Genomic DNA, 144,179 nt, shown 5'->3' on the forward strand with positions numbered 1-144,179 from the left:
CACTAACTGGTTTTATTCAGTTAAATCGTTGCCGACGCTCGCTCGGAAATGAAGGTCGTCCAAAAATAGTCGTATTGCCAGAGAACATCTATGTCACGTCATGTTAACGTCATGTTACATATTGAGAGATAGAGGCGTCCTTAGGCTTCGCTTCCACCAGCATACATTCGATATTGCATAAACACCTGGCCGTTAAAAGGGTTTGATTCCGTTGGATCCTGCACAATTTGACAATCGCTGTAAAAAGGCTTTTATGGGTTGGTGCAAACAAATTGTGGAAAAACACAGTCGTGGTGTTTCAAAAGACGTTTATAAGATCGTCACAGGTGACAAATCATGGATCTATAGCTTATGAGCCCTAATCAAAAAAACAATCGACCGGGTGGGTCTTCGAACATGTGTGGGTCTTGAAGACGTTGTTCGTGAAAGAAGCACCTCAAAGCAAATGATCGCCTTTTTCTTCGGTAAAACTACTTGAGCAACGTAAGACGGTCAATTTGGAGTGGTACCTCACAATTTGATTTCCTGAAGTCTTCGGAGAAATTCGAAAAAAGAACAAGAGAAGACGGCTCATTGTGCACCATGACAATGAGAACTCTCGCACATCAGCTCAAACCAACGCCTTTTTGACCGACCAAAACGTCAAATCCGCTGTACAGCCCTTACTTGGCACACAATGACTTCTTTTTACTCGCGCACATCAAGAGATAAATGAGTTGCTAACAATTTACGTCGGCAGAAGATGCTGTTGAAGCATTCAAATAAAATGTTGTGGAGGTGTCTCAATCAGAGTGGAAAAGAGCTTCGACAATTGGTTTTAGCGCATGCAAAATTGTGTTAATCTTTCTGGAGAATACTTTGAAAAACAATAAAACTGTTCGTACCCAAGGTTGCTCAACATGACTAGCACCTAACAAATCGAGCAGTACCAGGCGCCCAGTAGCACCCACTGCAGAAGAGAACTGCTGATCAGCATATTATATTCAATGCCAATGGCTGACTCGACGTCTCTATAACTCAAAACGTAAATTTATCTCTTCATACTATTCATTACACTAAACTTCGGTGTGGAATTAGAAGTATATAAGCATGTAATCTATTTAAGAACAAATCAGTTATCAACGCAACTTATAACTCCGCGGTTCTACTTCCTACTTCCGGGAATAGGGCTGTGGTCCGGCATCGCAATAACCATCGTTACCGTTGTCACCACGCGGTCACCGTACTGCCATCAAAGCGTCCCCGTGGCTGCGACAAGCAGGGCGTGACCAAGAAGTGTCTACTTCGGTTTGACACAAACAAAAACCATTTTTAATGATAAGTACTCGCATTTCCATTATTAGGCCGGAAATATATGTGGCAACCCTCGTATATGTCATATCGTTTAATGTAAATTTTTAAAAATGTTTGTTATTAAATTTTACTTCAAAGTGGGTATAACATGTACATTTGAGGGTGTTCCGATAAGTAAGCCTCCAAAGGAAAAACGAAAATTTTGGAAAAGTGGCAATTTATTTCTCAACATAATCTCGTTTTAGCTCCAACTTCTTTAAACCCGTCTGAAAAATACGTTTTCTCGAGGTCTGCAAAATAGGCCTCTGTGGCGGCGACGAACTCCTCACTTGACGCAAATTTCTGTCCAGCGAGTGACTTTTTCAAGTTTGGAAAAAAAAGTCACACGGGGCCAAATCCGGAGAATATGGTGGATGGGGTAGCAGTTCGTAGCCCAATTTGACCAATTTGGCCTTGGCAAGGGCGGAAGTGTGAGCCGGTGCGTTGTCATGATGGAAGAGCACTTTTTTCTTCGCCAAATGGGGCCGTATTTTCTGCAATTCGGCGGCGAATCGGACCAATAATTCGGCATAGTACAGCCCTGTGACCGTTTTGCCCTTCTCCAGGTAGTCGATGTAGACTGTTCCTTGGTCTCTGGTGTACACACATGTTTCGTCGACGGTCACGAAACGACGACTCTTAAACAGCATCAAACACTGCTCTGAAGTGGTCTCACGGTTGCGTTTGTTGTCCGAAGTGAGCAAACGCGGCACCCATCGCGTCGACAGCTTTCTCATGCCCAAAATTTCATGCAGGATATGACCCACGCGGTCTTTTGACATGCTTACTGTCTCAGCTATCTCGCGTATCTTCAATCGGCGCTCTGCCAATACGAGCTCGTGGTTTTTGTCACGTTATCCTCCGTGGTAGCCGTTTTCGGGGCACCTGGGCGTGGCTCATCAAAAGCCGACGTGCGACCACGTTGAAACTCGTTTAACCAATTTTTGACGGTCGCCATCGAAGGAGAAGAGTCACCGTACACAGCATCCAAGCGCTCTTTGATTTCACTGCGCGATTTTCCTTCCTAAAACAAGAATCGAATCACAGACCGATATTGCTCTTTCTCCATTTTTCTGAAATCCGCGGGCACGTCCGATTCCACACGCAGTCAAAACAAAACCACGAGTCCGATTCGGCTGAAATTTCGACAGTAGCCGTCTACGAGAATGTACTTCATAGTAAACTTATAGTAAATTTCTCTTACTTGGCTAAGTACTTATTGGACTGCCCGTGTCAACACGGGTTTATGAAACGTAGACCACTACCACTAACCTTTTGAGACTTACATCATTTGTGGTAAAGGGACTTAAAAAACATCTTCAAACAGACGTCATTTACACTGACTTTAGTAAAACATTTGACTCTGTAAAACACGTTCTTCTAGTTAGAAAATTTGATTTATTATGATTCCTTCTTGATTTTTTAAGAGGGATCCTAAATTATCTGAATTGCAGAACCCAAAGATTACTCATTAAAAATTCTCTGTCGTGTCTACTCCACGTTACCACAGGTGTCCCAAAAGGGAGGACATGGAGCCGCTAATTTTTACTTTACTTCTAAATTACCTCAGTTATAACTTATTCTCGTGTACTAATGTACACAGATGATGTTAAATTATGTCTGCAGTATAAGGATACTTCTTGCCAGTCCGACTTACAATCCGATTTAAATAATTTTCAAACATGGTGCTCTGACAATTTACTGGATTTAAATGGCTTTAAGTGTAAGGTAATTATACCCGTTACTCGTAGAGTAAAAGGGTATACTAGATTCGTCGGAAAGTATGTAACAGGCAGAAGGAAGCGTTTCCGACCCCATAAAGTATATATATTCTTGATCAGGATCACTAGCCGAGTCGATCTAGCCATGTCCGTCTGTCCGTCTGTCTGTCCGGATGAACGCTGAGATCTTGGAAACTATGAGAGCTAGGCTATTGAGATTTGGCGTGCAGATTCCTGAGCTTCTTACGCAGCGCAAGTTTGTTTCAGTAGAGTGCCACGCCCACTTTTACGCCCACAAACCGCCCAAAACTGTTGCTCCTACAGTTTTGATGCTAGAATAAAAATTTTAACTGAAATGTATTGTTCTCATCAATATCTATCGATTGACTTAAAAAAAAGTTTGCCACGCCCACTTTATCGCCCACAAACCGCCCCCAAACTTCAAAAAATCGTTAATATGAACGTGGATATCTCGGAAACTATCAAAGATATAGAATCAGGATTTCAGATTTAGATTCCGAACCTTTGTACGCAGCGCAATTTTGATACGCGAGTATGCCACGCCCACTCTAACGCCCACAAACCGCCCAAGCCTGTGGCGCCCACAATTTTCATGCTAGATACAAAATTTTAACTGAACTGTATCGGTCTCGTCAATACCTATCGATTGACCAAAAAAAAAATTTTCCACGCCCACCCTAACGCCCATAACGCTTAAATCTGTCTACCGCAGGTAGGTGGCGCATTTCAGTCTTGCTTTGCTGCTTGCTTATTTCCATTTCCCTTTGGTCCCTTTAGCTGAGTAACGGGTATCTGATAGTCGAGGCACTCGACTATAGCGTTCTTTCTTGTCTCTTTTTGTCGTGTTAGTCCTTAATATGCGACATACACGCTGAGTAAGGGCTCATTGAATAGAATAACTTAAGTAAACGATCATGGCGTTTTTCTGGACCTAAGACTAAAATTTGCTGATCATAATTCGTCTATGGCTAGAGGAGCGCTTGGCTTTATTAAAATGTGGTCAAGGGAATTCAATGATCCTTATATAACTAAGACTTTATTTATTTCGCTTGCCCGCCCGATACTTGAGTATGGATCTTCCGTCTGGTGTCCCCAATAAGGAATTCAGGTTAATCGTATCGAATCTGTACAGAAAAATTTGTTCTTATTTGCTTTAAGGCGCCCAATCTGGGGTGCAAACCAGATTTTACTTTCTTATTCTAGTATATTACTCTTAATTAACTTATCCTCCTTAGCCAACAGCAGAACGATGCTAGGAAGTCCCAAGTTGGAACAGTAACAGTCTTTATTTATAACCTAATTCCAGGCAAAATTGGTGGCCCTGACTTGGTTGGCCAGCTAAACTTTTGTATTCCATCCTGATTAACAAGAAATTCAATTTTAAATCATTGTAGATCTAGCTATGACTTGCACGAACCTTTCAGCATATTATGTTCTGACTATAATAGACTTTATCCTATTCTCTCAATATATGACTTCCTGCCTCTCTTAAAACGATTAATATTAAATTTTCTAGCACAGAATGTTATCCTACTGATCCTACACCGAGCTAAAGGCTACCGAACGGTTCGCAGGTTGCGGATAGCGAGCGCCCTGGTTCTCCAGGCTAGCTACGAATAAATATGGAAGTTGGACACGGTCCGGCTACCATTAGGCCTCCAACATAAAGTGTAAAGAAGTAGCCCAGGACAGTCACCGGGTATCTGCGCAGTAGTAGTAGCGACGCCGCGCTCGTGCTGCCGCCTCCGACAAATAGCTCACACTCACCCCCTTCCCACACGTAAAACCTACATACCTCTACCCTACCCACACAACACTCATCTCACCTCGGACTCAATCTCAAACGGTGAGCTCAGGCAAGTGGTGACCGCCTGTTCTGACCTGACTTCAACCCCTGCCAAGGCCAGCGAACAACGCAGACGTCTAAGCCCAAAACACCACAAAGACCAGCCCAAACCTCCCACCAGCGTAGGAACGGCTAACCAGCTAATCCAACCTGAGGGGAGTGCCAAAGCTGATCTTGTGGTGTGCACCAGCCAAGACAACCAACCGCGGCGTATGGTCGCGATCCTTTGCGGAAGTGGTAAAGGATCGGAAGATCATTGGCGTCATCGACCAGAGCGATGAAGGCGGTAGGATCCCTAGAAACCAATGGGGTCTGGTTAGACGGGCCCTTACGACAGTGGCCTTGAAAGTGCTGGACGAAAGCCCAGGTCCGCCACCCGATTGCACAGATGCGGGGTGGTACCAGGGAAATGTAAAGTTGATCGCCTGTGAGGACGAAAGATCGGCAGCACTTTACAAGGCTGCCATCAACAAGGTCGGCGAGGTCTACCCTGGGGCCAAACTGGTAGTTTGCGAGGCTACAGACATCCCGTCTCGACCGAGAGCGAGGGTGTGGCTGCCGTCTGAACCCTCGGAGCCAGGGGCTATCCCCAGCCTGCTGACTAGGTTCAACCTGAAGCATCCGAAAGATGGTTGGAAGGTGGTTAAGGTGGAGAAAACCGAGCGCGTGACCATGAGCGTGGTAATCCTCCCGAACCAGGCCTGCTTGGAACCCCTCGCAGCGCAACAGAACCGGCTGAATTAAGGGTTCGATAAGGTGCAGCTTCGCATCTAAGACACGGACAAACTAGCGTGCAGAACCTGCATTCTTACCAAGACACACATTACGCTTATCTCATTCCACAGTTTAGCGAAGGCGACCTCACCACGGTCAGACTGGAGCTGAACGAACACACTCATCACACCATAGCATCAATTTATCTGACTCACGACTATGACGGGCCATTACCAAACACCACAACATAACAACTCATACATGCACACTCATCTAAGGAACTCATCCTGGGAGGGGACGCTAACTCACACTACGCGCAATGAGGAAGTACAAACACAAACGAAAGGGCTTAGTTACTCTACGACTATCTCCTTTAATGAAATCTATTCATCTGCAACAAGGATAGTGACCCAACTTTCATCACTAGAAATAGGAGGAAAGTCTTTGACATTACACTAATATCTGATGCCCTACTTAACCAGCTCGAAGCGTGGAAGGTGGGGCTCGAACACTCATTCTCAGACCACCGATACGTAGAATTTACAATGACTCTAGACTGTCCTCCCGCCGAGAACATTACTAATCTAAGATTAACCAACTGGGGATACTACAAAAATCTTCTCGGAAGAAACTTACAACGGTCAGGAACTAGAAAACGTAGTTAATACTTTCACTGACATCTGCTGTGACGCCATAAAAAGGGCTTGCCCAAGCAGAACAGTCAAAGCAAAGCACAAACCGCCGTTGTGAAACACAATCCTTGCGAATCTTAAAAGAGAGTGCAGAACTTTCTTCAATAGAGCTAAATACAACAACAGCGAATCTTCCTGGAACTTATACCATACAAAGCTAAGTCTATACAAAAAAGAAATAAGAATATCAAAGCGAAGAGCATGGGCTGATTTCTGTAGTAGTATAGAGTCTACTGCGGACTCATCCAGACTCAGAAGAATTTTGGCAAAATCTCCGGTAACCATTGGCTACCTAAAACCAATGCTGACAGCTGGACGGACAGTCAGAAAACCCTTGAACTCCTGTTAGACACCCATTTCCCTAAAAACACCCAAGCAGTGGAGGACCTCTACATAGAGCAGAACCTTGACAACCAGAGCATAGACAACATCTCAAATCCTAATCGCATCAAGTGGGCTATTTACTCCTTTAGGCCTTTAAATTCCCGGGGCCCGGACGGGTTCTTCCCGGCCCAACTACAACGGACCCTAGATATATCCTTACCCTGGCTGACAGCCATCTTCACGGCTGCCTTGTACTAAACCACATTCCAACAAGGTGGCTGGACGTTAAAGTAATTTGTATACCGAAAGGCGGCAAACCCTCCCACACCAACCTAAAGGACTTCCGCCCGATAAGTATCTCTTCCTTCTTGTTGAAGACCCTGGAAAGGCTAATTGACATCCATATCAGGCTAACCATCAACCCAAGTCTACTCTCCGACGCACAACATGCGTACCCTAAAGGCAGATCAACAAATACCGCCCTCCACTCTCTAGTATTTAGTATAGAGAGAGGTTTCCGCAACAAGGATTACTCTCTGGCAGCGTTTCTAGGCATAGAAACAACTATCACAGCTATCACTGGTGCTCTGACTGAACTGGGCATTGAGCGGCCCATAGTGGGACTCATACACACCATGCTTACCCTGCTGGTAGTGTACTTTACTATAAGATCAGCTCACTTGACCAGGAATGTCTGGAGAGGAACCCCACAAGGGGGTTTACTCTCACCTCTTCTATGGGTTATAGTCAACAAACTACTATCACTTCTAGAGGAAGCGGGCACTAAATTGGTAGCCTACGCTGATGACGTGGTTATCCTACTGCAGAGTAAATTCCCGCAAAACTCTTTGCAATCTGATGGAGACAACCCTATCCACCCTCCCAAGGTGGACAGCGGATTGTGGACTGGGAGTTAAACCAGAAAAGACCGAACTAGTTCTATTCACAAGGAAGTATAAGATACCAAGTCTAACTCTCCCAAAACTACACCAAACGCGCCTAACCCTCAGCTACCAAGCAAAGTACATAGGTGTCATCCTTGACAAAAATCTCCACTGGACAGACAACATCCTAGAACGCACACACAAAAAGGCAATAGCACTCTTCGCTTGTAAGAAAAGCCATAGGGAGGAAGTGGGGTTTCTCCCCCGTAATAGTTCACTGAATATACACTGCAATAGTCAGGACCATTCTTCTCTACGGAAACATCGTGTGGTGGCCTTCCCTAGAAAAGAATTGTAACCTCAGGATCCTTCACAAGATCTAAGAGAGAGCAGAGCTCTGCATCAGTGGGGCGCTCGGCACCACCGCCACTGAAGCATTAAACACAATCCTCGACCTTCAACCCCTGGACCTACTTGCCAAAAGCTGGACATCTGCAACATCGCTGAGGCTCCGCGAAGCAGCGGCACGGACAGCAGGCTCAACGGGTCACTCCAGTATCCTAACAATTCAAATATCAATACCACAGATTACAGACTACGTTCCACCCATAGTCAACTTCGAAAGAAGATACAAGTTCTTCATAGCTACCCCTACAGACTGGGACAACCTCCCACACCAATTCGAAAACGCCGTCAACATATACACAGACGGCTCCAAACTTAACTCCCAAACAGGTGGGGAGTCTTCTCTCCCGAACTAGACATAAAAGTCTCATTCCGCCTACCAGACCACTGTGGTGTTTTTCAAGCGGAAGTCATGGCAATTCAGAAAGCCATGTCACACCCATGTCAAGCAGCCCTCAGGTCCCTCGACTCCTACACAACAAACTCCACAACTATCTCTAAATAACACAAATCTCAGAACGAGATGGCCACTTATCTGAGAATCAACCTCATCTGGGTGACTGGACACCATAATATTGACTAGCAAGACAAGGGACAACCGCCGACATCTTTCGCGATAAGGACACGGTGGGTATGCCCATGGCTACCTGCAAGCTCCACCTCAGGCAGACACTGTACACCCTCTCCAACAACCGATGGAACCCAATCTCAACATGCCACAATTCTAGACTAACGTGGCCAAATTACAACTCGAAAAGAACCAAAACTGTCCTACAATGTATTAGGGAAGACATCTCCACTCTCCTAAATGCCCTCACGCGCCATTGTCTTCTAGGGACTCATGCACGCAGGCTGGGACTCATTAACTACGACTACTGCCGCAGCTGCAAGCAGATAGACGAGGAGGTGAGCATTGAACACCTCCTATGCTTCTGCCCAGTGCATAACCTAAAGCGCTTTCAAACCCTAGGTAGCTACACACTTCCGAACCTTGAGGCCGTTCAGGGCGTTAGCATTCCAAAACTATTATGTTTCCTAAAAAGAACAAACTGTTTCGTGAAAACCAATAACCCATGAGCTAGGAAAAAGGATCTGCACAGAGATCACGTGATATCACAAGTGCCCAGTGTGGCCTAAGTGGGGGGATTAGTTATCTAATCTCCAACCACACCTACCTAACCTAACCTAACCTATATTATAAATAATCTTTTTGCTAAAACTATTTCGCTTGTAGCTCTTATGCTAGCATACAAATCTTAACTAAGATGCTATGGTTTCCTCAATACCTATCATATTGACCAAAAAACATTGACGCCCACTCAAACGCCCACAAACGTCCATACCACTAATAATCGGTCACATTTTGTATTTTGTAAATGGGATTTTGTTTTGTTTATCGATAAATGTCTACCCATTTCCAAAATATTCAAATCGGAATATTCAATAACCAAAGACTGTAATCAATGACCGAGTATTGTAATCGCTAGATGGCGCACAGTAATTGGAATAAGTCGCAACTCCCTTGCACTTCCTTTAGCTAAGTAACGGGTATCTCATAGTCGAGGCACACGACTATATCGTTCTTCCTTGCTTAAATTGTATTTTACTAAAAACGAAATATATTTATTAAAAAAAAGGGGTACAAATTGTTACAAAGATGACGGACTATAGGTTTAGTGGCAAATCATGCTTGAAAACCCTAATTTATCGAAATAAAATGCTTCCAGGCCTGGACAATCAAATGATCTAAATTCTGTCGGCCTGTGTTATTAGTCTTTCAAACGAGCATACTAACTACTGAGCTAAAAACATTATTTATACCATAATAATTTAACTTCAGATATTTTAAAACTATCATATACCCGTTACTCAGTTGTTTATTAAAAAATTCGGGGTCGAACAGCTTTGTATTCAAATTGCAATTACATAACTAAAGACTGGCTCTGACGCCGTTACTACGCGAATTTGCTACGTATTTAGCAACTGCAAGGTCTCCATATATATATTCTTAGCTTTATTTGTGCAGAGTAATTTAACTCCTCACACACATTGTGTTAAAAAGAGAAGACAAAGTTGCGATACACCAAATGTAACAAATTCCAGGACTCAAATTGAGATTGTCAAGACGCAAATTTTATGCGCTTAGGAGGCGTAGCGGAGGACAAACGTTTCACCAGGAAAATCTGTGTACTCACGATTATCGCTTTTTCATTGACAGTCAGGCCAGTATAACCCGCCAATTAGTTGCCCATCTATAAAAATTTTAGGCGTTGGCGAAGGTTCATGTATCCTCATAGAAGCGATGACTGTGAGTAAGGACACCGAATGGCAATTGTCTACATGTAAAGTCTGTGAAGCAGACGTAGATTGCCGTTGCAGGATGACTTTCTATTGGGACAGGACGTAATTATCAGCACGACACGAAAATCGCGAAGCTGCTTGATAATTTCCGTGAGCGAATGCGGAACTTGTTGGAGATGTTTTCTCCACAGGATTACCAGACTTGAAAAACGTGTCTGTTACTGTGTGCATCCCAACTAATAACTTATATGAATTAAAGAGCCTTCCTTTTGTGTTGAAAAACGCTCCTACAGTTTTTTGGTCTTAATGGTTATTAACGCAAATTAATTGCTATATATTCAATCGTATCAGCGTCATCGAGAATTGCAAAGTACTGCAAGCCAAATAATGTAAGACACTTACTTTATACTGTAAAGGCGTCAAGAGGCAATGATCATGCAGAGCGAAACAACTGGATAATTTTGTCAATTGCGTTGATAAAAAAAAACCGATAGCATTGGTTTAATTCGTCTGATAACGTCGAAGACGTCGAATTGTAAGAAATTCCACCCGTGAATGACTGTGAACTTCGCCTAGTTCAACATATTTGTATAGCTCAGCTGTGTTGAGATACATTTTCTTTTAAAAGCGTTACCAGAATGTCATAATAGTCGACGATGTAGAGTCGTATAGCCTAGTACTCACATCGACGAAAACCGCGAGCTAACCATAGGAGTGAGCGAGAGGCAAATAGGCGGCTATAGCTTTTCGTCGGGTCTGTTTTTCAGCGCGCTATTCAGATAAGCTAAGGAAATACCAGAAAAAAATACCAGATTTCGGGAGTGAATTTTCGATGAACGCCGTTAGCCGCGGCCCAAAGAATAAGAAATTTAATTTTTGGCGGTGTTCGTGCAGAAGCGGAAATGGAAGAAAAAAAACAAAAACCCAAAAAACGGTTAAAGGAGGTCAGTGCAGATGAAAAAGGACGCCTAATCCAAGCTGTTGCCCATTATTGTGGGACTTCACCGACAGGAAGAAATACCACAACAGGGGCAAATCCGCAGAATAGTTGACGTGCTGGAGGAGATCCTCTAGAGAATCCCAGTGAAAAGGAACATGCCGAGTGGGACTTCGCTCTCTACATGGACATCCTGCTGAGCGTGTCCTCGCAAAGAAAGTAAGATCTGGCCAAAATAATTTGGTTGCGTTGTACTAATAGAAGGATCTTTTTAGCAGAACCACCAGTAATATGATCTCCGAAGTCCTCTCCATTAGGACTCCGTACACCATAACCACCAGCTACTTTGCAGCTTATGCGGAGCTGGAGGACCCGCTGGCTTCTATAGGGAGGAGGAAAATAGGGCGCCCGCTAAGAAACAGTTGGAGAAGCCTTGGCCAAGCAACTGACCGAGTGCGAAACATATTATTAAAAAGTTGAATGTAAGGCAAGAGAGATCGCGATAGTCGAGTGCCTCGACATTAAGATAGCCGTTACTCAGCTAAGGTAAGCGAAAGGAAGATGGAACAAGACGATCGCACAATATTTGGTTATATCTTCTAAATGGATCGTCCGACTGGAACAATTTGTAGAGAGGTAGATAGGTATTTATAAACCAAACCTAATCCCATTTAGACTTTTGAAAAGTGTGGGCGTTTGAGTGGGTGTGACATATATTTTTTGGTCAATCGATAGGTATTAACGAAACCAATAGATTCTAATCTAGTATCCATTATTGTGGGACGTTACCGACAGGAAGCAATACCACAACAGGACAAATCTGCAGAATAGTTGAAGTGCTGGAGGAGACCCACTAGAGAATTTCAGTGGGAAAGAATATGCCGAGTGGGACTTCGCTCCCTATATGGACATCATGCCGGGAGTGTCCTCGCAAAGAATGTAAGTTCTGGCCAAAACAATTTGGTATTAATGTACTAACAGAAGTATATTTTTAGCAGAACAACCAGTTATACGATCTCCGACGAGCTCTACATTGCAATGGGGAACCATTACAGGACTCCACCACCACCAGCTTCTTAAAAGCTAAGTCTGCAGGACGCTCGGAGCTGGACTGCAAATAAAGAAGCATCCGTGACAAAAGAAGGAAGTCTAAAGCTACTAATTAACATAAATAAATACATCCATTTATCTGTATTTTTTTTTGTACGAGCAGATTCGTCTTTATAAAATCCTTCAAGCTGCTTGACAGTAATACCATGCTACATGCATTGCGGGTGAACTTTGAATACTGCGTTCACACTACAAAGAATAATATTTTTGACTAGTGAAACTTTTTGAAATAAAAACTTTTGTTGAACACTCCATTTATTTTATTTTTAGATTCTTTGTGCACCAGCAGTAGGGATGTCGGAAATATATCAAAATATCGATATATCAATATTTTTTCTCTTAAAAAAAATATTATCATCGCGATATTTTTTGGGCACAAAAAGACCATTTTAACGATATTTTTGTATGATATTTTCGATTTTTTATGTTTCGTCACTCTTAAGCCAGAGTGCGGCAAAAGATTTTCATACAGAATCAAATGCTACTTCTGCGAAATGCACATTAAAGTCATTAAAACCAGCGCAAACGAAAGCAATCTGTTATCTCATCTAAAAAATAAGCACCAAGATGCTTTCTTCAAATGTTCATAGACAAAGTTAAGCGTATTGTCATGCACTTCAAACACAGCACAGCTGCTATGGACGCACTACGGAAATGTCAAATGGACAAAGGAGTGCCAGAAGGAAGAATCAAAACACTAATTCAAAGCGTGGACACTCGGTGGAACTCGGGCTTGGATATGCTAAACGCGTTCGTTGCACTAGCTGACGAAGTGGCATTCTTTATTTTGAGTAGACGAACCTCAGGCAACTCACCAGAAATGCTCTCAGTGGAGGAGCTTAATATTTGTCGCGATTTTTGCCATGTTCTCCAACCTTTTAAAGAAGCCCCTGACAATGTGAGCGGCGATTCTTACGGCGATAAGCTTAGTGATTCCTATGATTTCTATGATTAATACAAAATTAGATGAAGCTAATATGGTTACCGCTGAGGGCATTCTAACAAAAGATACCCTTCTACAAATATCACAAAAGCGATTGAGTGGTTTGCTGCAGAATAACATACTCATGAAAGCCACAATGCTTGATCCTCGATTTAAAAAAATGTATTTCGATATGCCTCGCCACGAAAAAAATGTCACTGATGAAAACATAAAGCAGATGGTTGAAAAAAATACTGCCTTCGTCTGTAGAAGAGATGGATTGCGGAAAACAGGACATGGTCGCTTTAAGCGTACAGGAATCTTTTCTAGATCTGCACTACAGGACCAAAGAGCTCCGAGACTCTGTAGTCCAGAGTTCCGAAAGAAATGAAATGCAGCCTTTCTTTAGTATGCCATTTTGTAGTTGGGAGACAAATACTTTGGATTTCTGGATCTCACAAAAATCAACTATGCCCATGCTACCGAAGGTGGCATTAAGTTGCCTGATCACGCCTGTTAGTTCGGTTTCATCGGAACGGTTGGCTTCTGCCATAAAGTGTGTTGTTTCCCTTCAGTTCTGCAGTAGGGACGCGGTGACATGGCTCAAGGCAAAAAGCTTTTTTTGTTTTTTTTTTGTGCCTAAAACGCTGTGCCGCTGTTGACGTCAGCAGAGCAGTCGGCGCAGCGTAGAGGACTGCCCACGAAAACGATCGTGCAACAAAGAGAGGCAGATATTCGGATATTTCCCTCTCTTTCTTGTCTTATAATCTGCCTGCACTCCGCGCTCGCAGAGACAAATTTCGGCTGGTACGTTATTTTTTTTTGCGTCTCTCCGTTATGTTCGGCTAGCGACTAATATTTCGGCGGAAAAATTTTCGTGGAGCAGCGACATGTGAATGCCCTAGGAGCATTATTGTATATCGAAAAAAAAACTAATAGTGTTTTATAAAAGTAAATTATTTGATTATAGTAAAATTAAGTAAATTGAATTTACTTATAATGTTATGTTTACTTATTATACATTTTTATTACAATATATTTTTTTAGTGTAATTATAGAAAATTAGTCCGTTAAAATTGATTTCAATATTTAAAACATTAGTAGTATTAGTATTAACATTTTTAAAAAATTCTTATTGTATTTTTTACTTAAGAAGTACAAATTATATAGTCGGATATATTTCGCCTTAGAAAGGGTATAAGTGCAGTGGCACGCGCCAACAGCGAAGAGAAAACAAAAGAAATCAAGTAAAGGGGTGAGAAGACTTGGTGCATTCTGTTTGAGTGATTGAAAGGGAAGCATCCATGTCAATTGTGCGTAGCAGTATTACTTTAGTCGTCTCTTTAAGTTAATATAATAAAGTCAGGTAAGTGCTACGTTAAGTTTAAGATGTTGTGCATTGATCTTAGTTTAAAGTACGTATATTTTGAAGGTATTCAATGGGTTCCGTTAGCCGAAAGTGGATGACGAAATGTTTTGTGCCAATAAAAATCCTGCAAAGGGTTAAACACAGCTATAAAAGGTAAATATACAATTAAACAAATAAAACGCATTTTTTAAACATATGTTTTTTCAGGAGCGTTGGCCAAGGATTCAGAGGACCCGGACAAAGGTTTAAGAACGGCGATGACTAACGTTTAAAATAAGCTTACGAAGCAAAAAAACGGAAACAATAATTGTACAATTTTTGAAAATCTAAATAATAATCTAAATTAAAATGAATTAAAATGAAATTAAATATGTATGTATTTTAAATTCTATATTTTTTTAATTGAAAACTCAAGGAAAAATTCTGATTTTCACAAGTGATTCACTTGGGACGTGTCCCTTGCAAGTGATTTCACAAGTGAAAACTCAAGGAAAAATTCTGATTTTCCCAAGTGATTCACTTGGGACGAGTCACCGGCACGTGACAGGCCATACGAAAAATGAGTATAAGGAACAAGTGAAATCCCGTAGGACTTCGGAAAATTTTTATTTGAATTTTCACTTGTGAAAATGCGGACATCCCATACAATTTTCTATATGGAGCGTCACTTGTTCTTCACTTGTGCACGAGGACATGTCCCAGGTGATTCCCAAGGTGATTCACAAGTGAAACTTTTTTTTTGGAACTGAAGGGTTGTGACTCCCGTAGTCGTATGACAGACCAGCATGCAACTGAACGAGTTTTTCTTAAATCATTAAAAACAGATTTGTTTGCGAAATAATTAAAAACAAGTACAAACGTATGTAATTTTATGAATTTATAATTAAAAACAAGTACAAATGTATGTAATTTCATGAATTATAATTAAAAACAATAAGTTCAAATGTATGTAATCAGTATGTTTGTAAATAAAATTGAAACAATGGGCTGTGCCATATCCTTAATAATTTTGTTATTTTATTTATATATTTATCTAATGCTAACAAATAGTATTAAACTAAGCGCTAACAGTGGTTTTTTTTTTGAGCCAAAGCAGCTTAGGCCTTCGGCTAGGGGCTTATGTTGTGGGTTTACTGTGAGATTATATACATATTTACAAGATTATACTATTTATGGGATCCTTAGATTCTAATTGTATTTACGTTGATGTTTATTTATATTTTGTGCATTATTTTTGAACTTTTTAGGAACTTTATGATGTTGTGGGAGTTTGAGTTTGAGGGAATGGCTATTATTTTCTTATTATTTTTTATAAAAGACCCAAATTTACAGCAACAGGACACCAATTTTCAAATTTAGCTGAACATTAAACAATATAAAAAAAACGATATATCGATATTTTTTAATGATATTTCTTAATATCATCGTGTGATATTTTTCAAACAGCAAATATCAAAGATACGATATTTTTTCAAAATCCAACAACCCTAACCAGCAGACACTTCTACTTTAAATTGCTCTAATGGATTTTTTTCCGTTTGGCAATAAACCGAAATGCTTGACAGTAAGTTTTTAATTGAAATTGCGTTTGTAAAAACGACATCAGTTGCCACCGCAATTGTAATATTGCGCACAGCAATCGTGGTCACGTTAAAATCAAAACGGCCTGAACAGTTGTAAAGAATTAAACTTACTTCGTTGTGTTTTAATAAGAATTATGCAAATTCATATCAATATTTCACTCATCGATACACGCCAGTAGCCATGTATCGTGTATCACGAAAAGGAGGCGTACTATTTTTTCGCTCCCTTTTTATACTGATCATGATGCAAGAACTTTTGCATCAAGATTAGTAAACATGTGCGTTCAGCAGAACTCTTGAAAGAATTCTATCAGTGATCAGGTGTGTCAGGTTGTTTTGCTGAACGCGTCCAATAACTTCATAAGGCCTAGTACTCAAATCGGCCAAAAGTTTCAAAAGTCGAAAATTCATTTCTTTGTTGTGTGACCGAAGTTTTCAAAGTTGACCCGCAATGCATGTAGCATGGTCTTACTGTCAAGCAGCTGGGTTTGTTTTGTTGACGATTTAAAAAAGTCGAATCTGCTGGTGTCCAACGATTACAAATTCAATGGGCGTTAAAGATATGGCCGTAATAAATAAAATTGGTATTGAGACTTTAACTCGCTTTAATAGGTAAACGCGAGCTAAACCAGAGTAACCCAAAAGCTGTTTTACCTAGTTTCGTTGAATACTTTCCGCACACGCAGTCCGAATGGCGGTTACATTTCATGACCCAAAATATGTTGCACAGTGTTAATAGAAATATTACAAATACTTAATAACGCAAAATTGTTGTTGTTTCTACACCGCTTCTGGACGAACACAGCCAAAGATCAAATTTCTTATAATTATGCGCGGCGGCTAACGGCGTTCATCGGAATTCACACACGAAATCTGGTATCATTTCTGGTATTTCTTAGCTATTCTGAGCGAGAAACGGACCCGTCGAAAAGCGTTAGCCGCCAATTAGCCGCTCGCTCTCTTTTATGGTTAGCACACGGTTTTCGTCGATGTGAGTACTGTGCCTTAACTAAAATCGTCATTAGGTGGAAATAGTGAAAACGAGGTTTAACTCTGTGTAAATGTGACGTACGGTAAAAACGAATAAATTAATCGGAAACATCATCACCGTTTCTTATGTTATCGAATTACAAGAGTATCTTATTGAGCATAAGTAATAAGTAATGTAAAACTTGTATTTATTAAAAGGATGGGGGCAACCATGGTAAAACCTTTGGTTAAAAATGGAAATCTGTTAGACGCATTGCCTTCGCAGGTATATAAGCTAGTATTTCCAAACTAAAAGATAACAAAGATTGTTTTTAATTTAAGGCAACCCTCCATGTAGTAATGTTAGGCCTGGATTCTGCGGGGAAAACTACTGCATTATACAGACTTAAGTTCGATCAGTATTTAAATACTGTACCGACTATTGGATTTAATTGTGAAAAAGTTTGCGACTACAAAATTATTGGCTAAACTGAAATTTTAGACAATCTTATTTTTCTCAGGTACAAGGTACTATTGGTAAGGCAAAAGGAGTTCACTTTCTAGTTTGGGATGTAGGAGGTCAAGAAAAATTACGACCTCTTTGGAGAAGCTATACACGGTATTGTATATAATTTATTCAAAATGATGTTACATATGTATCTTTAAATTGCTTTTAGCTGCACCGATGGCATTTTGTTCGTTATCGATTCGGTCGATACAGAACGAATGGAAGAAGCAAAAATGGAGTTAATGCGTACCGCTAAATGTCCTGATAATCAGGTAAGTAACTTTAGCATTTGTACAGTGCCAAATTTAACTGTTGGCACACTTACATCTTAAACTTCAAGCCCTTTTTTCGACGTGTGCTATATTAAAATTAATAAATTTTATTTGGCTAAAGGAAATATTTAACTCACAAAAACATTTTATTTCACTATCTCTTGTATCTCTTAAAACTAATTTGTTAAGGCTAAAAAACAAAATATTGGCTGATTTGACCCGAAAAAATTCTTTTCTCACTTGTGTTTTTGTTAACTGTTTTGGTAAAACGGTTAGATTTAATTGCTTTTTTGCTTTTTATACCCTTGCAGAGGGTATATTGATTTTAGTCAGAAGTTTGCAACGCATCGAAAGGGACGTTTCCGACCCCATAAAGTATATATATTCTTGATCAGCATGACTAGACGAGTCGATCTAGCCATGTCCGTCTGTCCGTCCGTTTCTACGCAAACTAGTCTCTCAGTTTTAAAGCTATCGGGCTGAAACTTTCACAAGTCTTATTTCTTTTGCAGGTAGTATATAAGTCGGAACCAGCCGGATCGGACAACTATATCTTATAGCTCCCATAGGAATAATAGGAAAAACAAATTTAAAAAAATTATATCTTTGGAGTTTTTTAGCATATAACCTCCTAAGCTTGGAAATACCATTTTTTAATTAGTTTTGAATTTCGAATTAAATTTTATCAAAATCGGAAGACTATATCATATAGCTGCCATAGGAACGGTCGTAAAATTGGTGGGAAAATAATATGAAACAAATTATAGCTTCGGTGTTTTTTTTAGCATATAACCTCCTAAGCTTGGAAATAACATTTTTTAATTAGTTTTGAATTTTGAATTAAATTTTATCAACATCGGAAGACTATATCATATAGCTGCCATAGGAACGGTCGTAAAATTGGTGGGAAAATAATATGAAACAAATTTGTTTCGGTGCTTCGGTGTTTTTTAACATATAACCTCCTACGCTTGGAAATATCATTTTTTAATTAGTTCTGAATTTTGAAATTAATTTTATCAAAATCGGAGGACTATATCAAATGGCTGCCATAGGAACGATCGGAAAATTGGTGGAAAAATAATATGAAACAAATTATAGCTTCGGTGTTTTTTGACATATTATCTTATACTATTGGAAATATAATTTTTTGTGTTTTTATACCCTTGCAGAGGGTATATTGATTTCAGTCAGAAGTTTGCAACGCAGTGAAGGAGACGTTTCCGACCCCATAAAGTGTATATATTCTTGATCAGCATGACTAGACGAGTCGATCTAGCCATGTCCGTCTGTCCGTCCGTTTCTACGCAAACTAGTCTCTCAGTTTTAAAGCTATCGGGCTGAAACTTTCCCAAAAGTCTTTTATCTTTTGCAGGTAGTATATAAGTCGGAACCAGCCGGATCGGACAACTATATCTTATAGCTCCCATAGGAATAATCGGGCAAAAAAATTAAAAAAAATTATATCTTTGGTGTTTTTTAGCATATAACCTCCTAAGTTTGGAAATAACATTTTTTAATTAGTTCTGAATTTCGAATTTAATTTTATCAAAATCGGACGACTATATCATATAGCTGCCATAGGAACGATCGGAAAATTGGTAGGAAAATAATATGAAACAAACTATAGCTTCGGTGTTTTTTAACATATAACCTCCTACGCTTGGAAAACCCATTTTTTAATTAGTTCTAAATTTCGAATATAATTTTATCAAAATCGGACGACTATATCATATAGCTGCCATAGGAACGATCGGAAAATTGGTAGGAAAATAATATGAAACAAATTATAGCTTCGGTGTTTTTTGACATATTATCTTATACTATTGGGAATATCATTTTTTGTGTTGTTAAATTTTATAATTATAGCTGCAAGGGTATATAAGCTTCGGCTTGCCGAAGCTAACTTCCTTTCTTGTTAAATTTAATAATTATAGCTGCAAGGGTATATAAGCTTTGGCTTGCCGAAGCTAACTTTCTTTCTTGTTAAATCGGCTTTTGGGTCTATGTGCTAAATGGTACAATTCAAAGTTTTTATCATAAAATAATTGTAGTGCCTTAAGTTAAACCAAAAATCGTTGTTTAAAAGGGAGGGGAAGGGATCACATAAAAGGATAATGTCAACAGATTCTAAGGAGGGTTACTGGATGAATATCCTTGCCAAAGACTTTCCTATCCTAAACTTACTTACTTTCTGTACTTAGTTGATCTGAGGGTTGTCATTATCCTTTTATGTGATCCCTTCCCCTCCCTGGCCACTTATAGCTTTGCACGGTCAAAATCAGCGCAGTTTTTTTTTTATTTTAAAAAATTAGTTTTTTAGTTTATGTCTGCCAACAGCAAAGATCTGAACTGTACATATGTACATATGTAGCAAAATATTTACATATTGAACTATGAAGCCGCAGATTTTCATTGAGTATACATAAATACATCTATACGATATATATTTGAAGAAGGTTAGGTGTAGATATGATAACCCAGCGGAAAACTGATGAATGACGTACTACATAAAGGGTAGGCGATGATCGAGTGGTCAGACTGTTTAACTTCTACAGACGGCATAAGTACCTTTCAGTTTCAGAAAACACTTTTTACGGACATTGTCTTGCGTGATACTCCATATAGACATTTGTTTAGGATGTCGGCTTTCTCACATTTAATTTTTTATAAAATAAAATAAATATATTATTTATACATTTTTATCTTATATGTTTTGAATGTTATGGATCGCCTTGCAAAAACATTTGTCCTGAACGTTCGGGCTCGATTAAAAATTTTAGTTATATATTAGTTTGTATACCCTTGCAGTTATAATTATCAAATTTATAAATACAAAAAATGATATCCCCAATAGTATAAGATAATATGTCAAAAACACCGAAGCTATGATTTGGTTTATATTATTTTCCCACCAATTTTCCGATCGTTCCTATGGCAGCTTTATGATATTGTCGTCCGATTTTGATAAAATTTAATAAAAAATTGTTTATTTGTCGCTGATTAACACCGAAAGAATGAGCGAAGTCAAGCCTTTTCTCACTCCCTTATTACCCCCTTTTTTTGGGAATCCCCGAATTCCGATTTAAGGCAAAGAATACCAGATTTTGAACGCACCTTTTAAAATCCTATCCTAAAAGCGAAAGATTATTGCAAGTGCATAATGATCCTTAAGAGAGTAAATTGTTTAACAAAGCTAAGTTGGGAGACCCCTTGGTATAAGTTAAGTTTTAGTTACCTAAAACATTGTACCATAGCAGCTATTTTCATTCAGGGTCCAAGCTACGGTCATGGGATTGTTTTTCCTTATTGAAGTGCAATGGTAAATCCATCATGAATCAACCTACGACGGTAAATTTTATGATAGTGATTCCTAGCTCCAACCTGAATATAAATTACATTTCAATGAATCGTCAAGCAAGAAAATCCGGCCAGGATCACCGTTAGGAAATAGAAAGAAATGGTTAGAAAAAGCTAAAAAAAAAAAAAAACTAACGTGATAATACCCAACTAGTTTATGCTGTCAATCTAAGTACCTCAAATCGTTCCGGAATCGTTACGGGATCAATAATTCGTAAGTTTTGGGGATCAGATTTTCGAAAACTTGGGTCAATACTTGTTTATCAGACTTTAAGTCATTATAACCCAGGGTGAATTTTTAATGACGTGGTGCTATTGTTATTTCTTTTGCCAATTTTTATAGTTTTTGTAAATTTTACAGTTATTATAATTAATAAAACTTTGTTCTTTTAACTTCAAAGGTTTACAATTGCTGTACGACTTTAAAATAAACAATATTTTTGTATTTTCACTTTGGTGAAACAATAATGAAAGAGTCAGAAGAGCTAACTGTTAAACATGCTACATAAAACTGACTGTTAAAGTAAAAAATTTAGTCTAGATGGCTTTAAGGTCTAACCTGGTGATTTAAAGGCATTTAAGAAATCGATTCGAAATGTAATCGCATCTAAGCATTGATAATTGATTAACGGATATCTTGTTGTCAGTATTCTTGTTGTTATTAGCTATCCGCCTGAGTTAGATTTATTTAGAATATTTTATTTGCTTCAATGATATTTTTTTATTTTTTCCGTTGAATTGTGCAATCCTTTAAATTTTTGCGATACCGTCTGTGCGTCTGTTCGTGTGAACGCTGTGATCTCGGAAACTATAAGAGCTAGAAGGTTGAGATTTCAGATTTAGATTCCTTGTCTTCGTAAGCAGCGCAAGTATGTGAACATGCCACGCCCCTCTGACGCCCATAAACCGCCCAAAACTGTGGCTCCTACAGTTTTCATGATAGAAAAAAATGTTAACTGAAATGAATTGTTAATACCTCTCGAAGGACTTAAAAAAATGTTGCCACGTCCACTCTAACGCTTCAAATTATCGTAAGTTTTAACGCTGATATCTCGGAAACTATAACAGATAGAGAATTAGGATTTCAGATTTAGATTTCTTAGCTCTGTAAGCAGCGCATGTTTACCACACGAACATGTCATAAGGCTCATACAGGTTTTGACTAGAAAAAAATGTTAACTAAAATGTATTGGTCTCATCAATACCCATCCATTGACCTAAAAGAGTTTGTTACGCCCACTCAAATGTTAGAAAAATGTTGTCCATTGACATATCGGTCATTGAAATAATATTTTGAAAATGCCCTAAGAAGGATGATGGTAGTTGGTACCAGGAGTTGGAGCCCTAGATCACAAAAAAGATGTTTAAAAAATGTGATTGGGATAAAATGTTTTTCAAATATTTATTTAAAGAAAAATTGTTTGGCATCTTCGAGTTCTTAAGTATACCTTTTAGAGACTGTAAAATGTCTGTTGATATCGTACAAACTTGAAAAAAGTTTCACATTTTCAAAGTTGACCGAGTTAAACTATTTTGTTAGAAGAAAACAACCATTAATTTGTGCCTAAGGGCAATGGCACTTACGAAAAAGGTTAGAGTAAATTACCCGAGCGAAAAAGCTTAAAAATAAATTGGAATTGCCCAAATCAGCGTTCTTATACGAATTCTGATGACCAATAAAATAAGCGTAAAGTATTAAGGCTAACGTACTTCTTGATGAAAATTAATTATTGGAATACAAGAAAAAACTAAGCGCGATACACTTCTTGTTTATATATATGAGTTCGTAATGCTGATAGTGCAATATACTACATAGTTTTGGGTTTTTGATTTATAATTCTTACTAGCTTTACCGCCTTTACGTCAACCGCGTTTAGAAAACTGATTTTAGCTGTGATCGGAATTTAACGCTATTTTGTCAACATCAAAATTTTTCTTTAAGTATTACAAAAAACAATGGGTAATTGATTCCGATCCGATCTAAGACTATATTAAAAAATATTGTTTGCTCGATTCTCAGTTTTCGTCCGTATTTTTCCGTTCGTACTTTACCGTTATCTTGTTACCCTATTGCGTTTCCCCTTTTCCCCAATTGACTTTGCTTTATTGTAATATTACGCCTTAGTCCCCTTACCAGTACCTGGGGTAATTTTTATACCCTTGCAGAGGGTATATTGATTTCAGTCAGAAGTTTGCAACGCAGTGAAGAAGACGTTTTGATCTAGCCATATTCGTCTGTCCGTCCGTTTCTACGCAAACTAGTCTCTTAGTTTTAAAGCTATCGGGCTGAAACTTTCCCAAAAGTCTTCTTTCTTTTGCAGGTAGTATATAAGTCGGAACCAGCCGGATCGGAGAACTATATCTTATAGCTTCCATAGGAATAATCGGAAAAAAAATGTAAAAAAATTATATCTTTGGTGTTTAATAATATGGAATAATATTTTTTAATTCGTTTTGAATTTCGAATTAAATTGAATCAAAATCAGACGACTATATCATATAGCTGCCATAGGAACGATCGGAAAATTGGTGGGAAAATAATATGAAACAAATTATAGCTTCGTTGTTTTTTGACACATTATCTTATTCTATTGGAAAAATAAGTTTTTATACCCGTTACTCGTAGAGTAAAAGGGTATACTAGATTCGTCGGAAAGTATGTAACAGGCAGAAGGAAGCGTTTCCGACCCCATAAAGTATATATATTCTTGATCAGGATCACTAGCCGAGTCGATCTAGCCATGTCCGTCTGTCCGTCTGTCCGTCTGTCCGTCTGTCCGGATGAACGCTGAGATCTCGGAAACTATGAGAGCTAGGCTATTGAGATTTGGCGAGAAGATTCCTGAGCTTCTTACGCAGCGCAAGTTTGTTTCAGTAGAGTGCCACGCCCACTCTAACGCCCACAAACCGCCCAAAACTGTGGCTCCTACAGTTTTGATGTTAGATAGAAAATTTTAACTGAAATGTATTAGTCTTGTCCATACCTATCGATTGACCCAAAAAAAATTTTTCTACGCCCACTCTAACGCCCACAATCCTCCCAAGAAAAAAAGCTATGACGTCAGAGCCAGACAGTGCGAAATGTTTTTACGCGTGTATGTGTGTGTATGTAAATAGTTGCCGGCCGAACTTAGCGGCAAAGAGAAAAGCACTGCCGGCGCTCAGAGAGAGCAAAGTGCGCGGCTAACTTATTCTATTGAACAATGAATTTGTCACGCCTACCCTAACGCACACAACGCTTAAATCTGTCTTCCGCCGGTAGGTGGCGCATTTAAATCTCGCTTTGCTGCTTGCATATCTCCATTTCCCTTTGGTCGCTTAAGCTGAGTAACGGGTATCTGATAGTCGAGGTACTCGACTATAGCGTTCTCCCTTGTTTTATTTTTAAATTTTTCTAATTATAACTGCAAGGGTATACAAACTTTCTTTCTTGTTTTTCTTGTTGTTGTTACTAAAACGATCTAAAATTGATAAATTATTATTGTAGAAGGAGACAAGTCTGAAAAAACTTCCCCTACCTCTTCTCTCCAGAATTTCATTGACTATGACTGATTTGATATCATAGTGCAAGTAATATTAGGTATTAGGTTAGGTATGCGACAGTTCCTTAAGGGAGCAGAGCGATATGCAAGGCGGAGAGAGCACATATTCATAAACTAACGACTAGATAGAGTTAGCGGTTAAGTCTTTTACGTACATACATATGAATTCAAAAGACCAACGAAACTAAGTTAATATAAAATAAAACAAAATGTAATCCTTTATTTTTTACTTATTTCAAAGGGTGTTCCCGTGCTGATATTAGCAAATAAGCAAGATCTTCCAAACGCGTGCGGTGCAATTGAGCTGGAAAAACTTTTAGGACTGAACGAGCTTTATAACCCAGTGCCGAATATATCGATGCTAACTAGTTCCGACTCTTCTTCCACCATCAATTTAATCGGCTGTAGCAAGTCAAACCAAAGTATTACAGAAACCTCGTTAACAGAGCAAAGAGCGAGTCACCTGCAGTCATCAATGATTCACATAAATCCTGCTCTTGAAAGTGACGATCAAAAAACTACGTTAAGCGGAGAGGCGTTGTCTACATTCATATATCCACATTGTGGCAAAGATTCTGATGTAAAGGACCAAAAAAATCAGCGTGACGGTAAAAACTGTTTTCATAACAAAAAACATAACAGGGCCTCTTCCAACTCAGTGCACTTTAGAGGGTGGTATATACAACCGACCTGTGCTATAACTGGCGAGGGACTTCAAGAAGGCCTGGAAGCTCTATATGATATGATTTTAAAACGCCGGAAACTAAATAAATCTCATAAGAAAAAACTGTAGCATTATTAATCGAATGTGCCTGACAGTTTTTTAAATTTTCTTCATTTTAGCACAATTACTTAAATAAATTAAAAACACAATTTAGTGATGTTTTATTCGATTGCAATTACAAACTGAAAATTATTATTATGTTCTATAAACTTTATTTTATGATTACAATAAAAAATATATATTTGCATTTTTTGGTAGATCGAATTACCAAAGGTGTGTGTGTCTCCCAAACATTGGCACATTGAAATTGCTGTTGTAATGCCATTAATCAAATCATTATAAATGAAAAACAAGGAAGAACGCTATAGTCGAGTACCTCGACTATCAGATACCCGTTACTCAGCTTACGGGACCAAAGGGAAATGGAGATATGCAAGCAGCAAAGCGAGATGGAAATGCGCCACCTACCGGCGGTAAACAGATTTAAGCGTTGTGGGCGTTATAATGAGCGTGGAAATACATTTCAGCTAAAATTTTTATTCTAGCATCAAAACTGTAGAGCCACAGCTTTGGGCGGTTTGTGGGCGTTAGAGTGGACGTGGCAATCTGAAAGGGTATACTAGATTCGTCGGAAAGTATGTAACAGGCAGAAGGAAGCGTTTCCGACCCCATAAAGTATATATACTCTTAGTCAGGATCACTAGCCGAGTCGATCTAGCCATGTCCGTCTGTCCGTATGAACGCTGAGATCTCGGAAACTATAAGAGCTACAATACTGGGATGAGGCATGCAGATTCGAGATTCCTGCGCAGCGCATGTTTGTTTCAGCAGAATGCCACGCCCACTCTAACGCCCACAAACCGCCCAAAACTGTGACTCCTATAGTTTTGATGCTAGAATAAAAATTTTAGCTGAAATGTATTGTTCTCATCAATACCTATCGATTGACCAAGAAAAAAGTTTGCCACGCCCACTTTAACGCCCACAAACCGCCCACAAACTTCAAAAAATCGTAAGTATGAACGTGGATATCGCGGAAACTATCAAAGATAGAGAATCGGGATCTCAGATTTAGATTCCGTAGCTTTGTACACAGCGCAATTTTGTTACGCGAATATGCCACGCCCACTATAACGCCCACAAACCGCCCAAACCTGTGGCGCCCACAATTTTCATGCTAGATAGAAAATTTTAGCTGAAATGTATTGGTCTCGTCAATACCTATCGATTGATCCAAAAAAAAAAAATTTGCCACTCCTACCCTAACGCCCACAACGCTTAAATCTGTCTTCCACCGGTAGGTGGCGCATTTAAATCTCGCTTTGCTGCTTGCATATCTCCATTTCCCTTTGGTCCCTTAAGCTGAGTAACGGGTATCTGATAGTCGAGGTACTCGACTATAGCATTCTCCCTTGATTTTCTTAGCTTCGGCGCGCTTTTTTGCTGCTGCGGTAGAGGTTTTCAGTGCAAAGCAGAGAAACGTCAGGCTTCAGCGCGCTGCGCTCCAACTTCGTGTTTCCCTGCAAGCATTTTCTATCGCGGAAGGCACTATTAAGTGACTTAGAAGATGAAAACGATCGTCCGCGATATCGCATTCGGATCGCGGATGTGACTCCCGTCGGGAAGAAATGTGCCACTTCGGCGAAACCTCTCGAAGTCACTTCTGCGTTACTTCTGGAAGTGTCGCCGAAGTGGAACATTTTTTCCCGACGGGAGTCACTTCAATGATCCAAATGCGATATCGCCAAAGTAACTTCTGGAAGTGTGGCCGTAGTCACTTATGAAAGTCACTCAAAAGTGACTTTACATATGTTTGTAGAAGATACCTAGAAGAGTCTTTCCCAATTGGAAAATCTTGAATGAAAACATTTATTCTTATACTTTCAATATGTTGCATTTATTTTTTGTATAACGGGTTTGTCCGCTTGAGTAGGAAATTTTGCTGAACAATGTTATTTAGGTACAGCTCCGTCGACATAAGAAATTTATTAATAACCATTTCTAAAAGAAACATAAACAAAAATTGTTTTTTGTTCAGTCAAAGTAAAAATAAACTAGAAATATGTTGAGAATCGTTGGATACTGGGTTTCTCCGCAGTTCCACGCCAAGTAATGTCCACAGCTAGCTTGTCCGTAAATAGCTTTAAATTTCGCGCACTTTGTTGAGGGGGACATTTAAGCAATTTAGAAAAACACATTTAGAAAAAGCAAAGCTATATTTTTAAAACGCACAAATTTGACACAAAACCGCACTGTCCGCAGACAAATCGCGCAACGAAACGACGCTCGGGCGAAAAATTATAGCGTGGGTCAAAAGGAAGACCCAAAAAATTTTCCGAAAAAAGGGGTAACGGAAAATTACCGCGACCTCTTCTTATTTATTTTTTTGTAAAATTCGCTCTATCGCCTTTCTATCGCGCAGAAGTGACTTATAAGTTACTTCTACGCGGTATATGTATATTTTGTTTTTGTTCTATCGTGTTTCTATCGCGCAGAAGTTACTAAAAAGTGACTTCTGGACGACAGGCCATAGAAATATCGCCCTTTTGCTTGCATGGGTAGATCTATTCCAGGACGCAGTTCCGAACCATCAGTTCGGGAGTCTTCATAGCGCTGCCGGCAAAGGCATCGAGTGATCAAGCATATCCTTAAAGCCTTTGAGACGAAATAGTATTGTTACGGAGTATTTTTAGACGTAAGGCAAGCCTTAGATCGTTTCTGGCTGTGACTCAGTCTTTAAGCTGAAGCCTATTCTTCCCCCGACATTCTGTTGTCTCCTCCGCATGGCAATTTTTATGGAAATTTGTATTTCGCTGCCTTTTTGATTGAGGTGAGTTTTTGGCAAAAGAGAAAAAAATTGAAACATAATATTTTTAAAAGTGCAAGAATCTAACATATATTACGTTGTTTTTTCTGACTAAAGCAACAAATGTATTTATAGTATTGTGATACAGTTTTGTAAAATTAACCCAACCAATTTTTTTTGTAAATCACTCAACATTTTTTTTGTCATTATCCTTTGCAACCTCGGGATATTCCAATTTAATTCCAGGCTCACATGTGAAGATGGGGCAGCAATAAGGAAACGAAGCCGTTTTATTTGTCTTCTCAGTGTCCAATTTACATTTTTCGTTCGCCAGAGGCAATGGGCCACAGTCTTCTACGAGTTCCAAAAGCCTGAGAACAAATATTATATATTTTTGATTAAAAAGTATGTTACAGTTATAAGACATAAACTTTCGTTAAAATATTACTTTGTTTCATTTTCCTCATTTTGTACGCAAGTAGATCGACCGCAGAAAGGAGTTAAGTCCCAGGATTTCCCTGGCTCAACAGTAGCGCATCGAGTGGAAGCAAAGCACATCGCCGGAAAATCTAAAAGTTTTGTGAGTTTTGATAATGTTCATATAATACAATCTGTGAAGGGTATTATATTTAATAGTTTTGTCCGTCATTTATAATCTATAGTCGGCTTTCCCGACTAAAAGAGTTATCACCAGATACACAGATATATATATAACTAAACATAAAGTTTGCTAACGAATAGATAAGAACAAGGTACTGGTAAATTGTAAGTTTTTGAGCTTTTTTTTAAATCCTATTTTGGTTTAATTTTATAGTAGAGTAGAGTAGAAGAACCATCGATGTTCACACTTGTATCTTGTTATTATGCACTTCTTACTTTTATCTACTTGCTGTGTGACGTCATTGACGATGGTTTTGCTACATGCGAGCGTGAGGTCATTACTAATAATCCGATTTCAACAATTTTCGGCTTGACGGCAGGTAGACTTGCACAAATTTTAATGGTTACAATAGACCGGATTCCTAAGTGCAGCCACACAATTACTACAAACAATTTTAAAATGTTTTTTATATCCTTGCAGTGGGTATATTGATTTCAGTCAGAAGTTTGCAACACAGTGAAGGAGACGTTTCCGTCCCCATAAAGTATATATATTCTTGATCAGCATTACTATACAAGTCGATCTAGCCATGTCCGCCTGTCCGTCCGTTTCTACGCAAACTAGTCTCTCAGTTTTAAAGCTATCGGGCTGAAACTTTCCCAAAAGTCTTATATATTTGCAGGTAGTATATAAGTCGGAACCAGCCGGATCGGACCACTATATCTTATAGCTCCCATAGGAATAATAGGAAAAACAAATTTAAAAAAATTATATCTTTGGTGTTTTTTAGCATATAACCTCCTAAGCTTGGAAATAACATTTTTTAATTAGTTTTGAGTTTCGAATTAAATTGTATCAAAATCGGACGACTATATCATATAGGAACGATCGGAAAATTGGTGGGAAAATAATATGAAACAAATTATAGCTTCGGTGTTTTTTAACATATAACTTCTACGCTTGGAAATAACATTTTTTAATTAGTTCTGAATTTCGAATTTAATTTTATCAAAATCGGACGACTATATCATATAGCTGCCATAGGAACGATCAGAAAATTGGTGGGAAAATAATATGAAACGAAACAATAGCTTCGGTGTTTCTTGACATATTATCTTATACTATTGGGAAAATAATTTTTTGCAATTTTAAATTTAATAATTATAACTGTAAGGGTATACAAACTTTGGCTTGCCGAAATTAACTTCCTTTGATGTTTTTAAATGTGGTGCCGCAATAATGAAACCTAAACATTAACAAATATGATTCATATATCATTTGCATGTAACGTTATCGCAATATATTGTAAAAACATATTATTTTGTAGGTGGCGGTCTTAAATCCGTCGGCAGATTGCTTCGTGGAAATGTTCTGTGAGGTAAATTCGAAAGTAAAAGCCTAGTACTCACATCGATAAAACCGCGAGCTAAACATAAGAGTGAGCGAGAGGAAAGTACGCGGCTAACGCTTTTCGTCGGGGTTGTTTTTCAGCGCGTACTCAGATGAGCTAAGGAAATACCAGAAAGAATACCTGGTTTAGCGAGTGAGTTTCGATGAACGCCGTTAGCCGCGGCCCAAAGAATAAGAAATTTAATCTTTGGCGTTGTTTGTGCAAAAGCGGTGTGGAACTTAAAAATTAAAAATGGAAGGAAAACCCCAAAAACGCCTAATGGATGTCAGTGCAGATGAAAAAGGACGCCTAATCCAAGCTGTAGCCCATTATTGCGGGATTTCACCGACAGGAACCAATACCACGACAGGGTAAATCCGCAGAATTGTTGAAGTGCTGGAGGCGATCCACTAGAGAATCCCAGTGGGATTTGAGCTCTCCATTGAGGAACCACCTCCACCAGCTACTTGGCAACTAAAGCGAAGATACGGGAGGAGGAAATAAGGTCGCCTGCTAAGGGACAGCTGGAGGAGACATTACCAGTCCAGTACGCCTATTGGGATTTGGAGCTGGACTGCAGGTGGCGCAAGGAAGATGACGAAGCATCTGTGGGACGAGAAGGAAGCTTTAAGCTTTATGAATAAAAACATTCCTTGAACATTCCATTTATTATACCCGTTACTCGTAGAGTAAAAGGGTATACTAGATTCGATCTAGCCATGTCCATCTGTCCGTCCGTCCGTATGAACGCTGAGATCTTGGAAACAATAAGAGCTATTCTATTGGGATTGGCATTCAGATTCCTGAGCTTCTTGCGCAGATCAAGTTTGTTTCAGCAGGGTGCCACGCCCACTATAACGCCCACAAGCCGCTCAAAACTGTATCTCCTACAGTTTTGATGCTATAATACAAATTGTAACTGACATGTATTGTTCTTACAATACCTATCGATTGAACCAAAAATAAAAGTTTGCTACGCCCACTTTAACGCCCACAAAGTTCAAAAAATAATAAATATGAACGCGGGTATTTCGAAAACTATCAAAGATAGAGAATTGGGATACTAAAACACTTCAGTTAAAATTTTTTTCTAGCATGAAAATTGTGGGCGCTAAAGGTTTGGACTGTTTGTGGGCTTTGGAGTCGGTGTGGCAACTTTTTTGGATCAATCGATAGGTATTGACGAGACTAATACATTTCAGCTAAAATTTTTATATAGCATGACAATTGTGGGCTCCACCGTTTTACGCGGTTTTTGGCGTTAGAGTGGGCGTGGCACATTGCTGAAATAAACTTGCGCTGCGAAATAATCTATAGAATCTAAATGCCAAATGCCAACTTGCTAGCTTTTGTAGTTTCCGAGATCACAGCGTGCATACGGACGGACAGACAGTCGGACATACAGTATATATTCTTTATGAGGTCGAAAACGATTCGTTCAAAAGGATTCCTTCCTCGACTAACATATACCCGTTATTATACCCGTTACTCGTAGAGTATTACGGTATACTAGATTCGTCGGAAAGTATGTAACAGGTGGAAAGAAGAGTTTCCGACGCTGAGATCCCGAAAACTCTAAAATCTAGAAAGTTGGGACTTGAAACTTAGGTTCTTGAGCTTCTTGCGCAGCGCAATTTTTTTTTTTTAGCAGGATGCCACGCCCATAACCCTAAAACACGTTTAGCACCCACATTATTAATACCCATCTACATGCCAAAATATATTTAAATCGGACCATGCAATAAAAAGCTATACGCAAATAAAGTGTCTCATCTTAAGAACAGTCGCTTTGCATATCTCCATCTCCCTTACACTTTCCTTAATGAGTAACGGGTATGTGTTAGTCGATGGCATCGACTAAGCGTTCTCTTTTGTTTGGCTTAAAGTCTTTTGTAAGTAACATCACTTATTGTTTCCAGTCATAAAGTGAATCATATATCACTTTAAAGTCCATAGACTTGACTTGGTTGACTTAAAGTTGCTTTTTCAAGTTTAAGTAAGTGAAAGTTACAAGTTAACTTATTTTTTTACACCTCAAAGCTATCTCTTGCAGGGCTCTATTTATTAGCCATCACAATTTTTCTATAAAATCACCGATAATTAAGCATTGATGAGTTCTTTGAACATGACTCATCGAATAGATGGGACGGATAATTCTTGGAGTTTTTTCATATGCATTTTTTCGTATGTGTATGTCTTTGTGTGCACCTCTGTAAGCAAGGGATTAAGAGGGACTCGATCTTAAATATAAAATCTGGAAATATTTTACAATAACATGTACTTGTTTGCTTAAATTAAATAAGTTCTTAACCTGCAGAATAAAATAAAAATTATTCAATAAATCTAACGTATGCTCGTAAGTAGTAAATCTGATAATTTGTTTACTACGTACCTCTTAGAACATCCGCAGGAATAAGACGTTTGAAAATTCGAATTTCACCTACATTGACAGCTTCATCTTTTACAATTTTTTGTTCAACCGCATTGCAAAAAGGAGCTATTAGAGTTATGAGTAAAATGAGTAGCAAAATATCAAAATGAAAATGAAAGCCCATTTTAAAGATCGTGATAAGTTGCAGCCTTTTTAAATTATCATTAAAACTAAAAGAACTTTGTCACGAGTTTTATTACTAAAAATGAACACAATTGGAATCAAGCACCTAACCAGTCTGCATGTAGCGAAAGTTAACAATAAATGAAAACCTCTGGCCAGTCACACCTATACTTATGGGGAGTTCATACATATATGCAGCGGCTACCTGCGTCAAAGCTTTTGTGCTGGATTGAATACGGCTTTGAAAGTTGTTACTTCAAAAACACAACACAGAGCCAAGCTTTGTGCTTTGGCCCGGTTTTATGACAACATACATATATGAGAGAATTGTACATATATACTTACTTATTTACTTTCAATGGATGCTGACTGTAATACTTTTAATATATGTACAAAAATACATGTATCTATTGTCATGACTTTGTCTTTCGCTATTTACTAGCATTGTTGCGTTACTGTGGGACTGGTACGACGAAAAGAAAGAAAAGAAAACTAACTTCGGTGAGCAATATAAGTACCTTTTGCGTGATTCTTTCAAATATGTATGACTAGCAAGCCCGTGATTTTTTGAGCTAAGTGGGCTATATATGTAGGGCTCTTCAAAAATCCTTTTTTCCTTTTTATAACCATTACTCGTGTTGGGAAAAGCTTCCGACCCTATAAAACATATATGGCACGTTTCATATCAACTCGTACACCCTCTTTATTTTGTAAAGTGCACAATACTACCTTGAGATCAAAGCACATAGCACCACAATATTACCACTCTTTCGCCGAATATCCATGTAAGACAGTTTACACTAAAACTATTATATCTGGCGAACGGGGTCACAATTTACATAAATCAAAAGCAGGTGGAGTTGTCTTTACATGGATTATCACGAGAAAATAGTTGATATTATTTAGCTATAGATGACCGCGCAATATCATATTTTAAGTAAAAAACAAGGATTTTACCAAAAAGCGCCCACTTCATCGCATTTTATTACACTTGTTTCAAAGTGGAATCATTGCAAAGTAATGATTTTTTTAATAAATTTATTTTGTTTTCAAAAATCCTAATTCACTTTGCGTCGTTCCAATTTGCGTCGTATTTTTTGGAACCTATACCCGACGCAAAGCGAGGGATAGGTGTATAGGGTAGGAAACGCATCCTTCTACCTGTTACTTATTATCCGACATATCTAGTATACCCTTTTAGTCTACGAATAACGGGTATAACTATCAGACACCCGTTACTCAGCTCAGAAAAAGCGCCACCTTTCGTTCAATCTTATCGAGGTTTCACTAACCGCACAAAGTAAAACTTACGGCCAAGCACTTCCTATTAAATGCAACGCGCACCTGAGACTCCTCCGTCTAGTGCTGGCTTTGAACTACTTATCTCCCGTATTGACCAGTCGTTGTCAATGATGATGAAAATGATTAAGCTTCTTATGAACCAGTTTACCGGCCGTTCTAAGATCAGGAGACATGTCTAATTTTGGCATTTGTTTCCCATTTCGGAACGCCAATGGTCTCTGTGGCAAAAGTCTCGATTTAGAGCACTATAATACCGCTAATTTAATTGATGCACCCGCTAACATCTCAGAATTTTTGGATATAATTTATTGACGGCCAATCATACCTCTGACCGTCTTCGAGGAGGTGCTGATATTTTAGTGCTGATACTTAATCCATTTTAGTACAGTTCAAACCAAACTGTCAAGCTGCTCCAATTACCTTAGGCACGGTCCTGGGAGATATAGTGGTTGCTTATATTAACTGCCCCCCACCTTTTCAGAGTCAGCTCAAGATTTTGGACAACCTTTCAGCGAATTTTCAAACCGTTTTATCATAGCTGGTGGCTGGAATGCTCACAATCAATTTTTGTGTTGTAGCCGCACTTCACCGAGAGGTGTTTAGCTTTTAGATCATATTACGTCTTCAGGTCCTAGCTTCAGGAAGACCAACGCACTTTCCTTCTGATGAAGCAGAAATCCAACGGCAATTGATTTTGCTATTTATAAGGGTATTTCGTCCAACTTTCTGACAGTACATGAATCATATATGTTCTGATCAACTTCCGCTTAAAATACTTTTATGCGCTTTTATTTACAACACCAAGGCTGCTTTTTCGTCGTGCAAATCATCTTACAATCCTTATTGAGAATTATGAATCTGCTGATCTGAGTTGTCCTCTTAATCTTGATGCTGCTATTAATAATCTGACTCTAAAGATTCAGTTTGCCGCTGCCGTATACACTGCTAACGGTAATCTCTCTGCTGTCCCAAAGCAAAATCGACCTTTTCAATCCTGGAATAACGACTCTGGTTAGGCAGAAGAGATCACTACGCCGAGGCTTGATGCAAACACGTCATCCACAAGACGTAGCTATGCGAAAAAGTGCTGATTCATCATTAAGAAAAGCTCTTTTTGATGCTAAGTCGGTATTTTTCCTCCGAAAACTTAGTGCTATCGATCCGGCTGTTGATCGAGGCTTCGAGCTCTGGAAATACAGAAGTTTCCTTTGCTTGGGCAAAGAAAGATGATGGAATAGCTAAGGAATTCGCTGATTTCTTGGAAGAAATATTTAAGCCTTGTGAATTGGTCACTGATGAAGAGACTTCTGTTACAGAAGCTTTTGATGATTTTGCCTCTGCTTCTCAAATTCTGCCTATTGATGCACAAGAAGTTAATGACCAAATTATGCGACTAAAGCCGAACAAGGTCCCTGGGGATGACAGTATCGACGGAAAAGTGGCTAATGCTCTGCCAGTAGTAGCTATTTCGTTTCTTATGCGTATCTTCCTTGCTCTGATTTTTCTTTCATATTATCCGGATCAGTGGAAGCACGCGAATGTTGTTATGATCCCAAAAAAGGCGTCTCTCCCCGCTGTGCAGTTTCTTCTCGGCCCATAAGCCTATTGCCAACATTCACCAAGATTATTGAGCGAATTTTAGTAAAAAGTTAACGTTGTACCACAACAATGGCAAATCCGCAGAATAGTTGAAGTGCTGGAGGAGATCCACTAGAGAATCCCAGAGCGAAAGAACATGCCGAGTGGGATTTCGCTCCCTACATGGACATCCTCCCGGGCGTGTCCTCGTAAATAAAGTAAGACCTGGCCAAAAGAATTTGGTTACGTTGTCCTAATATAAGTATCTTTTTAGCAGAACCACCAGTAATACGATATCCGACGACCTCTTCATTTGGACTTCGGGCACCACCATCACCAGCTTATTGGCCAGCTTAAGAGGAGCTTGAGGTCCCGCTGGCTTCTATTGGGAGGAGGAAAATAGGGCGCCCACTAAAGAATAGTTGGAGAAGCCATAGCCAGGATGCTGGGCGTCTTCCTGCAGTATCAGCGGATCAACCCCGTTCCCGATCCGGCTCCCAGTTCCTCAAGGTACAATACGCCCGTTGGGAGCAGGATTGCGGTGGCGCGGGATAGATGGCGAAGCATTCGTGGGACGTTAAGGAAGCTTTAAACTACTAATTTACATAAATAAAAACATTCCAAAGTATATATATTCTTGATCAGGATCACTAGCCGAGTCGATCTAGCCATGTCCGTCTGTCCGTCCGGATGAACGCTTAGTTCTCGGAAACTATAAGAGCCAGGCTATTGAGATTTGGCGTGCAGATTCCTGAGCTTCTTACGCAGCGCAAGTTTGTTTCAGTAGAGTGCCACGCCCACTCTAACGCCCACAAACCGCCCAAAACTGTGGCTCCTACAGTTTTTATGCTAGAATAAAAATTTTAACTGAAATGTATTGTTCTCATCCATACCTATCGTATAAAGTTTGCCACGCCCACTTGAACGCCCACAAACCGCCCACAAACTTCAAAAAATCGTAAGTATGAACGCGGATATCTCGGAAAATATCAAAGATAGAGAAACGGGATATCAGATTTAGATTACGTAGGCTTGAGCGCAGCGCAAGTTTGTTACGCGAATATGCCACGCCCACTCTAACGCCCACAAACCGCCCAAGCCTGTGGCGCCCACAATTTTCATGCTAGATAAAAAATTTTAACTGAAATGTATTGGTCTCGTCAATACCTATCGATTGATCCAAAAAAAACTTTGCCACGCCCACAGCGCTTAAATCTGTCTACCGCCGGTAGGTGGCGCATTTCAATCTCGCTTTGCTGCTTGCATATCTCCATTTTCCTTTGGTCCCTTTAGCTGAGTAACGGGTATCTGATAGTCTTCCTTGTTCTTTTTTTGTGCAGGACCAAGAAGCTTCTCAACAGTTCGGAACTTGGCAATTGATCTCATATTGAAAATTAATTGATCTCATATTAATAATTAATATTGCTATGCTTTTTTTTTGTGAAATGACCAACTTGCAGCTTATGTCCTTCCTAGCCAGAAGGAAGAAGAAAAAGCCATTTGAAAGAGAACTTACCTCCAAAAACTGTTGTTTAAAAGTGTTATAAATACTTAAAAGGCTCCAAACTGTTCTAAACTGTGAAAATTTGCGTCACTTTTGGCCCACAACAGTCCTTATTCAATATTTACTTCGCTTGCCTGAATGGAGATCTCATCCTTGATCTTGAATTTGCTAATAGCAATTAAATAATAATTTAGTTTTAATTTAATAACTTTCCACATGCTAGCGCTCAAATGGTATTAAGTTTTGCGTTGTTTTCATTACTTTCTGCCTTGTCCTGATTAACTCATTTCGCGACCAGAAATGATAAAAATGCAAGGATTTAAGGAGTGGTTTGCGCTTCAATCTTATAAGTTATAATCATGTCTTTTCCCGCTGGATATACGTATGTTTAAATTGCATATTATTTTGTCTTCTACGGTGTAAAAGTTTTGGTTCCCCGAAATAAGCTTCCTATTTTGTTATAAATAAATCAGAAGAATTTAATATATCTAAGTTAATATTAAACATGTTCAGATCTTTAGATTTTTTTAAAGAAGTGATTGCTATCTTACTGGCTATAAGATTTAATGGTAGTTTTATACAACATTAAAACATCAGACGTTTATGAAGATCTCAATCCAGCAAAGTCACACAGCATCTGAAATTATTTAAATTTTTGTAGTAGTTGTATTGTATTGTATTGTATTGTAGTTGTATTGTATTTTGTACAATATTATCAGAGAGAAATTACCTTGTCGGGCTTATAAAGATGTGTATGTGGCAACAAGAACGTGGAACCCAAATCTCTTTCAGTCATTGTATTAGCATCCTGTTTTAGATAAAGTTGTTGAATGAAGTCTCAATTTACTTATTTTATTTTACTGAATTATTACCTCATTTGATGTGCTCGTTTTGTGGGTGTACTCATCAAATGCTTCTTTAATGAAAGATATCTCATCTAATCTGATTAATGAAGTAATTCAAGAAATTTAGTTTAGAAATATTTAAAAGGTCATTTTTATTACGGATTTGTTATGTGGGTGTGATTTTAGCAGACCTCTCAAATAACCGCCAACCGATCTATATAACGTTGTCGCTTTTTGACGTTTTTGCGTTTTCAAGAAAACTTTGGTTTTCGTAATGTTTTTGTTGTCGTTTCGTCATCGGAATGCTTGTTTTGTAGCGTTTTTTCCTACTTAAACGTCTGTGTAGTACGTGACGTTACATTTATCGGTCTTCGACAACAAAAACTTAAAACTTGAGGTAGGGTCACAAAATATTTCAATATAAAGAAAGTAAGCCACTAATGGCTACTGTGGTGGTGTAATTAATGTTAGTGAACCAATGAGTAAGATTTGTATACCCTTGCAGAAAGTATAATGACTTTAGTCAAATGTTTGCAACAAAGTGAAGGAGATGTTTTCGACCCCATAAAGTATATATATTCTTGATCAGCATCACTAGTCGAATCAAATTAGCCATGTGCGTCTATCCGTCCATCTGCCCGACTGTCAGTTAAACTAGTTTCTCCGTTTAAAAGGGTGAACCCTTCCCAAAAGGCTTATTTCTATTGCAGGTAGTAATAAGTAGGAACAAGTTGGATATAGGATATAATGCATTCGCATTTATGTTTGATCAATGGATGTTGGATATTCGTAGTCTTCATATTAGGGACACACCCGTTTTGTTTATATGTATCTTTTAACTGCCACAAGTTTGATTGCGAAGCACTTCGTTTTAATATTTATCCTCTTATCTATTTTAGAAAGTTAACACTAAGGGTGTTACATTACCGATTTTGAGAAATATAATGTCTTTTATTAGGACTGAGACTACCAAGCAATAACATATTTCATGTCTAAAACTATGATTACAGCCAAAGGGCCAATCCGAAAATAAGGGCATCATATTTTCCCAAAGAGCTTCCAAATAATCGAGATTTATTTTGCATTTTTTTAATTGGGAATTTTCTTTAGGATGTAAAACAGGTAACTTTAATATAAGGGCCATAACGTAGCCATTCATTAAATTTTATTTATTTATTTGTATTTATTAATGATAATAATATAGGGCTAAAATTTTGTATAAGAAATCTTAAATTATAGACACTAATCACAAAGGGTGGAAGTGGTAATTTTCAACATGTTTGGAAAACTATCTTATAATTATTAATCAATAAATACAATTAATTATTACAATAATTTTGTATTTATTTATTTGCTGATATCCTTAGTGCGAAAATATATTAAATTGGGATCTTTCTGTTTTAAGTATATACAAAATGTATTTAATATATAAGGGTCCTTTGTTAGGATAAATGTGAACTGTTCTAAATCAAAAAGCTTTTATTTAAATATACGGTAGAATATAACAAAATGCCGCGTGGAAACAAATTATATTAGGAAGTGCTCACTAAAATAAAAACTATGGCTGATTGTGGCGTTGGGTTGTTTTTATTTAAATCGGAAATAAATAAAAATCATATGATAATCGATATTTGAAAAGTGGTTAAAAAATATGGAATTAATTGTTGAGATAGTTTTGATAACCACTTAAACAGATGTGTGTCTTACAAAAGGGCCGCGAGACTCTGATGAGTTTTATTTTGAACTGAAAATCATTAATTTTGAGTGTTAATTTTTTTTTATCAAAAGTAATAATTATGGTCTAAGTCTTATTATATTACTCGAAAATAAAAAATATGATAACAAACAAATTTAAAATTGAAATTATTTCACTACGGTCCCTGATACGAACATGTTGCTGGAATCAAGAGTGGAGTATGGAGTATGGAGTATGGAGTAGCCTGCTATAAGTCGGGACATAAATCCAATTCAGGATCTGTGGGTCTTCCTATCAGCTAAAAAAAGCAACAAAGGAAAGATACTATATCATACTAAACAGTCAGTTATACTAAAAATGTATATCATATCTTGTTCTATTTTGAATTACTTTACAATTTAACAACTACTTTAAGTTTTTTTTAATATGGAAAGTATTTTATTCTTATTTATAGCACATATATCAACTTTACTTGTGTTTATTTTTTTCGATTTAGAGTCGCTTGTGACCGGATGCGGTTATCTTGTGCTCTGTGATTCTTGTCAATTTGTCATTAATATCGGTGATACTGGTGCCTTGCCTTGTGACTTGGTCCAGCATAATCAGCCGTGCTTATACTTTATCGTTTGTTTATGTTAAATTGTCTATTTTATTGTAGCATTTTAATAAAACTAAACTCTGTTTTTTTTATTTCTTTTGTTCCGAAAAAGATTGTCAGCTTGGATCGTCACCTAATGTCCTTTTTATTTACTGTCGAGTCTGCAACATAGTCATACATGCGAAATGTACTGGACTTCTTGGCAGAGTAAAAGACTGTATTGATCTGCGTGTTGGTTTTTCGTGGACTTGTGCCTCATGCGTTGAAATAGACCGTGATTTGGATGGCTTGATACACTAATGAGCGTAGTTGCTGATTTCAAAGAGTTCAGGGCCGACCTCGATAATAATAAAATTTCAGTTGGGTCACCTAAACGCAAAAATACCGCTGCCAGAAAACCGATATCATCCCACATTGGAACTTACAATTCGTGTTCCCTGCGTCGATACCCTCTCTCCTTTACCTTCTCCAACTATAAGTATAAGCTTTTGTAAATGTGACTGTAATACACTCAACGACATGATTTCTCAATATAATTGGACAAAATTATATAATTGCTTGAATATTAAAAGAACTACGGAACTATTTTATAGTGTCCTAAACTCTTTTTTTAGTGAATGAGTTCCTGAAAGCCTTTCTCCAAAGTCAGACAAGTCCTTGGTTTACCAAGGAAACCTAAGCAAACTTCTATTAAAAGTACAAAAAGTCGGGTAGGCCATCCGATTTTTCAAGATATGTGGTGGCTTGTACTAATTTTAATGACTGTTAAGTCATTGCTATTTCATATACTTGAACCGATGTAAATTTCAATGTAATTGAATTTCAAAGGATCCGAGGCTGTTTTATAACTTTGTTAATGCTAAGCAAAAGTCTTCAGCCTTGCCATCTTCGGTACGATTAAACTATATTTAGGCATCTACTGAATTCTTCCAATCTACTTATAGTTCTGTTTCTTAGTCCTATTGTAGCTACCCTAATCACTTAAATAGGGCAAATTGTATTTTTTCTCCTATAATTACCGAAAGTTCTCTTCTCCTGGGCCAGATGGACTCCCTGGGTGTGGCCTTAATTTTTGCGCCCGAACCATTTGTAAACCCATTTTTTTCTTTTGTAATAGATGGATTTAACAAAAAACAACAGAGGGTTGTATTTAAAAACGCTGTTCCCGAGATATACGTGCCTTCTGGAGTGCCTCAGGATAGTCATTTATAAATGATCTTCCCTCTATCGTAACTCACTCTCGTGTACTAATGTATGCTGATGATGTCAAGCTTGTTTATCATATAATAATATTGAGTTTGGTTTCTGCTTGCAGTCAGATATTAATAGATTCCAAGAATGGTGTCAGTACAACCTTTTGAACTTAAACTACATTAAATGCAACGTTATGACTTTCTATAGGGGTACGCCAACGTTAAAGAGATACTCTCTTCAGAACATGTCCCCGGACCGAATATACTCAGATAACGATTTAGGTGTTATTCTGGATCCAAGACTTAAAATTGACTCCCACATAACCTCTACTGTAAATAAAGCTATGAGTGTTCCTCGGTTTATAAAGCGTTGGTCTAAAGAATTTGATGATTCATACACAACCACATTATTATTTACCTCCCTTGTCCGTCCTAATTTTAATACTGTTCTTCAGTTTGGATACCTCAGTTTCAAGTGCACATTGACCGTATAGAGTCCGTACAGAAACAATTTCTTTTTTTGCCTTACGTGGTTTGAACAGGGATCAAAACGTTAGGTTGCTTTCTTACTCGAGTAAATTGCTATTGATTAATTTGCCTACTTTAGTAAATCGTAGAACTATGATTGGTACCATTTGTATACCCTTGCAGTGGGTATTATGATTTTAGTCAGAAGTTTGCAACGCAGTGAATGAGACTTTTCCGACCCCATAAAGTATATATATTCTTGATCAGGATCAGTAGCCGAGTCGATCTAGCCATGTCCGTCTGTCCGTCCGGATGAACGCTGAGATCTCGGAAACTATAAGAGCGCCCAAGCCTGTGGCGCCCATATTTTTCATGCTAGATAAAAAATTCAAATTGAAATGTATTGGTCTCGTCAACAATTTGCCACGCCCACTCTAACGCCCACAACGCTTAAATCTGTCCACCGCCTGTAGGTGGCGCATTTCAATCTCGCTTTGCTGCTTCTCCATTTCCATTTCATTCTCCATTTTCCTCGACTACTCGACTATAGCGTTCTTCCTTGTTTTTTTTAGTATTTTTCCCGATTATTCCTATGGGAGCTTTAAGAAATAGTTGTCCGATCCGGCTGGTTCCGACATATATACTACCTGCAAAAGAAATAAGACTTTTGGAAAAGTTTGCGTAGAAACGGACGGACAGACGGACATGGCTAGATCGACTCGGCTAGTGATCCTGACCAGGAATATAAATACTTTAGAGATGTAAACTTTTTTTTGAGTTTTAACGAAATGTACATCCGACTTACAGTCGTCCGAATTGCACACTTTTGTCATCTTTGCCGAGTTACCGTGCTGCAGTGTTTTCCAAAATGTATAATTTTAATGTATTAAAATACAGATTCTGGGCGTTACTAAGCAGGTCATGTTTGCTTCAGCTGAGGGCCACGCCCACTCTAACGCGCCCAGACCCCAAACCCTAAGTTCTGTGTGGCTCTCACACTTTTGAAGCTAGAGATAAACATCTCTCTTGCTTTCACTCAAAACGGCATTTGCTCATCGCTCCAGTGAATATACAATTTATTGCCAGTAGCCGCACGCATTTACTTTTTATGAACTATATTTATATCGAATTAAAATTAAAGATTATGTTACTTACATGGGAATTTCCAATACATTTTTGTCACTAACGAGGGCAGATACCTCGAAGCCTGCAGATACAAGAGCAGTTCTGGGTGTTGTGGTGCCTCTGTAGAGAACATTATCTGGCAATGTTAGATTTTGTAAACAATTTGAAGCAACAGGTCGGCATATAATTATATTACCATCATCTCTATGCACTACACTTCGCTTTGTATTACCCATAAAGGATCTAGTAGGATAATGAGGTAAATGAGAGTTTTGAGCAATATAGGGTAAACAGTATTTTGCTCTTGGAATCATTAGGGTAATAGAGCGCTCTGTTTGGTCTTCTCCTGCGCTATGGTCAGCAGCACTATGCGAAAAACCATGTTCTTTAGTCGTACTCCTTATATTAAAATCGTCGCTTAAGTTACAAGCTGAAGAAGCCTTGTAACTGTGTATCAAACTTTGTTTAAGTTCTGCAGGCTTAAAATACGTGCTCTGCCCTCCAATATGTTTCTATCAAAGAGAATTATAACAATTTATTATTAACCCCATATTGTTAGTTTTTTCACTTGCCTTTTTAGAAATTGAGGTCATGCCTTGACTTAATGTACTCTTAGCTTCGTTTTTACAGAAAGTTGGTCGACCAATTTCGGTTGATATACTAGGATTTACAGTAGAAGGTGCAGTACATAGTTCGCTTGCTTTGCCGTTGCCTTGCTTGCCCTTAAGCTTTGTGTTTATTATAAGGAAGAAGAATAGAAGCAAAACAGACAATATTGTTCCACTTATAAAAAGAAATATTATAATAATCTTCATGTTAACTTGGCACTTTGTTCCAGCGTACCAAGAATAGCATTTGCATGAGGTTTTCCCCTGATGCTCTTTGTCTTCCGAATTATTTATACATTTGCCATTATAGTTACAGATATCGCAGCCGATTACATTATTTAAGCAATGGCGACCGGGGTACAAAGCATTAATAGATATATCTGTATAACCCTCCTTGCAACTACAAGTGTAGCTGCCAATCAAATTAAAACAGTGAGCATCAATGGAACAGTCATTAAAGTTTTCGTAACGACATTCATCAAAATCTAAAACGATGAAAATGATAACATTTTAAAAGAATTAACCTTAAGTATTTAAAATTAAAACCTTTAAATTCTAGTAAGTGTAGACTGTTTTTTGAAGTGTAAAATCCAGTGCCTCCAATACTGAAGTTGCTTTGCCGTAAATACTTTTGAAATACGGAATTAAGTTGTTCCTCATCGCTATTTTCTGATAACTGTGTATATATATTATTATTTTTTTATTTTTTTCATTTAATAGTATTTAAATGCTCACCTGTAGCAAGAATGTAACCGTTAACTTATCTTTTTCTTCGGCAAAAACATTTCGTAATTGCACACCATGAAAAATATCTCTATAATCAGATTGCATAACCATGCGATCAGCGGCTTCTAATAAAATTTTATTTATATATGGAGTTTCGGTTTTCAAATTACTTTTTATAATATCGCGAGGCTTGAAAGAGTTGTTTCCCGCCCAGTTGGCTTGAAACTTCATTTCGTATGTATAAGTAGCTAAAATAAATATAAAGAAATGTCAGTCATAGAAAAGCAATAAAACAGTTATACATACGTTTGCAAGGTCGGTCGGGAAACATGCGTCCAAAACTTGGTCGACATTCACAAAGACTCGAGGATTCGGTATTGTTAGCATAAGTAACGCATAATTCATTTTTGTTCAATCTGCACGGCGGATGGCAACCATTAGAAGAATTGTTTTTCTTCATATAATTTGTCGTTGAAAAAGAATCAGCAACAACAGCACCCAGAAGCATACTATTTATGTCACTGGGAGCATACCCATGCTCATCTCGGGTAGAACCTAAGCTCGATTTGTTTGAAAGCCTAACACTGTTCACAGTAAGAGATGGCTTCGCTAGATAGTCTGAAGTCTTTAAACTTTTAGACATTTCACTTAAATTTGCAACACTACTTCTGTTCATTCCTTGTGGCTGCTTGCTTATCCTTGAGGATGTAAGTACTTTGTCTAAACTGATCGAAATCGGTTTCTTCATATAGTTTTTCGATGAGTAAGCAATTGAGTGATTACTAGATATGTATTTTTTTGCATCTAAACTTTTTTTGATTACAGATAAGTTTCTTATATTGACAGTTTTCGTTTTAGTGGGTTTCAATATGTTTAAATATTCGGTTGTTTTCCTTGTATGCGTAGATATAGAAGGCAAGGGACTTGTTGTTTTCGGATTTTCTACTATTACTGACATTGTATCCCATTCCAATGTTCTTTTTGAAACTGAAGTAATTTCATCCTGCAACATTTCAGATGGTTCAAGCATTTTGATATCGTGCCTAAGTTTTTTTAATAAATTATTTTTGCAACCTTTAGTGTGGCATTTTATGCCTAAAGTCGAATCTCGCCAGTTTTGACTAGAGTCAGAATGCGGCTCTCGTATTAATATTAATGAAAATGTGTCTGCATTAGAAACTGGTATTACTGAACTGTATTGGAGACTGTTCAGGGGTATTACGAAAGATGGTTTGAACTGGAGGTCGTCGTTTGACGTGAGCATAAAAGAATTTGAATCCTTAGATATTTTTGATTTCAGTTGAGAACGTTCGTTAGCGACAAATAAGTGACTTGTGTTAGACGTGTTTGTTTTCAAAACAAATTTGGAATTTACAGAGTCAATTGAATACTCTGTTAAGGGTTCGACACGAAAATGTTCAGCTGTTGTCAGAAGCACCTTACTTATATTGCCGGTCTGAATACTTTTTTTTGAAGACATCAACGAACTTGTAATTGTTTGTACGCTCTTAGGCATTGTGACACTTAAATATTTAATCATTGATGCCCATTTATTTGATGCAGTGTTAATGTTAAGATCGCGTTTTTTAGTAGTATTAAGCTTTAAAAAATGCAATGATTCGTTTGAGTTTTCTGTCTTTTGGTCTTGCTCAGTAAATTTTTTTATCTTTTCTTTTGGAATGCCATAAACATGTCTTATTGGTTTACCATTTGAATTATCTGAATAATTCAGTTTAGAATTAAATTGAGAAAAATATTCATTTCTGTATATTGAAGTATACTTGCTTAATCCGCTTTGTCTTTTAGCATCCTTAAACGAAACCGAATGCTGAGCATTCTCATAGTTGGTTAATATATTGTTTCGTACTTTAAATTTAGTATCAGTCTCATCGGGCTTTAGGTCTTCATGTTGAACAGGAAAAACTCTCTTACGGTTAGTCGTTAGCTGGACTTCAACCTTATCGTCGCTAAGAGGTATTTTAACATGTGACATTAAAAAACTATCAATATGCCCTCTTACGGTTGTTGCGTACGGAATATTCTCTGAGTCTCTTTTAAAAGTTAGAGGGCGAGCATGCATATTAACTGTATGGCTAATGACGTCATTTTTAAAGTTAACTTGGTGAATGACAGAAAATGTAGATACACCTAACGGCTTTCTGTAAGACAAAGTAGGTTTTAAAGAGTCTAAAGAACAATCATGACTTAAAGAATAGTCAAAGGTATTTGACAAAGCTAAATAACTTTTAGTAGCTGGCCGAATTTCACCAAAAATTTGTGGTACTCGAAAAACATCTAAAATTTGATTGTTGTAAAATTCAGTATTTAAGCTAATTGGTGACTGAGAAGAATAATGATCATGAATCGGATTGTTTTGTAACATTGTAATAGGTGAAAACCTAATTTTACCAGGTGTTCTTGTTCTCCCCAATTGAGACTGGAAAGTTGATGGATACTGTAGTAGAACTTGTCGATTTACAGGTAGTGGTGGAGGCTTTAATAAACTGGCGTACTCTATCATAAATTCATTTCTATTCGAAAGGGAATTTTGTAACATCGTTGAATAAATCGTTGGAATACTGGGGTAAAACGAATTTATCGAATTTAAATGACGATACGTTATGGTAGTTCTATTGCCGGCTAACAATGTTTGTGAAACTGTTTCATCAATATTTGGCCTTCCAAATATAACATTGGCGCTGGCCGTTATAAGCTCGCCGGGTCTTATGGGAATACCGGTATTGATGAACGCGTTCTTATGCACCATAGATATTTCTTTATTTCCCAAGGAAGTCGAATGTTTTGTTAGATTATGTTTTATACACTTATTTAGTACATCCATCTTTGGTGGATATATATGTAATGTGTTAATTTTTAATTTTCCGAGTAAATCAGCCGTTGTTGGTTTTGCATTTGTTGTGTTTAAGGGTTTGCCTTTTACATTTTGCTCTAAAGGTATATAAATAGGTTCTTTTATTGTTGCTAATGTTGTGTGGCTTTGAGCTGAATTTGTTTTTGATTTTTCTTTATTAAATTTTTGTGTATGAAGTTGCGCCTTATGTGTATTAGTTAGTTGTTTTTTTATTAAGTGTGCTACGACATTCAGCATTGGGCGGAATCGCTCCAAATTTAAGTGTTCAGTAATGATGGCCTGTGAAGATACTAATGAACTGTACTGTGAAGGCTTTAATTTATTATTATTTTTTGTGAACACTTCACTATTTTCAGATTCCGATAATATTAATTCTGTAATGTTTTTCTTATAAATTTTCTGGTTGAGGTTTAATTTTTCTGATGTGTTTATGTTATTTTCAGAAAAGTCTGGTAGCTTTGAACTAAAAGTTGGTTTTCTCTCATTAGATATGGATGTAGCATTAACGAAACTCATTTCTGAGTTCAAGTATTCTTTCGACTTCTTCATAGTGGAAATATAATTCAAGTTTGGTTTTTTGATTATATTCACGGCAGTTACTTGAATAGTTTCACCTGCCCCCAATGTGGCCATTGTAACAATAGTTTGACGTTGGTTTTTTCTCATTTTAAGCATAAGTTCGGATTTAATCGAAATTAAAAGATCTGAGTTTAACAGAGAGTTACCCACAGTATTAGTAGCAATATTTTTTATAACGTGAGTGTGGTCACTTTCACATACTCTCATTGTCAAAGAAACATATGATGCTGTTCTAGTTAAACTACTATTGAACGTAGCTGTACAAATTGTACGTGTTTCTAATAAGGTCTTGGTTGAGTATATCATCAGGTAGTCAGATTGTTCCATGTTAATTACCGAAGCTGATAAATTAATTTTTTTGTCCGAAATTGAAAAGTAATCAGGTCCTTTCGGATTATTATGAGTTGAAACCGTTGCTGGAAGGGACTCTGTAATAACGACTTGGGTGAGATTATTTTTACTTGTGCCATATGTTGGTGTTTGGTATTTGTCGTAGACAGTTTTAGTAAGCAATATTTGACTGAAGTAGGTATTTGTGTTAGGCGAAAGGTCCTCTGATGAACTTATAAAGGTCAAGAAATGTGCAGGTCTCGTGATTGTATTTGTAATATTATATTTTGAAGCTACTACCATTAGAGTTGATTCTGGTTGGCCTCTATGTACCGTGTTAAAATAATGATATCTTGTTGGGAACATTCCAACCACTAACTCTGGGGTCTGAACATTAAAAGAAACAATATGTTTTATGACGTGAAATGTTAAATTTGACTTGACGCTTACCCTTGTGAAAGTGACGTCTATAATCATCGGGTTACTTGCATGCAAACACTTTCGGTCTTGCGTAATAGTGTTTGATATAACCATTTTTTCTCTTACCACATTCGAGCTGCCATTTTCCACATATGTTGTGAAATAAGTGCAAGTGGTAAGAAAAATGTTTGTAATAAAAGAATTATCAGGAATTAAAAGTGTGTCCTACAGAATGAATAACCGCGATTTTTAAATTGGCTAATATTTTGTAAATAAATCATACCTGTTTATTTGAAGGCAATGTTAAAATCATCTGATTTTTTAAAGTACTTGGAGCCAGAGTCGAGGGTTTGTCATAATGTTGTTTTATTAATCGACTGACATTATTTGTACACTTTTGGGTATCTGCCACGACCTTTTCCATGGGCTTTCCCTTTTCACTGGCAATTATTAGTTCTACTCCATTTGACATAACGTGAGTGGCAAGATTATACCTTGCTTCTTCCAATGTTTTCTCCGACACAGAGCCGTAAAGAACTTCATTTTCATGGTCCTGTACGTACCTCGTACTAATTCTTCCCGTCCTGTTATGTGCTTGGAAGCGAGAAACATATCTTCCATTGTGTTCTATAGTGATTCCAAAAGACAATTTATATATTTAATTTATATAAGCGTTGTCAGCTAAATACAAATCTGAGGAGACAAAGGAAAGGGAAACGCGTAAAGCAGACAGTGCTGGGTGTTTTTTTTTTACAAATATCTTTAATCGAATCTATTAGTACAGTCGTAAAGTTGTTGTTTACAGAAATAGGGAGATGGTAGCAATCGAAAATTTTGTACATTTTTTTCCTATCTCGCTGATAGTCGCAGCCTCAACAACTAAAAAGTTTTTCTTAGTTTGTAATAAAAATGGTCCTCCGGTTCTGCATTTTAAATAGACGCAAATAAAAGTTTACACTTATTAGATATTTATATAATCGATTCGCACGGGTATATATGCATATAACTATAATTAATAGACTTGATATTAAAAAGTTGCACTTATTAGATATTTAATTAATCAATTCGCTATTCAATTAATAGCCTTGATATTAATACTCACAAATTTTCAGGAAACTTCAATTTTATTGTAAAGGTTTTCGGTTAAAGGCCCTATTTTGTTTTGTCAGAAGTAATGCAAAATAGCAAAAACTTCGTTAAACCCGATCGGCAGAACAACTATTTTGACCAGTACTGCATTCGGGTGGTTTTGGAACTCTCCACATCAGCGTTTAGTCCGTACTGAGGCGCTGCTTCCTCAGCACCGACCCAAAGGACTGCCGCCCTTCACCCAGAAAACCCTATCTTCCATTGTCGGATCCATTTGACAATGGCATAAATTACATTTTTTCCTTGATAATGCTGAATCGATGCATGATGCAACATTTATTGTTGTCGACGGGGAAAGGTTTGAGTGTCAGATCCTGCCAAAACTGTAGTAAATTTTAAATTGATAGTTTTGAAACACAGAAGATATTGAAGGTACATAATAAATAAATTTCAAAACCTCAAAATATAGTCAATTTCTTTTTATTGATCATATCTATGTACATTTTTATAAGGTATTAGTAAGAGGATAACTAAATAAAATTAAATTTATACATATATACATTTAATTCAGTTAAATATTGGTATATGCGATTCTTTTATTAAAACAAACAAATAACAGTTACTCATATTTACTAGAAAACCAGTACATGTAGGAAAATATCAGATGCAATGATATATATATATAATATGCTCATTATATGGTATATTTTAAGTTTGCTGAACGTCACCAGAAACCGAATACAATATTCACGAAATACAAGTTGCTTATTAAATTCCAGCAGTCTAAACTTCGTTTATTTTAAACATAACAAATAAAAACCTTTCCAGAAATATTTGTTTTCTAGGATTGAACTGGATTATTTTTAATCAGTGCCTTTTTTACAAATCGATGGATAATTTAAAAAATAACAGTTTAAAGTATGTTTTTATTATGTATTGGTAAAATATTAAAATTTGTTTTTTTTTTAATCTTAACTTTTAACTCTTGGTATGATATAATAATGTATAATTTCTGTGGGCGTAAATGTTAATTTCGATGTGATAGTTAGAACAATGTGAATCGTGAATCGTTAATACAAACTTCATTGCTATTTCTTATACTCTAACAAAAATGCACCTTGTTCAGATTGGGGTTGGCCCGTTGAATTTGGAAAATTTAAAATTAATTTCAAGAATAAAAGACATATGTAAATTTTAGATTAGATGATGCAAAGATAATGCTTTATTTTTGATTCAGAAACAGAAATGTGTTATATTTGTTTGTAAAAAATTTGGGTAATGTAGAAGACTCCTTTTGATAAATATTTTATCCTTGACTAGTAATCGGACATCTTCCAAAGAGGGACAGGACTATGTGTGAACTATGGTTTTGTTTTTTAGTCGATAACTAAAGTTGGAAATAGAATAACAAGGTAAGATAAATTTTAAAGTGAGATTTTCACTGAATTGGTCGTTGTCGACAATCGTATGGATTGTCTACTTGATTTAGCGTACCAAAGATCGACATCACCAACAATGCTTTCTAATGATGCAGTTCGATCGCTCAATTCATTAAGCCCAACTTCCGTTGTCAAAAAGCCGTTTTGAGCTTTTAAAACTTTAGTTTCATTTGAGCTCTGTGTGGTGTGAGAAAAAGAATTCATGGAATCGGTTGGTTGAATTTCTATAAATGCGTGCCTCTTTTGCAACGAAACTGAGTGATCATATTCGCTTCCTACAGTTGACAATACCGTACTAAATTCGCCGGGCCGTCGGCCGGATACATATAGTGTTACTACACTTGGATCTGGATGTTGCACTGCTATTTGACTTTGTTTATTACGCTTGTGTCCACTGTTTCCTTTTCGTGATTTCTTTCGGTGGTTTTTTGTAAACTGCGACTCGTTGCTGACTGACTCAATATCCGCATCGGTCCCAGCATTATCGATTACATCCGTTTTTAGTAATGACCGTGACAAATCGTCCAAGTCCTGCAAATTTTCACCTAAAAATATTGGTGGGGGTAAAGTGTTCGATATAGCTTGAGCCAGCGACAAAGACTCCTGCTGTTGCTGAATAAGTAACTGTTGCAACAATAAATTGTTTACATGTGCAGCTGGTCCAACAGACTGTATATTCTGAACAGATGGTGTGGCAACTATGGTGTCTACACTATATTCTGTAGCTGTTATAGTTTGTGCAGTAGTATCATATACAGTAGTTAAAATCTTTTTACCCTGAAAGGTCACCGGAAGTATAGTAGATTTCCCATCAAATATTGTAGTTACATATGTGGAAGTGTGGGTACGATATTCTGTGATAGGTTCAGTGGGTGCAACAACTGGTGCGGCATTTGGATTTCCGACAGCACCTATTATTGGATGAGCGGGTAAGTTCAAATTTCCCAAAAGTAACTGGGATAGTAATATGTTAGCAAGCGGTGCATTATCAGAAATTTGAGGCTGAATTGTAGTTACTAGATACTCTACAGAATATGCTGTGGATGGAATAATATGTGAAAAGGACGTCTTCCTACCGCGTATTGTAGTTGGTGTAAATATTACAGAACTAGTGACAGACTCATGCAACAAATATTTTGTATGTTCTGTGGCACCAGCAATATTTATACTAGAGGTTTCCCGATTCAGGTATAATGAACTCAATCCGTTGGTCCCTAATACTTTCACATACTCATTTGGACCCAACAGTTCGGTGCTCGTTTTGGCAGTGACAATGTTTTTGTACTCAGTTACATGACCGCTAACTACAGGTATAGTAACCTCAGATGGTAGAAAATGAGTAACTGTTATAGTTTGAACTTCATGTTCTATAGATGGCGAGTCAGAGGGGTATTCAATTCGATTACGACCCCGACCCCTTCCTCTATTCAATGTGTTAGAGTTCGAATTTCGGGAACGGGGCGTACTTGGTAATCGTCCGTGGTCTACATTATTTTTGTTGTTATAGCTAGCATAGCTCTTTAGCCTGCGGGTGCTTGAATTTCCTGTGTTTGGTCCAACAGGTCGCCTTACTGAGGCGTTAGCAGTTGTTTGTTGACGTCGAAAGTTATTAGAACTTGAACGGGTAGTGCCTTTTAGTGTAGCATCTTTTTCTCTTAACGTAAATTGAGGGCGTTTTGTTGTCGGCCTAGTCGGTCGAATTGTTCTTAGATTAGTCGCTGTTGTTAAGTCCATCATTGTTGTCTGCGCGTGGAGGTTATGCCCCTGTGGAGAATGAAATCTTGATCCGAATCTAGAAGATGATTTATCCCTCGGGGAGGATGTGGACTCTGCACGATCGTCAGAGCCCATAAGCTTTGATTCTTCTTTGGTAAATGTCGCTGTTTGGTTTTGACGACGGAATCGAAATCTGTTTCTTTTTACAGTATCTGCTTGCCGACGAACTCTCCTTCCAGATTTAGCGCGCGATAAATTGCGAAAAGAGCGCTTACTACGGTCAACCTTTTCCTGAAGCTCATATTCTTCAGCGTTGCTTGCATCATCTTCTTCAAACTCAGAATCATCTGTAGAAACATTATCATTTGTTTTCACGTCCTTAAGACTTTCATCCTTCTGCTGATTTTGGAATAGTCCTCGCGGAGGAAAAAGTGTATTTTGCGGTCTTGTTCTTGGCTGAAGACCAATAGGCCTCTGAAAGCTTCGAGGCCGAGGATTGGCCGTCGTTGTTGTTGAGCTGCTTGTTGTTGTAGAAATTTTTGAACGGACCGATAATGGGTTTCGTCTGAGCGAAACTCCTGCGGAACTGGAAGTTGGACGGGTAACTGGCGTAAAGCCACTGGGTCCATTTATAGGCCGACGAAATCTCAGTAGAGGGTTGCTATTGCGTTTAACGTTTTCTTCCTCATCAGCATCTTCATCTGTTGAATTCTCTTCTTCAACACTACTTTCGGAGCTTAGCTCCTTGGCCAATGTCACGGACTGCGAAAGCCTATCGCTTACCACTAACCCTGAGTTAGTTGGCTTTATGCGTAATCTAGAGTTGGATATTGCAGAAACACGAAAGCCGGGAACATTTGATGAACGATAAGAAACATTTATATTTTGTCTCCTGGAACTAACGACTGGGCGTGAAGATGAAGCAAACCGATTTTTCGAAGGTAAAAAGGCAAGATTAGACTGGAGAGTACTATCCGCTTCGATTAAACTTGTCAATGACTTAGTTGGTCGCCCAAACAGGCGCCTTGATGGCTGCCCTTGGAATAAACTAGACTCGTTGGGATTAATTGGTACATTGGAAATTATACCCCTTCGCGACGAGCTATATCTACCGGCTGATTTTAAAGCAGGTGTTGCTGTTATAGTGGGTGTGATATCCGATCTTGTTATTATTGTCGCGCTACTTGGGGCTAAAGTTTTCTGTTTTGGTGCGAACGTAGGTCTGTTTCGTGAGGCAAACGGCCGTATTACAGGTGCGAATGCCCGCTTCGTACTTTGTGGTGAATAATTTGACAACCCTTCACTAGTTAGCTCTGAATCTGAAATAGTATGTTCATCACTTACAGATCTGGTAGTTTTTGTTAGCTCAATAGAATTGGCTTGTGCCGTATTTGAGATTTTAACAGTTGTTGGAAGCAAAATATCGTCAGACTGAGGCTTTTCAAAGAAAAAACTTGATGTACTTTCTATTATTTGTGCATATCGATTGTCTATGACAGTTCCAATAACTTTTGATTGGTATAAGGTTGTAGTACTATTTTGGATACGCTTTCCTTCAATGAGCCTTACTAAACCCGTTTTATACAATTTTAGGCTGGATAAGCTATCATCAAGTGAGTTAGTTGACAGCTTGGCTAAAATTGACTTTTTGGATTCGTCAATTTGTAACCGCGATGTGCTACTGGTTACCAAAATATCATGTCCCTCACTGTTCATTGAAGTTAAAATTTCCGTTGTAAAATACAAAGTGCTGACTTCATCTGCATCAATTATTTGTTTATAATCGTACAAAACAGCATCCGGTGCACCAGTTATAATCTGTTGATCTATTGAAGTAACAGGCTGACTAGGTTTAAGTTCTATTGCCGAAGTGCCTGACAATGAAATAGAATCCTCATTGGATGTCACTAAATTTGTAACAGTTTCGAATCTTGAATCGATAATTGTCTTATTAACATCATATGATGTGGTATAATAGGTATAAGTAGTGTAATATGTGGTAATGTCAGAATGAAGGCTTTGATCAGTTAACGTGGAAATAATGGTATTTTCATAATTGGATTTCGAATGAATATTCGTATCGCCATCCAACCGACCTGAATTTTCATCAGTTGTCCGTGAATCATCAACAGCTAATACTGTGACGTTAGTTGGTTCTATCACATTGGATATCGTTTCCTCTCTGCTTAATGTTGTAATCTCACCATCCTTTGCTAACTTCGTCCAATATGTAAATGTTGTGTAGTAAGTAATAGGAAATGAAGAATCCTCTAAATTTACTATTTTTGTAGGTTGCAAAGTTTCAGTACCCACGTTGGTTACAGTTTCAAGACGACTGATAACATTTGTGTCATCACCTACGTACATTGTCGTATAAAAGGTAAATGTTGTAAAACTAGTTTGGAGAAGAAACGTTGCTGATGGTATAATCTCCTCCGTATTACTTTCTGAGCTTACTTGGTCGTCCAGGGGACTTTTTTTAATAAAAGGTTTTGTATTGTCCATGTTGCTTGAGTTGCTCGAATTTACACCTATTTCAAATGTCATAAGTTTTTCGTTTGTCTGCTTCGTGTCGTCTGCTTCGAGTGCTGAGATATTTAGCTTAGTTGTTTTCTGATCGCTTTCCATAATATAATTGGTTTGAAAGTTCGACATTTGTTCAGTTATATAATTTGTGACTACCTCGGTTCGAGTTTGTATTTCAGTATCATTATCTGTGAAAATCGATGTATAATATGTATATGTTGTGAACAATGTTTTACTATATTTTAAATCGTCGAGATAGGTAGTTAATAACTGATTGGTATTTTCTTTTTCAGCGGTATTTACTTTACTTTCCTGGATTAATAGACTAGCAATCTCGACAGGGATAGTAAACTTGGGTAATAAAGGTGAATCTTTTTGGTCAGCTAGCCGCATTGTGTTTTCAGAAATCTGGTTTTCGGCAATATTATCCAAAGTGTTTGACTTAAAATCAACATTAGACGGAAGTGTTGAAGAAGCAATATTTGTAATGATTTCTGTGTGGCTAGATATGGTAGTGCGAGATCCTTCAAAGAATGTTGTCAAATATGTGTAAGTAGTATACAGCGTTTTATATAATAGATCCACATCATCAGTAGCACTATCGTAGTCGTCATCTTCATTTTCATAATCATTTTCTGTCGTCACATCATAATCTTCCGAATCTCGAACTGTAGTTTCGTCTATATCATCTATTAACTCAGTAGACATTAAATTTCCATGTTGCTCTTTAACAGTCTCTTGGGACGTATTACCATCATTCAGTACTGTCGATTGGGAAGCTTGTATGCAATAGTATTTAGTAGTTTCTACAATGTTATAAGCAAAAAGAGGATTGGCATTAATAACACTACTATCATCGCCATCAGTCGGTGTCTTAAGCATCTGAGTAAGAAATACTTGTGAAGTTGTTTGATTGCATAATTCTTCAAAATTATTCTCGTTCTCATTACTTGCCCCAACAACTTGTTTATCACCAAAGCTGTCGCTATTAACGTCAGTAACAGTTTGATAGGTCAAGCTATCATGCATTTCATTTCTTTTAGATATTTCAGTTTTTTCTTGGTCAGCAGAATTTAATTTGGAGCTCGAAGAATTGGTTAGCTCAACAAAACTTGTGAAAGGATCGTCATCAATAAATACAGTTGTAGCGCCTTCCTGTTTTTGAATATTTGGTTCAATGTGATTTGTTGAATTTTGCGAACAATCATTAGTATAACAGAGTGAAGATTGAAGATTCTTAACTTCATTTGAAATCAATAGAACCCCTTCATCAGATAAAACTGAACTATTTTCTACCGCCTCAGAAAATATATTGTTAAAGTTCGATGTTGACAGAATAGTTGACTCTGGAGTTAATACGATATTTGAGTGACTCTCTTCCTCACTTGAACTTGCAAAAATATCTGTCCCAAGACTTGACATTGTGGAATAGATTTCGGTGTTGTTAAAGATTGTGACCGGTTCTAAAGTACTCGGTGATATTTCGAAAGTTTGGCTGTTGTAGTCGTGCATTGACAAAGGTTGTAAAGTGGGCTTGCCTTTGATCGATGTAACGTGTCCAAAATGTTGAGTGCTCTGTATGGTACTGGGAGAAAAAACAATGACACTATCGCCAACAATAGTGGTAAACTCTGCAAATCCGTAATATGTTACTGAAGATAAGACTTGCTTATAGGGAGATTTTCTAGTATGCTCTTGTTCTTCAACATTTTGTTCAGTACGTGATTTCTGTTCATATTTTCGTTCTTCCCTTGGAACATATAAGCCAGGGACTGTCTGATTTGACGCAGAAAATTCACCAAAGTGACTTTTAATTGTATACGTTTCCAAATATTCAATCGATGACACCTTATCATCAACTAATTTATTAATTTTTTCTTTTCTTTTTGTGTCAAAGTTGGAAGCATTAGTGTTGACTACAGGTTCCAGAGATCCTAACAGTTTATCCTGATGATCAGGATTTCTTAGTTCTCTTACTTTTGTACTTTGTTGGATTACATAATCCGTGTTTCCCACAAATTCTCCACGATTTACGCCTAGGCTATCGTCAATATCCTGCCAGTCGGCGTCATCGGAATTAAAAAGATCATTATGACTTTGTAAAAATAGTGGTGTCTGATGAGAATCGCCTTCACCTACCCAACTAGTAACTACAGACGGTGATAGATTTTCGTTTTCATAAAGGACTCTGGAACTCTTTCGAAGGTATTGTGCGTAAAGGCGACCATTATTTAAAGTAGTTCCTACAATTTTAGTGGCAAATTCTGTTGTTGTTCCATCCTGGATAAATGTCCTGGCTGTTGATGTCAAAACACCTATTTCTGGGCGTACTGTCAAGAACCGTCCATGAATATCGCCCACATGTCCTGATTCGTTATTTACCAAAAGTACAGTGGTTATATCTTGAAATCCAGATAGTTTTTAAGACATGGTGATAATGTAAATAGTAATTACAGTACGAAAGCGTGAAAATCAGATATATACATTATAAGAATCAGGGCATTACAATTGTGTACAGGAATAAATTTAAATGTTAAAGTAAGTTAATATTTCCAGAATGTACATTCCAAAAGATGGTGAAATCATAGAAAGAAATAAAGAAAATTAATAAGAAATAATGAAAATACTTTAAAATACAAAATGTTATGTAGTTATAAAAGAATTGTTCTGAACAGGCATTCACTTCAGTTTAATTAAAATTAGAATACTTATAATTTAAACACAACAAAATGGCGATGCAAAATATAATGATTTAATTAGAACATAATTGTTCGGGATATTGTTTTAAAATTCTTACCATCTGCAGCTATCGCTGGCAAAGTTGGGGTCGGACTCACAAGAAAAGGTTGATCTGTAAACAAAGGTCAAATTTCTCAATAAACTAAAAGATATTTTTAGCGTCTAAAGTGAATTAAATTAATTGATGTAAAAAGCTCGTCGTGCTTGCAATCTCTACAGTTTCTTAAAAACTGGTAAGACACTGAACGCTTTTGTCCACGAGTGTTTACATTTGCAATACAAAACATGCTGCCTTAAACAGGAGTGTCACAACCAAGATAAATTTCGCCATTAAAATAAATCTCGGCGCCACAGAAGTCTTTGGCTTATTTCAGATTCTCAAACTCTAAAAGATGTTTTCATAATATAAGCCTACTTACAAATGTATGTACTATCTACTATAAACCATTCTGATATAGGTATAACTTAGCTCGAACTAGAAAATTTCAATTAGTTTGCACAAGACAGAACGTTTGCCACGGACAGAATCAAACAATTTGTTTTTGTTTAATATTGTTTCCTATTTCTATAAGACAAACAAGAGAGAACACTATAGTCTAGTGTCTCGACTATCAGATACCCCTTACTCAGCTTTTAAATTGAAACACTTCGCCACATTGGGTAAACGATATGGGTATGTAAATGCACTGCAGGTGTGTAGAGACCAATTTAAGCTTTACATTAACCTAATCGGAATAAGACAAATAAAATAGTATTAAGTTTGTAAGGGAGAGCTGCATATATCTACCATAGGAACGATCTGAAAATTGGTGGGAAAATAATATAAAACAGATTATAGCTTCGGTGTTTTTATACCCGTTACTCGTAGATTTGTCACAGTATACTATTGAAAAATAAGGCCACTATTAGGTGATGTGTATAATTTGTTATTACATTAGTAAATAGTGATCAACTATAAACAAGAAAGGAAGTTAACTTTGGCATGCCGAAGTTTGTATACCCTTGCAGTTATAATTATTAAATTTAAAAAAATACAAAAAAAGATATTCCTAATAGTATTCATTAATATATTCATATTATTTTCCCACCAATTTTCCGATCGTTTCTATGGCAGCTACACTGGTCGGCATATGTATTTTGACAAAATAAAAGTTAAGTATACTCATAACTTGAATTTACTTCTTGTAAACTATAGGCATCAATGGAAAGGTAATTTCAATGCCGTTTGAATGATACAATACATTTCTTTACCCATTCAGTACTTATTGAAAAGGACGAATTTGTGTAAATCAACTTTGAAATTTTTTTTTAAAACTTTTTTCCTCGTCTTGAAAACTTAAATTTTTTGATGCAAAAAGTTTCTTCAAACAAAAATAATAGTAACTGCAAAAAGAATTTTTCAAATATCATTTTGCTTATATTTTTTATGATTTTTTGAAGGTGACAATGTCGGAAAAAATTTGTATGAAAAAGACAAAAATATGGCTCAAATGCCTGTTTTTAAGCATTTTCAAAAATTCATAAAAAATATAAGAAAAATGATTTTTGAAAAATTCTTTTTGCAGTTACTATTGTTTTTGTTTGAAGAAACTTTTTGCATCAAAAAATTTAAGTTTTCAAGACGAGGAAAAAAGTTTTAAAAAAAAATTTCAAAGTTGATTTACACAAATTCGTCCTTTTCAATAAGTACTGAATGGGTAAAGAAATGTATTGTATCATTCAAACGGCATTGAAATTACCTTTCCATTGATGCCTATAGTTTACAAGAAGTAAATTCAAGTTATGAGTATACTTAACTTTTATTTTGTCAAAATACTTATGCCGACCACTGTATATGATATAGTCTTCCGATTTTGTTAAAATTAAATTCGAAATTCAGAACTAATTAAAAAATGTTGTTTCCAAGCGTAGGAGGTTATATGTTAAAAAAAAACCGAAGCTATAAATTGTTTCATATTACTTTCCACCAATTTTCCGATCGTTCCTATGGCAGCTATATGATATAGTCGTCCGATTTTGATAAAATTTAATTCGAAATTCAAAACTAACTAAAAAATGTTTGTTCCAAGCTTAGGAGGTTATATGTTGAAAAACACCAAAGATATAATAAAAAAAAAATTTTTTTTCCGATTATTCCTATGGGAGCTATAAGACAAAAGGGGGCGTGGCAAACTAGCGCTGCGCACAAAGCAAGGAGAATCTAAGTCTGAAATCCCAATTCTCTATCTCTGAAAGATTCAGAGAAATTACCGTCAAATTTACTATTTTTTTAAGTGCAATAATTACTTTACAAAATTTCCTTCAATGTGTGGTTTATATTTCCCAACTGGGTCTAGCGTCTCGAGCACCTAAACTACCAAGCAAAACTCTAAAAAGATAAGACCTTACTGATAACATATATTTTCTAAAGTCTTCAACATACTTCCACACTAGCTGTAGGTCACTGTGCAAATTTCAAAGTGCGTTTTGAAATTATAATTTTTATTTTGCGTATAAATTACAATGCTAGAGTTACGTATCTATGATCTGACGATAATTTGATCAATTTTATAAGTATATATTTACTATAAAAAATTTATTTAACTATATCTTATAAAAATAGTTATTTAAATACAATCAATGGTCTGTGTTAATTTTACGCTTTTTTATAGTTACATAATTATTTTCATAGTAACCCTTTCTTCTACGTATTATGTAAGAGTAGCTATTTGAAGGTAACATTAACAACTCAATACTTTGTAAATTTTACCAATCGAATTTTTTGAGTGAATCTTATAATAATGATTATATTTCTAGAGTTCTTTTTGTTGCTGAAAGGAGGATTACTTAAGAAAAGGTATATTGTACTTGTTAAAAATAATGTAACAGCGTAATGTTCCGTCCGTATGAACACTGAAATTTTGAATACATACTATAGGAGCTTGAAAACTAATTTATTTTTTAGGCTGGTGCTAACGAAATCGTTGGTCGACGGACTTAAGCGTTATGGGCGTTTGAGTGAGCGTGGCAAACTTTTTAGTCAATCGGCAATCGATATGTATTGACGAGACAAATGTTATCTAGCATGAAAACTGTGGGCGGCACATTTTTGGGCGGCTTGTGGGCGTTAGAGTGGGCGTGGCAAACTAGCGCTGCGCACAAAGCAAGGAGAATCTAAGTCTGAAATCCCAATTCTCTATCTCTGAAAGATTCAGAGAAATTACCGTCAAATTTACTATTTTTTTAAGTTTGTGGGCGTTAGAGTTGGCGTGGCAACATTGTTTTAGGTCAATCGATGGGTATTGACGAGAACAATACATATCAGCTAAAAATGTTGTCTAGCATCAAAAATGTAGGCGGCTTGTGGGCGTCGGAGGGGGCCTCGCATGTTCGCAAAACAAACTTCTATAATTATAACAGCCTTTGGGAGGGCATAAAGGTGAGTACAGCGAATAAGCATTTATGAATAAATTTGTTTGAAATGTAGCAACGAGAGTATTTATAACTTCGACTTGCCGCTTATTTTCTTTCTTTTTACTTATTGGAGATGCCCACAAACACCAAATTCAGCCACAGCACCAGTTTAAAACCGGTTTGGCTTGTGAATACCTCACTTGGCCCGTTTAATATAGGTATAAACTTACACATATAAATGATTTTGAAATTTCACAATTCTCATGAGCTTGGGGACCCAAACCATTCACAGATGATTTTAATGTACATTTATTTTTGAATGGATTAGGCTTATAAGTATCGTCGTTGTAGTCAGAAAAATGTATATAGATGTAATTTGCACCAAATTGGGAAAACTTCAGTGTTTTTTCCATACTCACTAATTGCTTGGGAGGCATCAATGTGGACTATAGTTAATATCAGTGCGGTTAACAAAGCTAAGCTCCAGTTTTGATTGCGATATTTAAAGTATATCATGTTTATTCGACAGGGCAGCGAGCTGATTTTTTTTAAGCTACAATCGGATATCCTGTTGGCTTCGCGTGGCTGCAGCATTTTGGATCCTTTAAAACATGTTAAGAAAAAATTCACTTATAGATGTGTTTCAGAAAGAAAGCTATCTTATATCCGATAGTTTCAAGATATGTATTTTAAAGGTTTGTAAGTAAATTTGACCTTTTTTATTATACTGATTTTATTTATTTTCATTTTATCTTCAAGGAAACCGTTTTACAATAAATAGTGATAAATAAAACCCTAATTACACCTTCACATAAATGCGTAAGACACCAAAGCGAGTTTTGAAATCGATTAAAACTATGAGAAACCGCACGTCTGTCCGTTGAAACGAAAGTCAGAGAACTGATTTCACTGGCACAATAAAAGACTCATCCGGTTGTTGCTTTGTATTCAAGCTTCACGAAGGTGGTTTGGCTGGTTTAACCAACTAACCGATAGTTCCCATTTAACAATTAATAAAACTTATACACCACCCTATAAATAAATAAAGGAAGCTTCAATAGCTTCAAATCTACTAATTATCACGAATATGTGTGGACTTTGAGTAAGTAACCAAGAGTATTTAAAATTGTACTCTTCAATCTTGAGTGCTGAAAGACTTTGAGTAAAGCCCCAATCAGCAGCCTCAAACACCAGATGTATAAAACATCAAAAACTTTTATGTCTATTGCTACAACCGCAGTTGCACGGAAAATATTAGAACAACAATGTACTGACATGGGTTAGCCCCTTAAAGCCGGGACCGAAACAAAGTAACAATACTCAGGCCTAGTATTCAACCTAACAAAAAGTCGTCCAAAACCAAAAACGTTATATAAATAAAACTTCACAACATTTTTGTGACGTTTTTTTATATACATATAGGTTGAATACTAGGCCTGAAAAAGAAAACTCAACAAAATAGGAAGTAAACTTCGGCAAGCCGAAGTTTGTATACCCTGTCAGTTATAATTACTAAATTTAATTCGAAGTTCTTAAAAATACAAGAAAAGATATTTCCAATAGTTTAAGATAATATGTCAAAAAACACCGATGCTATAATTTGTTTTATATTATTTTCCCACCAATTTTCCGATCGTTCCTATGGCAGCTATATGATATAGTCGTCCGATATTGATAAAATTAAATTCGAAATTCAGAACTAATTAAAAAATGTTATTTCCAAGCGTAGGAGGTTATATGTTGAAAATCACCAAAGTTATAATTTGTTTCATATTATTTTTCCACCAATTTTCCGATCGTTCCTATGGCAGCTATATTATAAGTCGACCGATTTCGATAAAATTTAATTCGAATTTCAAAACTAATTAAAAAATGTTATTTCCAAGGTTAGGAGGTTATATGCTAAAAAACACCAAAGATATAATCTTTTTACATTTTTTTTCCGATTATTCCTATGGGAGCTATAAGATATAGTTGTCCGATCCGGCTGGTTCCGACTTATATACTACCTGCAAAAGATAAAAGACTTTCGGGAAAGTTTCAGCCCGATAGCTTTAAAACTGAGAGACTAGTTTGCGTAGAAACGGACGGACAGGCGGACAGACGGACATGGCTAGATCGACTCGTCTAGTCATGCTGATCAAGAATATATATACGTTATGAAGTCGGAAACGTCTCCTTCACTGCGTTGCAAACTTCTGACTGAAATCAATATACCCTCTCCAAGGGTATAAAAACACCTACGATATAATTTTTATACCCGTTACTCGTAGAGTAAAGGGGTATACTAGATTCGTCGGAAAGTACGAAACAGGCAGAAGGAAGCGTTTCCGACCCCATAAAGTGTATATATTCTTGATCAGGACCTAGCCATGTCCGTCTGTCCGTCCGTTCGGATGAACGCTGAGAACTCGGAAACTATAAGAGGTTTGTTTCAGCAGCGTGCCACGCCCACTCTAACGCCCACAAGCCGCCCAAGCCGGTGGCGCTCACAATTTTCATGCTGGATAAAAAATTTTAACTGATATGTATTGGTCTTGTCAATACCTATCGATTGACCCAAATTTTAACTTAAATGTATTGTTCTCATCAAAACCTATCGATTGATTCAAAAAAAATTTGCCACGCCCACTCTAACGCCCATAACGGTTAAATCTGTCTACCGCCGGTAGGTGGCCCATTTTAATCTCGCTTTGCTGCTTGCATATCTCCATTTCCCTTTCGTCCCTTTAGTAACGGGTATCTGTCAGTCGAGATACTCGACTATTGCGTACTTTCTTGTTATACCCTTGCAGAGGGTATATTGATTTCAGTCAGAAGTTTGCAACGCAGTGAAGGAGACGTTTCCGACCCCATAACGTATATATATTCTTGATCAGCATGACTAGACGAGTCGATCTAGCCATGTCCGTCTGTCCGCCTGTCCGTCCGTTTCTACGCAAACTAGTCTCTCAGTTTTAAAGCTATCGGGCTGAAACTTATATATTTTGCAGGTAGTATATAAGTCGGAACCAGCCGGATCAGACAACTATATCTTATAAATCCCATAGGAATAATCAAAAAAAAAATTTTTTTAAATTATATCTTTGGTGTTTTTTAACATATTACCTTCTTTCCTTGAAAATAACATTTTTTAATTAGTTTTGAATTTCGAATTAAATTTTATCAAAATCGGAAGACTACATCATATAGCTGCCATAGGAACGATCGGAAAACTGATGGGAAAATAATATGAAACAAATTATAGCTTCGGTGTTTTTTGACATATTATCTTATACTATTTTTGTGTTTTTAAATTTAATAATTATAGCTGCAAGGGTATATAAGCTTCGTCTTGCCGAAGCTAACTTTCTTTCTTGTTGGACATATTATCTTTTACTATTGGGAATATCATTTTTTGTATTTTTAAGAATTTCGAATTAAATTTAATAATTATAACTGCAAGGGTATACAAACTTCGGCTTGCCGAAGTAACTTCCTTTGTTGTTTTATATTGAAGGAACGACCCGGATCGGACAACTATCACTGTAGACGGCAGTCCACGTAGTAACGAAGCGCACTAGGAGAGTGTGCGAAGTCGACTTCTATATAAGCCGCAGAATTGAAAATCTGCAGTGATTGTCCGATCATAATAAGTGATACGTCAATCAAAAGGTATCGCAAGCAATAAAAGGATTGGATAGCAAGACTTTAAGAAAATTAATTGGTTTGGGATAAAGAGCGGTTAAAGTGTAGAAGTGCAATTTTAGAAAACTGGAGCTGTTGGGGCTGGTAGGGACAAATGCCCCAGTTTGGCCCTAGTTGTATTCACCGATACATTTGTTGAAATCCGATGCTCCGTTCAAAAGTAACTCCAAAAACAAGATTTTGGCGGACTTTACAAAATGTTATTTTTCTGTTTGTCAGTTCTTGTGTCTGTCTCAGAACTTTGTTTTATAGTCCTGAAAATTTTAGATGGTGTTGTTTAACACCATGAGCTTTATATAAGATACTTTAGCTCAAAACCTTTTGAAAAACCACTTAGTTTGAGCTATAAATAGTTCAATATCGTAAGCCCGTATTATATATATATATATAGTTAGTCTAAATACCATAGTTAACATATTATAACCAAACGTTATCTTATCCGATTTTTTTAATCTTTTTTATTCTTCAAAAGCGGGCTTATCGATTTTCGTTTAAACTTTAAACTGTATGGCCTTGAGATTCCTCAGCTTTTAACATACTTGGACTTTTGTTGTTAAAAGGGACGTTTAAAAGTTATTAATCAACAAAAATGGCCACATTTACCAGTTTAGAACCACTAACGCTGCCTGTGCGTTGGTTCTGGTCCTGGAGACATTTAAATGGTGTTAAACAGACTAATATAAAAAACGTTATGCTTTTAAACGACTAAAGCTACAGACTATTACTATTAGTCGTTGAAAATGTATTTTAAAATATTAATAACGACGCCTTCACGGAAACTGTCTCAATGCAATTGATTCTCAAAAGCTGTGGTGCCGTTTTTCTTTTTCACATTTTGAAGTTATGTAGATTCACAAATTTTAACTAGGGGACGAGGTTGTCACACTTGTCTCACGGGCAACCAATGTGGAAGCATGTGCCGCCCTAGTTGTCCACTACTAGAATCATATGGCGATCAACTCAGGAAAGCTCAAAGAAATGGTTACTTTAAAGACATGTAACATAACCCCTACTGGCGGCCTACAGCAGTGGTCGGCACACACATACCATCACAAGTTTGCCTTGTATTAGTGTGAGTGTAAAAAACACGAAGTTGGCGCGCAGCGAGCTGAGGCCTGACGTTTCTCTGTTTTGCACTGAGAATCTTTGCCGGAGCAGCAAAAAAGCGCGCAGAAGCTGATAGAAAAAAGAGCCGAAGACCCACGCCGAAATCATACGAACATCTACGTTATACGTGAGCGAGCAGAGGATGGGCAGAACACTTCCCTATGCTCGCTCACTAGATAGGCCGCTGCCGACCCCTGGCCTACAGTATTGTTTTGTGTCGTGCATGAGACGCTTTATTCGAATGGGAGACAAGTCAGCACATACGCCTTCATAGACGACGGATCTTTCCTGACTCTGATCAATGAACCCGGCGGCTCTAGGGTTGAAGGGACAACGACAACCACTCTGCTTGCGGTGGACGCAGACATGCATCGCCCTATGAATCCGTAAGAGTGTATCTGTAATCCTCGTGTGCCAGCATGACCAAACATTAGATGTCAATCACCTGAAGAACAAGTCCGAGCATCTAAGGCACTGACCATGGCTACTGCGGGGCCCAACCGAGGCTGTTGATCGGCTTTAACAGTTTATAATAGGAGGCGAGTTTAGTTTGAGACTTGTTAATAGCAAGTCGGTGTTCTTCCAACATAAAAATAAGATTGTAACCAGTTTAAAAATAAATTAAAAAACGTTTTTTTAGGTTTTTTTTTGTCCATCATATACACTGTTACGCAGGATTCCAGTTACGCAACTTGGTATCCAACTCCCGAACAGTCCTCAAGGCATGATTAGATATCGTGTATCCCCACGATAGAAAAAAAGGGGAGGTGCCGCATGGGAAGCGCGCAGCTCCACTAAGCGGGAGTTTTTAAGCATGATGATGTCTATATACGATCCGCTTGGGCTCATTTCATTCTTTATGATGTACGCCAAAACTATATTTCAGGAGATTTGGCGGTTTGGATGTCATTGGGACAACCCAATACTGGACCCGGAATGGATCAAATGGGAACACTGGCCTCAACACATCCCCAATATTGAGGAAGTGTGCAATACTACGTTCGCACTCCAATAAACTGCACTTTTAATTCAGCACCAGTCTCGTCGGTTTTCGTGAGTGATGTCGTTGGCCAGCCTTTTGATTCCTGCCATTCGATAAGCCAATGGCTTCCGCCTCTGAAGTCCAGTGTGCGGGTTCACTTCGTAGCCTCATCTGCTACATTTTGGGAGGTAGGAACCCAAAGCTGCGGTGTATGGCGATAGTGATTAGAACGCTGGAAGGCATAAGTGCCTTTCCCTGTGGAAGTAGTAGACTCCACTAAGAGAATCATCTGATTGCGGAGAGGATTCTATGTTCAGACGCACAGGCCCAGCAAAACAAGGAAAAGCGCGCCTTACAAACTGGGGACGTTCATCGACTGTAACGGTTTGTTACGACTTCAAAAGGGCACACAAATGGGAAGCGGCAAGGATAGAGTAGTTCTACCTGGTGGAAGTCACATCACACAGCTTATTGCGGAGCTACACGGAAAACTTCTGTACGCCAACCACGAGACCCTGATCAACGAGCTACGCCAAAGTTTCTAGATCCCAAAGCTTGGGCCAACTGTTGCACGATTACGTCGATCCTGTCAAATATGCAGGTTACCACAGATGACATCGTCCATTCAGTTACACAGGAGTTGACTATTTTGGACCTCTTCTGGTGACGGTCAGGCGAAGCTCGGAAAAGAAATATAGAGTATTGTTTACGTGTCTTTCCACTAACTCCTAACTCCTAACTACTCCCTAACAGCCGATTCTTGTATTTCAGCAGTGCGAAACTTCATAGCCCGGCGGGTATAGACCGTGGAACCGTAAAGGGACAAAGGCACCAACTTTCAAGGGGCTACTACCGCACTTCGAGGGGCACGTGAGTTTAGCTGTTTGGTGCGATCAGTGAAGGTTGCCCTGATCTCCATTTTACTTTGCGCACGACCCTCGGGTCGTAAACTCACGGCTGCTCACCAACATCTTTTTAAAATACGAGAATAAAGATCAAGTGGAAGTAACCGCTATGAAGTCCACTATCGAAGGAATGCTGCTTAAAAGAAGCTGGATGCCATCGAAGAAGCTTCCGAATATGTTCTGGAGGCGGTGCTTTCTGAAATAAAAGGCTCTATATCAAACCCCTGAAAGCAGACTGGCTTAAAGGTATACTTTGAACGTGAAGCTCAGCACAGATGGCCAGAACAAGTCCGGGGTGCTACAGTGAAAATGACCTCGGGTGTACATATACGTGAGACCCGCGCTGCTCAAACTTTAGGCGGATTCTTGTGCGATTCTAGAGAATCGCTGAAGCGAACAGCTGATCGTCATATGCAAACCGATTCCGAAGGGAGATAACGTGCAAATTCAGTTTCTTAAAAAAAAAACTGGTCACAGGTCTTGCCAAGAAGGACATAAGCTTGATGTTACTTCCCTAAAAAAGAGCATAGCAATATTTCCTTTCAAGAAGATATCAATTGCTGGATTCCTAACCGTTGGAAGGCTCATTGAGCCTGCACCAACAATCATTTAAGCTCGTACAGAATACTAAATAAAAACGCTGAAATACTGAATCGATTTGCGTGTGCGGTCCCATTTTACCCGTCTTTTACCGGAAGCCTAGTACTCAGATCGGCTAAGAGTTTCTCTAGTTGAAAAATCAGATTCTTTGTAGTGTGACCGAAGTATTCAAAGTTCACCAGCAATGCGTAGTCTTACTGTAAAGCAGCTGGGTTTGATTTATTGATGAACGAAAAATTGAAGGATTTTAAAAAGATGAATAAATGGAATGATCTACGAATGTTTTTATTTATGTAAATTAGTAGTTTAAAGTTTCCTTCTCGTCCAACGGATGCTTTGCCAGCTTCCCCGCGCCATCGGCACTCCAGTTCCGAATCCCAAAAGTCATATTGGACCTTAAGGAAGTGGGAGCCGGATTTGGAACGGTGTTTTTCCGTTGATGCTGGATCCTGGCAATGGCTGGTAATGGCACCTCCAGCTGTCCCTTAGTGGGCGTCCTTTTTTCCTCCACGCTGTAGAGGGCAACGGGCTCTCGATCTCCGAGAGTGGAGATCTTATTACTGGTGATTCTGATAAAAAGATACCTCTATTAGTAAAACGTAACCAAATTCTTGTGTCCAGAACTTACTTACATTGCGAGCGAACTCCCACTCGGCATGATCCTTCCCACTGAAATTCTCTAGTGAATCTCCTCCCGCACTTAAACTAATCTGCGGATTTGCCCTGTTGTGGTATTGCTTTCTGTCGGTGAAATACACACAATAACGATATCGTTATAATATTGCAATTTAAGTATAACAACTAAGTTAAGTCAAGTGCCTGCACATTTACAAACAAGAAAGGCAAGCCGAAGTTTGTATACCCTTGCAGTTATAAGAAATAATCAATGTTAGTAACACCATGCTAAATTCATAGAGATTGTTGCTAGCTTCAGTGATATTTGTGTAAAATTAAATTCGTAATACTGAAAAGTAAAAATATTCTATATCCCAGAGTGAATGAAAATACGATCAAAATCAACAAAGAAACATTTTTTAAAAGTAATTATTTCATTATTTCTCTGACTGTTTCTTTGACAGCTATATGTTAGAGTCGTCCGATTTGTATTTAATTAAATTCGAAATTCCTTAAAATACATAAAATGATATTCCCAATAGTATAAGACAATATGTCAAAAAACACCGAAGCTATAATTTGTTTCACATTATTTTCCCACCACTTTTCCGATCGTTCCTATGGCAGCTATATAAATAGTCGTCCGATTTTGACAAAATTAGGATCGAAACTCAGAACTAATTAAAAAATGTTATTTCCAAGCGTAGGAGGTTATATGTTAAAAAACACCAAAGATATAATTTTTTCGGCTGGTGCCGACGAAAGTTTCAGCCCGATAGCATTAAAGCTGAGAGACTAGCTTGCGTAGAAACGTACGGCCAGACGGCCATGGCTAGATCGACTCGTCTAGTGATGCTAATCAAGAATATATATACTTTATGGGGTCGGAAACGTCTCCTTCACTGCGTTGCAATCTGACTGAACTGAAAACTGACCCTCTCTTTTTCAGTCACTAAATAAAATGTATTTTTAGACTTGCAAAAATTATTGGATCATGATCAGCAAAAAAGGAGCCTATAAATAGTACGCTACCAGTTCTTGATACATGTTACTTTGCTGCTGGCGTTTATCGATGAATGAAATATCGATGAGAATTAACAGAATTGTTATTAAGCAAGGTAGGACGCTATAGTCGAGTGCCTTGACTATCAGATACAAATTAATCAGCTAAAGGGGGCAAAAGGGAGATGGTGGTGCGGGGAGATGCGCAAGCAGCAAAATGAGATTGTAATGCGCCACCTGCCCGCGATGTCAATATATGGTTATGAGGGCAGACAGTTTTAAGCGATATGGGCGTTAGAGAGGGCGTGGCAAACTTTTTTTATTTCAATCAATAGGTATTGGCGAGACAATAACTTTAGTTCAGTTAAAATTTTTTTCTAGCATGAAAACTTTTGTTGCCACAGATTTGGGCGGTTTGTGTGCGTCAGTGTGGGTGTGGTAAGCTTTTAAAATTATTTTCTAGCATGAAAATTGTGGGCGTCAGTTTTGGGAGTTAGAGTGGGCGTGGCAAAAATTTGTAAGGTTAATCGATAGGTGTTGACGAAACCAATACATTTCTGTGGCAGAGACAGCTTTAAAACTGAGAGACGAGATCGGGTAAAAACGGAAAGACGGATAGACAGACGGACATAAATAAATTGACTCGTCTAGTGATGCTGATGCTGCATTGTAAACTACTGACTGGAATCATTATGCTAAAAACTATCTTACGCCCACATGACCAAATGTTGTAATAGCCGCTGTGTAGCGTGCATATCTTCATCTCCCTTGCACACCCATTAATGGGTATCTGATAGTCTATTTTTTTATTTTTTTTTTTTATTTTTAAAGCTATCGAGCTGAAACTTTCTTAAAAGTCTTATTTCTTTTGCAGGTAGTATATAAGTCCCATAAGAATAATCGGGAAATATAATTTTTTTAGATTATTTCTTTGGTGTTTTCTAACATATAATCTCCTTCGAATATAATTTTATCAAAATCGGACGACTATATCATATAGCTGCCATAAAGTATAGCTTCAGTGTTTTTTAACATATAACCTCCTACGCTTGGAAATAACATTTATAATTAGTTTTGAATTTCGAATTTAATTTTATCAAGATAGGACGACTATATCATATAGCTGCCATAGGAACGATCGGAAATTTGGAGGGAAAATATAATTAAACAAATTATAGCTTCGGTGTTTTTTGACATATTATCTTATACTATTGGGAATATCATTTTTTGTAATTTTAAATTTTATAATTATAACTGCAATGGTATACAAACTTCGGCTTGCCGAAGTTAACTTCCTTTCTTGTTTTTCTTTTGCAAATCGGATGATCAGACGTGGTTTTAAGGATATATTTTCTTTGCTAATATTGCTTAGTATTGTCCCTATATTAGGTTCCGCCTCCCACGATTTATCACTATTTTTCCGTCCTTACAAATCGACCCAGTCTAATATATGTACATAGCTCCAATGTAGCTGATCCAATAGAAATGACGTACAAGGGTATATCAACATCGGCATGCCGAAGTTAGCTTTCTTTCTTGTTCAAACAAAAGTAAACTCCCTGGATTTTGTTGTGTCGAGTCCAAAATTACCTCAAGTTTTTTACTGTGTTCTCGCCTCTAGTCAGTTTTATTTGGTTCCGATGAAAATTTTGTATTGTTAGTTACCGATGTTTCGGCTATTGCTCTCTTATTTTATGAGTTCCCTTTACTTGAACTAATTGCTCTAAGCCAAATTACATTTTGATTTCGCAAAAAGCAATTAAGATTAGTAGATCCCTCTTTTCTTCGGAGTCATGTAATTCTGTCATCGCCTACTTAAAAAGAATATATTATATTGGATAGTGCTATGCGAATCAAGAAGGAGAACGCACTACCGGCCAAGTGAGGAGTTCAACTGTGTTGTTCCTAAAGAAGATATCGTCGTGTTAGTATCTGTCATCAGCAAAGCAATCGACTGGGCACCAACACTATTGATCGAGACAACATCAGTTGGTTCTTGCAGAGAGAAACATGTAACTTGCAGAACATTTGTCCGTGCTAATTAGACCCGTTACACAAATCTCCGAAGTATTTTAAATATATACACGTATTGAAAATCAAATATAAGGCTCATCTTGTTTTAATTTATTGAACTTGCTGTGCAAAATAGTACCTTACCAAAACATGTATTATTTCTCGATTACGTTAACGAGAACAGCATGCCGATGCCGATACCACGAGTAAAACTAACGCGTTTATATAATGCTCAGATACATTTGGAAACTGGATTGCACTTGGATTTTAATAGTGCCTAACACAAACATCAAGAAGGTTATCTAATATATCATCGTTTCGGCTAAATTCAGATCTATTATGGAGGTAATGAAACTGTTCATCAATGCTGTCCACTAGGGGCCGGAAGTTAGTATAATCATAACTAATTCTTATGTTGCACGGATGGCTAGGACTGGATACATCATTTGTTATATTTCTGTCTTCTATGATAGCTGTATTCGATGCAAACACAGGAGTCGTATCCGAATAACTATTTATGTTATTGAATGTACAAAAATCGTCTTCTCCAGATACGGGCTAGAATGTATATTTAAATTATTTTTAATCTTTTTATATATAGTATAAGTCTTACCGTGTTGATACCATCTATCCTGTGGGATATGAAGCAGCTTAGGCTTTGAGGCTCTGCTATGAATTCTCCAGTGCTTACTATAATTGTGTCAAGCTTTTTTTGAAAAATATCCTCTTTAATCGTTGTTTGTATTGGACATTTTTCATATTGATTTTCATTTAGCTTATCGGTAGTACCTTTATCTAAGAACTCCGTAAAGTTATCATCCGTGAGCGTTGACGATATCTTTTTTAAAGTATTTGTTTCTGATATTTCTGACAAGCTATTTTTATTAACCTTTTTAGCAAATCTTGAAAAGCATGGCTGAGATGATTTAGCTTGCTGCTTATGAGTTAACTGATCATTATGGTATTTTGCAGTCTGATTAAGTTTTGAATGACATAGTTTTCTATTACGAATGCGTTTTCGGTCACACTTTTTCGGGTCAACACCCAACTCCCAGTAACCGCCTTTTCCTTTTTCTTCTCTTTTTCTGTTACGAAAGCAGTGATGCAGTGATAAGTTGTGCCTTATAGAGTTCTATGTAAGGTTTTAAAATTAATTAACACAATCTACAAAATACGCTTTAAAAGTACTTACATTCCATTTCTTTCGGACTCTAAAGAATGCAAACTTGGCCTCTATCCAAGCACATAATTGTTGTAAGGTTATGCGACCATTTTTAAGCATAGCCATCCCAATTATATGTGAGTAGTTAAAAGGTGGTTTCTCAGTCACGTCGGTTTCATACTTATTTGCAAACTTTTCGTATTCTGTTAAATCCCTAATAAAATAAAAGAAAATTCACAATTCTAATAGAATACAAGGAAGATCGCTATAGTCGAGTGCCTCGACTATCAGAACCCGTTACTCAGCTAAGGGGAGCAAAAGGCAGATGGAGATATACAAGAAGCAAATCGAAATTGTATAGCGCCACCTAAACGAAATTTCAATATATAGTAAAGTGGGCGGCAGACAAATTTATGTATTATGGGCGTTTGTGGGCGTGGCACATTAGCGTAAGAAACGATGCTAAGGAATCTAAGTCTGAGACTCTAGCTTTGATAGTTTCCGAGATATCCGCGTTCATATGGGCGATTTTTTTAAGTTTGTGAATGTTGTGTGGGCGTTAGAAGGAGGAGGCAACATTTGTGTAGGTCAATTGATAGATATTTACGAGAGCAAAACATTTAACTAAAAATTTTCTTAAAACTTTTGGACCCGCAGTTTTAGACGGCTTGTGGGCGTTAGAGGGGAGGTGGCATATTCGCGTAACAAACTTGCACTGCGTACAAAGCTTAGGAATCCAAATCTAAAATCTTAAATCGGAAGTATCTAGCTCTATAATTTTCGAGATGAGATCGTTTACACGGACAGAAGGACTACACAGAGAAAATTATGACGTTCTCAAATTAAGTATTTGTACTCTCAATTTGAGGATAACTCAATTTTAGTACTAAATTTTTGGAAAAAACTCATGTTGAGAAAAGCTGCACTCATTTTAAGAAAAGAACTTGAATTGATCACAAAATTCTAAGTTTGAGAAAATATGCTCTTTATTTTCCAACGAGGGTAAGTTTTTAATTTAAACTGTATGTATAATGTGCTAAATAATGATACAGTAAACAAACATTGCAAAATGATTGCCACAGCGTGTACATCAATATGTACATACATATGTGTGATTTTAAGTGGCGTGAAGCACGTGTCTAGTTTTGTTAGTTTCTATGTACATTATACATACATACATAAACATATTATTTTCAAAATGCTTTCAAATGTACATTTAATAACATTTTAATTTTATTGTTTCATGCTTATATAAGCATATATTTTTACAATATTTGCTAACAATAACGGTTTCTTTTTCAGCCTCTTTGCTCTTCGCTAGACTATACAGCTAAAGGAAAAAATATCATAACCTAGAACATGGAACACAAAGTTAAATAAAATATAATATGTATGTATATATATAACTGTAATACAAAATATAATGAAAAAAATATTTTACCCTTTTTTCTGGGAGTGGGTGGAACGGGTTAAAGTACAAAAGTTCTTCATTTGAGAATTTAGAAGTTCACTATCAAAAACTTGTTTCTCATTTTGAGCGCTTAAAATTTCTCAGTATGAGAAAAGGGGATACTCCTTTCTAAAATTCAAGCTAAATGATTTCTTAAAATGAGTGCAGTTTGTACTCATATTGATGAAAAATGTTCAAAAAAGAGCAAAAATGTACTCAATTTAAATACAAATTTTTTTGAGAAATTTGTACTGAAAGTGAAAAATTTTGTTCATGCTGAATTGTTGAGTACAATTTAAGTGCAAATTACTTGAATAATTATCTCTGTGTAGAGATCCTGGTCAAGAATTTATTTACTTTAAAAGGTCGGAGACCCTTCTTTCTACCTATTACATAGTTCTCGCCAAATAAAATATACCCTTTTAATCTACAAGTAATGGGTATAAGAAGAAAATTCCGAATTTACATACCTTTTTACTTTGTTGACAAATATTTCAAAGCGTTCTGATGGAGTTGGTCGTTTTGGTGTTGTTTTCTGTGCTCTCGAGTCTAGGATTACCTGCAATTTTTTAACTGTGTTTTCGCCTCGAGTAAGTTTTATTTGGTTCCGATGAATATTTGTATTGTTAGGTACAGGTGTCTCGGCTTCTGCTCTTGTATTTAAAGTTTCCCTTGTGCTTGAATCAATTGCTTTCGGCCAAGTTAAATTTTGATTTCGCAAAAGCCAATTAAGATTTGTTAGCTCGCGCTCTTCGTCGGACTCATCTGCTTCTTGAAAGGAAGTGGTGTCTTCTTTATTCGATTGTATCAGAGCATTGCTCTTAGATAAAAAAGTATCGGGGTCTGTCATCGCCTACTGTTGTGAATAACAAAAATTATTTAATTAAATATATGTGAGGTAAACTGAACAGTTGATATTCTTAGCTGCCCATGTTTTTACTAAGTAGTTGATCGCACGTTGCGGTTGCTTTTGTATTCAGTATTTAGAATATGGCATATTTAGTGTGCATGTATGGTACATTTAGCAGAATTTAAGTATTTTATGAATTATTTCCAGATTTAATTTTTCATTATTATTTTTCATTCATTAGTCTTTTTTGGATAAACCTTCTCCAAGATAAAAACAAGAAAGGAAGTTAACTTGTATACCCTTGCAGTTATATTTATTACATTTATTTCGAAATTCTTAAAGATACAATAAAAATACATTCCCAATAATATAAGATAATATGTCAAAACACACCGAAGCTATATTTTGTTTCATATTATTTTCCCACCAATTTTCTGATCGTTCCTATGGCAGCTATATGATATAGTCGTCCGTTTTTGATAAAACTAAATTCAAAATTCGGAACTAATTAAAAATGTTAGATATAAAGATATAATATTTTTTTTTTTTTGCTGATCACTCCTATGGGAGCTATAAAATATAGTTTTCCGATCCGGCTCGTTCCGACTTACACTGGGCGGCATATGTATTTTGACAAAACAAAAGTTAAGTATACTCATAACTTGAATTTACTTCTTGTAAACTATAGGCATCAATGGAAAGGTAATTTCAATGCCGTTTGAATGATACAATACATTTCTTAACCCATTCAGTATTTATTGAAAAGGACGAATTTGTGTAAATCAACTTTTAATTTTTTTTGAAAACTTTTTTCCTCGACTTGAAAACTTAAATTTTTTGATGCAAAAAGTTTTTTTAAACAAAAATAATAGTAACTGCAAAAAGAATTTTTCAAAAATCATTTTGCTTATATTTTTTATGATTTTTTGAAAATGGTTAAGAGCAGGCATTTGAGCCACATTTTTCTCATTTTCATTGTCACCTTCAAAAAATCATAAAAAATATAAGCAAAATGATTTTTGAAAAATTCTTTTTGCAGTTACTAATAATTTTGTTTAAAGAAACTTTTTGCATCAAAAAGCTTAAGTTTTTAAGTCGAGGAAAAAAGTTTAAAAGTAGATGTATACACAAACTCGTCCTTTTCAATAAGTACTGAAGAAATGTATTGTATCATTCAATCGGCATTGAAATTACCTTTCCATTGATGCCAAAGTTTACAAGAAGTAAGTTCAAATTATGAGTATATTTCACTTTTGTTTTGTCAAAATACTTATGCTGACCACTGTATATACTACCTGTCAAAGAAAAAAAGACTTTTGAGAAAGTTTCAGTCCGATAGCTTTAAAACTGGTAGACTAGTTTGCGTAGAAACGGACGGACAGACAGACGGCCAGACGGACATGGCTTATATCGCTACTTTATGGGGTCCTTCACTGCGTTGCAAACTTCTGACTGAAATCATAATATCCTCTGCAAGGGTATAAAAATCGGACATAGGGAATAGCTCAGCTCAGCCTCTTTCGGCACACGTCCCTGCAAGCAATAGGGTGATATTTCTATCGCCTGTCGTCCAGAAGTCACTTTTTAGTAACTTCTGCGCGATAGAAACACGATATAACCCATTTTACAAAAACAAAATGTACATAGATCGCGTAGAAGTCACTTCTAAGTCACTTCTGGACGATAGAAAGACGATAGTACACACTTTACAAAAACAAAAAGGGTCGGGATCGCGAAGAAGTAACTTCTAAGATATTTCTGCGCGATAGAAAGACAATAGTGCACATTTTACAAATCGCGAAGAAGTAACTTCTGAGATATTTCTGCGCGATAGGAAGACAATAGTGCACATTTTACAAAAATTAATAAGAAAAAACACGCGATAAAAAGAGGTCGCGGAAATTTTCCGTTACTCCATTTTTTCGGAACATTTTTTGGGTCTTCCTTTTGACCCACGCTATTATTTTTCGCCCGAGCGTCATTTCGTTGCGCGATTTGTCAGTGAACAGTGCAGTCTTTGAGCGTTTTAAAAATATTTTAAAAAAAATATTTATTTGTCCCCCTCAAAAATTGGTGCGAAATTACGTGCTTATCGTGAGCTGTACGATTATTTATTACTTGGCGTGTAACTGCGGAGAAACCCAGCATCCATCGATTCTCAACATATTTCATTGTAAAAGGTAATGTGTTCTGGTTTATTTTTACTTTGACTGAACAAAAAAACAATTTTTGTTTCTGTTTCTTTTAGAAATGGTTACTAATAAATTTCTTATGTCGACGGAGCTGTACCTAAATAACATTGTTCAGCAAAATTTCCTACATGCCAGGGACCGTATATTCAAGCGGACAAACCCGTTATACAAAAAATAAATGCAAAATATTGAAAGTAAAAGAAAACATGTTTTCATTTAAGATTTTCCAATTGGGAAAGACTCTTCTAGGTATCTTCTACAAACATATGTAAAGTCACGTTTGAGTGACTACGGCAACACTTCCAGAAGTTACTTCGGCGATATCGCATTCGGATCGCGGAAGTGACTCCCGTCGAGAAGACACTTCAAGGAGTGACGCAGAGCAGAAGTGACTTCGAGAAGTGACGCCGAAGTCGCACATTTCTTCCCGACGGGAGTCACTACCGCGATCCGAATGCGATATCGCGGACGATCGTTTTCATTTTCTATAAGTCACTTAATAGTGCCTTTCGCGATAGAAAATGTTTGCATGGGTATAGCATATTAAATCAATCGTCAAACGCATCAATAAGTTGGCCTGTGAAAATTATTTATACAATTAAACTACAAAATGTCATTGTATTCCGTACCGACCGCTGTCATATAACGAACCAGATGCCCTTTCTGGTACCATCGACTTGGGTAATGCCAAAGTCACACAACGATTGCTATTTTTGCGTACGCAAATAAAGTTTAATATAACTAAGCAATGGAATAAAATAAAATATTCAAACGTGTCTTCTGTCACAAAGCCCGGTTCTAATTCTGTTCTGTATTTGAAAAACATCGAAGACCAGGACCCATGTTCTCCGAACGCCGACGTTTCTTTCGATAGGAATCCAAGCGTGTTATGTAGGCCGATTTAAATAACTTAGTTGGAGATATTGACTTATTAAATTCTGATGCAGAACTCTTTAAGTCGAGACTAAAAAAAAAACAAGAGAAGGACAACAGACAGACGGACATGGCTAGATCGACTCGGCTAGTTATTCTTTGTAGGGTCGGAAACGCTTCTTTTTACCTGTTACATACTTTCCGACTAATCTACTCTTCGAGTAACGGGTCAAGTTTCACGATTCTACTAAGAGGAGCGCAAGGGAAAGCGACCTTTTCCTAGATTGCAGGGCGCCACCTAGAGGCGATTACAATATTTGGTCAGAACTTCTCAATGAATGGTTGGGATACATGGATATTTATAATCAAAACAAACTCCCGTTTACACTTTAACAAAGTCTTAAAATTGTGGGCGCCAGACAGATTTTAGCGTTTTAGGGGCTTGTCGACGCTAGAGTGGGCGTGGCACACTTTTATAAAATGTCAAGAAACGGGCTTACGCACTTTTTGACCCCGTTTGGTCTTGATTTTTGAACGTTATGAATGGATTTTTACTGGTGTAGGGTAAAGTAAAAGCATACATTTTTTCAGGGAAGTGCTATGCCCCCTCTAACGCCCACAAAACCGATTATAACGCTAAGCATTACGCTTACGTTGTTGGAGATTTTTTTAAAGTGTAAATTGTTATTGATTTTAACGATCAATACGCTTATCAATGATCTGAGAATCGAACAAATCGCATTTCTCGTTTAAAAGTTATGAGTAACTAAGTTAAAAAGACTTCGCAAGATGAGTAGTATCGATACCCTTAGAAAATTCTTTGCACTCGACTAAAGCGTTAGTGGTTTTGTTTGGATCTGAACGAGTTCTCAACATACAATAGTTTTGAAATCAAAGTTTGAGACGACTAGATGCACTTTCTTAAATTTTCTCATTCCGCACACTGCAATGTGTTTTTTTTTAATAAAAATATTTAGTCGATTTTATAATAATTTTTTGTCATAAATGTAGATATTATAACTTTTGTAATTTGGAAACTTGTTTAAAACCAAACAAAACCAATAACGGGTAAAAAATATACATTTAATTTGTAAGTAATTGGTTTTGTTCATTTCCTATTTACGAAAAAAAAAAGTTAGGAATGTTGTTTTTTCTTTTTCATATTTTACCGAAATTATTTATTTATACGTTTTTCACATATGTAGTTCGTATACTTACGAGGTACAACTGACATTATTACAAACTAATATAATAAAAGCAAAAAAGGATGTCGTGCTTTCTCTAAGGCTTTATTACGGGCTTTTAGAAATGTTATGTAACAGAAATTTAGTAACATTGAACAGCGTCAGTTAACCGCCATTTTGAAATAAATAATTTCTAAGAATTATATACTTGGTGAGTCATAATTGGGCTTATCCTTATGTACAAAAATACTTTATTTTGTTAATCCATTTTATAAAAAATGTTATTTTAAATGTACTTATATGCAATCCTTTAATAGTTATTTTTAAGTTATACATTACTTTTATTTCTTGCAGAAACAACTTTTTTGTTTAAATATTTCTGACGAACTGCTTAAAGTGAACTGCACGGCCACTCTCTGCCATTGCACCTGTATCTCTGGTCTATGAGCAACCCTCATTTTCTACAATACCAAAAAAATAATTGTAGGAGGTAAGGCTAGTTCTCTCGGCCTTATAGGGTCGAGGTGGTCGTCGCTCAGGTGGTCGAACACACACTTGGTCAAACGAGTTCATGGTTCAATTTAGTCGGCTACAAGTCTCGAACCGACGTTTTCCGACCAAAAAAGTCCACAAATACCCCGATTTCCAAATGGACAGAGCAACAACCCTATTCTACTATACATTTAATTACCTTTGGTCTGCACACCGTCGTGTGAAATATACCCACCACTATTTGTAAAATTCCTTAACCACTTGCTCCATTGTCATTATTACACCCTTGTATCGTAATTTTAACTAAAAGTTTTGGTAAATTTGTAGTATCCACGAAGCACTCTAACCCTTGGGTTGTTTGTTTAATAAACGTACGTTAATAAATACTTCAGATTATACCTCCAGGATGATTTTTATTTTATTTACCTATTAAGAAATGGGTTTATTCTACACAGGCAAAGTTTTTAAATTCTAATATTGATTATTTGTATTCTCAAAGCAAGAGAAAACGTTATAGTCGTATCAGTATCAGATACCCGTTACTTAGCTTAAGGGAGTGCTAGATTGTACATTCCTAACGGCTGCTTAAGAGTTAGTACTAACACGTTACCTAGCGTCTATATGAATGAAAGCTAGGTGGCGTGTTAGTGTTAGTGCATTTGTGTGCGTAAACCGAAGACGACTGCCGATTGTATGTAGTATTGTAGTGTATAGGTCGTGCTTATGAGACATATACTATGTTTATGCTAAGGGTTTCATGATTTCTTAAAAGCGTGAAATAAAATTTGCTCCTGTTTATGCGACACCGCCGAATTCATGCATTCTATCAATCTCAGCTGACAGAGGTGCCGGACCGGTGGAAAAAGGTGTTAGCGATTATTAAATCGACTATTTTTTCTCGATTCGCATGAAATAATCTTGCTAGTATTAAAGATAAAGTATGTGCAAGCCAGTATAACATCTTTTTACCGTCAAAGTAAAAGATGAAAACTAGATTCTATTGGCACTAAATGAACAAATAATTTGTTAAATGTAATGTGTATTTATGTATTTATATCGATGTGGCAACTCCGATAGGTATATAGAGTTACCGGAGTTTAATTGTCACCAATTCAGGCTTTGAGGTTGAATTCATAGTCAACTTTCGTGTGTTGCCGAATTCACGAAATAACGTTTATGCACACACGAATCGGCTGAAATCGCGAAATGAAAGCGTGAATTCGGCATCGCATAAACACAGTAATAGCCGAATTCATACATTTATTATTTCTCAGCTGACAGAGATGCCAGACGGGCAAAAATAATCGTATGTCTGCTGCTTTGAGCACTACATAAATGGCAATCTTAAAAAAAAAAACAAGAAAGAACGCTATAGTCGAGTACCTCGACTATTAGATACCCGTTACTCAGCTAAAGGGACCAAAGGGAAATGGAGATATGCAAGCAGCAAAGCGAGATTGAAATGCGCCACCTACCGGCGGTAGACAAATTTATGCGTTATGGGCGTTAGAGTGGGCGTGGCAAATTTTTTTTTGGATCAATCGATAGGTATTGACGAAACTATACATTTCAGTTAAAATTTTTATATAGCATGAAAATTGTGGGAGCCACAGGTTTAGGCGGCTTGTGGGCGTTAGAGAGGGCGTGGCATATTCGCGTAAGGCTGCAGAGAATCCCAACTCTCTATCTTTAATAGTTTCCGAGATATCCACGTTCATATTTACGATTTTTTGAAGTTTGGGGGCGGTTTGTGGGCGATAAAGTGGGCGTGGCAAACTTTTTTTGGGACAATCGATAGGTATTGACAAGAACAATACATTTCAGTTAAAATCTTTATTCTAGCATCAAAACTGTAGGAGCCAAAGTTTTGGGCGGTTTGTGGGTGTTAGAGTGGGCGTGGCAATCTGCAGAAACAAACTTGCGCTGCGTAAGAAGATCAGGAATCTGCACGCCAAGTCTCAATAGCCTAGCTCTTATAGTTTCCGAGATCTCAGCGTTCATCCGGACGGACGGACAAACGGCAGACGGACTTGGCTAGATCGACTGGGCTAGTGATCCTGATCAAGAATATATATACTTTATGGGAAACGCTTTCTTCTGCCTGTTACATACTTTCCGACGAATCTAGTATACCCTTTTACTCTACGAGTGCCACGCCCACTCTGACGCCCACAAACCGCCCAAAACTGTGGCTCCTACAGTTTTGATGCTAGAATAAAAATTTAAACTGAAATGAATTGTTCTCATCAATACCTATCGATTGACAAAAAACAAGTTTGCCACGCCCACTTTAACGCCCACAAACCGCCCACAAACTTCAAAAAATCATTAGTATGAACGCGGATATCTCGGAAACTATATCAGATTTAGATTCCGTAGCCTTGTACGCAGCGCAAGTTATCGTCTATTAGATACCCGTTACTCAGCTAAAGGGACCAAAGGGAAATGGAGATATGCAAGCAGCAAAGCGAGATTGAAGTGCGCCACCTACCGGCGGTAGACAGATTTATTCGTTATGGGCGTTAGAGTGGGCGTCGCAAATTTTTTTTTGATCAATCGATAGGTATTGACGAGACCAATACATTTCAGTAAAAATTTTTATCTAGCACGAAAATTGTGGGCGCCACAGGCTTAGGCGGTTTGTGGGCGTTCGAGGGGGCGTGGCATATTCGCGTAACAAGCTTGCACTGCTTACAAGGATACGGAATCTAAATCTGAAATCCCAATTCTCTATCTTTGATAGTTTCCGAGATATATTTACGATTTTTTGAAGTTTGTGGGCGGTATGAGGGCGTTAAAGTGGGCGTGGCAAACTTTTTTTATTGATGAGAATAATACATTTCACTTAACATTTTTATTTTAGCATCAAAACTGTAGGAGCCACAGTTTTGGGCGGTTTGTGGGCGTGGCACCCTGCTGAAACAAACTTGCGCTGCGCAAGAAGCTCAGGAATCTGCATGCCAAATAGCCCAATAGCCTAGCTCTTACAGTTTCCAAGATCTCAGCGTTCATACGGACAGACGGACATGGCTAGATCGATTCGGCTAGTGATCCTGATCAAGAATATATATACTTTATGGGGTCGAAAACGCTTCCTTCTGCCTGTTACATACTTTCCGACAAATTTAGTACACCCTTTTACTCTACGAGTAACGGGTATAAAAATGAATACAATAGCAACAAAAGATTTTAATGTTAGTTTTCTATGAAATAAAATATTCAACTTCAAAGAAAAGTCGCATCTGTAGTCTAAGCAACTCGCATGACTTTTTCTTCCATAAAACCTAGTACTCACATCGACGAAAACCGCGAGCTAACCATAGGAGTGAGCGAGAGGCAAATAGGCGGCTAACTCTTTTCGTCAGGTCTGTTTTTCAGCGTGGTACTCAAATAAGCTAGGGAAATTCAAAAAAAAACAAGAAAGGAAGTTAGCTTCGGCAAGCCGAAGCTTATATACCCTTGCAGCTATAATTGTTAAATTTAAAAACACAAAAAATTATATTCCCAATAGTATAGATAATATGTCAAAAAACACCGAAGCTATAATTTGTTTCATATTATTTTCCTACCAATTTTCCGATAGTTCCTAAGGCAGCTATATGATATAGTCGTTCGATTTTAATAAAATTAAATTCGAAATTCAGAACTAATTAAAAAATGTTATTTCCAAGCGTAGGAGGTTATATGTTAAAAAACACCGAAGCTATAAATTGTTTCATATTATTTTCCTACCAATTTTCCGATCGTTCCTATGGCAGCTATATGATATAGTCGTCCGATATGAATAAAATTAAATTTGAAACTCAGAACTAATTAAAAAATGTTATTTCCAAGCGTTGGAGGTTATATGTTGAAAAACACCGAAGCTATAATTTGTTTCATATTATTTTCCTACCAATTTTCCGATAGTTCCTATGGCAGCTATATGATATATTCGTTCGATTTTGATAAAATTAAATTCGAAATTCAGAACTAATTAAAAAATGTTATTTCCAAGCGTAGGAGGTTATATGTTAAAAACACCGAAGCTATAATTTGTTTCATATTATTTTGCTACCAATTTTCCGATCGTTCCTATGGCAGCTATATGATATAGTCGTCCGATATGAATAAAATTAAATTTGAAACTCAGAACTAATTAAAAAATGTTATTTCCAAGCGTTGGAGGTTATATGTTGAAAAACACCGAAGCTATAATTTGTTTCATATTATTTTTCCACCAATTTTTCGATCGTTCCTATGGCAGCTATATGATATAGTCGTCCGATAAAATTTAATTCAAAATTAAAAATTAATTAAAAAATGTTATTTCCAAGCTTAGGAGGTTATATGCTAAAAAACACAAAAGATATAATTTTTTAAAATTTTTTTTCCGATTATTCCTATGGGAGCTATAAGATATAGTTGTCCGATCCGGCTGGTTCCGACTTATATACTACCTGCAAAAGATATAAGACTTTTGGGAAAGTTTCAGCCCGATAGCTTCAAAACTGAGAGACTAGTTTGCGTAGAAACGGACGGACAGACGGACATGGCTAGATCGACTAGTCTAGTCATGCTGATCAAGAATATATATACTTTATGGGGTCGGAAACGTCTCCTTCACTGCGTTGCAAACTTCTGACTGAAATCAATATACCCTCTGCAAGGGTATAAAAACAGACCTCGCGAGTGATCTTCGATAAAGCCGCCGCGCAAAGAAAAACAATTTTTACTTTCGGGGAGTTTGTGGAGAAGCAGTGTGGAAACGAAACACTAAAAATGAAATGAAAATGCCAAGAACGCCTGCAAGAGGTCAGTGCAGATGATAAAGAACGCATAATCCAAGCTGCTGCCCATTATTGTGGAACTTGACTCATGAAAGTAATACCACAACAGGGCAAATCCGCAAAATAGTGAAAGTGCTGGAGACAATCCAGTCGAGAAGCCTTTGAAAAGGAGCAAGACGAGTGGGAATTCGCTTCCTACATAAACATCCTGCCGGTCGCGCACACGCAAAGAAAGTTCTGGCCAAAAGAATATGGTTACGTTCTAATAACATAAGTTTATTTTTAGCAGTACAACCATTAATACGACCTCCGACGAGCTCTCCATTGGGGAATCGCCGGACTTCACCACCACTTGGCAGCTAAAGCGGAGCTGGAGGACGCGCTTGCTTCTATAGGGAGGAGGAAAAAAGGACGCCCGCTAGGTGACGGCATGACAATCATCAGCCATTGCCGGGATACTGGGCGACTTCCTTCTAGCATCAGCTAAACAACACCGTTCGCAATCCACCTCCCACTTCCTTTAATTATGCCTATTGTGACTCGAAGCTGTACTACAGATGGCGCGGGAAAAATTTCGAAGCATCCGTGGGACGAGAAGGAAACTTTAAGCTACTAATTTACTAATTCATTTTTACTAGGCCATTTTGAAGAAGTTTACTATCGGAGATTGAATTCACCGACCTAAATATCAGACAGATCGTCCGCAAACAACAGGAATTCAGAATTTTTTATGCGATAGCTTAAATCATTAATGAATATGTTGAAAAGAAACGGACCCAATGCTTTTCCCTGAGGAAGGCCAGAAGTTGCCACGTACGGGTTTCAGAAAACACCATTGCACTCTACTCTATAAATCCGGCCATCTAAATAAGTTTTAAACCAATTTAGTATTGATGAATGAAATAACAATTTCTGTAGTTTTGCCAATAAAGCATAATGGGAGACTTTGTCAAATCCTTTGGCGAAGTCGGCGTAGACTACATCAACTTGATGATGACTGATAAACGAGTGGATGCAAAAATGATTGAACGTAGCGTAGAAGTTAGTGGTAGTTGACCTTTCAGGCATAAAACCATGTTGGTTAGGACTGATGATCCGACCAGCAAGAAAAGTTAGCTGCTTAGCTACAATTCGATCAAACATTTTTGAGACATTACTTAGCTTTGCAATTGGCCTATAATTTGAAACCATATTTTTGTAGCCAGACTTGAATATAGGAGAAACTGTGGCAAGTTTCCATCTATGCGCAAATACGCCAGTGGAAAGAGACTTGTTGAAGATCATTTTTAGGGGCTCACAAAGAACACCTATACAGTTTGTCAAAATAAATGGAGAAAGGCCATCGCAGTCTAATTTTCCTGAGTCGTTAAAACTCTCAGCCGCCATATAGCAGTTAGAATCAGTGACATCTAAGCACCCAATATTTAGCACCGTGGCAATGGCACTGAGTGAATTATCATCATTCCACAGCGAGCTCGGTTCAAAATTTGATGCAAAGTAATTAGCAAATAAATTAGCGACCCCAATATCCGAGGAAGCTGAAAGACTTTCAATTGACAAGACGAGAATCTGCTTAAAATTGCAAGGTCTGTGTGCAGACCCTATAATACTTTTAGTTAACATCACGGTCCGTGACGTCCTTTCTATTTTCCCACTCTTGGTGCTTTTTTTCCGATTATTTTTCGTGACTTTCCTTTTTCGTAGAGATGCTTCTTCATAGTGTGGTCGTTTTGACGTTTTACCACCTTCTTTTTGAAGGTGGGCGTAGCCCATTGTGAAGTTGCCATTTTGTCAAATTTTGCAATCCTTCTTTCTCCTTTATTCGCGATAAAATTCAGCTTTTTATTTCATTTTATTGAAATTTGTGGTTCGTATCCCACTTCTGATTTGTCGAAAATACCTCTGCGCTTTATCAGGATGCACCAGGACCAGTGCAAATAAAAAAATAAAATTAATGTTTTTTAAAATTTTTTTTTTGCTATTTGATAGCATTTTGTTAGCTTTAGCTTAGTGTTAATGATGGGATTTATTGAGCTATCATTTTCATAATATTGGCAAAAAACATGCGGTCGCGAACGTACACAAAATGGAAGTCGACTTTGGCTTAATCTAGTAAAATGCAAATATCTGCGAATTGGGACGGAATATTCTAAAGCAATAACTTTACTTTTAAAAATGATTCATGTTGCTTTCTATCGAGTCTGTTCCCAAGAAAATATTTCCCTTTGGCTTTTTTTTATTATCGCGAACGTACGGGTCGCGAACGTACGATTTTTCCATGTTGTTTTATTAACAGTTAATTGAAAATTTTATTTATTAATAATTAATCATAAAAATGCATTTAACAGTAGCTAAAAATGAAAAAAAAGTGAATTTTTTTAGTTTTCAGGGAAATTTCTTCAACAAAACAAATGAAATATGCTTTGGTTCCACTGTATTATGAAAACATGGCCATTAATTTGTGAAAATACGCAAAAATTCGATGATTTTGAAGATTTTTTTGTTTCGGGCCTGGTTGACCATTTTTCGGATTTGCCTATATGTAGAACAAAAAGTATAAAGGAAACGTGTTGGCTTGTGAGCGTGTGCCACACGTCTGACTTTGCCAACTGGACTGCTTTTTATTCGGCAAGCCGAAGTTTGTATACCATTGCAGTTATAATTATTAAATTTAAAAAAGCAATAGTATAAGTTATGTAAAAAAAACACCGAAGCTATAATTTGTTTCATATATGATATAATCGTCAGATTTTGATAAAATTAAATTCGAAATTCAGAACTAATTAAAAAATGTTATTTCCAAGCGTAGGAGGTTATACGTTAAAAAACACCAAAGATATAATTTATAAACATTTTTTTTCCGATTATTTCTATGGGAGCTATAAGATATAGTTCTCCGATCCGGCTGGTTCCGATTTATGTATTACCTGCAAAAGAAAGAAGACTTTTGGGAAAGTTTCAGCCCGATACTTTTAAAACTGAGAGACTAGTTTGCGCAGAAACGGACGGCCAGACGGACAGACGAACAGACGGACATGGCTAGATCGACTCGTCTAGTCATGCTGATCAAGAATATATATACTTTATGGGGTCGGAAACATCTCCTTTACTGCGTTTCAAACTTCTGACTGAAATCATAGTGCCCTCTGCATGGGTATACAAATTTAAATCGCGCTTTTCTGCAAATCGGCATTTTTAATTTTAACAAAAATTAGTATAATGGTCTATACATAATCCTTGTTGAACCCTAAAAATTTTGTCGTGGAACCTCCACGAGTTCCCCCATAATTAATAAAAACAGTTTGTATTAAATAAAAATCAAAGCAGTCTTTTCTTGTTATTATTATACCCGTTACTCGTAGAGTAAAAGGGTATACTAGATTCGTCGGAAAGTATGTAACAGGCAGAAGGAAGCGTTTCCGACCCCATAAAGTATATATATTCTTGATCAGGATCACTAGCCGAGTCGATCTAGCTGACTGTCCGTCTGTCCGTCTGTCTGTCCGGATGAACGCTGAGATCTCGGAAACTATGAGAGCTAGGCTTTTGAGATTTGGCGTGCAGATTCCTAAGCTTCTTACGCAGCGCAAGTTTGTTTCAGCAGAGTGCCACGCCCACTCTAACGCCCACAAACCGCCAAAAACTGTGGCTCCTACAGTTTTGATGCTAGAATAAAAATTTTAAAATTAAAATTTTAAATTTATTGTTCTCATCAATACCTATCGATTGATAAAAAAAAGTTTGCCACGCCCACTTTTACGCCCATAAACCGCCCACAAACTTCAAAAAATCGTAAATATGAACATGGATATCTCGGAAACTATCAATGATAGAGAATTGGGATCTCAGACTTAGATTCCGTAGCTTTGTGCGCAGCGCAAGTTTGTTACGCAAATATGCCACGCCCACTCTAACGCCCACAAACCGCCCAAGCCTGTGGCGCCCACAATTTTCATGCTAGATACAAAATTTGAACTGAACTGTATTGGTCTTGTCAATACCTATCGATTGACCCAAAAAAAAATTTGCCACGCCCACTCTAACGCCCATAACGCTTAAATTTGTCTTCCGCCGGTAAGTGGCGCATTTCAATCTCGCTTTGCTGCTTGCATATCTCCGTTTCGCTTTGGTCCCTTTAGCTGAGTAACGGGTATCTGATAGTCGAGGTACTCGACTATAGCGTTCTTCCTTGTTTTTAAATTATCTTGCAACGAACTGTTTTCGACCGTTCTACGCGCAACGCGCTAAACGACGCGATTATCTCAGAGATATTGTAGGTTCGTCCCGCCAAATTTATGTTGCCAAGAATATGCCAGATATCCGATTGGGACAAATCGGAAAACTTTATTGTTTGTCTTTCGCAGGAATTGACCTCGTCAACTGGTTGCGGTGGCTTACATAGCTTCTCCATCGGTTCGTGTCCCTCCTTCTTTCCAGTCTCAAAACTCACCGTCGTATTCTCTCCGTTATATATAACGGCGCTATTGCAATTAAGTTATTTCCCTCTCAAAAAAATCCAGAAACACCAAGTACAAAAACCACCAACTCTTAAAAAACTCTGAACAAAAGCACTGGGATACAGAACCTAAGTATGAAAATGCTGGAAGCAATTCAATCTAGAAACCCATTAGAAAGGAGCATGCCGAGTGGGACTTCGATCCCCACATGTACATCCTGCCGGACGTAACATCGCAAAGGAAGTAAGTTCTGACCAAAATAGTTTCATTACGTTTTACTAATATAAAAATCTTTTTAGCAGAACCATCAGTAATAAGATCTCCGACGAGCTCGCCATTGGGGAATCTCTGGACTTCACCACCACTTGGCAACTAAAGCGGAGGAAGCGATGGCCTTTATAGGGAGGAAGAAAAATGGGCCTCCCGCCAAGGAACAGCTGGAGAAGCCATAAGCGGTCTTTGCCATGCTGCTGTGCGACTTCCTGCAGCATCAGCGTAACATCCCCGTTCCCAATTCGGCTCCCACTCCCTCAAGAACCATGTTGGAATATTGGGAATCGGAGCCGGACTGCATATGGCGCGGAGAAGATGGCGAAGCATCTGCGAGACGAGAATCTTCTAGTTTTTAAATTAATTTTATAATTATTTTATTTAATTATTTTTAAATTAATTTCTTTGTGCATCAGCAGACTAGTCTTTTTTCAATTGTTCCAACAAACCCAGCTGCTTAACCATGCTACATGCATTGCGTGTGAACTTAGAATACTTCGGCCACACTACAAAGAATAAGGATTTTCGACTAGTGAAACTCTTCCCAATGTGCAAAATATACCGATTTTCCCATTTTTTGAAAAAATTTAGCAGTTTAAAAGCTAGTAACATAAAACCTTTCATGTCGTACAGGCCTTATCGGACAACAATACTACCTGTAAAGGGACAAAATGTTGCCCAACAATGTTGCTCAACATCCCTATCCCCGTTTCTTTCATGTAAGATATAATTATTCTCTCGAATAAAGTGACGCCCATCACAAGTGAAAACTACCCTGAGTTTTTCTTCATCAAAAGTTTTCCCTCGCGAAATTTTCCCAGGAAAATTTGTGCGTCACCCCACCCCGGACAGAGGACCCCATCCAGCGCCCTATATCCGGTGTTATTCCAGCACAATGCAAACATTTTGGTCATTGGAGTCGGATTTTTATACCCTTGCAGAGGGTATATTGATTTCAGTCAGAAGTTTGCAACGCAGTGAAGGAGACGTTTCCGACCCCATAAAGCATATATATTCTTGATCAGCATGACTAGACGAGTCGATCTAGCCATGTCCGTCTGTCCGTCTGTCCGTCCGTCCGTCTGTCCGTCTGTCCGTCTGTCCGTCCGTTTCTACGCAAACTAGTCTCTCAGTTTTAAAGCTATCGGGCTGAAACTTTCCCAAAAGTCTTATATCTTTTGCAGGTAGTATATAAGTCGGAACCAGCCGGACAACTATATCTTATAGCTCCCATAGGAATAATCGGAAAAAAAATTTAAAAAATTATATCTTTTGTGTTTTTTGGCATATAACCTCCTTAGCTTGGAAATAACATTTTTTAATTAGTTTTGAATTTTGAATTAAATTTTATCGAAATCGGACGACTATATCATATAGCTGCATTAGGAACGATCGGAAAATTGGTGAAAAAATAATATGAAAAAAATTATAGCTTCGGTGTTTTTCAACATATAACCTCCAACGCTTGGAAATAACATTTTTTAATTAGTTCTGAATTTCGAATTTAATTTTATCAAAATCGGAAGACGTTATCATATAGCTGCCATAGGAACGATCGGAAAATTGGTAGGAAAATAATATGTTACAAATTATAGCTTCGGTGCTTTTTATCATGTAACCTCCTACGCTTGGAAATAACATTTTTTAATTAGTTCTGAATTTCGAATTTAATTTTATCAATATCGGACGACTATATCATATAGCTGCCATAGGAACGATCGGAAAATTGGTAGGAAAATAATATGAAACAAATTATAGCTTCGCTGTTTTTTGACATATTATCTTATACTATTGGGAATATAATTTTTTGTGTTTTTAAATTTAATAATTATAGCTGCAAGGGTATATAAGCTTCGACTTGCCGAAGCTAACTTCCTTTCTTGTTTTTCATCGCCTTAGTCCAGCAAAGGTAAGTACCTACGCAAATGCAAATAAATCTTAACTATTTGCTCTGCCAAATTGGCATCGATCCTGTTTTAGTTTAATTTTATTTGCACATCCACGCAAGGGAATTTCCTTTCTGGTGGACCCCTGCCTACCATACCGGAGCCCCAATTTTCTGCTCACATTGGAAGGACGAATATTTAAAGGAACTCCGCAAAACGAGAGATGTCCAGTCTGGAGATATGGTGGGCAACATGGAAGAGAACCTCCCATCCAACGATGGATGGCGTATTCAACTCGTACACCCAGGCGCAGATGGAAAGGTCAGAGTAGCAGATGTCCTCACCACTCGCGGCGCTATCCGACGGACAGTGGCCAAGATGGTTAGGATACCGAAGGAGGCCTCTCCAGAATCCAAGTGGTCAATGATCGAGTTATTCGACAAGCTCATGTCGTCCTGTGTAATCTCCATCATTTTTTGATTCTATCTTACTGTTTACAGTTTCCATACAATGGCCACATCCACAAGGCACATCCGTCCTCACAGCACTGACGTGTACAGATGCCGCGTGTCCAGGGGAGTACACCCGCTAAAGAAGTGTCAGCGCTATACCTTGTGACTGACCGGGGGACTATATCCTATAGCTACCAACGGAGCCGTAGGGTGACTTAGGTAGGGGAGTGTAGGAAAAGGTGAGGAGTAAGGTAAGGTGACGAACTCGTAAAATCTCACATCTGAAGTCACGTCAAGAACTCCAAATAACTGTAGTCGATTTCTCTTATCAAGCCGACAATGAATTAACAACATGCAAAAATAAAAAACGTATTCAATTTTTAAGAATTTCAGCAGTGCCAAATCAAAGTTTTGTGGAAAACAAAGTCAGAAAAATATATACAAAAATACTAACAAGACATTAAGCAACAGTTCTTGGAACATTGTGTTTTATTCTTTTGCGCCTTATGAAAGTGACACCATCATATTTCCAATAGTACCTTGTAGGGTATCGTGAGAAACATTTTGTAGGGTATGATGATGATGATGATGACCAAGCAAAACGGCCAAGGCGATTAATAATTTATAAACTGTAAGTCTTACTTTTGATTCTAACTATTACCCTACCCTACAATCAACCCTACAATCAACCCTACGTCAAACATAATACAACTATAAAGAAAAATTTCCTGGAAAAACGTATTATGAGCATAATAGTTCCTTCAGGGTTCAGAAGCAAAGAAATGTAGATTACTCTAGTCAAATCAACAAAAAAGTCATGTCTCATAAATTTCAACCCCCTAGAATGTATGAAGTTTTGGATCAACTAGGTAGAACCTAAGTTCTTCCTATGCCTTGACTTTATGTCAGGTTTTCATCAAATCGAACTAGAAAAAAGTTTACAAAACACTCTTTTTTAATGAGCTACGGCTCATATCGCTTCACGCGATAGCCCTCTTGTTATTACTTGTCAAGCATTCCTCTATATGGACGATTTGATGGTTTGGAACCACCATTGTTCCAAAAACTATATACTTAAAAACTTAACAGATATTTCAAAAGAGTTTTAGGAAACAAAACCTTATCTTGCCAGATGACAAGAAATAAAAAACTATTTACACCCACATGATGCGGACAGCGTTAGTCGATTTGTAATTATTACAGACGTTACACATAATTATTAATTATGTAAAAACAATGTTCCTTTTAAGTGGAAACACTTTTTTACAGCACCCCGATTTCCAAAAAGAATTCTGCATAATAACTAATGCTAGTATACAAACATGTGGAGCGGTTAAACTCTAAGCCGTATGCCATCAGCAGCATCAGGTCATCGTAACAAAATTACTAGAGAACAGGCACTAACAGCGATTCATTAAGAAATTACACATTTCCGACCATATTGTTTACGGCAAACGCTTTGCAGTTAAAACAGATCACATACCGCTAACATACCTATGTATTTTCTATCTTACTTTAAAACTTACACGAATGCGGCTCAAGCTAGAAGAACGTTACTTTTCATTCGAGTATTTTAAGGACAACAAAATATGAATCTACTATCGAAATTTAAGGAAAACGACACTACATGATGATCCTGAACCTAAACCTTGCCCAAGGTCAAAAGGCATTACAATTGCAAAGGAATAAATAAAGAAATAACCCACTGTATACGCAAATGTCCAAAATAGCAATTCAAAAACGACTTAATACACCCTTAAGATCTGCAGTAGGCTCGGAGTGACATGTCAGACGGCAAAAAGCTTTTTTGAATTTTTTTTGTGCCTAAAACTCTGTGCAGATAAGTCGGTACAGCCGATAAAAGCGGTCGAGAAACAAAGAAAGGCAGATACTCTAAGATTTTCCCCTCTTTCTTTGTCTTATAATCTGCCTGCACTCCGCGCTTGCAGAGACAAATTTCGGCCGGTCCGGAATTCGCGACTAACATTTGAATACCCTAATATTTTAGAAGCATTTTTGTATTAAAAAAAACGAATTTTGTTTTATAAAAGTGCATTTTTTGGTCATAGTAAAATTAAGTTAATTGAATTTACTTTTAATGTTATGTTTACGTGTTATCACTGTGGACGGCAGTACACGTAGTGGCGAAGCGCGCAGAGAGCGTGCGAAGACAACTACTATATATAGCCGCAGAATTGAAAATCTGCCATTATGGTCCGATCGTAACGATATCGCAAAGGTATCGAAAGGTATCGCAAAAACTAAGATGATTGCATACCAAGACTTTCGAAATACAGATTTGTTTGGGAGAAAAAGCGGTGAAAGTGTAAAAGGAAAAATTTAGAAAATTTGAGCTGCTGGATACGGTGGGGCTAAAAACCCCCAACTGTTTAGCTAGTTTTATTCTTACTGAGAATTCGCGAATGACACCTCATTTGTTGAAATCCAATGTCCCGTTCAAAAGTAATTCAAAAAACAAGATTTTCTTCTTCTTCCCAAAATGATCATGTTTGCCCCTTTGTTTGTGGGTTTGTATGCATCCCATCTTAGTCTTAGGGTTTTGGAAACCCTATGGGTGTATAAAGTAGATTGAAATAGAAAACGTTTGTTTTAAATAAACTATATAAAATTTATGTATTCGGCACGCTACAACAGAAAATTTACGAGTAGGTAAATAAATATTGACTGTTGCGGGCCGAAATCATAAATTTAATATAGTTTATTTATTTTATCGAATGTAATATCATTTTTCGTCACAATTGTTGATATCAGACATTTTTGTTAAGGGCGCGTTCGCCACTACTTTTTACCTCGTTAAGAGGTGTTTTTGTTTGATACATTATTATTACAATATAATTTTTTTGTTTAGATATAGAACTTTAGTCCGTTAAAATTTATTTAAGTATTTTAAACATATTAATATTAACGTTTTTAAAAAGTAGACGGATATTTTTCGCTTTAGAAAGTAAAGAGGTGAGAAGAAGTCTTGGTGCATTCTGTTTGAGTTATTAAAGAGGAAAGCACAGCTAAACAGATTTACATATTTTGTTTCTAAAAGTGAAAATAATAAAGTCAGGTAAGTGTTACATCAAGTTTCAAATGTTGTGCATTAAACTATCTTTACGTACGTACATTTTAAAACTATTTTATGGGTAAGTATCGAGCAAGGCCGACTTATTTTTGCCTTTCTGTGTTTCTTTTTTATTTCTATTTGCCGACAAAGAAAATAACAAAAATAATAGGAAACGATCCGCTGGCAAATCGGTTTAAACTGTTAATAGCAGAATATATTATTAATGACAATAATTTGAACGGGACCAACGGGTAGAAGTCCTTAAGATCCCGTATAGGGTTATACGGAGTTCTAAAGGATAAATATACAAATAAACAAGTAATAAATATATGCCCATACATTTTTTCAGAAGCGTTGGCAAAGAATTCGGAGGTCCGAACAAATGTTTAAGGAAGGCGATAACCAATGTAAAAAAAAAAATTAACAAAACAAAAAACTAGGCATACTAACAAAAATTGTCCATCAACAGAATCATAAGTAACACAATTTAATAAGAATAAAAAAAAACGTATGTATCTAAAATTCTATATTTTCATAGGTGAAAACTCATTGGAAATATTCTGAATGTCACAAGTGATTTCACGTGGGACGTGTAACTTGCAGGTGATTTCATAAGTGAAAACCCATTGGAAATATTCTGCACGTAACAGGCCAAACGACAAATGAGTATAAGGAACAAGTGAAATCACGAGTGACTTCGTAAAATTTCTTTAAATTTTCACTTGTGAAAAAGAAGACATTCTTGATGTCACGCGCCATTCACAAGGTGGTTCACGAGTGAAACTTTATTTTCGGAGCTGAAGGGCACTTAAACTCTATTAAAAGTAATTGTGGATACGATCGATCCACTACCAAAATCTAAACAAGGAAATGAATACGGAGTCACTTTAATATGTGGTCTGTTAAAAAACCTTGTTGCAATACCGGTACAAAAAAAAGGTGCAAAAACAGTAGCCAAAGCTATATTTGAAGAATAAACCAATAAACCCGTTCTTTACAGTCATGGGAAAATAATATTTATTTATAACATTTTCAGCATAAGACAGCACATCATCACCAGACTGTAGGAACTTTTAATGAGTTTAGACGAACATACATCTCAACTGACAAAAGGGATTGGGATTTATGCTTAAAAAGTTTTGTTATTGAAGAACTTCGAACTTACCAACATATTTGAATAGCGTAGATAGAAGGAAACCTTTTTATAAGATAGATGATTTTGCTAAGAAATCATAAATAAGATTATAAAAATCTTTCAAAAGAGCTATTTTAATGTTAGTATCCAATAAACAGAATAAAAAAAAAAAATTATGATAAAAACGTTTCAAACTTTGATTTCAAAGTAGAAGATCCTGTTTTATTAAAGAAAGAAATAAGTCAATAGTTAGAATTAAGTTATACTAGACCATATACGGTATAACAATTACAAACATTAAACGAACCACCTCTAGCTGTTGCACCAAAATACATTATTTATCTAAAGAAGCCATTTGAAGTCGCATCCATCTCCCAAAATTGTTGCTTAATAATAGATAGACTAAGGTTAAATTCCTTTGTTTTTTACTATTTCTGTAATGGAAACATGGCAAGATCGACTCGGTTAGTGATCCTGTTCAAGAATATATAAACTATATAGGATCGGAAACGCTTCTTTCTACCTGATGAATTAAACACTTTAATTTTGCTAGTTATATCCAATCGTTCATATGGGAGAACAAAGACGTCCGATCAGGGCGTTTTTTTAATTTTATCTGCTTGCACAAATACCCGTCAATTTCATAATATCGCTTTTATTTCTTATGATAAACACATAAATTAACTTTCACTTTTTATTATATTTTAGCGTATTCTATTACATTTATAAAAGATAATTGAATAATTAAAAAGAAATAAATAAACTTAAATGAATAACGCAATGTACAGCAAAAATGAAAATTTTAACATATTAAACACTTAATTATAATCGAAAATACATGACCGTCGTTATACACATAATACGACAACATTGCTCTGACCTGTTTATATAAAGATTTTTTTTTACATAAGTACAATTTGCTATGATGAAAAATACTAAGATTACGCGGAGAAATTAAGTAGGAACTAAACAATTTTGACTAAATTCCCTATAATGATTATTATGCTAGTTCTTAGAATTATGCAATTGCTTATATTAAAATGTACAAAGGGATCGGCGAGAATTATACGCATTTTTTATTTTCTATAAACTATTTTTTTTAAGTTATTTACTAAATAAATCCAGGAAATTTTCCAAACTGTGTATCATGATTTTGTTCAGCATGCAAACTGACATACGTGGGCTGCTCTACTTCCCAATCAGTACAATTATTTGGTTCATAAACATCAGTTATTGGTGGCCAATTTTTAATTTTGGAAATGTCATACTCCAGACGCAAGTATTTTTGCTTTGATGTGACCCAGTTTTTATCCCGCTGAACTTGGTATTTTTTGAACACTAGATATTCGACTAAAAAAGACTCGACAAAAATATGACAACTAAATGCTGCTGCTCCGTAAAGAAGCATAATGTATCGAAAACTCATGACAGGAGGTACAACGAGCTGAAAAAAGTTTGCTACCCAGTCGCTGGGGTAAATGACCAAATAAACAATAATGCACACATTAACAATAAATGCCAAGCATAGTGGGAAATTTGACCATAGTGGCTTTCGATATGGCGCACCCTTGGAAAAAACAAAGGCAAGTATTATGTACTGAAAACTAGATATACAAAACATGGTGTAATTTTCATAGCAACCCAAATGGTCTTCACCTGCAGGTTGGAACGGTTTAAACCACGGCTCGTGATGTAGATGAATCCAACCTTAAATCATACGATAAAACGAAAAGTCTATGTAGTTTTTCTGACTTTAATGTAATATTATTATTGATAACAAAGTTACAACCAAAAATGCCCCCAATGGATTGGTAGCCAATTTTGGTAGCCTTGGACCACAAGATCAAGAAAATTAAATTTACATTTTTTTCGATAGCTTAGTATTTTAAATATATTTTTAAATTATCAAATGTTAAATCTGACTTTTATTTTTGTGATCCACGGGTCCAACACCAACTGAATTTGCGATCAATGTGTTTTAGATATTATTTTGTTATATTTTATAGTGTTATTAATATACTTACCAATCACCTGGAATCCAGTTACAACAGTAAGATGAAGTAGAAGTGATGCTAATGGAGTAGAGGATATTAATGAACTGAGGGGTACTTGTTCGACCAAATTTCCATCAAATGATCCAGTTTTACCAAAAAAGAAGGCAAATATTGATATAAGTCCAAGGTCTACGTATAGATACTGCTTGTCTGTCAAATTCGAGTCGATAGAATAAAGAACCATAACAGATATAAACTGAACCAGCGAATATGCTGCCATATATTTAAAAATCCCAAACGATGTGACTAATGCAGCGCGTCCTTCCTTAATTACTTTTAAAACAGCCGAAATCGTGGGATTGCGTGAAGTAAATGGCGAAGCAATGGACGCTTCGGTCTCACTTAAGGAAATACCAGCATGAGCCACCTTTAGCGCACCGCAGTCGTTGGCGCCATCACCGCACATGGCAACGCAGTAGTCCAAATTTTGAAGTTCTATAACTAGTGCCTGTTTCTGATCGGGTGACATTCGAGCGTAAATCGACCCCCGTGTTAAAAGAATTGCCATTTCCTCTGGAAAGTGATCTTTTATAATTTGCCAAGTTCCGCCATCCATTGCAAATATGTAGTGTTGGCGCCAGCTTTCGTCTTGAGTGCGGTTCATTCCTAGCTCAGCCTCGACATCTGTTGCCTCATTGTGGGTCCATGTGTCTGTGGTCTTTACACTGGCCAAGCTATCACTCGTCGGCAGAATACTTTCTGCATAACTGGAGCTCGATTCATTTACTAATGAATTCGTCGACTCTAGGCGAAACAGAGTTTGAGCACCGTCGGTACTGAATTTATCCTCACGATTTTCCTTGGGAAAAGGGTTACCATTGCACTTTGATGTTACAAGAGATGAGGCAGAGATTTTACTCCCCAAATCTAATGTGTACTGCAGCTTATAGAGTCTGTCTGAATTTTTATCAACAATGCTATCTGTATCGGCACCAGTGTTATTGGTTTGTATATTTCCACTATCTCCAAGCGGATCTGCATGCACTGTTATAACAGCTTGCGATGCGCTTACTATACCACAATCACGAGCAACGCTCATAGCAGTTAAAATATTATCGCCTGTAATCATTATAGTTCGAATCTTTGCTGAGTTTAATGCTTTGATTACTTTAGCAGTATCTGGCTTAAGGCGGTTTTCGAGTATCACAAAACCAAGAAATTCTAAATTATTCTCAACCTCTTCGCGGGATAGGCGCTGTATTTTTGTATAGTTCATTTTTTGAACAAGAGCTTTGAATGCAATGGCAATAATTCGGTATCCCTTTTTAGCGAATGTCGACAGCTGTTCGGAATAATTATCGGGTAGGCTTTGCGGTGTGCAAAGCTTCTGTAACATCTCTGGAGAACCTTTACAGTAAACATTGAATACTTGATCGCTAAGACAACGAGTAATAACGGACATTCGCTGAAGACTCGAAGTAAATGGAAATTCTCGAACAATACCATGATCAAAATTTTTTTGATTTTGCGAGATACCAACAGTCGCTAGCAAATCGTCTACAGATGATTGACGGCTAATTTGACTCTTTCTTCCCGAATCCGGTGAAGTCAAGTCGGAAAAGCAAAGCCTTGGTTGTCTTAAAATAGTTGGATAAAGTATACCATATTTTTCATTATCTGGTATGTTTTTTGAATCTTCTAATGTCCAACCCGTAGAATTAAACATTTTTAAATCCAAAGGATCCCCCATCATTGTGCCGTTCATTATTGTTATAGAGTGACACGTTACCATGCCGAAAAGAAAATGATCGTAAGGCAAGCGGTCCACGGTTTTTAACGGTATTTGAAACTGATTTGTTGATGATTTGGGCACTACCCCCCACATATCAAGTCCATCTTCAGTCAGAGTACCAGTCTGAAATATATAGGAATAAATAATTAATAAATTTATAAATATATTTATATATATATATATATTGTTTTAAAATCTTTTCGAAACGTATATAATTCGATAGAAACTCGTTTGACTTGTGTAAATATCTATCCATTTTGATGATAAATTCATTAACAAATTTTTTCCATAGCCATAGTCTTTTAAAAAGAAATACACATTTTAAAGAAAGTACCTTCGAAAAGCGAGGACTTGTTTCCCATAAAGGGAACTAACGAAAAAAAAGAAAAAAAAGTTTAAAAAAATATGGTAAGTTTTTTAAAAATTTGTATGCAATATTCTGCAGGAATGAATACATAGAAGTTTATATTTTTGTGGTGCGCAGTCAAGGAAATGTGCTAAGAACAAGGAAATACGCTATAGTCAATGGCCTCCACTATTAGATACCCGTTACTAAGCTTAAGGGAGTGCGAGAGGGATGGAGATATGCTTATATCCACCTAGTCAATAGCGCCACCTATCTTCTTCTCTTATAGCGCCACTTGGCCTACAGCGCGAACTAACCTATAGCTCCCCTAGCTCTCGATTGAGTTGCAAAATATTGATTATTATTTGGTTATAACTTTTTAGTTAATAGTCCGATTTCAAAAATGGCAAGTAGATAGGTATTTATAATAAAAAAAACGCTCATGTGGGCGCTAGACCGGTTTTATTATACCCATTACTCGTAGAGTAAAAGGGTATACTAGATTCGTCGGAAAGTATGTAACAGGCAGAAGGAAGCGTTTCCGTTTCAGGCTCACTAGCCGAGTCGATCTAGCCATGTCCGTCTGTCCGTCTGTCTGTCCGGACGAACGCTGAGATCTCGGAAACTACAAGAGCTAGGCTTTTGAGATTTGGCGTGCAGATTCCTGAGCTTCTTACGCAGCGCAAGTTTCTTTCAGCAGAGTGCACACCCACTCTAACGCTCACAAACTCACTAAAAATTATATCTGAAATGTATTGTTCTCATCAATACCTATCGATTGACCCAAAAAAAGTTCGCGACGCCCACTTTAACGCCCACAAACTTCAAAAAATCGTAAATATGAATGTAGATATCTCGGAAACTATCAAAGATAGAGAATTGGCAGCGCAAGTTTGTTACGCGAATATGCCACGCCCACTCTAACGCCCACAAACCGCCCAAACCTGTGGAGCCCACAATTTTCATGCTAGATAAAAAATTGTAACTGAAATTTTTTGGTCTCGTCAATACCTATCGATTGATCCAAAAATGTCCGTCTGTCCGTATGAACGCTGAGACCTCCGAAACTTTGAGAGCTAGAATTTTGGGCTTGGCAAGTAGATTTTTGGGCTTCTTGCGCAGCGCAAGATTGTGTAAGCAGGGTGCCATACCCACTCTAACGCCCACAATCGACTATAACACCAAAACAATGAAGAACGTTATTATCGAGTACTTCGACTATCAGATACCCGTTACTCAGCTAAAGGGACCAAAGGGAAATGGAGATATGCCAGCAGCAAAGTGAGATTGAATTGCGCCACCTACCGGCGGTAGACATATTTAAGCGTTATGGGCGTTAGAGTGGGCGTGGCCAATTTTTTTTTTAATCAATCGATATCTATTGACGAGACCAATACATTTCAGTTAATATTTTGAATCTAGCATGAAAATTGTGGGCGCCACAGGTTTGGGCGGTTTGTGGCCGTTAGAGTGGGCATGGCATAAATCTAAATCTGAGATCCCAATTCTCTATCTTTGACAGTTTCCGAGATATCAACGTTCATACTTACGATTTTTTGAAGTTTGTGGGCGTTAAAGTAGAGAGGGCGTGGCACGCTGCTGAAACAAACTTGCGCTGCGTAAGAAGCTCAGGAATCTGCACGCCAAATCTCAATAGCCTAGCTCTTATAGTTTCCGAAATCTCAGCGTTCATCCGGACGGACAGACAGACGGACAGACGGACATGGCCAGATCGACTCGGCTAGTGATCCTGATCAAGAATATATATACTTTATGGGATCGGAAACGCTTTCTTCTGCCTGTTACATACTTTCCGACGAATCTAGTATACCCTTTTACTCTACGAGTAACGGGTATAACTACGAGACTAGTTTGCCTAGTATCAAGCCGACCAACATGGCTATACTCGGTTGTTAATAGTGATCAAGAATATATTTACTTGTAGACACAGTTATGACTAGTTAACTGCTTTTGTAATGCATCACTCATTTCATTAGACACAAGAGAGAACGCTATAGTCGACGATTTCGACTAAAAGATAACCGATACTCAGCAAAAGGGAGGAGTTGCACACCTTTATTTGCATATATCTTTTTATTAATGGTTCGATTTGAACAATCCAAATGGCTACGCAATCTTTAGAACGATACCCATTCTTTGTCAAGAATGTGAAGACGCGTCTTTTTGGGAGAGTGATAACTCTGCATAAGCATTACTTTTGGGGACTTTATTGAAATATATTTTCAGTGGCTTTTGTTTTTTCTAATGTCAACGAAATGTATTTTCAGTAGCATTACTTTTTAGAAAAGGAGGGTATAATGATTTCAGTCAGAAGATTGCAACGCAGTGAAGGAGACGTTTCCGATCCCATAAAGTATAAAAATTCTTGATCAGCATAACTAGAGGAGTCGATCTAGCCGTGTCCCTTTTACTCTACGAGTAACGGGTATAAAAATGAAACTTTCACACTTGGAAATATCATTATTTTATTATTTCAGAATTTCGAATAAGATTTAAATCAAATCGAACGACATCATCATATAGGAACGATCGGATAATAAATGTCAAAATAATAGATAGTCCGTTATATTTCCTTTTCGGTAAACATACACGGTAGTAAATTAAAATGGAACATTATCTTACAAATTTTATACCCGTTACTCGTAGAGTAAAAGGGTATACTAGATTCGTCGGAAAGTATGTAACAGGCAGAAGGAAGCGTTTCCGACCCCATAAAGTATACATATTCTTGATCAGGGTCACTAGCCGAGTCGATATAGATAAAAAACCATTCTTATTTTAAGCAGAAATTTAACATCAAAGTCATAGTTTAAATTGATTGTTTTCTAAGTTACATTTTTAGTTTTTCTTAACGTGTCATTAACGACCCTTGCAGGTCGTTCCCGTGGGAGCATTGTATGTAAAGAGCATTCGGATTTTTAGCAAAATTTAAAACTTACTACAGATAACTTAAGATATTTATCGAAAACGAAATATAACGGTCTTTGTATTATTTTGACATTAGTTGTCCGATTGTTCATATGGCAGCAATATAATAAAAATCGTTCGATTTTTAAAATTTTATTGAATGATAAATGATATTCCCAAGTGTTGAAGATAATAGCTTCTCTGCATTGCAAACTTCTGCCTAAAATCTGCAAAGGTATAAATATTATAACAAATTTATTATTGCCGTCAAATTTGTTATATGTTAACTTATAAGTCTATATATATTCAGCCTACATGGGATCGTCAAGACTGAAAAATCTACATTGTTAAAACACTACCGATGCCTTAGAGGACTGATCAGAATGCAAAAAAAAACATTTTGTCTTTTGTTTATGTGTTTTCAACGAGGCAGCTATCATCTTGTTAGGCCGACACCAATTGTGCACTGCTTATGATGCGGTGAAGAACGAGTGTTAGTTATATAAATGTATACGAACCTTGTCAAAACAACAGCAATTTATTCCTCCTGCTACGTTAATAGACCGAGGGGAAATGCAAAATATTTCACTAGCCTTTAACCGCTTTTGTGCATAGAAACGACCCACTGTCATTGCAGCTGGCAGTGCTGGTGGAACTACGATAGTAATAAGGTCCAGAGATTCAACTGCTATTTTAACGGGATCCGTGCCACGCAATATCTGTATATAAAATATTTTTTTTATTTAAATTTATTGATTAAACATATAGCCAACTTACTTTTGTAACAAGCGTGTAAATAAATCCAACACAAGCGATTACTGCCAGAAACTGAATAAATTTATAAGAATCTTGTTCAAATTTGTAGTCAACCGGTGGGGGATAAAGAATAGATCGTATTAGTTCTCCCTTAGCTGTTATGTTTCCAGTGTTTATCACGAATGCCAATACTTTTTTTGATCCAATATAGCGAGTCTGAATAACCTTTGTTCCACAAAAAAGTGTATGCCTGGCATGCTCGGTTTTATCAAATATCACGTCACGCTTTGATGGTAAAGGAGTTTTAGTCACTGGCACACTTTCACCAGTAAGCATAGACTCATCTAGGATGCAATTTCCCGATAATAATACTGCATCGCACTGCAGAGTGCAGCCTGAAGATGGAATTTCAATTATATCTCCCGGTACTAGGGCTCGCGTTGGAAACTCCTTGGATAGACCCCTAGGATCAACAACCAAAGCATTACCAGTGTTATATACCGTTTTGTGAAGTACATCTTGATTCTAAGAAAATAAAGTAATTAAAATATTATTTTAAGAATTTATATGTTGCTATACTTGCTTTTTTCGTTTGCAAAATAGACATCGTTATACCAAATATTGACATCAAAAGTATTACGCAAGCATAATAATAATAATCATATGTAAACCACAGTATGACTGAGAATATTTGAAAAACGTAAAACGGATTAAGCACTTCCAGGAAAAGCAATGTCTTGATATCCCGCAACGGCACAGTTATCTCATTGTCCCCAAAAACAATCCGCCTCGAAATCTGCTCAGTAGCAGTTAAGCCACGTTGTTGGTGATAGTATGAACACGGAATGTTAAGATCGAGTCCATTTATCCTTTGGAAACAATTCAGATTGTTGTTCCAGGCATAGACCAGTTGCTTGCACCGGAATATTCGTAAGCTTGAACATCCTGAAAAATGAGGATGTAATTACTTTCATATTTACAAATGTATAATTGTATACAAACGACGTACTTTTAAATTGCGCCGAAGTAAAATGAACCGATAGTTGCACGGCGTTTTCTACATTATCACTTCCTAAATGCATGCTTTCTGTGCCCTGACGTTCCTTTAGCAATAGTGTCCTGATGAATGATAATGCTTTTTAGTTTAGCAACAATTAAGTTATTTGTTAGAATTTTTACTTACTCAAGGTGGTTCGCAGTTAGTACTTGAATCCGCTTTACGTGATACAATTTGTGCTTTCCTTGATAATCCTCGGTTACCAAAACTTGTTCTGCCTCCTCCAAGGGACACTGACTGGATGTGGCATACAGATACAAATGACGCCACCAATGTAACACGAGGCGCAGTAGACCACCAGTTAAGAGAATACAAGCCCAGCAAACAGCAGTTCGTACATGGGAACGACGATACCCGCTTACGTTCATTTGATCCTCCTGATCTTGATTTAACAGTCCAGTACATGGTTTGGAATCTTTAAAAAATTAATAGATAACTTTACTAAGCACTAAATATTTTTGTAATAGTACATTGACCTATTTAATCATTTCAGTTTGGTCATGTTTGAATGCATACCTCTTGACTCTTTGTGTTTAATCATAATTCGCCTGTAAGGTTTTCTGTTCTACCAACGCGAAAATGGAAAAATAATCCTAGTAAATCCAAAAAAGGATCAAATACATATATTAAGTCTCGCTGGTTGTAATTATCAAGTTATTCCATATGCACATGCATTCATATATATAAATATACATTTAAATATTATACTTCACGGCAATATACCCGATTATTATATTACATTTTCATCAATGATCTTTTTAATATTTGACAAATTTAAAAATAAAATATTTTGAAATCTATCTAAACTAACAATGCCTTGAAGTTAAGTTATTAAGGTCGATTAGATGAGGCTCCTCAACAAAAAAGATTCAGACAACTTAAATGAACAAGTTATAGCCACGAGCTGCTAGTGAAATGCCTAATCGAAAAGGCTACATCAGTAGATAAAAACAGATGATAAGAGTCCGAAACGCGCACTTGTTAATGTTTGTTTGCCTGGAACAGACTTGCCCTGCAGGTTCTACTTTATTATTTTATGTATGTGTTTATATTTTTATAGTGCCATCGTTAATTGTTCGTAATTGCCTAACTCTTGCCAAAAAAAAATACAAATTTGACATACATTTATATTTATGTATACATATATATATGTATTTATTATTCATATGTATATGAATATTAATACCCAAAAAAACGCAACTGACTGTTTTCTAAATTGTACCTACAAAAACAGCAATAATGGGTGTATGAACATATAAACTCGACAAACTTTTATACACTTTCGCGAAGACGGTAACGAATACAATAAGTAACAATCTTCATCAATTAATGCATACGAACATATGTACACGCATATATATACGTATGTATGTGTGTATGTTCATATGAATCGTACATTCATATGTGCAGTTGGCATGTGTCGCACTGATCAATACGTGTACATATATGTACGTTCATGCTAATGTATACAGAAACATTAGCCTACTGCTTCCAAGTTTTTATAATTAATTAATTAATGTATGTACAATTTAAGATCTTTAATATTTAACTAATACCCTTTTAATTGATAAAACGGCACGCTGCAATAGAATACGCCTTTGTATGATACTTTGCTGAAGCGCGCAAAATGAAAAAAATTAGAAAGTGTATTTATTTGTTGTTGTTTATATGTTGAAGGTGCAACAGTCACGACCCCTTACCGCATTAAGAGGGGTTTTTATTTTATACTTTATAAGGTCGGAAACGCTTTCTTCTACATGTTATCTTACTGTTACCTTTCCCTGAAAAAATGTACGTCTTTGCTCTACGAAAAACAGGTAAAAAATACAACACAAAATACATACACTGATGGAAAAAATAATAGGAACGCTCTGATAGCGTTTGTTTTCTTCAAATTTTCTTATTTATGAAAACTGGTATTTTTTTTTAAATTTTTAAGTACCAAAATAAACTAATTCTATTTTTATCCCTTTAGGGCTCTCAAAAGAACAGTAGTAACGTTAGCAAATTATGCGTGTTATGGGTGTTTTAGGATACGTTTATGTAAAAATGAACATATGTAGGTTGCCATCCAGTTCACAACAACGTATTTGAGTAATTCAAAGTCACTAGTCATGAGAAAATCTGGTTTGAAGCATTACAAACACAGCAACACTTACTTAAGGCTTTCGTTCAGTTTTGGAGTCGGATCTGGGTGACATGTCAGTAAGCAAAAACACTGCCGCTGTCGACGTCAGCAGGGAAGTCGACGCTACGTCGAAGATTGCCTACGAAAACGGTCAGGCAAGAAAGTGATGCAGATACTCGTAGATATCCCTCTGTTTGTCTTGTAATCTAGTGTTCTTTGCCTTTAATCTGCGCTTGCAGCGTCGGAACTCGGTGTTTCCGTTTTTCTCTCTTCTTGCTTATACGCCTTAGAAAAGCAAAACAAACCCAAAAACCCGTACAGGAGTATGAAAAACGAATTGTCTTCGCTCATTCTGTCGACGTTAATCAACGGAAAACATCGTTTTAAATAAGTTTGTCAAAAATTTAAGGTTTAAAAGTCCATTTAGATGTTTAAGTCAGGCAAGTAATACTCTAATTAATTGATTAAAATCTATTAATTATTATTGTTTCGCCCTTTACCGCAGAGCTGAAGTGTTCATGTAAAACAAACGAAATATATAACTAAAATATATTTAAGACTTGTAATTATAGCCCGAACGACCTCGACAACTGCTTTCGCATGGCGATCCAATATATTCAAAATATATAGGTTAAGCCAAAATAATTGTAATACCGCAACAGCGCGCAGGAGCGCGCGTCACGCGTTGCAAATCACATGTCACTGAAGATTCACCAGGGGATTCACGAGTGAAAACTGATATTTGGAACTAAAGCGTTGTGATTCCTCAAATCGTCTTTTAAAATAATTTTCTTTATAAATGTAATCTTTTATGAACAATTGGAGTAGTTAGCTCCGTCCAAAACAAAGAAAATATTGAAACCAGTTTTGAGGTTACCGCCGATTTAAATATTAAACAAGGGAGAACGCTATAGTCGAGTACCTCGACTATCAGATACCCGTTACTCAGCTTAAGGGACCAAAGGGAAATGGAGATATGCAAGCAGCAAAGCGAGATTTAAATGCGCCACCTACCGGCGGAAGACAGATTTAAGCGTTGTGGGCGTTAGGGTAGGCGTTTTTTTTATCAATCGATAGGTATTGACGAGACCAATACATTTCAGTTAAAAATTTGTATCTAGCATGAAAATTGTGGGCGCCACAGGCTTGGGCGGTTTGTAGGCGTTATAGTGGGCGTGGCATATTCGCGTGACAAAATTGCGCTGCGTACAAAGCTACGGAATCTACGTCTGAGATTCCGATTCTCTATCTTTGATAGTTTCCGAGATATCCACGTTCATATTTACGATTTTTTGAAGTTTGGGGGCGGCTTGTGGGCGTAAAAGTGGGCGTGGCAAACTTTTTTTTGGGTCAATCGATAGGTATTGATGAGAACAATACATTTCAGTTAAAATTTTTATTCTAGCATCAAAACTGTTGGAGCCACAGTTTTGGGCGGTTTGTGGGCGTAAAAGTGGGCGTGGCACTCTACTGAAACAAAATTGCGCTGCGTAAGAAGCTCAGGAGTCTGCACGCCAAATTTCAATAGCCTAGCTCTCATAGTTTCCAAGATCTCAGCGTTCATCCGGACAGACGGACAGACGGACATGGCTAGATCGACTCAGCTAGTGATCCTGATCAAGAATATATATACTTTATGGGGTCGGAAACGCTTCCTTCTGCCTGTTACATACTTTCCGACGAATCTAGTATACCCTTTTACTCTACGAGTAACGGGTATAAAAATTTGAGTGATGATGAAATCACCAACAAAATTATGTTTTTCGTAAGAATACGCCTATCGAACAAAAATAAAAATACAGAAAAATAATAGTTATTAGTGTTTTTATACCCCTTACTCATTGAGTAAAAGGGTAGAAGGAAGCGTTTCCAACCGTATAAAGTAAAAGTATAAAAAAGTACAGAGTTCCAAACCTATGTGATCAATATATAGATCACTATTCGATATATGGGCAGACCCTTGGTTTAGAAAATACTTCAATACAATAAAAAAAATGAGAACCAAAAATATATCAGTTTTCATTAGTGAGATAATTTGAAGAATGCAAACGTTACCAGACGTTATTATTTTTCCATCAGCGCTTAAAAAATATAAAAAAAATTGTAGCAAAAAAAAAATGTATTTTATTTAATAAAACGTCTTAACTTTCGTCTAACTTATTTATATATATTTGCGCGAAGTTTACAAATGGAAAACTGGCCACCCAAAACTTAATCTTAAAATTATCTTTTATTCATTAACTAACAACCCTGTGGAGGGAAATTTGATACAGCCATATTCGTAATAGTTACACATAAAAATCCAGATCGGAAAAGTTGATTTTACCTCAGAAAATGCATTAAGTTATTTATAACTACGGTTAATCAAATATCCTAAGATTAACAAGGAGGAACGCTATAGTCGAGTACCTCGACTATCAGATACCCGTTACTCAGCTCAAAATGGAGATATGAAAGCAGCAAAGCGAGATCGAAATGCGCCACCTACCGGCGGTAGACAGATCTTTTTTTGGATCAATCGATAGGTATTGACCAGACCAAAGCATTTCAGTTAAAATTTTTTATCTAGCATAAAAATTGTGGGCGCCACAGGCTTGGGCAGTTTGTGGGCGTTAGAGTGAGCGTGGCAAAGTTTTTTTAAATCAGTCGATAGGTATTGACGAGACCAATACATTTCAATTAAAATTTTCTATCTAGCATGAAAATTGTGGGCGCCACAGGCTTGGGCGGTTTGTGGGCGTGGCATATTCGCGTAACAAACTTCGCTGCGCTCAAGCCTACGGAATTTAAATCTGAAATCCCATTTCTCTATCTTTTATATTTTTTCCGAGATATCCGCGTTCATACTTACGGTTTTTTGAAGTTTGTGGGCGTGGCACTTTTTTTTGGGTCAATCGATAGGTATTGATGAGAACAATACATTTAAGTTAAAATTTTTATTCTAGCATCAAAACTGCCACAGCTTTGGGCGGCTTGTGGGCGTTAGAGTGGGCGTCTCAATCTGCTGAAACGAACTTGCGCTGCGTAAGAAGTTCAGGATTCTGCACGCCCAATCTCAATAGCCTAGCTCTTAAAGTTTCCGAGATCTCAGCGTTCATTCGGACAGACGGACATGGCTAGATCGACTCGGCACATTTCGTGATGTGACTTGTATCTATTCTACGGATTAATAATAATAATAACGGAAATTAAAAGTAGGATTTTGATCATTCATTGGGCATGCATTAAATACGACATTAAGTCGGTATGTATGTATGTCTGTTTGTTTGGGACGCTCTTGCACGGGAGTTATTTAATTAATCATATTAATCTTTATGGAAAAGTTGAACTTTGAGCTAGTGCCTTTAAATGAAACTGCCCAAATTTTGGGAATTCAACTCGAGATAAAAGTCGAAAAAATGCAACATTCAACATGTAAAAGATTAAGAAATAATTTAAAAACCGCCGTTACAACATTTTTATTCCACTTTTGTGATCCAGGGTACCAACACTTTCCTTATTTTCCATTAATCGCTTGAAAGCATTTTGTCTGTAAACTGGTGTTATTTAACACATACAAATAACCCTCTTGCTTTTTCGGATCACAGGTTGGATGGCGGATTACTCGGCTGCTGATCAAGAATATATATGTATAGTTTATGTTTCGCACTTTCCGACAAGTTGATTCTTTGTCTAAGAAATTTGGAGGGTTGTCCGAGTCAGTTTTGAAAACTATATTTTAGCTTCCATATATGTTATAAAGCTGCCTGAGGATCGATTACAAAACATATTTTAGCTTCATTGTTTTTGACATATTATCTTCTACACTGGGGACAACTCTTTTTTACGATTTCAGAATTACCATTAAAATTGGAACGATCTAAAAATATATTTATTAATTTTTGCATTGTATTATTGTCTCCTACTCTAGGGTATACCATTATTTAAATTTAAAATAAACTGGTAACGAAAATATAAAACTGGTAGACGGAACCGTTTTCGACCCTGCAAAGTACATACTCTGTACACTCCAAAGTTCACAAACCGTCCAAAACTGTGGCGGTCACAGTTGTGTTGTTAGAATACAAATTTTTACTGAAAAGTAATGGTTTCGTCCTTACCCATCGATTGACCTAAAAAATATGCCACCCACAAACCGCCAAAAACAATAAAATCCGTATGGGGCCCACATTATTATAATAGATTTTGTAAAAGTGTAAATGGAAATTTGTTGTGTTTATAAATACCTATATAACAAGGAAGAACGCTATAGTCGAGTACCTCGACTAGCAGATACCCGTTAGTCAGCTAAAGGGACCAAAGGAAAATGGAGATATGCAAGCAGCAAAGCGAGATTGAAATGCGTCACCTACCGGCGGTAGACAGACTTAAGCGTTGTGGGTGTTAGAGTGGGCGTGGCAATCTTTTTTTGGATCAATCGATAGGTATTGACAAGACCAATACATTTCAGTTAAAATTTTTTATCTAGCAGGAAAATTGTGGGCGCCACAGGCTTGGGCGGTTGTGGGCGTTAGAGTGGGCGTGGCACTCTGCTGAAACAAACTTGCGATACTTTCCGACGAATCTAGTATACCCTTTTACTCTACGAGTAACGGGTATAAAAATTCTTAAAATTGGACCATACATTAAAAAGTTATGATCAAATAGTGCAATCGTCGTTGGGTGTCGGCGTGCAACGTCGCATTGCTGCTTGCATATCAGAGAACGGCACAGGTGCTTGATTTGATTACACAAGTACACTCGATTAAAATGCGATGCCGGTGCTTCTAACGTCGCATGATATGCAGTTAATGCAGTTTTCTAACACCGCAATGTTTGTTAAAAAAAAAAATATGAGGTGTAAGGAGTCGCAATCAAACATGAACTCTCTTGCTTTCATGCTGCATTCTCCCACATTATTTTGTTGGCCCCTGTTTAGACTGTATTAGGCCCCGCTTTCTTATGAACGTGTCGCGTTTTCATCTATTTACCGTTTAAAGCGCCTCAAAACACAAGTAAGGAAGGAGGAAGGCAAAATTCCGCATTATAGGCTAAACTTTTGTGCTACTTTCCACCACCATTACCAATAACTATTTACTAGAGGTGACCGAAAAAGCGGGAAATATAGAATATGGAGCGGATAATTTGTTGCCTTTTATTTATTTACCAATAAAAAAAATAATAATACCAATAATAAATAAAATATAAAAATTACTTGGTCAGAGGATGCACCCCAATTTGTGGAAGGAAAACATGGATGGGCTTCGGGGCTTCGGCTAAGAAACCGCAGTTGAGATGGAGAGCTCCAGGTGATGTGCAGACCCAAGCGAATAGAGGAAACAGCTATAATTCAATCGAATGGCTAGGCGATACACTGAATCTTTTCTTCGTGGGCCTGGCAGCAAACCCACTAACTGCTGAAACGATATCCTGTTAACGTGAAAGAATTCCTTGAAAAACTCATCCGAATTCTGGACATCAGTCACCCAAAATTTTCCGTTTCGTTTCTATCCGTATATAAATAAGGATTCAATGATAAAAAATGTTTCTTCTCGTGGGATGTGGTACTTGTGCACATATATATTTATTATTTGAATCAATGGTTTACTTTTGCTCGCAAATCACAACAACGAAGAACTGCTGATGCAAACGCGTTTGCGAATGGAAACACCTCCGCGTTGCCTATCGAAATATCCTAAAATGCCTCATAGTGGATATTGGGCTTTACAAGAAGAAAACACAACCCGAAATTAGGGCAAAGCGAATGTCACAAAATACTGAAACGCCAAGTACAGAGATCACCTAAGCTCGTAAAAAATACTGAATATCCGTATAATGTTTTCAGTCAGAAGTTTGCAACGCAGTTGAGGAGACGTTTCCAACCTTATAAAGTGTATATATTTTTGATCAGCATCACTAGACGAGTCGAATCAGTTTTAAAGCTATTGGGACAAAACCTTCCCAAAAGTCGTTTTTCTATTTCCCAAATTTGTTGGCAGTTAAATGTTCAGCACACTCAGACACATTGAATGTATCCCATAGGCTTGAGTTATTATATTTAAGAAATCCTTATTACACGTGTAATCTGTATAAAACTTTAATACTCTTTGCTTTTCACTTATATAGTATATTCCACCTATAATCCAAATAGCTCTAATTTCTTCACTAGAATATTCCTCTCTTTTTTTGAGAAGCAATTTCTCTTTGACATGTACAATTTCGGAGAATAAGAATTCTTAAATTATGGTATTTTCAAAGGAAAGACTAAACTCCTTGATTGTGCCTGTATCGTCTTTGCTAAGAACGTTTAAAATCGTTAAAAAGAAAAGAATTTATTGTTATCACTTGTAATAGTTCTTTCGCTGTAAGAAACTTCGGCTTAAAGATTTTATGGTGGTCGCAATTTAATGATCATTTCACTTTTCTTGTTATCAATTTTTACTTTTTTATATATGTTAATTTAATGAATAGTTTGCAAAAAGATTTCTACCAAAGATTAAGGACTTTTTTAATAAACACATTGTTAATACCCGTGTGCAACCTTTTCCAAAGTTATCTATAGTAGACTTGCCAGGGTTGAAAGAAAAGCTTATTATTATTAATATTTTGGCTAATTTCACAGCTTTATTTTATCTAATCTTAAAGAAGATGGGTATTGATAAACAATATCTCCAAAAAGAAACAAATCAAAAATGTGGGCGACGGGCTGACCTCAGCGTTGTGCGCGTTTGTGGGCGTAGCAGTCCTCTGAAACTAATTTACGCTGCTTATGAAGCCCTAGAATCTGTATGACTATTCCCTTTTATTGTTTCCGAGATCTCAGCGTTTATACAGGCAGACAGACGGGGATGGCTAGATTAACTCGGCTAATGATCCACATCAAGAATATATATATATACCTTATAGGGTCGGTTTCTTTTCCGAGGAATCTAATATACCCCTTCACTCTACGATTGCAAGGTATAAAAATATAAAAAAAAATGTTAGGATTCATACATACCATCAACAAGTCGGTGTGAGTCTTTCGGATCAAATTCATCAACGATGGGCTCGAGAATGCTTGCTTCTTGTACTACACTGACGCGTTCCTGGTCAGGACAAATATATTGGAGTAACGAAACAGATCTTGTTGGAGTGTTAATACAGCCATTAACTAAAGTATTATTGTTCTCAAGCTTTTTCGTTATATTGTTGGGTCCTTTATCATTTCTTTTAGGCTGCACTATTGTTGCCTCGACTTCATGCACTTCAGCGGGAGAATGCCACCAACTTAGCTTCAAGAGATTATTTTTAGCGGCAATTCGAGGAAACTGAAGATCCTCCTCCGTTTCAAATTCCGAAACTTCAAATTTTGAATTTTCATCCAAGTTTGGTAATGAATTGAGCTGCAACGTCTCACTGCGATAATTCGCAATATCTGTAGCCTTGCCCTGACTAGAAAACATCTTTTAAACAATTGAAAATGAAGGGAGAAAGTAATTTCGCAACAGTCAACGAAAGCTTGAATGTATTGTAATGCTATTCGGTTTGAGACTTGAGAAATTTGGGCAACTACAATGTCAGCTGCACATCTGGACTTTATAAAGTATCTCTCTTAAGCAGTATGGAAAACCACTAATAAATTTCTCTAGCATCATTTTAGCACAGTTCGGTCTGCTTAATTTGCGCAGAAATATGAATCGAGATAGTGCATTAATTCTAAATGGCACATGATTATCCGTTAACAGTTTAAGACGCGTTTTCTTGCGCTGACGATCTCTTAATACAATTTGCGCCCAGTGAACTGACAGATGTAGAGACTGCCTTTCTGATGCAATACTTCTACTCCGGTTCTTTATTAATCATCCAAAACATGGAAATGACTTTAAGCAAGTTCCTCCGCTTCCCACGCGCTTTTCAAAAAAGAACTGTTTGATGTACTCCTTTTGTAGAATCTCTAATCTTAATCTTGCCTCACTGGGCAATATGCCAATCAGCTTCTTAGCCGTTAATGTGAATACACTGTATAACCGCTCGAGCAAATTTCTCTTTAATAGCCCACTTTTTTCCAGTTTCTTCTTTATAGCACTTTGAAATGAATTCATTACGATGCAATCCCTTGGATAAACTTCTTAGTTTGGCAGGTGCGGTTTACAAGACAATGTCAAAGTCAATATATATGATGATTTTTAATCTGTTTTTGCATATAATATACAATGTTTACTCCGTCGTATAGAACCACCAGTTTAATTGTTTGTTTATAAAAATATTGGACATAGAATTAAAATAGAATGCCACATAGTGAACATCACTATATTTTGAATGTATGTTATTGTATATAGAAAACAATTTTTGTCATACAATTTTACGGTACATTTCATTTCATTAAGAACGCCGTTCAAAGGCATAGTAATAAGTAACCATGCAAAAGCATGATTGTTTTATAGGTTTTATAAGCCTTCCTTCTTGTTTGTCTTAATGATAGTGTATTTATCTGAAACACAAAAAGGAATAGATATATTTAATCGTAATCAGATACATACACATACGCAGATCCTATAATTTTTCTTATAACAACTTTTACCAAAAAGCAAAGCTTTTGCCAGAAAAACAAAAGAAAATGCTATTATAGAGTGCATCGACTATCAGACACCTCCAATCAGAAATAAATATTTCTTAAGATGGGCGCCATCTACTACTGATAATAACGTCATTGACTCGTTCGTACTTTAGTTTTCCTTGCGGGACATCGGAGTGATAAATGTCCTAATGTTAGCTGAGGATTTCACGCAAGTAAGAATTTAATATCCGTAGGCGATTCTGGAGACATATATCGGAACAGAAAATGTTTCTTTTCTATAAATGTGCAAGCGGAGTTCGCAATGCGAAGTTACAGTTTCAGGATTTGGTTGATTAAATTAATAACAATATTTAAGTATACATATAACGAAAATGGTGTAAAAAGTGAGTGCTTGTAATTATTATTTGTTTATTTGTTCATATAGTTTTAGTGGTATTTCCAAAATTTCGTAAATAAAAGTGTCACAGATGGCCTAAACAAATGGCACGACCTCTTACACACGTATGTAGGTTAATACTAATTTTTGGCCTTCAATAAAATAAAAAAATAAAATCTCATTTACAATTTTACAACATTTTCAAAAATGTGCGTGCTAGAAGGGTTTTAACATTATGGGCGTTTGGGGGCGGTGGACTCCGATGAAACAAACTTGCGAAGGAAGCCGAAGAATCGGCATGCTTAATCCCAACATTCTAGCTTTTATAGATTCCGAAAATTCAGCGTTCATACGGACGGACAAACTGGCATATACATATATACTTTATGGGGTTGGAAACGCTTTCTTCTACCTGCTACATACTTTCCGACGAATCTAGTATACCCTTTTAATCTACGAGTAACGAATATAAAAATCACATGTTTTGGTTAAAATCTGTGGAATATCATGATTAAAAACTAGAGAGGTGCATGAATGCATTTACACCAGTAAATAAGTGTACGTTGTAAATTGTGAAAACATGTTCAAATTTTCTGTACTTATTATTGAGTGAATGATGTATGTCATGCCAAACACTATAATACTCATTTAATAGTATAAGATAATATGTTAAAAAACACAAAAGCTAAAATTTGTTTCATATTATTTTCCCACCAATTTTACGATCGTTCCTATGGCAGCTATATGATATAGTCGTCCGATTTTGTTAAAATTTTATTCGAAATTCAAAACTAATTAAAAAATGTTATTTCCAAGCTTAGGAGGTAATATGTTTAAAACACCAAAGATATAATTAAAAAAATTGTTTTTTCCGATTATTCCTATGGGAGCTGCTGGTTCTGACTTATATACTACCTGCAAAAGATATAAGACCTTTGGGAAAGTTTCAGCCCGATAGCTTTTAAACTGAGAGACTAGTTTGCGTAGGCACGGACGGACAGACGGACATGGCTAGATCGACTCGTCTAGTCTCGCTGATCTCCTTCACTGCGTTGCAAACTTCTGACTGAAATCATTATACCCTCTGCAAGGGTATAAAGATCGTGGTTTTGGTATACAGTGAGTGAAATTTTACAAAAATGACTTTGCCTACTGAGTGAGTGTATAATGATTCTAAAATTTTGTAGCTTGCATTTTTATATTACATTTTTTAATCTAGACCCAATGTTCACTTACAGAATATTTAAAAATGTAAAGCAAGATTGGAAGCGACTTGGGACGTTTGTAACTACTTAAAATATATATATTTATGTTAAGTTTGCGTAAAACTAAATGATGCTGATGCTGATCAAAAATATTGGATGAGTGCATAAGTTCGTGCCCGATTTCAAGCTCAACTAGTATTAAATTTTTTTAAGAAACCATGTTTACATTTTACATTTTGGCCATTTGACTCTTAAATGTCAAACATTTCTGAGTGCCCGAACTAAAAGTAATCTGTGAAATCGAAATTTTACCTTAAAGGGGCAAAAAGTTGGAAAAACATGAGTTCGATCTTCTTAAGAAAAGATTAAAGGAAATCATTTATAGCTACAAAAATCATGACATCTTTTACTTCACGTAAAAATCTTTTGAGGTTACAATTTCCATAAAATTTTAAAAACAGCGTATGACCAAAACATACAATGTATTCTACTTATCGATATGTAACTGTCTTCGATACATAGAAAATTTCTGCACTATTAACTACAAAATCGTGTTTTCGACTTATGACACTCGTCATCGTCAGCGTATTGTATGAACATAAGGTGTATTTTTGTTTTCTTTTCCTTTTTTTTTAAAACGTTTATGCATTTATAAATTTAATTTGTATGTACTTAATTAGGTTAGGTTACGAGGAGGTGGCTGCGGTAAGCTACCCACATGAGCCTGTGGCAGTCTCTTTGTGGTGGGGAGGCCGCTTTTAGGTCTGAGACGTCCGTTAGGAAGTTTAAGTCACAATGCCGCATTCTAAAGATACTCAGATCTGGACAAACATACATACATACGTATATACAAAGGTTCTTTAACATTTATACATCGGCACGGCAAAGCAATCAGTTCTCTTTGCTAAAATGCAAATTTAACAATAGATATTTTTATAAATCCTGAATTCACCAATAACGCATCGATTACCAATAATATTGATTAACCATGAACAATATTCAATCAAACGTGACATAACATAACCGTGTGCAAAGTATCTGTTAAATTATGTATTGGGATACACAGGAAAATAAATACTTCAATATTAATTTCGGTATTTTTGTAGATTAATAAAGGAAAATCACTTTGTATCTAGAACATTTTCACGAAATACATACATACACTCAAAGCAGTAAGCATAACATTAAAGGCTCGGCTTATGTAAAAATACACTTTTTTCACTTGAAATTACAAGCGCCTTAAAAGAACTTCACATATTATATATTTAGAAGTCGAACTGTTAAAACCAAGTGGGCTGCCCAAAATATTAAGAATTCAAAGATTAGTTTTTTTTAAGAAACTATCAATATATTTCTATCCATGTATCGATATTTTTAAGTACAGCCAAAAACTGTGATATATTTTAAAAAATTGTAAGCATTTGATTTACACTGAATGCATGAAACTTTAATGCAGATTATACCTTGTTCAGACAGATGGTGTTTCTGCATTAGCAACCTATTTTCGCTTGAGCCACACATAATAGCCTCTGCACACAGCCGCTTACAACCGCTATTGCAATTCTAAACGGATTCATGTACACATAGAGAATCGCTAAAGCAAAAACAGCTGATCGGCAATTTTAGTTTTCCTATAAATAAAATGGAATACAACGCAAAACTAATTACAATGTCAACGCTGGCATGTGAAATGTTTTTAGCAGCCAATGATTTCTTCATTGCTATAAATAAGCGGGTCATCGATCATAGTTCCGTTCAGTGAATTTTCCAAAATTCTAACTACTTGGACGCTTTATTTTTAGCACTTTCCTCGCATACTAGTTGTACCCGTCACTCGTAAAGCGTCACTAACCGAGTCGAACTAGCCTTGCCCATCTGTCTGTCCGTATGAACGCTGTGATTTCTGAGTTTCCGAATTTAATTGTAGAGTGATAGAGTGGAGTGAAACAAACTTCCGCTGTGCAGGAAAATCTGGAATCTACATTTTTATTCCTATATAAATGGGGTCGCCAAAAACTGTCGGACCAGTAGTAAATAAGTAATGATTTTACGTTCGTATCAAGAAGTATCAAGAACATCGTCAACAGCGTCACTGCCAGTCGATAAAGTGTAAAGTGTAAGTTAGATTAAACGTAAAAAGGATATTTGTTTTACAGTTTGTTAGCTGAGAAACTGTTATCTGATAGCGAGCCACTCAACTATAGCGTTTTGCTTGTTATCTAGTGACCGACATGGCAATAACTCGGCAATATTTGACCATCGGGGTGTTCTAGTTTCCACTCGGAAGTGAGTTCGTTAACATGTTCGGAATTTCTATTAACATAATACAATTTCCCTTATTTCTTGGGTAATTTTGTAATGGAAATTCCCTCCCTAAAACGGCTGACTGCAGCGATAAACCTATAAACCAACAATAATTGGCATAAACACAAACTGCAATATATTTGTATACATAGGACAGCTGTTTTATTGCAGTGTGGAATCATTTTCACTCTAGTGCTGCAAAATTCTGAAGAAAAAGAGTTGCCGAGGACGTCCAAAAATATCCCTGCCTGCTAGCTATTATATTTGAACAATTCTGAAAGATATGTGTTCATATTGAAAATTTCAACACGAGTAGAAAAGCGTATAATATTTTTGTAAATCAGTAAACGTATTGTCAAACAAATCTTGGCTCCTGCACCAATTTCCTTATAACGGCGCCACTGTAGTTCAAGTGCATTTCCTTTTCAAAAAAATTCGAAACGACATGTACAGAAATAACCTTAACTCGTAATAAATTGTGAATAAAAATACTGACATACTGCAATTGAGGTCTCGTATGTATCATCTAGTAAATTTTGAATTGGTTAGAGGAGGTACATTTTTTTTACATAAAGTTTTAGATATATTTATGATATCCATTTCGGAAATAATTTGAATTTAATAATGCTACAAAGCTAAGTACACAAATATTACAACATATATATTCTACTATTTATTTTCTTACATTTTTGTTTTTTTTTTGTATGAACTAGTCAATATCCTTTTTAAAAATTTTTTCATTCCAATTTGTAATGTTATCTTTTATTCCTCCAAAGAACTTATGTAAGTTTTAAAAAATATTTTACAATAAATCTGTTTTTTATAGACAGCTGATGGGGTCGGAAAATTTTAATTATAAATTTAATTCGCCCTTCCCTTGTAAAGCAGAATTTATTGCGGTTCGAACTTGCATCCACAACAAACTTGCAAAAGCCAGCTTACATATGCTTTTACCCAATGCCCGATGTCTATTATAAATAACTACATAATGTGACATAAGCATTATATTATTGTAACAAAGTTTTTTTTATTGATATATATATATTTTTATTTTTTAATGTATTTATTTATTAATATAATTTATTAATTTATTTATATGTTCTTAAAATAGTTTACTTGTTGAGTTAGATTTAAGAGATGTCATTACTAAACCCATTACTCGTGGAGTAAACGGGTATATCACATTCGTCGGAAAGTATATAACAGGTAGAAGGAAGCTTTTCCGCCCCCATAATGTATATATATTCTTGATCGGGATAACTAACCGAGTCGATCTAGTCATGTCCGTTATGTCTGTGATCTCGAAATCTACAAAAGCAAGAAAGTTGGGATTATGCACGCAGATTCTTTTACGCCCACAATCCGCTTAAAACTGTGGCTTTTAAATGTTTTGAAATGTATTTGTCTCGTCAATACCTATCGATTGACCTAAACAGTTAAAGCCTAGTACTCAGATCGGCTAAGAGTTTCACTAGTCCAAAAATCTTATTCTTTGTAGTGTGACCGAAGTTTTCAAAGTTCCCCCGCATACATGTAGCATGGTCTTACTGTCAAGCACCTGGGTTTGTTGCCAAACGTAAAACAAATCAATTGGAGAAATTTAAAAAGGTGGAGTCTGCTGGTACACAACGAAATTAAAACAAAAATAAATGGAGTGTTCAACGAATGTTTTTGTTTATGTAAATTAGTAGTTTAAGGCTTCTTCTCGTCCCACGGATGCTTCGCTATTTTTCCCCGCTCCACCGCAGTCCAGCTCCGAGTCCCAATAGGCATATTGGACCTTGAGGAAGTGGGAGCCGGATTGGGAACGGGGTTGATCTGCTGATGCTGCAGGAAGTCGTCCAGCATCCTGGCAGTGGCTGGCTATGGCTTCTCCAACTGTTCCTTAGCCAGCGCCCTATTTTCCTCCGCTTAAGCTGCCAAGTAGCTGGTGGTGGTGGTGTACGGAGTCCTAATGGAAAGGACGACGGAGATCATATTTCTGGTGGTTCTGCTAAAAAGATACTTCTATTAGTACAACGCAACCAAATTCTTTTGGCCAGATCTTACTTTCTTTGAGAGAGAGGGCAAAGTCCCACTCGGCATATTCCTTCCCACTGGGATTCTCTAAAGGATCTCCTCCAGCACTTCAACTATTCTGCAGACTTGCCCCTGTTGTGGTATTGCTTCCTGTCGGTGAAATCCGACAATAAAGGGCAACAGCTTGGATTAGGCGTCCTATTTGACGTCCTGCAGTCGATTATGGGGTTTTCGTTCAATTATAATTTAATTCTCCTTTGCACGAACACCGCTAAAGATTAAATTTCTTATTCTTTGGGCCGCGGCTAACGGCGTTCATCGAAATTCACTCGCTAATCTGGTATTTCCTTATTCATCTGAGAACCGCGCTGAAAAACAGACCCGACGAAAAGCGTTAGCTGCGTATTTGCCTCTCGCTCACTCCTATGGTTAGCTCTCGGTTTTCGTCGATGTGAGTACTAGGCTTAACGGATAACGGTTAAGTCTGTCTACCGACCACATAACCATATATATATCTCCATTTCGCTTTAGTCCCCTTAGCTGAGGAACGGGTATCTGATAGTCAAGGCACTCAACTACAGCGTTCTTCCCTGTTTTATTTTATTAAATTAAAATGCTCCTGTAATTGTTTTTAGTTCATTTCAAAAGCGAGCAGCAAAGATAACATAGTGTTTGTATCTAATAAATACAAAACCTGTGTTTTTCTGCTTTGCAATTTTTAATATACAGTGACTGTATCTTTTTTTAATTTTATATAAAAACAATAAGCCTACGGCCATAGGAAATTTAAAAAAAATAGTTGTTTGTTTTCGTGATGTTATAAGAAAGGCTAGATTTTAGGGGGAAAAGAGCGGGCAGCACTGATGGAATCGAAGGAATTTGGATATGGCAGCATAGCGATAACTAAGTGTGTAACTATCGAACTACTTTCTCTAAAAATAGTAAAACATTCAAATATATGGACATTTTATGTAAATATATCCCTAAAAAATAAATATTAAGAAGTGTGTAAACATAATAATAACGATTTAACTTATTAACCCCTAACACCAGAGAATTTGTATAAACGAAATTATTGTTATATGTGGTGACGTCATTCCATATACCGTTCACAAAAATTGAAGCCCCAACAAAAATATAAAAGTTAAAAATATTAACATAACTGTTAAAATAAAAGATACATTTGTATAAAATAAATGCCATTGCCTATACATATGTACATACATAAGTACCTTCACCTTAATTTTTGTATATATGCATGCATATATGTATGTATGTGCGTCTATCAAATATAAACAAATTAATAAAAAACAATTTTTATTTCTATGCCGAATACTTGTTAACTTGCAGGCCTTGAACGTTAATCATAATCATGACACTGGGTGAGGTACGAGTCGAGAACAAAATCCAACCTACTGAAAACTGCGCGCAAACCATGAATATAAATAATGGCATGACCTCAGACAAATCTAATGGAAATAAAAAACAGGTAATAAGTACTATAAATGGCACTATTTTCGGGTATGATAACAAAAACCATTTAGACCGTAAAACATGTACTTATGCGTGTACAAATGTCCATACCGCCAAACATACTTAAATATGCTTTTGTTGTAATTGCTTTCGGTGTGTGGGCGTTTCCAGTTAGAAGATCTCCATCGGGAAAGTTAATTATTTCTCAAATTTGTGTGCATACAAACAAAAATGTGTGTGTACATTTCCCATTGAACAAAATGTTTACGTATGTATGTATGTACATAATTAAAAAAAATTAAGTGATCGCCCTCAGTTTGCCAATACATGCCTCTTGCCTACGAATATTTTTATCTTATTTATAAATATAAATATTGGGATATCATTCTTTTAATTCCTCGATTTATATACTGTATAAAAATCACTCTTTGATGGGTAATTCTATTTAAAGCTCAAACAATTTTAGAGAAAAAATCCATTACTAAGAAAACAATTATATCAGGGGCCGGCCCATAGAAAAGATTCCCACTCCTTCATTCCCCAGACATCGCCAGACAATCACGGGTGCCACAGAAATCACTTCCGCGCTAAGTCGTCCAAAATTTATATTGATGCACATTAGAAACATACGCTAAAAGGGCGCTTTGCGATTTCTGTGGCACTCCCAAATAACATAAAATAAAGTTAAAAACAAGGAAGAACGCTATAGTCGAGTAAATCTGAGATCCCAATTCTCGATCTTTGATAGTTTCCGAGGTCTCAGCGTCCATACGGACAGACGGACATGGCTAGATCGACTCGGCTAGTGATCCTGATCAAGAATATATATGCTTTATGGGGTCGGAAACGCTTCCTTCTGCCTTTTACATACTTTCCGACTAATATAGTATACCCTTTTACTCTACGAGTAACGGGTGTAAAAAATAATATAAGGGCAATTCCGACCGTTTATAGTACATATGTATGTATATACCCTTCAGTTTTTGGAGTCGGCTTCGGGTGACTTGTTAGAAGGCAAAAACACTCGGCCGCTGTCGACATCAGAAGAGAGGTCGGCGCAGCGTAGATGACTGCTGACGAAAACGGTCGGGCAAGACTCGTAGATTTCCTTATCTTTCTTTGTCTTATAATCTGCCAGCACCGTTATTTTTTTGCGTCTATCCATTGTGTTCAGCTAGCGACCAACATTTTTTATGCCCTAACATTTTGGGAGCATTATTGTATTTCGAAATTAAACAATTAATATTGATTTATAAATGTCATTAATTTTATCATAGTAAAATTAGGTATTTGTAATTTATTTAAAGTGTTATTTGTATGTAACAGTGACTGTAAATATTGATTATTGATTTGTTTTTTGAATCAAAAAATCATCCACTTAAGATCGACACGCGGAAAAGAGAAACACCATAGCGATTCTTTTTGGATTGCCTAACCATTTTCATCATGATTTTTAAATTTGTGACTTTTATAATATTTCTCTAAAAATAATGATTATTTTTGGGTTTTATAATAAAAATCAAAAATAATATCGAAAAAAATAAAAATTAAAAATAATGACTATTTTTGATTTTTATTTGTATACCCTTGCAGAGGGTATTATGATTTCAGTCAGAAGTTTGGAACGCAGTGAAGGAGACGTTTCCGACCCCATAAAGTATATATATTCTTGATCAGCATCAGTAGAAGAGTCGATCTAGCCATGTCTGTCTGTCCGTCCGTTTCTACGCAAACTAGTCTCTCAGTTTTAAAGCTATCGGGCTGAAACTTTCCCAAAAGTCGTATTATATAAGTCGGAACCAGCTGGATCGGACTATTTCTTATAGCTCCCATAGGAATAATCGGGAAAAAAAAATTTTAAAAAAGTATATCTTTGGTGTTTTTTAACATATAACCACATATGCTTGGAAATAACATTTTTTAATTAGTTCTGAATTTCGAATTTAATTTTATCAAAATCGGACGACTATATCATATAGCTGCCATAGGAACGATCAGAAAATTGGTGGAAAAATAATATGAAACAAATTAATGCTGTGGGGTTTTTTGACATAATATCTTTTCCTATTGGAAAATCATTTAAATATCATTGTTGTATTTTAAAATTTAATAATTATAACTGCAAGGGTATACAAACTTCGGCTTGCCGAAGCTAACTTCCTTGTTTTTTATTCAACCTAACAAAAAGTCGTTCAAAACCAAAAACTTTTCTATTCTTTTTTTATATTTACTCTGCCCTTCCATTAAGATAAATCAAGATTCATCTTAGAATCAAGTTTTCTAACCAGAAGTAAATGTTTTGCAGAGTCAAATGCTTTTCTAAAGTCGGTGTAAATTTTTTCTTACGAGTTTTCTTTATTTATCGAATATTAACCTTAATAAGATTAACAATGAGTAGATCAAATCTTTCAAATGCAACCTTATTAACAGTCATATAGTCTGACTTTAGACTAAAAGAGCTGTAATAAGTACTGCTGGGCTGGTAAATCGATCCGATGTATATTGTTTCTATTCGAAACCCGTTGAATCTTTAACCGGCGGTCCCTGTGGATATTTTCGTCCCGAACATACCGTGGTGTCCCAATGATTTTTCGCAAAATTTTTGTTGTGAGCGCTGTATAATATCAAAGCTGGGAGCCGTAACTCTAAATGGTTTTAAAAGTGGAATTGCAGAGCAGAACCAGACATAGGGGTAAATAAGAATTTATTATCCAGTATAGGCTGCTAGATCTAAGTTTGAGATGTACATTCTTGCATTCAATGTGCCTCCGCCAGGTTAGAAGTCTCTTGAGGTGGACGCCGTAATATTTTACATCGCTGGCTTCGTGGATCCGAGTACTGTTCAAAGTTAGCGTAGGCACGATTGTCTGTTAAGAGTAAACGTTATAAATTTACACATTTGTTCATTAAGTTTGATTCGCCTGTCTGATAGCCATTTCTCAACTACCACCAGATATTCTGCTAGTTGGGCTGATGATCTGCTCGAGCAGTTCAGGATTGGGGTGTCGTCAGCGGTGTTGCCAAATCAGCTTTTTTCCCGTCATTTTCAGATTTTTTTTTTACTTGACTAGCGGGCATATTTAAGGAACAGCGGGAAGCGGGAATTCCGGCTCTTTTTAATTTTAAATCAGCTTTTTTATATCGATATTATGTCACAGCAGATTTTCTTTTATCGGTCCTAATCTTCTTCGAGAGTGTCATCTTTATTTTATGTCCAAAAAAATCCAACATTGTTCCCCACTTTGGAAGAGTTTTCTGTTGAAGATATCGGCAGAATACAGCGCCAATATAATGATATACATCTATATATATATCTAGAGCATTGACGATACAATAAAGTTTTGGGCGGAAGTAAAACTTTTTAATGACTCTGGGGCAACGAACGATTTTCTGAATTATCTTCGTTTGCGATTCAGATGTTGTCCTTGCCATGCCACGCTGACATAGAACGTGCGTATAGCCAAGTAAACATTGTAAAATCAAAACTGAGAAATAGAATGGACGTCACCACTCTTAACTCAATATTGTGTATATAATTAGTCTGATTACAGATATGGGTTGCGAAGACACAAAAAATGTTGCTTAGACCCCTTAGAATTTAATAACGCACATTAGAGGCCTATGACAAGGATATAAAGAATGATACGGTTCATATTGAAGATGGCATATTAAATATATTATAATATATAATCCTTAATACTAAAAAAAACATTATTTTGAACTCATTTTAATAGAAAGCTAAAGGAAAAAACTGGTGCTCCTTGATTTCAGTCAGAAGTTTGCAACGCAGTGAAGGAGACGTTTCCGAGTCGATCTAGACATGTCCGTCTGTCCGTCCGTTTCTACGCAAACTAGTCTCTCAGTTTTAAAGCTATCGGGCTGAAACTTTCCCAAAAGTCTTATATCTTTTGCAAGTAGTATATAAGTCGGAACCAGCCGGATCGGACTACTATATCTTATAGCTCCCATAAGAATAATCGGAACAAAAATGATATCTTTGGTGTTTTTTAACATATAACCTTCTAAGCTTGGAAATTATATTTTTCAATTAGTTTTGAATTTCAAATTAAATTTTATTAAAATCGGACGACTAAATCATATAGCTGCCATAGGAACGATAGGAAAATTGGTGGAAATATAATATGGAACAAATTATAGCGTTGGTGTTTTTTAACTATAACCTCCTACGCTTTTAGATAACATTTTAGAATTAGTTCTGAATTTCGAAATTAATTTTACCAAAATCGGACGACTGTATCATATAGCTGCCATAGGAACGATCGGAAAATTGGTGGTAAAATAATATGAAACAATTTATAGCTTCGGTGCTTTTTGACATATTATTTTATACTATTGGGAATATCATTATTTGTATTTTTAAGAATTTCGAATTACATTTAATAATTACAACTGCAAGGGTATACAATCTTCGGCTTGCCGAAGGAATACCTTCTGGGTATTGGACATAGTATAGCTTCTCTAGCTTCAATGTTGTACTCGTTGGATGTTGTTTTATTGCATCTCACCGCGAAGACTCCGTGGTAGAGGTAACTTCTGACGCGTCAAGTAACTTCTGACGGGAATGTGAAATTCCGGGATTACATTGTGAGTTCTTAGATATCATTTTACGCTCGTGAGAAGGCATTTTTCCAATAATTTGGACAGGCGCGAAAACAAACTTAATTTTGTATTGGTTGCTACGCACAGTGTTGATACTTTTGCTGCTTCCACGACACGGATTCCGGGGCATCAACACAGCAGTCAATCCAGATGTCGCGAGTCGTGTGATTGGCATTGAAGTCCTCCTTTAAAGCAATATTCGAGTAAATTGTAGAAGTCCATGAAATGTCCTTCAGTTACTGTAAAACTCTGTGTGCAGTAAGATAGTTATACTGCCGTTGCCTGATTGTAGTTTTATAGATGTAGCTTGCAAATAATTTGTTGGAATCCTCTGGTGGGAAACTGGTGTTTATGCGTTTCCTTCTCTTATTTGGAAGTTGTATTTGCTTGTGAGGTGCGTTTCTGCCAGCAGCATTACGTCTATGTGGTTTTTATTGAGGAACAAAGTTATTTCATGTTTGTGCTTGGAAACGCCCTTGGCTTAGCACATGAATATTCGAAGGATGTCGATTATTTTTATTGCTTGCTAAGAGGTTAGTGAGATCGCCCCGGATTCTCTAGTCCTGCTTTCAGGGTCCTGCTGTATGTTATTCCCCCAATTGTGTTTAGGGGGCCAAATAAAGATCTGGCTGCCTTCGCGAAGAAAACGTCAACTGTGGTTCGAGATTCTATGTATTCTGTGAGCGTGCAGATTTTTCTCGTTCACGCCGGCTCTTCTCTGTTAGTCTTTCTCTTTATAAACTAGGCCGTCTGTGTAGTTTGCGGTACGGTTTTCTCCAGGATGGAAAACCGTATTTGACCATGTAGGTAACTTAAATCTATTAGTCCAGCGATTAAACTGTGAACATAACACCATGGCAGGTCCCTCGATCCTCAAGCGAAGGCAGGCACAATAGACGCGGTCTATCGACGTAAGATGGTAGGTGACGATGTGTTTCCCAGTTTAATCCACGTAAAGTAAAGAAACAGAACTGTTCCTGTACCGATTTGGTGAGGTCCTGATACTAAGCGTTACCAATCACACAAACAATACTCTAGAACTGGACCAACCAAAGAATTGTATAGGTTATTTTGTTACTTCAGTAAAAATTACATCAAATAAAGTAAATTCTTGAAGGTTCATAGAAGTTGATATACGTTTCATAAAGCCATGTTGAGTTGGGGACATTATTAAGCCCCATTGTAGTTGAGCGGTAATTACTGTTCAAAAAACTTTGTGACCGCGCTAAGTCTTGCAATACCGCCGTTGTTTTTAATATCAGATTTGCATCCCTTTTTACGAAGTGTATGATATAAGATTTCTTCATGGAAATAAAAATGGATAGTGGATTTCTGGAAAAGTTTTGACAACAGAGATGAGAAACCAACCTTGACTGTTTGAAGATTTTGAAAGACGTCATCCTCGCTAAATACGGTTGGCGTTAGGAAAAGGGAATGGGTAGGATGAGGATTACTAATAGATCAGTATGTAAAAAGGTAGAATTTGGCAAATAAGTTCGCCCCATTGGACTCTTTAGAGGCGGATATCGAACCAAGGTGATGGCAATTTGAAAATGGTTGTAACTATACCCGTTACTCGTAGAGTAAAAGGGTGTACTAGATTCGTCGGAAAGTATGTAACAGGCAGAAGGAAGCGTTTCCGACCCCATAAAGTATATATATTCTTGATCAGGATGACTAGTCGAGTCGATCTAGCCATGTCCGTCTGTCCGTATGAACGCTGAAATCTCGGAAACTATAAAAGCTACAATACTAGGATTGGGCATGCAGATTCCTGAGATTCCTGCGCAGCGCAAGTTTGTTTCAGCAGAGTGCCACGCCCACTCTAACGCCCGCAAACCGCCCAAAACTGTGGCTCCTACAGTTTTGATGCTAGAATAAAAATTTTAACTGAAATGTATTGTTCTCATCAATACCTATCGATTGACTTATAAAAAAGTTTGCCACGCCCACTTTAACGCCCACAAACCGCCCAAAAACTTCAAAAAATCGTTATTATGAACGTGGATATCTCGGAAACTATCATAGATACAGAATTGGGATCTCAGATTTAGATTCCGAAGCTTTGTACGCAGCGCAAGTTTGTTACGCGAATATGCCACGCCCACTATAACGTCCACAAACCGCCCAAACCTGTGGCGCCCACAATTTTTATGGAAGATAAAAAAAAAAAATTTGCCACGCCCATAACGCTTAAATCTGTTTACCGCCGGTAGGTGGCGCATTTAAATCTCTCTTTGCTGCTTGCATATTTCCATTTCCCTTTGGTCCCTTAAGATGAGTAACGAGTATCTGATATTCGAGGTACTCGACTATCGCGTTCTCCCTTGTTTTTATTTGGGACTAACTAACTTTTTGGGGAGTCCAGGAATTCGGTTCTACAAAATTCAAGGCAATTATTGTTACATTTGGACATATTTAAGGTAAGCCATATTGTCACACAGCCAGCAGCGAATTAAGGTTTGTCGAGAAGTAATTTTTCCAGTTAAAGGCAAGGTACAACAAGCAGACATTGTAAATGTTTTATTTGTACATTTTACACATATATAAACAAGGTAAATGTTGCGTCAATTAAGTCAGCGACAAGATTTTCGACCGTGTGAATGCTCGCTACTAAGTGCGCCAGCAATAACACAACGTAGAAGTTTTTTGTATACTCATGAATAGAATAGAGCAGCGAAGCGCCGCTAGAAAACATATTGATATGTTCTCTCACCGTGGGGATATGAAGATCGTTATCTAACCCTTATTTCTTACATACCAAGGAGCATTCGCAATAGTAGGTAGCGCCCGGCTTTGCACTCTTTGGACCCCCTTTGGTACCCCATATTTGGATGCAGTACGTCATTGAAGGCACCACAATCGACTTGTGCAGCAACATCAATTTGCTGATGCTGAGTTTACTTGTTCCTTTAAGCATCCAATTTAGCTTTCGGGGCTTAGCTTTCGTCAAGTGCATAGCTGCGAAATTCTTTGTGAGGATTCTATGGACAAGTCCACCTTCGTGGCAAACCAATTTTTTTTTGTAAACCCGGCATCTAAAGCTGCAGTGACAGTTCTCAGACGTTAGCTTTTGGAGTATCGCGAAAACAAGCGAAAAAGAGATCAAAAGGCAACAATTGCCATTTGTTGATCTTGCAAGTAACCGCTATTTCGAATTCAAATCTGAATACAAATTTGATGATAAACTTAATAAAAATAAACTAAAATACAGATATCCGTACCGCGTCTTGGAACCTAGTGCCTCCGGGCTGCAAGGTTCACTCCTTGTCCTAGGCCACGACTGATTCTGTTGAGCCTACTCTAAGGGGGTTTGTGCACTGGAAGTCGGTAAAGCAGTACCAAGCATTGCACATCTTCCAATATACCTACATTTTCGGACTCCGAAATCAAATTTGACATCCATTAAAAGGTGGCTAAGGCATAAAAGAGTATGATTGATGCTCTAAATTCTTCACTACATCTCCATTAACGCCCCACCTTTACCATCCTAAGATGTAGAACCCGAGCTGGAAGCCATAGCCGGCGACGATGAAGATTGGCGGACCCCAATTAATAACAAGGTTAGGTTAGGTTAGGTTAGGTAGGAGTGGTTGGAGACTAAATATTAGTCCCTTCACTTAGGCCACAATGGGCCCCTTGTGATACCACATGATCTCTGAAAGATCCTTTTCCCTAGCTCATGGGTTATCTGCTTTCGCGAAGTATTCTGTTCTTCTCAAGAAACATAGTAGTTTTTGAATGCTTACGTCCTGAATGGCCGCAAGGTTCGGAAGTGTGTAGCTACCTAGGGTTTGAAAGCGCTTTAGGTTATGCGCTGGGCAGAAGCATAGGAGGTGTTCGATGCTCTCCTCTTCGCCTATCTGTTTGCAGCTGCGGCAGAAGTCGTGGTTACTTAGACCCAGCCTTATCGCATGAGTCCCTATAAGACAGTGGCCCGTGAGGGCATTTAGGAGAGTGGAGATGTCCTCCCTGCTACATTGTAGGAGAGTTTTTGTTCTTTTCGTGTTGTAGTTTGGCCATGTGAGTCTAGAATTGTGGCATGTTGAGATTGAGTTCCAACGGTTGTTGGAAAGAGTATACAATCTCTGCCTGAGATGGAGCTTGCAGGTAGCCATAGGCATCCCTACCGTGTCCTTATCGCGAAGGATATCGGCGGTTGTCCCCTATCTTGCTAGCTCGTCTGCTATGCAGTTGCCCTCAATGTTGCGGTGTCCAGGCACCCAGATGAGGTTGATTCTCAAATGAGTGGCCATCTCGTTAAGAGATTTGCGGCATTCAGAGATTGTTTTTGAGCTCGTTGTGTAGGAGTCGAGGGCCCTGAGGGCAGCTTGACTATCCGAGAAGATGAAGATATCTATGTCTTGATGTACAGACGTGTTCAGGTGGGTAGTGGCTTTCTGAATTGCTATCACTTCCGCTTGGAAAACACTACAGTGGTCTGGTAGGCGGAATGAGACTTTTATGTCTAGTTCGGGGGAAAAGACTCCCCCACCTGTTTGGGAGTTAAGCTTGGAGCCGTCCGTGTATATGTTGACGGCGTTTACGAATTGATGTGGGAGGTTGTCCCAGTCTGAATGGGTGGGTATATAAATTTTGTATCTTCTTTCGAAGTTGACTATGGGTGGGACGTAGTCTGTATTACGTGGTAGGGGTGAATGTTTTGATAGGATATTGGTGTGACCCGTGGAGCCTGTTGTCCATGCCGCTGCTTCACGGAGCCTAGCGCTGTTGCAGATGCCCAGCTTTTGGGAAGTAGGTCCAGGGGTTGGAGATCGAAAATTGTGTTTAGTGCCTCAGTGGCGGTAGTGCGCAGCGCCCCACTGATGCAGAGCTCTGCGCTTCTTTGGATCTTGTGAAGGATCCGAAGGTTGCACTTCTTATCTAGAGAAGGCCACCAAACGATGTTTCCGTAGAGGAGAATGGGCCTGACTATTGCAGTATATAGCCAGTGAACTATCATGGGGGAGAAACCCCACTTCCTCCCTATGGCTTTTTTACAAGCGAAGAGGGCTATGGCCGCTTTGCGTGTGCGATCTAGGATGTTATCAGTCCAGAGGAGCTTTTTGTCAAGAATGACATCTAGGTACTTTGCTTGGTTGCTAAAGGTTAGGCGCGTTTGGTGTAGTTTTGGGGGAACTAGAATTGGTACCTTGTACTTCCTTGTAAAGAGAACTAGTTCGGTTTTTCCGGGTTAACTCCCAGTCCACAGCCAGCTGTCCACCGAGAGAGGGAGAGAGGGCTGTCTCCATTAGATTGCAAAGGGTTTGCGGGAATTTACCCTGCAGTAGGATAACCACGTCATCCGCGTAGGCTACCACTTTTGTGCCCGCCTCTTCTAGGAGTGATAGCAGTTTGTTGACCACTAAAACCCATAGAAGAGGTGAGAGTACGCCCCCTTGTGGGGTTCATCTACTGATTCTATGCTACTGCAGAAGTTAGCCCAGGCTCTTCGTTTTGATATTCTAATTTCCTTTTTGTATAGGCTTAGTTTTGTATGATATAAATTCCAGGAGGATTCGCTATCGTTGTATTTAGCTTTATTGAAGTAAGTTCTACACTCTCTTTTAAGGTTCGCCAGGGTTGGGTTCCACCATGGGGGTTTGTGCTTTGTTTTGACTGTTCTACTTGGGCAAGCCCTTTTTAAGGCCTCACCGCAGATATCAGTAAAAGTGTTAACTAGGCTATCTAATTCTTGACGGTTGCGTATGTGTGTCGGAGGAGTGTGTAGGTTCCTAATGAGGAAATTTTTGTAGTATTCCCAGTTTGTTTAATCTTAGATTAGTTATGTTCTCGGCGGGAGGATAGTCTAGACTTATTGTAAATTCTATGTATCGGTGGTCTGAGAATGAGTGTTCGATCCCCACCTTCCACGCTTCTAGCTGGTTAAGTAGGGGATCAGATATTAGAGTAGTCTAGTACTTCCCTCCTATTTCTAGTGATGAAAGTTGGGTCATTACCTTTATTGCAGATGAATAGATTTCATTAAAGGAGATAGTCGTAGAGTAACTCACCCCTTTCGTTGGTGTTTTTACTTCCCCATTGTGTGTGGTGTGAGTTAGCGTCCCCACCCAGGATGAGTTCCTTAGATGAGTGAGTGCGTATGAGTTGTTGTGTAGTAGTGTTTGGTAGTGGCCCTTCGTAGTCGTGAGCCAGATAGAATGATGCTATGGTGTGATGGGTGTGTTCGTTTAGCTCCAGTCTGACCGTGGTAAGGTCGGCTTCGCTAAACTGTGGAATAAGAAATGTATTAAAGTGTGTCTTTGTAAGAGTGCAGGTTCTGGTTTTACCCTTGTCCTTGGTGTAAAATAGCTTGTATAGGGGGGTTGATAAGCCACAGATGTTGTTACCAACAATCCATGGCTCTTGAATGAGGCCTACGTCTATGTTGCCTGTTGCCAGGCGGGTGAGGAGGGCAGCGGATGCTGCCTTGCTGTGGTGCAGATTAATTTGCAGAAACTGCACCATCTTTGGGACTGGGGTCGGGCTGGGTACCCTCCGCTTCCTCCGCTATGTCCTGGAGAACAGAGCGCCCTGGTCGGGTTGTGTCCTGGGTGCACAGCTGCTTCAGGCTCTCTGTCAGCTCCGAGTCGGTTGACACGTAGCCGGCGAGGGTGGCCTCTTCATGATCCGGCTTGTCGTCGCTCGGGGGTTCGTACGACGCACAGGCAGCCAGGTTGTCTGCCGCTAACTTATCGGTGTCGTATATACGTAGCTGCACCTTATCGAACTCTGTGTTGTTGGGCTGCGAGGGGTTCCAAGCAGGCCTGGTTCAGGAGGATAAGCACGCTCATGGTGACTCGCTCGGTTTTCACCACCTTGACCACCTTCCAACCGTCTGTTGGAAGTTTTGGGTTGAACCTGGTCAGCAGGCTGAGTATAGCCTCTGGTTCCGATGGTTCCGACGGCAGCCACACCCTCGCTCTCGGTCGAGACGGGATGTCTGCAGCCTCACAAACTGCCAGCTAGGCCCCGGGGTAGACCTCGCCGACTTTGGTAATTGCAGCCTTGTAGAGTGCTGCCGATCTCTCGTCTTCGCAGGCGATCAACTTTACATTGCCCTGGTACCACCCTGCATCTGTGCAATCGGGTGGCGGGCCTGGGTTCTCGTCCAACACTTTCAAGGCCACTGACGCAAGGGCCCGTCTAACCAGACCCCATTGGTTTCTTGGGATCTTACCGCCTTCAACGCTCTGGTCGATGACACCAATGATCTTCCGATCCTTTACCACTTCCGCAAAGGATCTCGACCATGTGCCGCGGTTGGTTACCTTAGCCTTCTTGCTCGCTGGTTGAGCTGACTCCATCGACCTCTCTCGCTTCTTGCTGTTGCTGGTAGTCATAGCGATGTCGAAGTCTGGGATAATTGCCTTCGCCCAGGCTATGTCCTCTTGGATTTTCAGGTAATCCAATTTCGATGTCTGATCCTCACGTATCGGATTGGTGGCCAGCCGTTTGAGGATCCTAGAAGCCTTCTTTCTTTCAAGAGGTCCTGCCTGGTTAGGTGGTACCCTCTTAAACTCCTTTGCCCTGGTACTCACCACGAGACCGGCTTTAGCGCTCCCCTCAGGTTGGAGTGGCTGGTTAGCCACACCTACGCTGGTGGGAGGCTTAGGCTTGTCGCTATGGCGAGTTGGGCTTAGCCGGCTGCGTTGTTCGCTGGCCTTGGCAGGGGTAGACGTCACGTGGACTGGGGTGGTCAGAGCCGTGATCTTGCTCTTTCTCTCGTCGTTGGTTACGACTTCCGACTTTATAAGAGTGTCGGGCTCTTGTCTTGTGCAGTCTTTTAGTTTTATATTTGTTAAATTCTCCATGTTAATTCCCACGAGCTGCGGAGAAAGGACAGGTCCACCCGGGCAGAGATCCGCCGTACCCGGGTAAGGCGGGTAAGGCCACTTGCCTGAGCTCACCGTTTGAGACTGAGTTATTTGATGACTCGGGCTCCCAGCCAGATTAACTCTCGGCACGGTACGAGTGACACCTTAGTCCAGCCCGGGGTGAGATGAGTTGTGTGGGTAGGGAAGAGGTAGGTTTAAAGCGTGTGGGTAGGGGTGTGTGTGAGCTATTTGTCGGAGGCGGCAGCACAAGCGCGACGTCGGTACTGCTACGGCGCAGATACCCGCTGACTGTGCGAGGCTACTTATTTGCGCTTCGTGTTGGGGGCTTGGCGGTAGCCGGGCCGTGTCCAACTTCCACGCTTATTCGTAGCTACCCTGGAGAACCAGGGCGCTCGCTATCCGCAACCTGCGACCCGTTCGGTAGCCTTCAGTTCGGCGCCCTCAGAGCCATCCCACTAGCTCTTTGGCCGAAAATTAAATTAATTAAATTAAATTAATAACAAACTCCGTCCAGAATCTAGATCTCCCAATTCCCCAAATAAAATTCAGAGCACCGATTTTCTGAACTTTCAGCCATGGACACTACCGATGAACATGTAAGCGTTTGTCAAACAGCTAGCCAGTTGAGGAACAACCCCGATCAGGCCAGTGCCAGCGCTAGATTAAGCCATGGTAGTAGCAGCAACAACAAAAACGTCGAACGCAGCAACAGAAACACCAACAATGAAGGCACCAACAGTATTAACAATAATAACAACAATAATATCAGCAAGACTAGCCAAGACAACATTACAAACCACCCACCCAATCAAAAGCCACCGCCGATTGTGATGAATAACTGCGAAAATCTGAATCTAGAGATAAGATCGTTCATCCGACTAAATACTCCGTAAAATGTCATTAAAACAATTCCGATCCGATTTTTTCTGCAGATACAGACGCGTATAGACCTATTTTACTAAATCCTAAATTTCAGAAAAGGTCGCGTTCCACTCCTGGCAGCATAAAGAGGATAGATCTTATCGCGTGGTTATTCGAGGTGTCCATCACACAATTTCGGATGAACACATTAAAGAAAGCCTTACCTTGCTTGGCCATATTGAAAGAACAAAAAGCCGTTTTGACAAAACAAAGTCCGTCAACCTAGTGTTTTTAGAACAAGAGCCATCTTCAGCCATATGAATCATAGCTGTGTGAAATGTGGTCAGAAACATGCCACAGAGGCCTGCGAACGAGATATTCATCCTGTCAAATGTGTAAATTGTGGTAAAAATCACATAGCAAATTAAAAGGACTGTGTTGTCTACCACCAGTCTACTCTGCCCCAAAAATCCTCTACAAAAAGGTCGACCGTTCCATCGTGGGAGCTCCGTAAGACGCCAATGTCACCAATGGTCATTCTCAACACCAAATCCATGAAGTTGAACACCCAAGTTGCATCAAAACCAATTCCCTCCACTGTCCTGGATCTGGTGAGGTTGAAAAGGACATTGCGTCGCAGATTTATGCGTTCTCCAGATTCTGCTGACAAAAGATAATATCGTCGTGCAGTCTACGATCTAAAAAAACTATTGCATAGAACGAAGTGTGAATACTTTGCCGATTTGGTGAGCAAAGCTTATCCCACAATAAGGAATATAAAATAAATAAAGTGTGCTGACAACACATGGTGTAGATCAGACGGCGAAATGACGATGGCCTTTGCTGAGGAATTGGAAGGGCGCTTTCAGTTATTCAATCTTGCTATCGAACCTATTCGTCATGTGAGTCCAGAAGAGGTCTGCCTTCCAATACGCAAGCTGCATCGACAGCAGAACTGTCATGGCGTTACCTAGGAAGGGTATACTATTTCTAGTTCTCCTTTTCAACCAAGTCACCATGGTACCCCAGAGAAAGTCCATCGGGTTACGCAGCACATTCTTGAAGCTTTCGAAAATAAACAGTACAGTTCAGCAGTCTTTCTTGATGTCAAAGGAGCTTTTGCTCGCGTATGGCACGATGGCTTGCTGTTTAACCTGAAAAGTCTTCTGCAAACTGCACATCTCCTGAAATCGTATCTTTTAGAACGAAAGATCGGCGAAAGGTCATCTATCAGATGCATTCGAGCTGGCGTACCTCAGGGTAGCGTACTTGGTCTGGTTTTAAACACAATTTATACCGCTGACCTGCCGTACGCTAGGAAACAGGGTGCCCTCTTGGCTTCATGCGCTGATGATACATCCTTCATTGCCAACTCCACGAGTCGAATTGAAGCGACTCAAATCACGCAAAACCTTTTGGACTTGTATGGTCTTTCGTATCTTTTAGAACGAAAGATTGGCGAAAGGTCATCTATCAGATGCATTCGAGCTGGCGTACCTCAGGGTAGCGTACTTGGTCTGGTTTTAAACACAATTTATACCGCTGACCTGCCGTACGCTAGGAAGCAGGGTGCCCTCTTGGCTACATGCGCTGATGATACATCCTTCATTGCCAACTCCACGAGTCGAATAGAAGCGACTCAAATCACGCAAAACCTTTTGGACCTGTATGGAAAATAGACGAACATCTCGATAAACGGGAATACGTCTCAGCACTGGAACTTCGCTCTTAGAAGTCAAATCCTCCCCAGAGTAAAATTCCAGGACACAGCTATACCGTAATCTTTCCAGGCTCAGTACTTGGGCTTTATTTTGGGCAAACGACTTACGTGGAAACTACACATGACGAAGGTAACATCAACATGTAGTGCTAAGTTTCGAAACATAAAATACGCATAACCAAAATTTCCTATCTCCCTTTGTAATGCGAGGTCGATGACATCCTCTATTCAATCAGCAGTCCAACACTCTGTGAGAAATTTCTGACAGTTTAAACTGAAGCGAACTTAAATCAAATCGAACAGTTCGAATGAAGAGAAAATTTTTTGATCATTTAAAAGAAAAATAAAAAATTTTGAATAACTAAAACCAAATACATTAGTAAACAAAAGAAGCAAAAGAAATAATAATAAATTAACTTGACGTCGAACATAAATATTCCCCCTCTGACAAGCCTAACGCAGATAAGTCAAGTAAAAAAAAAAAACAACAACATTGCAATTCCATGTGCATTACGCTTATCGCTTTGCCAAAAAAATGAAAGTAACAGCAACAATAAGCACCGCTCGCAGACGATAGTACAGCGTTCGGTATGATGCCTATAATCAGAGTCGTCTGCTTCGCGCTTTCCATTGCGAAGCATGTTTGCTACGCCTTTTATTGTTTTTTTTATTAGTATAACATATAAATTTATTTTTACGTCGATCAACCAATTTAATGGCTATAATACGTCGTATATAAAGTGAAACAGGCAACAAGAATAAATAACAAAACGGTGGTTCACAATTTTGTTCGACTCTTCTAATCGTTGGGTGGGCCAAGGAAGCTGCTGGGTGTTTGGTGTAAGCTGCTAGCCGTTCGTTGTACCGACTCGAGTGCCGGTTTATCTTCTCCCTGACAGGGACTGTGGAGGTCATTTGCTAGGGCGTCGTCCCTAACGTACCACCGCGCATCTGCTATCATACGCAGTGCCCGTTTTTGGACCCATTGGACATGACGTTCGAGTCTAAAGCCATGCCCCATAACTGGGTGCAATAAGTCACCGAGAGCTCCAAAATTGATTTAAACAGCAACACTATGTTGCCTAGGCTGAGCTTGCTCGTTGGAAAACAAACAATTCTAATTAAAATAGTAATGATAATTAGAGTATAATTATAAATGTACCGAACACTCATAAATACTCAGGCAAACATGTTAACTAAAAAGCAGCGTTCACGCGAACTAGAGTTGTAGGCTTTCGCTACTTCTTTTGTATCGGCTATATTCATTATTCCTATGACCGTTCTGCTGCGACAAAAACAAAATGTTAATACTTACGTGAGCTGTCATGCGTTCACTTTGGACTTAAGACTTACAAAAACTATTCTTTAATAAAAACTCGTATCAGATTTCATTGGCAAAAGTGACAAACTTTTAACAAAACGCAAATATATTAATTCATATTTTTTCCTTTTTAAATCTTGTATATTAAAATCTGCCACTTAAAATACCCTTGCAGAGGGATTATCATTCTTTTAATATTTCAGAATTTCGAAAAAATTAAAAAAAAAACAAGGAAGCACGCTATAGTCGAGTACCTCGACTATCAGATACCTGTTACTCAGCTAATGGGACCAATGGGAAATGGAGATATGCAAGCAGCAAAGCGAGATTGAAATGCGCCACCTCCGTGATCTCAATATATGGTTATGTGGGCAGTAGACAGATTTAAGCGTTATGCGCGTTAGAGTGGGCGTGAGAAATTTTTTGGTCAATCGATAGGTATTGATGAGAACAATACATTTCAGTTAAAAATTTATATCTAGCATGAAAATTGTGGGTGCCACAGGTTTGGGCGGTTTGTGGGCGTTAGAGTGGGCGTAGCATATTCCCGTAACAAACTTGCACTGCGTATAAGGCTACGGAATCTAAATCTGAGATCCCAATTCACTACCTTAGATAGTTTCCGAGATATCCGCGTTCAAACTAACGATTTTTTGAAGTTTGTGGGCGGTTTGTGGGCGTTAAAGTGGGCGTGGCTAAATTTTTTTTGGGTCAATCGATAGGTATTGATGAGTACAATTAATTTCAGTTAAAATTTGTATTCTAGCATCAAAACTGTAGGAGCCACCGTTTTGGGCGGCTTGTGGGCGTAAGAGTGGGAGTGGCACTCTGCTGAAACAAACTTGCGCTGCGCAGGAATCTCAGGAATCTGCATGCCTAATCCCAGTATTGTAGCTCCTATAGTTTCCGAGATCTCAGCGTTCATACGGACAGACGGACAGACGGACATGGCTAGATCGACCATAACTCGGCTGCGGCTGCTCGACTACTTTTGTGCTCCGAAAAGAACTCAAGCTGGTGTACCGGAATTTCAAAGCGGAGCTTCGGCCATCCTCTCATTCGCCGAACACGTCTTATTAGCAGTTGGATTTTATTTAACCTTTTATAAAGCGCCAGGCCTAATACCCTGTATCACATATACAATAATACATGACCCAGAAACTTGACAGAAGGGTATGTTGGTCTCATTGCCCCTTTTTTTATGCCGCATCCCACGTCGCAGAGCAACTCCTAGATGGGGATACCCAACCTACGATATTTGTTCAACTACAAGCGCTACACGCTTATTTATGAACTCATCAGTATTGACCAGCGCTCAGTGGTGCCTTTGACCAAAAAACATGCAATAAATAAAATCTTTGATGTGGCCCTAGAAAACAGTGAATAACAGTATTTCAAAGAAAATGTCACATAAACCGTTCTGCTCTGACTTCAGTTAAAATTTTAATTGATGCAATTTGTCCTCCCGAATTTAGTGTACAGCTATTAATATCATATCGAAATATTTTGATTTATTTTCAGAATGATGCAACAATATCATTCTTACGTGCTGCTCGCAGCGGGGACATTAAGAAAGTTATTGATTACCTAGAAAGTGGTGAAATATCGGACATAAACAGTTGCAATGCGGTAAGTTTGAAATGTTAAAAAATAAATATATCGTTTTAATAGGTTTACCAATAAAGGTCAGACAGCATTATAACTTTCAAATAAATTGTTTATTAAAATTTTTATGAAATAATATTTAAAAAATATTGTCGCAAAAGACAAACTAAAAGGAAATGTATAAATTTAAAGGGGAAAAAAATGACAAAGTTTTTTTTTTTAAATTTGTTATTTGGACAATGCTATGTTGTTTTTGTTTTTTTTGCAAGTGGTATATTGTCATTTTAACAATAAAAAAACAATCAAAATGTATTAAAAAACATTAATCTACAAAAAAAAATATGATTTGCGGTGAACATCATAGTGCATGACAGGTTTAACTGAAAAACACAAACGATACTGCTTTTAAAAGGTAATAGATTCCCAAAGTTATCGTCGAAACCTCTAAAACCCGTTACTCGTATAATAAAAGGGTGTATTAGATTGTTCGGGAAGTATGTTACAGATAGAAGGAAGCGTTTCCGACCGTCTGTCCGTATGAACGCTGAGATCTTAAAAACTATAAGAGCTAGAATGTTGGGATTAAGCATTCATATTCTTGGGTTTCCTGCACAACGCAAGTTTGTTTCATCGGAGTGCCAAGACCACTCTAACGCCCACAACGCCAAAACCTTTCTAGTATCCACATTTTTTAAAATTTGAAGGAATAATCGTATCTGACGGTCGAGGCCATCGACTAACGCGTTTTCTCTTCAGGTATTTTAAGGTCCTCACGGATTGGATTTTTATGGAACCAGCGGTGACAGTAGCCTGTCCTACTTGTTTCCTTCTACTTACTACCAGCACTGTTTTCGCCTTGTGCTCTTCGGGGTGAAGAGCGTTGTTTCGTACTCTTCGAAAAATCTCGCTTACAGCGGCGATGCAAGAAGCCTCTACCGCATCAAGCTTTTTCCTCATCGTAACCACGGCAATATCTTCCGCCAAACCAACAAGTGTGGATGTCATCATACATCGCGTTCCACAGCGTCGGTCCGAGAAGTGAGCCTTGAGGCTTAGTCACTTAATGTCGGCGTTGCTTTTATTTTTTTTGCACAGGATCTTACGCCACACCTTCCGTCCAACCGACCGAGGGGCGCTGCCGTGGGTCGTACGGATTCGCAAGATGATAAACGCGTAGAAAAATAAAGATATAATCATTTAAGAGAGGCAGAGAGTCAGATATTGCGCTAATAGGATAAAGTCTATTTTGGCCAAATCATAATACTCTGAAAGGTTCAGGAAGTCATAGTTAGATCCACAATGATTTAAAATTAGGGGAATGTAATTATTGTTAATCTGCATTGAAAAGAGAATAGTTTAGACTCCAGTTGGCCGTGTGCTGCTTTTTCCCCGGCGGGGTGGTTTGGGCCAGTCCTAAGAGGGACTGGCTTGGGAAAAGCTCCCGATCTATGCTTTCCAGTTACGCAGCGTCTTGGGCATGGGTAGTCTGCATAGTTTCCCAGTTACAATCATACATACATGATGCGCTTGTTGCATCACACAGTTCCTTAAAGCACTTCTGCTTGCTTGGCTTGTTGGCATCTTATAGTATCTATCGCTTTTCCTTAAAGAGAAGCCTTTTGGCTTCGTTGCATTGTCTAAGCAATAGTCCCATTCCACCAATGTACCGGGCAGTGATGTCTTACACCAATTCTGAATTTCGTCATTGCCGCCTAGCATCATCGTGTTCGCGCTGTCTTCTGCGATCCGCTCTGCCGTTAGCCAATGTACTGGACAAATAAGGCGTTCCCTCCCTTAATCGGTTATGTCCGGGCGTGAGTGAGCTTTTGACCCTGTCGGCATCGGAGTCCGTGACCGTGAACATAGCAAAGGTGTTGCTTTGGGTGTACAGACCTTCTAACGTTCACCTGGAGGTTCTGTAGATGACTGGGCTTAAAAAGGTTAGGTCGATGATCGACTCTAGGCTTGCTTTTCTGTACGTTGGGTGCGAGGGCATCCAGCAGGGATGTTGAATTCTAAAGTCACTGGTGACTTTCCGCGTGCATCGTTAACCAGGTCGAAAATTATGTCATCGATTTTCTGTAGCGTGAAGCTCGGTGCTATGTGTCAGCTATATAGGAACGTCCCATTCTATTTTGCCTTTGCGTATCTTGGATTGGATAATTGGTCAGTTGGGGCGCAAGTCCAAATTGCTGAGCAGCCATCCTGGATTTACAGCCATACTCCGCCGTTCTTCGGTGCGTATGGCTCACTGAAGATAGCCATATCTATGTGCTTCTTCAGCACCCTAAACTTTCTTTAGTTCGGAGAGTGCCTTCTGATATTCCGGACATCGTCAATTAAAAACAGAGTTGCCGGTCTCTGGTGCTTCCTTTCGTGTGTATAGCAAACATGTCGTTGTTACATTTCTTGCTGCAGTGCCCAGGTTATACGCACTTGAAGCAAGTGTCCTTGGTCACGGCATGCTTCGTGTAGCATTTTCTGGCGGTGTATCTCGCTTGGTTCTGC

At 37.6% G+C, this 144,179-nt stretch overlaps 7 protein-coding genes and 2 long non-coding RNA genes across 21 annotated transcripts in view; 4 read left to right on the forward strand and 5 right to left on the reverse strand.

Annotated features, from left to right (window-relative positions):
• The first annotated feature begins 17,258 nt into the window (after positions 1-17,258).
• LOC119548348 (ADP-ribosylation factor-like protein 4A) lies at positions 17,259-25,685 on the forward strand. Of its 4 annotated transcripts, XM_037855843.1 has the most exons (6): positions 17,259-17,416; positions 17,473-17,592; positions 17,652-17,749; positions 17,808-17,910; positions 25,054-25,420; positions 25,482-25,614. In XM_037855843.1, the coding sequence occupies exons 1-6, from the start codon at positions 17,351-17,353 to the stop codon at positions 25,511-25,513; spliced, it is 786 nt and encodes a 261-aa protein (XP_037711771.1). In that variant the 5' UTR covers positions 17,259-17,350; the 3' UTR covers positions 25,514-25,614. The 4 variants fall into 4 exon arrangements, with proteins under 4 accessions (XP_037711771.1, XP_037711609.1, XP_037711692.1 ...); XM_037855681.1 differs by having other exon boundaries at positions 17,287-17,412; positions 25,054-25,605; XM_037855599.1 differs by having other exon boundaries at positions 17,351-17,416; positions 25,054-25,685.
• Positions 25,686-28,411: 2,726 nt separating this feature from the next.
• Positions 28,412-33,030, reverse strand: LOC119548590. The gene is made up of 3 exons (XM_037855966.1): positions 32,726-33,030; positions 28,791-28,911; positions 28,412-28,713 (listed from the first exon to the last, which is right to left on the reverse strand). The coding sequence occupies exons 1-3, from the start codon at positions 32,886-32,888 to the stop codon at positions 28,527-28,529; spliced, it is 471 nt and encodes a 156-aa protein (XP_037711894.1). The 5' UTR covers positions 32,889-33,030; the 3' UTR covers positions 28,412-28,526.
• Positions 33,031-33,061: 31 nt separating this feature from the next.
• Positions 33,062-36,412, forward strand: LOC119548648. Of its 3 annotated transcripts, none has more exons than XR_005219318.1 (3): positions 33,062-33,388; positions 35,715-35,985; positions 36,031-36,412. It is a non-coding gene; the product is annotated as an uncharacterized LOC119548648 (long non-coding RNA). The 3 variants fall into 3 exon arrangements; XR_005219316.1 differs by having other exon boundaries at positions 36,042-36,412; XR_005219319.1 differs by having other exon boundaries at positions 36,045-36,412.
• A 1,353-nt stretch (positions 36,413-37,765) lies between these two features.
• LOC119558332 lies at positions 37,766-49,101 on the reverse strand. 4 transcript variants are annotated; one of them, XM_037872016.1, is made up of 12 exons: positions 49,015-49,101; positions 48,762-48,867; positions 48,612-48,698; positions 44,837-48,409; positions 44,540-44,778; positions 44,351-44,480; positions 43,769-44,289; positions 43,393-43,708; positions 43,227-43,332; positions 38,144-38,213; positions 38,002-38,079; positions 37,766-37,908 (listed from the first exon to the last, which is right to left on the reverse strand). In XM_037872016.1, exons 4-12 carry the CDS (start codon positions 48,306-48,308, stop codon positions 37,873-37,875), a joined length of 4,968 nt encoding a protein of 1,655 aa, XP_037727944.1. In that variant the 5' UTR covers positions 48,309-48,409; positions 48,612-48,698; positions 48,762-48,867; positions 49,015-49,101; the 3' UTR covers positions 37,766-37,872. The 4 variants fall into 4 exon arrangements, with proteins under 4 accessions (XP_037727944.1, XP_037727910.1, XP_037727836.1 ...); XM_037871982.1 differs by having other exon boundaries at positions 44,837-48,698; XM_037871908.1 differs by having other exon boundaries at positions 44,837-48,867.
• Positions 48,956-62,568, reverse strand: LOC119558188. 3 transcript variants are annotated; one of them, XM_037871683.1, is made up of 4 exons: positions 62,439-62,568; positions 62,053-62,235; positions 58,299-58,352; positions 48,956-49,358 (listed from the first exon to the last, which is right to left on the reverse strand). In XM_037871683.1, exons 2-4 carry the CDS (start codon positions 62,225-62,227, stop codon positions 49,009-49,011), a joined length of 579 nt encoding a protein of 192 aa, XP_037727611.1. In that variant the 5' UTR covers positions 62,228-62,235; positions 62,439-62,568; the 3' UTR covers positions 48,956-49,008. The 3 variants fall into 3 exon arrangements, with proteins under 3 accessions (XP_037727611.1, XP_037727520.1, XP_037727436.1); XM_037871592.1 differs by lacking the exon at positions 48,956-49,358 and adding an exon at positions 50,658-51,804; XM_037871508.1 differs by lacking the exon at positions 48,956-49,358 and adding an exon at positions 50,658-57,903 and having other exon boundaries at positions 62,437-62,524.
• Positions 62,187-67,646, forward strand: LOC119558613. Its single transcript, XR_005220323.1, has 3 exons — positions 62,187-62,328; positions 62,393-62,735; positions 67,314-67,646. It is a non-coding gene; the product is annotated as an uncharacterized LOC119558613 (long non-coding RNA).
• Positions 67,647-72,644: 4,998 nt separating this feature from the next.
• On the reverse strand, positions 72,645-80,708 carry LOC119555650. The gene is made up of 5 exons (XM_037867267.1): positions 80,595-80,708; positions 75,627-76,012; positions 73,737-73,920; positions 73,158-73,676; positions 72,645-73,102 (listed from the first exon to the last, which is right to left on the reverse strand). The coding sequence occupies exons 2-5, from the start codon at positions 76,004-76,006 to the stop codon at positions 72,812-72,814; spliced, it is 1,374 nt and encodes a 457-aa protein (XP_037723195.1). The 5' UTR covers positions 76,007-76,012; positions 80,595-80,708; the 3' UTR covers positions 72,645-72,811.
• An 18,381-nt stretch (positions 80,709-99,089) lies between these two features.
• LOC119563151 (probable cation-transporting ATPase 13A3) lies at positions 99,090-119,235 on the reverse strand. Its single transcript, XM_037876413.1, is given in 9 exon segments — positions 99,090-99,352; positions 99,355-100,698; positions 104,368-104,568; positions 104,627-105,130; positions 105,189-105,550; positions 105,615-105,724; positions 105,789-106,077; positions 114,770-116,242; positions 119,069-119,235. Coding segments are annotated over 8 exon segments (3,369 nt in total). The 5' UTR covers positions 115,215-116,242; positions 119,069-119,235; the 3' UTR covers positions 99,090-99,238.
• Positions 119,236-123,120: 3,885 nt separating this feature from the next.
• LOC119547069 (ankyrin-3) overlaps positions 123,121-144,179 on the forward strand; it is a 47,991-nt gene continuing 26,932 nt past the window's right edge. For 2 of the 3 annotated variants that reach the window (XM_037853958.1, XM_037853794.1), the window contains exons 1-3: positions 123,121-123,204; positions 123,584-123,722; positions 141,588-141,695. In XM_037853958.1, coding sequence (XP_037709886.1) covers positions 123,606-123,722; positions 141,588-141,695 — 225 coding nt within the window. In that variant the 5' untranslated portion in view covers positions 123,121-123,204; positions 123,584-123,605. Of the gene's footprint in view, positions 123,238-123,583; positions 123,723-141,587; positions 141,696-144,179 lie in introns of all 3 variants that reach the window. The other variant, XM_037853874.1, reaches the window with a different exon arrangement.

This window comes from Drosophila subpulchrella, chromosome 4 (genome assembly GCF_014743375.2).
Source record: "Drosophila subpulchrella strain 33 F10 #4 breed RU33 chromosome 4, RU_Dsub_v1.1 Primary Assembly, whole genome shotgun sequence".
In the NCBI taxonomy this organism is placed as follows: Eukaryota; Metazoa; Arthropoda; class Insecta; order Diptera; family Drosophilidae; genus Drosophila; species Drosophila subpulchrella.

Bases quoted from the DNA above. Each gene is read 5' to 3' on its own strand.
- LOC119548348 (XM_037855599.1), top strand. From the start codon at position 17,351: ATGGGGGCAACCATGGTAAAACCTTTGGTTAAAAATGGAAATCTGTTA. The intron at 17,417-17,472 runs GTATATAAGCTA...TTTTAATTTAAG, and splicing joins TAGACGCATTGCCTTCGCAG to GCAACCCTCCATGTAGTAAT. The intron at 17,750-17,807 runs GTATTGTATATA...AATTGCTTTTAG, and splicing joins CTTTGGAGAAGCTATACACG to CTGCACCGATGGCATTTTGT.
- LOC119548590 (XM_037855966.1), bottom strand. From the start codon at position 32,888: ATGGGCTTTCATTTTCATTTTGATATTTTGCTACTCATTTTACTCATA. The intron at 28,912-32,725 runs GTACGTAGTAAA...CAAAACTTTTAG, and splicing joins TCCTGCGGATGTTCTAAGAG to ATTTTCCGGCGATGTGCTTT. The intron at 28,714-28,790 runs GTAATATTTTAA...ATTTGTTCTCAG, and splicing joins AATGAGGAAAATGAAACAAA to GCTTTTGGAACTCGTAGAAG.
- LOC119558332 (XM_037871908.1), bottom strand. From the start codon at position 48,845: ATGGTTATATCAAACACTATTACGCAAGACCGAAAGTGTTTGCATGCA. The intron at 44,290-44,350 runs GTTTTAATTTTA...TCATCGTTTTAG, and splicing joins ACACTTACTAGAATTTAAAG to ATTTTGATGAATGTCGTTAC. The intron at 43,709-43,768 runs GCAAGTGAAAAA...TCTCTTTGATAG, and splicing joins TGACCTCAATTTCTAAAAAG to AAACATATTGGAGGGCAGAG.
- LOC119558188 (XM_037871508.1), bottom strand. From the start codon at position 62,227: ATGCTGCAGCCACGCGAAGCCAACAGGATATCCGATTGTAGCTTAAAA. The intron at 58,353-62,052 runs GTGAGTATGGAA...CTTTGTTTACAG, and splicing joins TGATGCCTCCCAAGCAATTA to ATCAACCTTTTCTTGTGAGT. The intron at 57,904-58,298 runs GTAAGAATTTTA...CTGGATTTCAAG, and splicing joins GCCAGCGATAGCTGCAGATG to ATATAACCACTGTACTTTTG.
- LOC119555650 (XM_037867267.1), bottom strand. From the start codon at position 76,006: ATGACAGACCCCGATACTTTTTTATCTAAGAGCAATGCTCTGATACAA. The intron at 73,677-73,736 runs GTAAGTACTTTT...AACCTTACATAG, and splicing joins GAGTCCGAAAGAAATGGAAT to AACTCTATAAGGCACAACTT. The intron at 73,103-73,157 runs GTAAGACTTATA...TATACATTCTAG, and splicing joins GGATAGATGGTATCAACACG to CCCGTATCTGGAGAAGACGA.